Raw genomic sequence first — 119171 nt, 5'->3', positions numbered from 1 at the left:
TCCAGGCACTTTACATGTTCAGTTATAACTTTTATAGTTAAATCTCTGGGAAGATTATTTTCAATTATAAAAATATCTACAGCTGTGAACATTTCTAAGGAACCATTTTCCATCCTATTCTTCCATACACTAACTTTCTTAGTAAAACTTTCAATGTTATCTTTTAACATGAATATGCTACAATTTTTTCCTTGAAGTGACATGTTTAAATTGAGATTTAAAAATAATATGTAATATATGACACAGTTTTGAAAGTCATAATTCATTATGAAAAAATTAACAAAATTAGATTTCTACTCGGTCAAAAATATGACAAATTCATCTTTCAATTTAAATAATCTGTTTAAACTTTGCCCCCATGAGAGTCACATCATTCAACACATTTTCTTTTTCTTGTCAATTTAGGTGTACTACAACAACCTGGTAGTGGAAACTCTACCAGATTGTCATTAGTACTTTACCTCTTTTGTCTAAATTTAGCCACTTATCCAAAAACATTTTGTCCTAAAATATAACTGCATATCACTAATAATTTCTCAAATAAATGCTAGCTTTTGTTTGTGAAATTACATATTTATACTTAATTTTAAAAATTAATGTTCACACTTACATCCATGTACAGTGGTGATGGTTGGGAAATATTATTAAAGAGTTTTTGTGTTGCTCCAATTAAATACTTATGTTTCTGTAAAAGAAGGAGTGTTGTTGAATTTGTTAATTATTTCAAGTAGTTCTTTAGTGGATTCACTAAGGTTTTCTAAATATACCATCATATCATCTGTGAAGAGTGGTAGTTTTATTTCCTCATCATCTATTCTAATTCCTTCAATTTTTTCTTCTCTTACTGTTATAGCTAACATTTCTAGTACTCTCTTGATTGATAGTGGTGATAATGTGCATTTTTGCTTCACCCTGATCCTATTGGGAAGGCTGTTGGCTTATCCCCATTACAGATAATGGTTGCTGATGATTTTAGATACATATGATTTATCATTTTAAGGAATAATCCCTTTATTCCTATGCTCTCTAGTGTATTTAATAGGAATGGGTGCTGTATATTGTCACAGGCTTTTTCAATATATATTGAAATAACCATATGATTTATATTGCTTTTGCTACAGATATTGTTAATTTTGTCAATAGTTTTTCCTAATATTGAACAAACCTTATATTCCTGTTATAAATCCCACCTGGTCTCAGTGTAGAATTCTTGTGATATATTGCTGTAATCTCCTTGCAAGTATGTAAAAAATTAAATGAAGGTATGAGAAAGAGGAATACATTGAGAAAAGCAGGAAAAAGAAATAGGATGGGGTAAATTATCCCACCTAAAAGAGGCACTAAAGAAAGAACTTTTGCACTGAAAGAAAGATGGGAGTGATGGTGAATAACACTTGAATTTTATTCTCAAAAATTCTATTCTCAAAAAACTGGCTCAAAGAGGGAATAACATAAGTAATCAGTTATATATAGAAATATCTTATCCTACAAGGAAGTTTTATCCTACAAGGAGGATTAGAGAAGGGTCAATGATTGAAGAGAGAGCAGATTGGGAGAGGATCAAAAGCAAAACATTTTTGAGGAGGAACAGGCTAAAAAGATTGAAAGGGGACAGTAAATTCTAGCATAACACAATCCAAATTTATGCTAATTTGATAATTACATGCTGAGGAGTGAGGTATGAGGATGGATGAGGAGAAATTGGTGCAGAGTATATCATAATTCCATTGAAGTTTAAAAAAAAAAAGCATGGGTAGTAATCATGTGAGGCAGTTAGGTGATGTAGTGGATAGAATACTAGCCATGACTCAGGAGGACTTAAGTTCAAATTTGACCTCAGATGTTTACTGGTTGTGAGACCTTGAACAAGTCACTTGATCCTGTTTGTTTCCATTCCTTATTGTAAAAAGAACTAGATAAGGAAATGGCAAACCAATATGGTATCTTTGCCAAGAAAACATAAAATGGGGTCACTGAGAGTCAGACAACTGAAATGGCTCAACAACAAAAAAGTATATATGACTTCAAAATAAGCAAAAGCAAAAATAGGTCTAATTAAAATGATGACAGGGAATATGTATTTTGCTAAAAGGTACCATAAACACTGTAGTAATAGCAATAATAAACGTATCTGAGCAAAAATGTAGAGTATCCATATTCTTGAAGGAAAAGTTAAATGAATCATAGGAAGAAATAATAAAATTATACTGGGGGGGGAATCTCAACTTTCCCTTATCAAAATTAGATAAATATAAATGAAAAATAAACAAGAAAGGAGTTAAGGAAATGAATAAAATTTTGGAAATATGATAGAGATCTGGAGAAAACTGAATGGAAATAAAAGGGAATATATCTTTTCCTGAGTAGTATGTAGCAACTACAGAAAAACTGACCATGTTTTAGGGCATAAAATCCTCACAATAAAATGCAAATGAGCAGAATTATAAAATATATCCTTTTTAGTTCATAATCCAATATAAATGGCTATGGAAGCATAGATTAAAATATAATTGGAAACTAAATAATCTAATCCTAAATTATGAGTGTGTAAAAGAAGAAAATATAGAAATGAACAATATTTTCACTAAAGAGAATGACAACAATGAGGTGACATACCAAAATTTATGGAATGCAGCCAAAGTAATATTTAAGGGAAATTTTACCGGTATAAATGTTTGCATCAATAAAATAGTGAAAAAGTAGATCAATGAATTGGGAGTGGAACTAAAAGAAGAACAAATTATAAATCCCCAATTAAGGACCACATTGGAATTCCTGAAAATCAAAGGAAAGATTATTTAAAATGAAAGTAAAAAATCATTCAATTATTAAATAAATGTAGGAGCTGGTTTCCTGGTGAAAACAATAAAACAGATAATCTATTGCTTAATTTGATTGTTAAAAAAGAAAGAGGAAACGCAAATTAGAAGTATCAATAATGAAAAGGGTGAATTCATCACCAATGAAGAGTAAATTAAAGGAATTGTTTGGTGCTACTTTGCTCAAACATATGCCAATAATTCTGACAATCCAAGTAAAACGGATGAATATTTACACAAATATCAACTGCCCAGATTTCTAGAAAAGGAAATAATCCTATCTTAGAAAAAGAAATTGAACAACTCATCAATGATCTCCCAAAGAAAAAAAAATTGCTTTTATAACATAAAAGTGGTATTTATACATAAAACAGGGAGAACAAAAAAACTGAGAGAAAACTGAAGACCAATTTTCCCAATGAATACTGATGAAAAATTTTTAAATAAAATGCAAGCAAAGAGATTATAGCAGTATATAACAACAATAATACACTATGACCAAGTGTAATTTTTAGTACAAATGCAGAGCTGGTCCAATACTAAGAAAACTATCAGAATAATTGACCATATTAATAAAAAAACCAACAGAAATCATATGTTTACCTCAATTGGTGCAGAAAAAGCTTCTGACAGAATACAACACTTACTCCTCTAAAAAAAAAAAAAACTGGAATGGAGCTTTTCTTAAAATGTTAAGTGTTATCTATCTAAAGCCATCAACAAGCCTTATCTTTAATGAGGAGAATCTAGAAGACTTCACAATAAGAGCAGAGTGAAGCAAGGATGCCATTATCAGTGCTCTTACCAGACATTACACTAGAAATGCTAGCTAAAGTACTAAGAAAAAATGAATTTGAATACACAGTGAAGAGACAAAAGAATCACTCTTTGTAGATGATACTGACAGAATCCTAGAGAATCAAATGAAAAATTACTTTTAATTCTTAACAGCTTCAAGGAAATTGCAGGATATAAAACAAATCTACATAGATTGTCAGTATTTCTATATAATTTAAACAAAGTCCAGTAGAAAGAGATGGAAAGAGAAATTCCTTTTTAAAATAACTATAAAAACTTAAAATACTCAGGAGTCTACCAGTCAAGAAAAACTCAGGAATTAAGTGAATGCAATTACAAACACTTTTCACACAAGTGAGGTCAGATTTAAACAATTAGAAAAACATTAATTGCTAATGGGTAGGCCAAACCAATATAATATAAATGACAACTCTACCAAAATATCTTTACTTATGCAGCATCATACAAATTAAACTGGCAAAAGCAATTTTATTGAGCTAGTAAAAATTAGAACAAAATTCACTTGGAAGAAAAAAGGTTGAGAATATCAACAAAATCAGTTTGTTTGTTTGTTTGTTTTTAATGTGAAGGAAGGTAAGCTAGAGGGACCAGGTCTCAAATTCTATTACACAGCAGAAAGCATCAAATTAATCTGGTACTTACTAACAAATAGAGTGGCGAACTGGTGAAATGGATTACTTAGACAATATATGGTACTAAATGACCATAGTAATCCATTGTTTAATAAATAACAAAACCAAAGCTTTTGGAACAAGAATTCACTATCTGACAAAAATTTTGGGGAAACCTGGAACACAGATTGGCAGACAGTAGGTGTCGAATAGCATCTCATCATGTAGCAAGATAAGATCAAAATGAATACATTAGTTAGACATAAAGTGTGATATTATCTTACTGTCAGATTTGTGGATAAGGTATGAATTTGCAACAAAACAAGAAATAGCAATCATTATGGAAGTAAAATGGATAATTTTTATTACATCCAATTGAAAATATTTTTGCACAAACAAATCTAATGTAGCCAAAATTAGAAGGAAAACAAACAAAAAAAAAACTGGTGAGGGGGAGTGGAATTACAGCAAATTTCACTGTTAAAGGCCTCATCTCTAATATATATGGAGAACTGAAACAAATCTATAAGAATATGTCATTCCTCAGTCAATAACTAGTAAAAGGATATCAATAGGCAGTTTTGAGAAGAAAAAAATTGAAGTTATCTCTAGTCACATGAAAACTGTTTGAATTACTACTGATTCAGAATATACAAACTGAAACAATGCTGGAGTACCACTTTACACCTGTAAGATTGGGTAATATAACAGAAAAGAAAAAAAAAATTGGAAGGCATTTGAAGAAACAGGGACATTAATCCTCTCGGTAAAGTTGTATACTGTTCTAACCATTTTAGAAAGCACTTTGGAACTATGGCCAAAGGACTATAAAACTGTGCATATCCTTGAGATCAAAAACAAAAAGGAAAAGGACTTACATGTGCAAAACTATTTTTAACAGCTCTTATTTATGGAACTCTAAAAAATGGAAGTTAAAAGTATACCTATTAATTGGGCAATTGCTGAATAAATTGTGAATTATGATTGTGATAGAATACTTTTGTGCAGGTTGTTATCAGAGAAACCCAGAAAGACTTACAGGAACTGACGCAAAGTGAAATGAGCAGAACCAGGAGGATATTGTTCACAATAACAGAAATATTGTACAATTCAACTGAATGACAGCTATTCTTGGTAACATAATGATTCAAGGCAATTCAGAAAGACTTATGAGGAAGAATGCTATCCACTTCCCAGAGAATGAATTGGAGTATGAATGCAGATTGAAACATTTTTCTTTTTTAACTTTAGTTTAATTGTTTTGGTCTCTGTTTTCTTTTATAACATGTTTAATAGGGAAATATGTTTTCCATGACTACATATGTATAATCTATGACACATTGCTTGCCTCCTCAAATGGGGGAGTAAAAAGGATGGAGAGAATTTCTAATTCAAATTTGAGAAAACAAGTTGAAATGTTTTTTTTTAATATAGTTGGAAAAAATAAGATCTATTTTTTTAGTTTTTAAAAAGAAATTTGTGGATGAAAAAGAAGAAGACTCTTTGGGCTCAAATTTTCCTCACATAGATTCATGGATGAGATAAGTAGAATTAAGGACTTTCAGGTTTCCCCAAAAGTTTTCTTAGGGCCATTTTCACCTCTTTATTCCTCAGGCTATAGATTAGAGGGTTAAGGACAGGTGTAAAAGCCAAATAAAACACTGAAACAACCTTATTGTATTCTGGAGAGGATAGAGACTTGGGCTTTAAGTAAAGAGACATTATAGTCCCAAAAAATAGAGTAACAACTAGAAGGTGGGAAGAGCAAGTAGAGAAAGCCTTTCTGCGTCCCTGGGCAGAGCGAATTCTCAGGACAGCAATGATGATATGTGCATAGGAAAGGATGATAAGTGTGATAGGGCCCAAAAGGGTAAAGATACAGAGGACCTGCATGACTAGCTCTGCCTGGCTGGTGTCAGTGCAAGAGAGGTGCAGTAGAGCAGGCATTTCACACAAAAAATGATTGATTACATTATTATGGCAGAATGACAGCTGAAACGTGGCAACTGTATCTACTGCAGAAAGTATAAAACCACCCAACCATGACCCAGCAGCTAGCCTCCCACAAATCACCCAGTTCATTGTGACTGAATACCTTAAAGGGTCTCGAATAGCAACATAGCGGTCATATGCCATCACTGAGAGGATATAGCACTCTGCAATGCCAAAGGAAAGGGATGTGTAGAACTGTATGACACAGCAAGAGTAGGAGATAGATTTTCTCTCTGCCAAGAAGTGTACCAGCATCTGTGGAAACACACAGGATGTTAAACAGATTTCTATACTTGATAAATTAGTGAGGAAGAAATACATAGGTGTATGAAGGCGCAAATCGATCATTATCAGCAACATAATGAGCAGGTTCCCCAGCAAGATGATCAGGCAGATCATGAGGAAGAGGAGGAAGAGGTAGACCTGGATCTCAGGCTGACTGGAGAGGCCAAGGAGGATGAACTCAGTCACTGAGGTGAGGTTGCTGCTCTCCATCTTGTTAATGAGTTTACTGAAAGAACATGGAGAGTTATGGCTACAAGCATTTTTATTCCTGTTTTCTTCTTGCTGTCACTACCCAGAGAATTTACAGAGACTATTAGGTCATATATATGTATCCCTTTATGATTGAAAATCATTTTATATCCATTCTACCACATCATTGTCATTGTATCCATATGAAACAGGTTGTATGTTGATAAATTATCATCTCAGTTTTTTGATACTGAAGATATTGAGGCTCAGAAAGTTAAAATACATTCAAATGGTGTCACAACGAACAAGTAGTAGACCTGAATATTTTTCTGTCCTGGTCTCTAAACTTGACTCTCTTCTCCATATTCACCAATTATTATTTGGTCTCTTACTTCACTGAGATCAGGGTCATCCAATGAGAATTCCTCAAACTTCCCTCTCCTATTCCTTGGAACATGTTAATGACGACCCTCCTATTTTAGAGAATGAAATAAACTTATTCCTCCACAAGGTTAGTTACTTTCTTTTCATCAAGGACATCATTGAAAAGAAGCAGTATGGTATAAGGGAAAGAACACTGGACTTAGAATTAGGAGAGTTGTGAAACTCATTTACTGGCTCAGTTCCTTATAAATGAAAGGTGGGAAATGATATTTGTACTATTGTGTTCATAGAGTTATAAAGATAATGGTTTATATACCTTAAAGTTCTATATAAATCGAGTAAAAGCTGAAGAGTGGCACTGAACATGTGAGCAAGACTAACCATTCACTCCTACCTGCCACTCCCTTTGTATAGATGGGACTACAGAACATATTTTTTTTACATAAGTGGACCTTTCTGCTGACCTTTACGTAAAGTGGTTTTTACTTAATTTGAATTTTCCCATGTTAGGAAGGAATAGAGATAGGAAATATTTATGTACCTGTGTAGAGTAGGGACCAGCACAGGATTCAAGCACACATATGGTGTAGCAACAAAGAATCAAAAACAAGGGGACAAACATGGAGGCTGGGATCAGCCACAAGGGAACATGGCCAAGACCAAGAGGAAAACACCCTTCCAAGGCAGAAGCATGCTGATAAGTAGAGAATGGGTACAACACGGAGATGTGTAGAACAAACATGTGGTACTGAAGTGCAGACTGACAGAAGACTTATACCAGGGGTGGACACATAGATGGGTGGGTAGAGTGGGGCAAAGGTCTCTTCTCCAGCCATTGGAGGTCTCCAGGCACACTCCCAATCAGGCTGCAGAGATGGGGTCCCTCTACCTCTGTTCTGCTTTTATTTGGAGGGATTTTGTTGCTGGTGGTCTTTTTTTGTTTGTGGAGAGTAGAGAGCACCGACCTGAAGGCCAAGAGGAGAAAGAGAGAGAGACCGAGAGAGAGAGAGAGAGAGACAGAGAGACAGAAAGAGACAGAGAGACAGAGAGAGACAGAGATGGAGAGACAGAGATGGAGGGACAGAGAGACAGAAACAGAGAGACAGACAGAGACAGAGAGACAGAGAGAAAGAGACCAGAGACAGAGAGAAAGAGACAGAGAGAGAATACTAATACACAGTAAAGTTAACAAAATTTGTGGGGAGGGATGAATCCAGATTTCATTCAGAATTCATTATGGAAAGTTGAAATCTGTCTCTAAAGATTCTGCCTGCCTCAAACTGTTCTATAATCAATTGTTTTGTACTATCAGATCTCCCTCCACAATTTGTCTAACTTCCTTTCCCTCAATTTGTCTAACTTCCTTTCCCTCCTCCCAACTACAACACTCACTAACCCAGTACATGAGCAACTACCTTAAAAATTCCCATAAGTCCCTTAACTAATCCTCCTTCCTCTTATAGTGTCATTACTCTATGAATCTACCCTTCATAGTGCTTCTCAAGTTATCTTCCTTAAGTCCATATATGAATAAATCTTCAAAACCCCCAAAAGTTCTCTGTCAATGTAATAAAGTTAAAATTTCTTTGCACAGAATTGAAATTCATACTTTTGAATATTCATGATAGAAGTATAATCAGTCCACTGAGAAATAGAATCTTCATATTTTATCTAAGGTAAGTCTGACCCCCTGATCCTAGAATCCGGATATAACAATAAACGTGTGGCAATCTCTCAAGATGACTGCTCTCCTATATGCATCAACAGAGAAGATAAAATTTTGCTCAGCAGTGGTTTGCTTACCTGAAATTGATCCTTTCAACCTCAGTGGCTCTGTGCAGAGACTCTCGTCTCCCCCAAAAGCAAGGCTAATTATGGCTAAAAAACACAACATTGTTCAGCAGTATTATGTCATGGGTTGGGAGTGGAACAGGAGAAAGAACAATGCATTTGACCTGGGCAGCACTTTTGGGGGACATAAAATGAAGTTATGTGCCTTGAATGAACTGATGTTTAAAAAAACTTTGTGGTCAGGAGTGAAGAATTGTAAGCAAGGGTGTTTGGAGCAGAATATCGGCAATTTTCTATTATATGCTAGGAATACATAAGAATTGACTTTGTAACCTATATATTTGAAGCCAAAAATGTGGCTTATTGCTATGGGGCACTCTGGGGATTTCAGCATGAAACAGAACTTAATTGTCTATGATTAAAGATGCCTATAAATTGACAAAATTATTGAAGGAGAGAAAGAAGAGGAAAACACAAAATAAACCTAATATTATTGAAGTAATAATTTCTCCAGATTATGAAAAAGAAAATATGCAAAATACACAGAGGTTTCAAAGTACTTCCTCCACCCAGAGGAACACATTAATTTTACTTATTCTCACTATCCCATCTATAGCTAGGTAGCACATTCAACATAGAGTCAGGAACACCTGGATTACATGTGGCCTCAAATACTAACAAGCTAAGTGACACTGGGCAAGTCATTTAACCTCCATTTCCCTCAATTTCTTGATATGTAAAATGGAAATATTAATAGCACCTATCTCCGAGAGTTGTTATGAAGATCAAATGACATTGTATTTGAAAAGCATTCATACAGTGCCTGACATATAGTAGCCACTATAGAAATACTTGTTACCCGCCCTGCTCTTCTCCAGCAGGTAAAAATTAGCCTCCTGGTCACAGGTTTTCTTTCTGAAATCTTTCATCTCCTTGAGTTCCCTGATCTTGTTCCCCCAGACCTACACTTAGTATTTCTGACCAGAAGATTCCATCTACTTGCCTCTTCTAAGAAGACTTTAGCTATTGGGGTCTAGGTCAATAGCCAATATGGGAATGGGAAACCAAATCAGCCTTACACACTAAAGTAGAAAGGGCATTTCAACCACTTAGTGTTATTGGCACATAGTAGGCACTTAGTAAATGTTTATTGGATTGGATTTGTGGATTTACAAGACAGAGTGACTGAGAATAATGATAGATCAAATATGGCAATTCTTTTTCTCACAAGGCTAACTATACTTCCTAACTAAAAATTAGAATTTCACAACAATAGATTTTAAACACGTCAGATGGCTACTACATTAAAACCTACAAATGCCATCTCAGTCCTGACACTCACTTTCACATTTTGTGTTGTTATGATTGCTTTTCTTTTAGGAAGTGTATGAGGCTTTAACTGCCACAAATAGTGAGTTTTCATGTGCTATTCAAAGAGATTCATAGAATTTTATAATGGGAAAGAAACTTAAAGATTATTAAATCCAACTCTTTGTTTTTTATGGGGGAAAAAACTAGGACCCAGAAGGTCTTTCATGAAATACTGCCTCCCTCTCATCTTACTCTATAAAATTCAGAATGGGGTGGAGGGGTAGTGGATGGAAAGTGCTGTGCATCACAGTCTTGTTTCTGAAACACTCATTCTTCCATAAAATCTCTGAGACAGAGGAAACCTCAGAGAAATCCTCTCTAAAACACTCAAGCTGTATTTAAAGACCTGCAGTCAAAATAATCCATAACTTCCTGAGGCTGCTCATCTCACTCATGGACAGTTATACTTTTTAGGAAGTTTTTCTCTTCTATCAAACAAAACCCACAACTTTGTGCATTACTCCTTGTTCAACCCTCTAGGCCTAAGCCTAGATTTTTCCTTTGTGAGACAGCCCTATAAATCCTTAAAAACAACTATCATGATTCTCACATCTTTACTTGCTCAGTTTCCACAATCAATTCTCCTATGACCCGTCCCCTTGTTGTATTGCTGACCCTATCACCTGGATAAAATTCATTTTGTAAATGTTATTCTTAAAATATGATTCCCGGAATTGAACACAATATGCAAGCTACGGTCTCCCCAGGGCAGAGAACAATGAAATTATTAACTCACTCATTCTGATTTTTCTGTAGCTTTCCTCTGGCATACATCACCACCACTTTAGCTCACATCCTTATAAAAGCATTCAGGGACTATAGAAAATAATTGAACTTCTTGCCTCATGCATCTCCCTTCTATAATCCATACTTCACATAGCTATCAAATTTATATTCTTAATGCACAGATTTGACTATTTGAAACTCTTCTCACAAAATTTCAGTGATTCCTTATTGCCTTGAGGATAAAAACACAAACTCCTTTAACATTCAAAGCCGTTTACAATCCGGCTCCAACCTATCTTTCCAGACTGATTTCCCATCCCTCCTCCTTTGTCATTCTGTGTTCCCCAGATCTGGAAATGTGCAGAGACCATACGAAAGGTAATGTGACAAAGTAATACTAGTAATATTAACCACTAATAACTGCTATTTATAGTGCTTCAAGTTATGCAAAGGTTTATCATACATTTTCTCTTTTGATCCTCTCGACTTCCAGAGCTAAGTAGGCTAAAAGGTGGTAAGCTTTTGGCCCAAGGTAACCCAGTTAATTACTGGCTGAGCCAAGATTGATACACAGATCTTCTATACTCCAGGTTCAGTGTTCTATCCACTTTGTCATCTGACCAAGAGGAACAAATGAGATGACTAGACTTTGAGTGAGCTGGACATGGATTTCAATCTGCCTATGACCTTGACTAGCTAGGTGCCCATAGGTGAGTCATTTGAAATCTAAGCCTCAGTTTCTCCATCTGTAACATAGAGATAATCACTTTAGTTCATATCTCACTGGCTGGTAGTAAAGACTAAATGAGACACTGAATATAGATCACTTCATGAATGTTAAAGCATTGTACAAATAATAGTTATTGTTGTTACCATTAGTTATTACCCTTTGTAAGGGATACAGTGGAGAGATTTCTGAGTGGGCTTTGGTGGCTGGAATAAATTAAGTGACTTCCAGTTCAGAGATTGTATCTAATGAATACATGAAAAAATGCAAATTAGAGCAATATTATTTGAATTCTTTGCTTAATGCATTGATTCATCATAGAGTTCCTTCCAAAAGTAACTCTTCAGACAATTTTAAAATGAATTCTCCCTCAAAAGAAAAGCGTGATTTACACTTTCAGTACTTATCTAACTACACTAATCTTGCTACTATCCATCAAACAGAACTAGCAATGACCTGGACCTTGAAGGTGTTAGACCCTACCCTGAGGAAGAATGGTGAATTGTCATGTGCTCTCTCACTAAATTCTCAATTCCACAGCTGCAGGATAGCCCATCCATACCTCTTATTTGTGCATTTGACACAGCAGTAACATCTACTTGGTTGGTCCCTCTGGTCTTGTTTGGAAAGCGATGAGTTAATCCATTGGAAGGCTGGGGAAACAAACAAAGGAAGGGAATTAATCCCCTTATCTAGCTATACATTCATTCCATACCCAGACTTCCAGTATGTGGCCTTCTACCATGTCAAAAACTGTGGTTTCAAAGAGAAGATGCTGATCAGGTTAGACATTTGATCATGCAAATTTTAATATCTGACAAAAAATTAAGGACCAAAGTATCAGCAACATTAACCCTCCCTTCACTTGGCTAGATAGTAATTTATAAAATAATTGGAGGATCATAAGATCATAAGTTTATAGGTGGAAGGGACCTTTGATGTCATTAAATCCAAACTACTCATTTTATAAATGAATAGCTGAGTCCCAGAGAGCCTACATGATTTGTCCAAGGCACCACAGCTTATAAGTATTTAAGGTAAGAGTTGAATGCAATTCCTTCTGACACTAAGTCTTATCCACAGAATAGGGTAAGCTGTTTGTAGGAATCTCCCCAACTTGTGACAATTCACCACTGAGTCCAGAGATGCAAGGGAAAATACGAATGTTTACTCCACTTGGGAACCTGTGGGATCTGATCCCTAAAAGTCTTCATTAGCAAGAACAGATTAACCTCCACCCCCTCTTTGGCCTATATCCTCCGGAGTCCTATGTCCCAGCTAAGGAAATAGTAGAGTCTACTGGGATCTGTCTTCTGGGTATTCCAGTTTTAGATTTTCTTTAGGGATTTTTTCAGAGATTTCTGCTTCAGACAATCCTTGGGGTCATTCAATTTCCACTGACCCCCAGCCCCTGACTATGATCATATAACACTTTGTTCTTGAAATAACCTAGATCTTTTTATCTCCAGATGTTAAGCCTGGCTAACTGCCTATATGTCTTCCTAGCACTATTTCTTTCCCTACAAAGAATTTGAGCATGCATTTGGGTTAAGTCCTGATTATTTTCCTATACATTGTTTCTTTTGCTCTATTGCATCATGAGATCTCTGGGATTTGTTATCTTTCATGACCATTCTGAAGTCTATCTGCTGCAGAAAGGCACATCTCATTATCTCCTTCATATATGCCAATCTTATTCCCACCTTTGAATCTGTTCTTAGATTACTGTTTTCGCTGTAATGAGACCCCTTGCCAATCTTCTCCATATTTTAAATTCTATCTGTATTTCAAGGCCCATCATTTTTTCTAAATGTTGAAATTAATATAGAATAAAAGGAAACAAATTGCACTTAATCAAAATAAGATGCAGAGGGAATTTTCTTTTTGTATCTTTGGATATTGAAATATCCATAGTTTGACAAAACAGGAAAATGATAAATGCTGAAGAAGATGTGGGAAAATTGTAACAATAATGCAGTGTTGGTGGAGTTGTGAACTGACCCAGCCATTCCAGAGAGGAATTTGGAACTATGCACAAAGGATTATAAACTGTGCATCCTCTTTGACAATACCACTTAAAAGTCTGTTTCCCAAAGAGATCATACAAGTTGGAAAAGGACCCACATTTACAAGAATATTTATGGCAGCTCTTTTTATAGTGGCAAAGAATTGGAAATTGAGGGGATGTCCATCAGTTGGGGAATGGCTGAACAAGTTGTGGCATATGAATGTAATGGAGTACTATTGTGCTATATTGAGTAGATGGGACTTCAGAAAAACCTGGAAAGACTTACATGAACTGATCCTAAGTGAAGTGATCAGAACCAATAGAACATAGTACATAGTAGCAGTCACATTATGTGATGACTAACTTTGATAAACTTATCTCTTCTTAGCAATGCAAGGATCTAAGATGACTCCAAAAGACCCATGATGGAAAATGCTATGGACCTCCAGATAAAGAACTATGGAGTCTGAACTGAAGTCAAGGCATGTTATATGCTCTTTCTCTTTTGTTTGTTTCTTCTTTCTTGTGACTTCTCACATTGGTTCTAATTTTTCTTTACACCATGACTAATGTCAAAATAGGTTTAATATGTATGTATATGTTAAGTCTGTACCAATTCACATGCCGTCTTGGGGTGGGGAGAGGGGAGAGATGGGGAGAAAATTTGGAACTCAAAATCTTATGGAAGTGAATGTTGAAAACTAAAAATTAATATATTTTTTAAAAAGAAAATGTCCCTGTTTGTCAATGTTTATGAAAGTTCACAATATAAAAGAATAATAAAAATTTTAAAACAATGACACTGAATACTTAGCTTTTCCTTTTAAAATTCATTTTTTCAAATTCAAAATTTAACAAACATGGAATAAATTAAGCAATCTCTATACACATATCATAATAGAAAAAGAATATTGTGCATAAAATGCAGGTGTTTATTATGTATACGTTCATTTCTTTTAAATAAACAATGAATTCAAAATGTAACTTTTCTTGTTAAAATTTATTTTATTTTTAACTTATGAAATAGAACAAGCATTTTCACAACATAATAGAATAATAAATAGATAGTGCACATGAAACTCCAAATCTATTTTGAACAACTTGCTATTTACATAACTTGTAACTTTTTAAACTATAGTATCTCTCTGTGAATATTTTTGAAAATTTTTAACAATTCTCTTCTGTTGACTCCTCTTGAAGTGGCCAGGTGAGCCTCAGGAGCACAACTACATTTTCCCATCAGTGTCCAGGTGTATGTGTCTTTTTAATGTTATAAGTATGAGTCGTTATTCCACAGTGTTCCCTTCATCATTTATGGTCAATGCAAATTAATTAGCCAGACTTAAGTAGAATTTAGGAAGAGATATTTACAAAATTGACTGTTAGATGCATGTATATTTGGAGAGTTCCGTTGGAGGGTGCTATTTTTTTATTCAAAACGTACCATAGTTAAATAATATTTCTGTTTTTTCAGGGGTTTCTGTGAGATAAAATCCCTACCTTACAAAGGATTCTAAAAGTAGGTCCTTAGGAGCAATGGAAGACTTGAAAATAGTTCAACTAGCAATAGTTTCAAGTAGCTAAATTATCCCTCTCATGCCAGACTTAGTATGAAATTGGATAGCATTTCCATTTCATGATGGAGATTTCCCAAATGTGGTTGACCTTGTAGGACTTGTTGGACAACACTCACTATAAGATAAGCATCTCCAGATGGTGAATGGTTGGGATGCTATTGTCCAGGTGCTTTACCTCTATGAGGGTCATGCAATAGACTAAGAGCTACTTCTTAAAGGAATGTAATTAGTCATGGTTCCACCAAAGGTGTGTGTAAAAAGTCTCATTTGCCTATAGTGTCCAGCTTGATCGTTGCAGACTTTAAACCACTATATGTTTAAAGCACTACATGTTCAATTGTTTCAGTCATGTCCAACTCTTCTTGACCCTGTTAGGGTTTTTGTTTGGCAAAGACACTGGAATGGTTTGCCATTTCCTTCTCCAACTCATTTAACAGATGAGGAAAGGAAGGAAATGTTCAAGTGACTTGCCTAGGGTCACACGGTGAATAGATTTGAACTCTTTAACTTGAGTCTTCCTAATTCTAAACCCAGCACTCAATGCACAGAGGCACCTAGTTGTTCCTTAAAGCAACTACATAAATATCAGTAGTCATTATAACTACTCATACAGTATTCTGTGGAGGGAATTCATGAATGGGATCAGTTATGGTAATCCTTTGCAACTTGAAAATTTTAAGTTTAATGAATATATTCCAAAACTATGAATTAAGACATAATAACTTGAATTTCTCTTTTTCATTATACAAAGATTCATCAAAAGGTTACTCTGAAAAATCATTTACCCCAGGGATTTAAAATAGCATACAACTTGAAAAGAAAAGGCACAATTTTCATTGAGAAATCTTTAATGGTATAAGACCTGCTTATATCCATACACATACACTTTTAAAAAACTGTGTATCTTGTTAAAATGCCACTTTCTACAGGAAGTCTTTCCTAGTCCTTCATAATTGCAATGTCTACCCTCTGCTAATTGCCTCGAACTTATCCTGTGTATAACTTGCTTTGTATATATTTTTTGTGTGTTATCTGCCCTACTAGATTGTAAATTCCTTGAAGGCAGGGATTATGTTTTGTGTCCTTTAGTATTCTCAACATTTAGCACAGTGCCTAATACATAGTAGATGCTTCATAAATGTGTACTGATTCATTGATTGGTCACAGGGATAGAGTTTTATGAGGAAGAATGATGCATGAACTCTTTTGCAATTTGCTGACCCCATACCTCCCCAGCTACATAGACAAGAGGTGACCAATTCTTACCACAGATTTCTGGATCTGATGTAACAGTAACTCTTGCATTGCTGGTCTCTTGTCTTGCTTGGACAGTAATGTCTTAGACCATGGGGAAGCTATGGAGACATTAAGAGAAAAAGAGGATTCATCTCTGTACCTAGTTGTTCCTCAATTCCATCATCTGATACTCAACAATTATACATATACAAAGGCAAACACAGTTTCTAGGGAGAAGACTCAGGTCATGCGGAGTAGGATATTTGTAAAAAAACAAACAAGGGACCACAGTTTCAGCAACATCAGCCCTGAGATTTCCTTGCTTAACACAGAAGTGGTTTGTGTAGAAAAGGGAGGCACCAACAGGGTAGGATGGACTCTTTTTAAGGTTCTCCCCAGTTGTGGATGGTTCACCAGAGCCCATGCCCACTCAGTCCTAAAATGAAAAAATTAATGATGTAAACTCTGCACCCTATTTCCTCCTGCTACTGCTTCCCTTACCATTGGTGCAATTAAAAACTATATATACTCAGTGAGAGGGGGAATGCAGAGGAAATTTACCCTGGCTGGGATGACATTCTCCAGCTCTAACAAAAAAAACCACCTTGAAACTAACCACAATAACATGCCTTGCATTTACATGGTGTTTGAGGCAACCCAAAGTCTAGTCTTTAAACCATCATCTCCTTTGATCCTCTCAGTATCCTTGTGTGGTTGTCAGGAAAGCTGTTGAGAGGTGAAGACAAAGTGAAAGAAGATCAAAGAAAGTAAATACAAAAGGAAGCTACACATCACACAGAGTTAGCTGGAACTGGCTGCCAGGTCTCCTGACTCCCTGTAGAAGTATCTGATCACCATACCCTATTACTATTCTCCCAGAAATCCTCATGTTGGAGCTCTACAATTTTCTCCTCTAATACAATACTGCTAATTTACCACACACACACACACACACCCATGTTCCTTCATCTGTTTTTGCTTCTTTTGCATTTTCCCTGCACCAAACCCAAAATTCTGAGGCTGCTATTAATTACGTTTTTGTATTAATTTCAGAGTGAGTTCTGGGAGGGAGAAAAGGGCAAGGACTCAGTGACAACCCAGAAGCTATCTAATCCTCCAATCTGTCCTCCCCCGACTCTTACCCTATTAGTCAGTGATTATCTCAGGTAATGTCCATCTGTGTTTTCTCTGCTTCTTTGCTTCAGATGAGAGCAAATTTAAATCCAAAAGTTGAGATAACAGATATCTGGTCATAAGCTGTGAGAGTCCCTTAGTGGAGCTGATGGAAATTGGGGACTAGTTTCTGGGTTCTTAAACTCTAGAGGTGAACAATAGGAGTCCAGTTCAATGCAGGAATATTTACTTAGTCTGGGGGGTCTCTGAGATTTGATCCTCATGGCTCTTCATTAGCGAAAAGGGGAGTAATTGTTACATCATTTTTTCTGATCCTTAGCTTCCTGGGTCCTATGTTCCCACTAGAAAAAGAACAGTATGTAATGGACTCTAGATTCTGGAGATTTATGTCTGGCATCATGGAAGTTCCTGTAGAATGTATGTGGTTCAGAGAGATCTGCTTCACATTCTCCTTTGAGGACTCTCACTTCATCCATAAATCTGCTTCCTCCTAAACAGACTCAGATTTTTAATGCCTCTTATCAATTCTTGTTAACTTGCTTGGTTGACTGTTGTCCTTTGTCTTTGAAGAGGACCAAAATGACATTACCAAGATAAAGTGAAATTTCAGTGTGTCCAACTGTGACTGATCAGATCAGTATGAGCTTGGAATGTTCTACCACAGGTTGGGCACAGATAGTCTGTGTGAATATTTGGGGTGGATATCCCAAATTTGCGCCTCCTATGTTTACTTTGTGCTGTCTCAATTCTGCTTTGCTCAAAGAGCACAGTACCCTTTCTGGTGTGGGCATACCATGCCAATGTCTCCCATATTGCACAGTGAAATCCAAAGTTCTTGAGAGAGACCTTGAGGGTGTCCTTGTATCACTTCTTCTAACCACCATGTGATCACCTGCCCCATGCAAGTTCTCCATAAAACAATCTTTTTGGCAAGCATACATTTTGCATTCGAACAACGTGACCAGCTCTTTGCAGTTTGCACTCTGTGAAGCATAGTTTGAATACTTGACAGTTCAGCTTGAGCAAGGACTTCAGTGTCCTGCTAACTACTTTGACTTCATATAGCATCTCTTTTTTCCCCTAAAGAATTTGAACATCTCTTTGGATTATTCCTTGTCTATCACCTGTATATTACTTCTCTTCATTGTGTCATGTGACCTCCAGTACTTACCCTCCTATGACTCTTATGACTTTATCCCTGCTCCAGATAAGTTAGTCTCTTTATATTCACATATATCAAGCCTACTCCCCTCTTTGAAGCTATTCTTTTACTTTTCCTCCTGTCTGGAAGGCTTTTCTCACTTCTGTTCATATAATTTTATCCATCCCTCAAGGTTCAAGTCAAACAAGACTGCCTTGATATCTAGAACCCATAGAGTCCTCTCCACTAACCTCTGTCACTTAGAGTTGGAACAACTCATGTCTTCTTTAGCACGTGGTTTTGTATTAATCATTATCTTTTCCTGTGTACATATCTAGAACTCTAGTTTCTTGAGATCAGCAATGAATGCTCTACAGAAGCTTGTAGTTAATGGTAATTACTTTAGTTTTGAATCATAAAACTTATTTTCTTTCTTCAATTAAAAAATTATGGATTTGAAAAATATCAAGAAACACATGTATTCCTTATTCAAAGAGCAATAAGAAGATTATATATAAAGCAATGAATTTATTACACAGAGAAAGTTTTTTAGGTATATACTAATGAAATTAAACATGGTAGTATTCTTTGCTTCTCAGAGTGACTTAGTGACTGAGAAGTCTTCTGTATATTCTTCTGTATAGCAAATGTTTCATTGAGAGTGCTGGTCCTGGAATCAACAATAATTGAACTCATATCTGGTCCCAGATATTTCCCAGAGACATGACCTTAGGCAAGTCATTTCACCTTTGTCTACCTCACTTTCCAAAACTGCATAATGGGAATAATAATAGCACCTACTCCCCAAGCTTGCAGGGATCAAATGAGGAAATAAGCACTTAGTACAGTGCCTGGTACATAGTAGGTACTTAATACTTGATTCTTGTTGATATTACACATCATCAAGAGTATCAACAATAATTGAATAATTTTTCTCTTCTTCCCTCCCTTCTTCTTTTTTGTCACTATCACTACCCCATGAAGCCCTTTCACAAGTATTCCCTATGGCAAAGACAACAATAGCAAAGATACTTCCTTACAACAAATAAACATAACTAAGCAAAACATATTCACATAACCCTAACTTTTACCCTATGTGTGTTTTATTCTGCATCTGTGGTCAATCATCCCTCTGTGAAGAAACAAGTTTTGTCTTCACTCTTCAGGAGTTGTGACTGGTCATTGAATTGATCACAGCTCCTCTACCTTTCAAAGTTGCTTTCTTTTAGAATATTGCCTGCAGCTATTGTATCAGTTCTTTTTCTGGTCCTGCTTACTTCATTCCACATCAGTTCACAAGAAGCTTTGTAGGTTTCTCTGAATTTGTCCGTTTCATCATTTCTTACACCACAATAATAATCCATCACATAATTTGTTTAGCCATTCCTCAAAAAAGGGGTATCCATTTTCTTTTCAGTTTTTGCTGCAAGTTAAATTGATGGATCAAAGGGTAACCACAGTTTAGTGATTTTCATTCATTCAGTATGCATTGATTAAGTGTTTTGCTAAATATTTGAGACACAAGAAGAGACAAAAGTGTCCCTCAAGGAGTTTATAATCTAAGGCAGGAAACAGTGTGCAAATAAATGTATACAAAGCAAGCTATATACAGAATAAATAGGAAATAATATTTTAAGAGAAAAGCACAGGAATTTCTGCCATGCTGCTTTCAAGTTTTATCAGCAACTTGTAACATCTAGGAAATGCTTTCCTAAGATGATTTCTCTTTTCCACTTTCTCAAGCACTGTATTACTTACTTCCATTGTTTCTGGTTCTCCCTTGTTTAGTTGGTTGCATAGATCAAAATCTCTTGTTTTTTAAACAGTAATAGATGACTTTAGTGACTATAGCTTTATTATATATTTTGACTTTTGTCTTATTTCCTTCTCATATCTACGTCTTTCATAATTTCCCTTGATGTTTTAGATCTTTTTTTCCAAATAAATTTTATTTATTTTATTAAATTCTGTAATGTATTTCTTTGATGGTTTCGTTGGTATAGCATTTGAGGTGGTTGTATTATATATACCATTAGAAATACTTGTATTGTCATTTTCATTGCACTGGTGTAGCCCACCTATAATCACAGGATAATTGTCTAGCTAATTAGGTTGTTCTTTATTTCCTTAAGGAACACTTTGCAACATAGATAATTCTCTTCTTTTGTAGAATGATTAGTGAGATACTATACGCATTTTGTACTTCTTTGGAATGAGATTTCCCTTTGTATCCCTGCTCCTTTTATTTTACTGCTATCGTACACAAATCCTTTTTTGTTTTGAGGGGGGCTTTTGTAGCCAATGTCTTTGTTAAAGCTATTGTTTCAATTAATTTCTTTGCTGATTCCCTAGGATTTCTAAATATACTTTCATATCATCAGCAAGTAGGGGTAATTTATCTCCCTTTTAACTATATGCAATGAATTTCTTTTACTTTTCTTATTGATATGGCTAGAATTTCAAGAATTACGTCAAATAATTGTGGGTAGAGTAGACATACTTGCTTCACTTGCATATTTATTGACAAAGGCTCTAGTTATACTCATTGCAAAAGATGCTTGCTTTTCATTTTAGTTAAGTTCTTTAGTGATATTAGAAAGATTCCTGTGTGTTTATACTTTTCAGGATTTTTAGCATAAATGTTGTAATATACTAAATACTTTCCCATATCTGTTGAGATGATTATGGGGTTTGATCTCATTTTGTTTTCAGTATAATTAATTATTCTGATTATTTTTCTAATGTTGGATCATTTTTGCATTCCTTACAAAAATACAAACTGACCAAAATGTATGATTTTTTGATGGATCTCTAGTCAGTTTGAAAACTTTTTAAACTGATTTTACTTAAAGATCTGATTTTATACTTCTCTTGCTTATACTTCCCTAGTTTAAGTATCAGAACTATATTTTTCATTAATAAAAGGAATCTGGTAGGAAGTCTTCTTTCTTAATTTTTGAGAATAATTTGTAAGATATAGGTACAAAGAGTTCTTTAAAATTTTGATAGAATTCTTCTGTGAGCTCAGTGAATACTATTTCCTTTTCCTGAGATTTGGTTATTTAAGATCTTTACTTGACCTTCTGTAAGTCTGGTATTTCATGTTTTTGAAGATAGTCCTCTATTTCCTTTGTATTCTCAGTTTTGTAAGTCTATAACTATGAGTAGTTTCTGATTACACTTTTTCTTTCTGCTGGTTTTCTTATTTTGTCCTGCTCATTTTTTATTGGATGCCCTCTTTTTAATCAAATAGGCTAAACAGTTATCAATTTTATTAGTCTTTTCAAGCTGGCTTTTAATTTATCATTCCTATAGGATTTTTTGTTTCTAGCTTCTCTGTTTCTCCTCATATTTTAATATCTTGTCTTTTAAGCTTATTCTAGGATTGTTTGTTTGTTGGCTTTCAAATTATTTGAAATGTATATTCAGTTCACTAAACTTTCTTTTTCCTATGTTGTTAAATTATGTTTGTAGGGATACATTTTTCCTTTATGACTTCTTTACCGGCATCCCAGAAATTTAGCACCTTATTTCAGTATAATAATTTTCTTTCATGGGATTATTATTTCTATGATTGGTAATGGAGATGCACTGAATGGTTTTTGGGTGACTCGGGCATTCATAAGGGGGAAAGGGGAAAAGGCAGAGTGCAAGGGCATCGATAACAGTAGCAAGTTTTACCACTTCCCAGACATCCCACATGGGAAGAAGAAGGACAATGATCTAGGTCAGAGGCTCCAAGGATGGGCCATTGAAGAGAGATAGGTAAAAGAAGTATCCTAGTGTCTTATGTGTCTCTGGTTTTCCCCAAGAGTTTTCTTAGGGCGATTTTTACCTCCTTATTCCTCAGACTATAGACAAGAGGATTAAAGATAGGTGTAAAAGCCACATAAAATAGAGAAATTATTTTATCATACTTTGGAGAAGAGAGTGATCGGGGTCTAATATAGAGTGAGATTACAGTACCATAAAATACCATGACAACAATGAGGTGGGAAGAGCAAGTAGAAAAGGCTTTTCTGCGTCCCTGGGCAGATTGAATGTATAACACAACATTGATAATATGGGCATATGAGAAGGTGATGAATGTGATAGGACTCAAGAGGGTAAAGATACAGAGGACATTCATGACCATCTCTACATGAGATGTATCTGTACAGGAGAGGTGCAATAGGGCAGGCATTTCACACAAGAAATGATTGATGACATTTTCCCGGCAGAATGAAAGCTGGAACATGGCTACTGTGTCTATTGTGGATGCAATAAAGCCACCCACCCAGTAACCAGCAGCCAACCCTCCACAGACCCCCCAGTTCATTATGACTGTGTACCTTAAGGGATCCCGGATGGCCACATAGCGATCATAGGCCATTACTGAGAGGATAAAGCACTCTCCAATGCCAAAAAACAGGAATGTGTAGAACTGTGCAGCACAGCGGGAGAAAGAGATAGACTTCCTTTCTGCCAACAAGTGCCCCAGCATCTGTGGAATTACACAGGATGTGTAAGAGAATTCTAGAATGGATAAATTGGCAAGAAAGAAGTACATAGGAGTGTGGAGACATGTGTCCATTAATATCAGCAACACAATGAGCAGGTTTCCCAGTAAGATCATCAGGTAGACAACCAGAAAGAGCAGGAAAAGGTACACCTGGAGATCAGGTCTGCTGGAGAGTCCCAGGAGGATGAACTCAGTTACTGAGGTCAGGTTGCTGCCCTCCATCTTGTTTAGAGATCTATTGGGAGAATATAGAAAGAAAATTATCCTATTTGTATAGGACTTTATGGTTAAAAAGAACTTTACATTCTTTATATATGATCCTCAGTTTAATCACACATGAGGTAGTCAGCACAAATATTATTATCTTAGTACTTTAGATGAGGAAATCGAGCCTTAGAAAGTTTAAGTGATTACCAGCAACATAGCTAGTAACTGGCAGATCTGAACTTTTGCCTCTTCAATGTCTTGGCTCTTAAACTTACATTTGTTCTGCACATTAATAGTAGATGACCTAGACTCTAACTTCACTGAAATCAGGATCTTTAGTGGGGTTTCAAGTGGCAGGGAGGACAGAAATAGGGGAAATTCAGTATCATATTCTTCACTAAAACTCCTTGCTCATGACTCAGTCTTGATACAAATGTCTTGTGTAAGCTTCTTCTCCCCATGCTTCTGTTCTCCCAAACCATGTAGCTTTTTCCAGTATCCCCTTCTCCTGCCACATTTATCTTCTTGATGAGATGGATCCTTCTCCTACTTATGGAAAAATTAATTTTTGTCATAACTTGCTCTTTTTCTAATTCAAGTAGTCATTAAGCATGTATTAAGTCCTCACTATGTGTTAGGCATTGTGCTAATGAACTTATTTGGTAAAGGAAATCATCTGTCATTTTTACAGGTAGTTTAAAACCAAACCATTGACCTTCTATCAGTGATGAGATTCTTGGATTTCAAAGACTATCACCTTATGAAGTTCACAGGATTTTTGTAAAAAAGATAGAATTTTGGTGAACTGTAAACTCATCAGTATGAATAATTATTATCACCTCATCTATCTGTCAATTATCTCCTTAACTGGCATGCATCTTCAGTCTTTCTCTGTCCTGTATGCCAAGCCCATATATGTATAGATTTCCCTAAATCTAAAAACAAAACAAAAAACTCACCCTAAACCTTTCCAATCTGTATAACTTCCATATATCTTTCTCTTCCCTTTCACAAACTTCTTTTAAAAGCAGTCTATGCTTCATGTCTCAGCTTCCATATTCTCTCCTCTACCCAACTGATATATGGTTTCTACTACTACTGAAATTGCTCTCTTAAACTCACCAATTATGACTTTGTCACCCAATCCAAAGGTCTTGATCCCTCTGTGATTTTCAACACCATTGTCAAGGCCGTCTTCCATAGATACTCTTTTCTCTTGATTTCTGAGACATTATACTTTCCTTGTTTATCTACTATTTTTCTTAGTGCTCCTTCTCTACTGCCATTATTGTTTCTTCATATTTATTCCAACCCCTAATGACTTTGTTCTTTGAAGCTCTCTCTCTCTCTCTCTCTCTCTCTCTCTCTCTCTCTCTCTCTCTCTCTCTCTCTCTCTCTCTCTCTCTCTCTCTCCTCTCTCTCTCTCTCTCTCTCTCTCTCTCTCTTTCTCTCCTATCCCTATGTTACTCTCTCTATATCTTTCTCACTGTTTCTCCATCCGTTTCTCTGTCTCTCTATATATATCTGCCTCTTCCTCTCTGTTTTTGTCTCTTCTTCCCTCTCTCTGTCTCTCCTTTGCTCAGTATTACTCTCTCTCTCTGTTTTTCTCTGACTTTCTGTCTCTCTCTTCTTTCTCCCCATTCCCATCTCATAACTTCCTTGAAGTAAAATTCTTGCAGAAATGATTCTCTACTCAATAATCCTCCTGATGTTCCTGCTGAGATTCAGACATAAATTTCAAACTCCTTCTAAGACATTTAGTTCTGAATATATATCCACCAGTATTTAATGTTTACACACATATCCAGTACCAAAATTATAATCTTTTCCCTGAAACCTGCTCCTTTTTCTGATTGTCCCATGCGTGTCATTTGTAACAAAATTTGCCATGCTATATTTAAATTTTATCTTCAAATTTTCTGTCTGCTTCAGGCTGTCATATAACAAATCACCATGTACTCTCTTTCAGATCTCCCAACACAATTTGTTTCACTTCCTTCTCCTTCTAGTTCCAACTGTCACCACCCCAATACATTACCAATTACTTTAAAAATTCTGAGTCCCTTAACTAATCTTCCTACTTCTTATGTTCTCATTTCTCCATTAATCTATCCTTCATTCTGCTTCTGAAGGTATCTGTCTTATGCACAAATATGAATAAATCTTCAAAATCCTCAAAAGACGTGTACTGATTATGGAATAGTTAAAATCTCTGTGCAAATAACTGAAATGTATGTTTTTGAATACTCATGGTATAAATGCAATCAATGCTCTGTGAAACAGAGTCACTATATTTCGTGTAAAATAAGTTTGATCTCCAAATCCTGGAATAGTGATACGACAGCAAATATGTGGAAATCTCTCTACATAACTGACTTTCTATAAATATCAATGGAGGTGGTAAAATTTTACTCATCAGTTTAGTTTCCTTACCTGAACTTGATCATTTTAACCTCAGTGACTATGTGCATAGATTCTCTTTTCCTCCAATTCCAAGACTATATGTGGCTATAAAACACAACATTACTCAAATGTATTAGGCTCTGGGGAAAAGGAAGATAAAAGGAATAACAATGTATTTGACCAGGACTGGACTCCTTTGGGGCCATATGATGAACCCATATCCATTATATGGACTGATGGTTCCAAGTGCTTTCTGGTCAAGAGTAAAGACATGTCAACAAAAGTATTTGGAGCAAAACATTGGTATATGTGTTTTTTTCAATTATTCATTAAGAAGGCATAAGAATTGCCTCTGTAACCTACTTATTTGAAATCAAAAGCATGGATTATTATATTCTGAGGCCATATGGGGCCCTCTGGGGTTATCATCTTGAAAGGAAATTTAATCATCTGTGAATGAAGACATAATTTGGCAGATAGAATTATTGGAGAGAAAAGAAGAGTGTAACATAGAAAAGAAAATCAGTAATGTTCAAGTAAAACTATCTCCAGATTTTGAAAAAAGAATATGTAAAATATACATAGGTATCAAAGTACTTTTTCTATGGAGAGGAAAATATTATTAATTTTATATATTGCCACTATCCTACGTATAACTAGGTGGAATAGTATATAAAGCATTCAGCCTAAAGTTAGGGCAAACCTGAGTTAAAAATCCACCCTCATATCCTAACTAGCTGATTGGCACTGGCAAACTGTTTGCTTCAGTTTCCTTGTCTGTAAAATGGGGATAATAATAGAACTTATCTACTAGTTGTTGTAAAGATCAGATCACATACTGTTTGTAAAGCATGTAGTAAAGTTCCTGACATATAGTATACCTTATAGAAATACTTGTTCCCAGATCCAGCCTTCCCTATCACATGAAAATTCAATACTTTGTTAGTGAATTCGTTTCTTAAATCTTTCATCTCCTTGAGCAACCTGATATGTTTCCCTAAGACTTCCACTTAGTATTTCTGATCAGAAGATTCCATTTATTTATATCTACAGTGAAGAAGACCAGATCACCTTTAGTTATTTGAGTCTGGGTGTGTAACTGGTATGGAAACAGGAGACTGAATCAGCCTTGTACACTAAAGTAGAAAGGGCATAGTGTCACCAGCACATAGAAGGCACCTAATACATTTTTACTGGATAGGTTTAATGGATTTACAGAACATAGTGACTAGGAATAATGATAGATTAAATATGACAATTTTATTTCCCACAAGACTAATTGTACTTCCATCATAAATAAAAATCAGATTTTCATGACAACAGACTTTGAACACTTCAAATATATACTTCATTAGAACCTGCAAGTGCCCTGACACTCCTTTTCACAGCTTATGTAGCTGTAATGGCCTTTCTGTTGGGAATTGTATTAGCCTTTAGCTGTCATGGGTGATGGATTTTCATGTGATACTCAAATGGAGACTCACAAAATTTCATAATTAAAAAGAATCTTATAGGTGGTCCTATATAACCCCCAACCTTTTTCATTTACAGAAGAGAAAACTAAGACCCAGAATGTTTTAATGAATTACTTTATCCTTTTCATATTACTCACTGTATAAAACTCAGTATGGATATTAGATGGAAAATTTTAAGAGTGTTTCGGGCACTACAGTTTTGTTTCTGACACATTAATTCCTTCATAAAAATTTCAATCAGAAAGATCCTCAGAGAAATTTCCTCTTTAATATCCAGATTGCATTTAAAGACTTGAAGTCAAGGGTAACCCATAACTTCCTGGGGCTGCCCAATTTCATCCCTGGTCAACTATTAATTTTAGGAAGTTTTTCTGTTATATCAAGCAAAAAACCACAATTTTGTTCATTGTTCCTAGTTCAACCCTCTAAATGTAAGCAATAATAATTCTAATTCTTTTTCTATAGGGCAGTTCTACAAATACTTTAAAATAGTTCTTATGATTCCCACATCTTTTCTTCCTCAGTTTTTTCAACTTGTTCTCCTAAGGCCTGTCACCTTTTCATATTGACGGCCCAATCACCTGGAGAAACCCCATTTTGCAAATATAATTTTGCATATTATTTGCAGAATTGGACACAATACTCCAGTTATTCTATAACCAGGACAGAGAGCATAGTAGAAGTATTATCCCCTTTGTTCTGGTTTCTCTGTAGCTTTCTACTCACATATATGGCTACCACTGTGGCTCAAATCTTATCAAATCATTCATAGATGATAGCAAATAACTCACCTTCCAGCCTCTCCCCTCTATAATCCATACTCCACATAACTATCAAATTCACATTCTTAATGCACAGATCTGACTACATTGATATTTTGCTCACAAAATTTTACTGATTCATTGACTCCAGAAGAAAATACAAACTTAGCTAACATTTAAAGCTTTTTACAACCTAACTTCCACCTATATTTCCAGACAGATTTCCCATCATTCCCAGTCTCACACTCTATGTTCTCAGATCTGGAAATGTAGAGAGACTATATTACATTATGAAAAAAGTAAAAACAATGATATAAACAATAGTAACTGTCATTTTATAGTGCTTGAAGGTTTGCAAAATTTTTTATTCATTGCTCATTTCACCCTCACAACAAGCTCCTGAGATAACTGGGCTGGGAACTGTTAAGCATTTACTCCAAAGCAAGTGTTCCTGACTTCAGATTCAGGGTTCTCTATACTATGTCATCTGACCAATAAAGAAAAAAGAGAGGACTGGAAGTGGAGTTAGGAAGATGTGGGTTTGAACTGACCTATGATACTACCTAAGTGACCATATGTAAGTCATGTGAATTATAGACCTCAGTTTCTCCATCTCTAGCATGGAGATAATAACTTTAGTTCCTTTATCACTGGCTTATGGTAAAGACTAAATGAGGAATTGAATATAAATCCCTATACAAACTTTCAAGCATATACAAATAACAGCTATTGTTTTCATTATTAATTATTACTAGCTGTAAGGACTACAGTGGAGGGGATTCTGAACCCGATGGGTAGCTGAAATAGAGTAAGTGCCTTCCAGTTTAGAGGTAGTCTGAATCTGATGAATATTTGAAAAAAATGCAAATTAGAACAAACTTATTTGAATTTTTGCTTTATTCATTGATTTATCACAGAGTTCCTTCCAAAAGAAAACTCTCCAGACACTTGAAAGGAATTCTCCTTCAAAAGAAAAGTGCCATTTACACTTTCAGAACACATCTAATTATGCTGGTCTTACTACTGTTCACAAAAGAACAAAAACAATGACCTAGACATTGCAAGTATGAGCCTGCTCAGTAAAGAATAATGATGAATTGTGATGTGCTGCCTTCGTAAATCCTCAGTTCCACTGCTAAAAGACAGCCCATTCATACCTCTCTTTTATGGATCTGACAGAGCAGAAACATCTACATTGCTAGTCCCTCTGGTCTGGTTTAGACAACAATGACTTAATCCATTGGAAGGCTGTGGAAATAAAGAGGCAAAGGAGATTCATCCCTTTCACTAGATATGCATAGATTACATACCCAGACTTCTAACGTGTCGTCTTGTACCTTGTAAAAAAACCCTAAGTTTCCAGGAATGGGAAGAAGGTCATTTTAATTATGCAGATTATAATATCTAACAACATAATTAGGAACAAAAACATCAGCAAAATTAGCCCTCCCCTAACCTTGCCTGGGAGTAATTTGCAAAAGAATTAGGGGATCATAAGATCATAAATTTAGAAATGGAAAAGACCTTTGAAATCATTAAGTCAAATTTCCTCATTTCATAAATAAAAAGCTGAGCCCCAGATAGGATACATAATTTGTTCAGGGTACCATAGCTTATAAGTACTTGATGTAGGATTTGAACCTGGTTCTTTCTGACTCTCCAATTCAGCATCTTCTTCAGTGTACCATTTAGAATAGGATAAGCTTTTTGTAGGAATCTCCCCAGCTTGTGATAATTTACCAGGCACTTTGCACGTACTGAGTCCAGAGATGCAAGGGAGAATAATAACATTCACTCCACTTCAGAGCCTGTGGGATCTCCTTCCTATAATTCTTTCTTAACAAGAAGGGATTAATTTTCCCATCTCTCTCTGGCCCTTATCCTCCTGAGTCCTTTGTCCCAACTAAGGAAAAACTTGTGTCTAAGGGCATCTGTCTTCTGGGCATTTCATGACTAGTATCAATATATTTCCTAGGTAGATTCATTCAGAGGCTCTGCATCAGACAATCCTTGAGGTCAGTCAACTTCACCTCTGACCATGGTCATGTAATAACTCTTCCTGTTGGAATAACCTGGATCTTTATCTCCAGATGTTAAGCCTGGCTAGCTGCCTTCAGGTCTTCCCAGAACTATTTCTTTTCCTACAAGGAATTTGAATATTCATTTGAGTTGAGCCCTAATTATTCTCCTGTATATTTTTCATCTTCTCCTTTTGTGTCATGGGTCCTCCAGGATTGGTTATCTCCCATGACCATTCTGAAGTCTATCTGCTCCAAATGGCTGGATCTTATTGTCTCCCATGTGCATACTAATGTCATTATCACCTTTGAATCTTTTGTTAGACTTCTATTCCTCCCATCAGGAGAGTCCTTCCCAATCTTCTCCATATTTTAAACATTTATCTGGATTTCAGGGTCCAGCACATTTCTAAATTGTTGAAATTTATATAGAATAAAAGGAAATATATTGTACTTAATCAAAACAATGTATTTTTCTATTTTTGTATATTGAAATATCCATGTTTGTCAATGTTTGTCAAAGTTCACAATATAAAAGAATAGTAAAATTTTAAAAAAGTGACATTTAAACTTTAGTGTTTCTTTTAAAAACATGTCTTTTGAAATTCTGAATTTAACAAATGGCACATAAATAAGACATGCCCACATATATACAATAGAAAAAAGATTATACATGAAAATAGAAGTGTTTATTATGTAAACCTTGCTTAACTTTTAAGTAATAAATTCAACATGTAATTTTCTTTTTTAAATATTTGTTTTATTTTTAATTTGTGAAATAAAAAGGCATTTCCATAACAGTAGAATAATTAAAAGATGATCTCACATGAAACTGTAAATATATATTTTACAACTTACTACTTAAATTACATGTAACTTTTCAAGCTATGCCAGTTCTCTGTGATTCTTTTGGAATTTTTCTGTTCTCTTCTTGTGTAGCCCTTTTAAGTTCTACACCTCTTTAACTGGCAAGTTGAGCTCTCCAGAGCAAAGTTACATCTTTCCCATCAGGGTCATAGTTGTACCTGGAAGGGATCATATGTGACTTTATAATATTATCAGCATGAGTCCCTATTCCAGGGTGTTCCCTTTATTATTATTAATTGATGTAAATTGACCATCCAAACTTAATTAGACTTTAGGAAGTGATATTTACTAAGGTAAAATACTAAGAAGAGTTGTTTCATAACAGCTCCTCCCAAAATCTGGAAAATACTCTCCCACCATTACCTGCAGAACTCAGAGAAATCTTGGCTTATGCTTAGAACATGTGACAAAAACTTCTGTGTGTTGAAAGTCCTTTTCCCCTCAATGGAGTTCTCAACAAGTTCTGTTAGTTGTAGTGTAGCTTCTTTGTTCAATGCTTTGTCCAGCCAGGAATCTGCCTTTTCAAATTCTATCTAGTCTCTTCTCAGCTCCTAATGCAGACGCTGCTGCCAGCTGCTGCCGACCTGGGTGATAATTCCAGAATGTTAAAGCAAGATGAGAAACCCAGAATGCTCATTACCCTTTATTGTTCTAAATGTCTCCTTTTTATATCATTCAGAGGTAGCTAGGTGGCACACTGAATACAATAGAGTCTAGAATCAGAAAAATCTGTGTTCAAATCCAGTTTCAGATACTTATGCTATATTACCCTGGACAAGTCACTTAACTTCTTCCTGCCTCAATTTTCTGAACAGTATAAAGGAGATAATAATTGCACCTACATCCCAGGGTTGTTGTGAGAATCAGTTGAGATATTTACAAAGAACTTCTCATTGTTCCTGCCACATAGTAGATACTTAATAAATACTTATCTAATTCTATTATTTGCTTCTGAATTTTGTCATTACTATACAGAAATATTGTTGATTTATGATTGTATTTTCTATCCTGCAATTCTGTTGAAGGTATTATTTCCATTGATTTCTGTGTCAATCTTGTGCAATTTTTTAAAGTAAAATATAATGTTTTGAGCAAAAAGATAGTCTTCTCGCTTTTGCTTGTGTTTCTTTACCTTCCATTATTGCTAGTGCTAGCATTTCTAGAACTATGTGAAATAATGCAAGGGAAAGAGAATATGTGTCTTTCTTTTTTTTTCCTTGGGAAAACTGCATTGTACACAGTATTTCTGCATTGTACACAATACTAGCTTTTAAATTAAGATAGATATTTTTATCATGTCAAGAGAACATCTTTTCTATACATATACATAAAGATATATATATATATGTATATCCGTGTGTGTGTGTGTGTGTGTATGTCTATACACATGCTTTGAAAGATTTTTGCATGGACAAATGTACTTTGTCAAAGTTTTAATTGCATCTGTTGATATAATCATGTGATATTGGTTGTTTGGGGTCTTAATATGATGTTAAAGTTTCCTTATAGAAGCATCTTTGTTTCTTTCATAAATTTAATTTAGACGTAGTTGATGACTTTATGGATAAATTGCTCTATTCTTTTTGCCAGGATTTTTCTTTTAAAAATGAATTCATATTCCCTTATGATAATGGCTTCTAGTTCTCTTACTTAGTTTTATCTTCCCATTGTTTAGGTATAAGAACTATATTTCATCAAAAGATTTTGTTAGTGATTTCTTCCTCAATTTTTAAGAATAATTTTTATGTAGATATCTGCTATTCAAATATTTGAGTAAATCCATCTAAAAAAGTTTTATTTTTGTAATCTCTTTCAAGCTAGTTTCAATTTCCTTTTCTTTTCTTTGTTTGGAGTTCTGTTACTTGGGAAATTTTATATTTTATTTTATTATTTTATTTTTATAATTTGTTATTATTATATTTTATTTTAGTAGACATAGCATGAGTCCTTTCTTTGCTCACTCACCCAACAGGTACTTGCATGAATTATATAGTCAGTTAACTTTGACTACAACCTCCTTAATATTCTAGGGCTAACCCTGAGAAGATGGGATTTCTTGAACTGTTGTTTAAGAGCCCCCATTTCAGTATGCTCCATTTGTCAATAAAACAATGAACTCTACCACGAACATAATTTGAATGGAATTTCAAACTCATTCCTCAATAAGACAGATTGGAAAAGTCCAAAAGGAAAGAAAAAAAGAGTCAGGAAAATCTCATCCACATGTAAGGGTCCCCCAAAATGGCTGTATACACAGAGTTGGTTAACAGGCTTACTAGGGCAGTAAGCAAAACTTATCATACAGACCTACATTCTGTAAGGATCTTAGTAAATCAAGTATTCTGTGTCTGCTTAAAAATTTAAAGAAAGGAAAGAACATAGCTGAGCTATGATGGTATGCTGTAGTCAAACTGCTAGGTAGCAATATCACAGGGACAACAAAGCCCATACTGCTTGCTTATACTCACTGCAATAAGTGTCTAATAGTTTGGTGTTCTTGAACAAATGGAAAGAATAATAAAAATCTGTTTATTTGTACATAAGCATTCAAACAAACAAAAGTTATCTCAAATGAACTGGTTGACTCAAAGGTATACCCTAAAAGAAAAGTGTTATTTTTACCTAAGGAGCTTTTGAAAAATGAATAACTTAATAATGAAAAGTCTCAAGTGAAGAAACTCTCTAACAGGGCCTCCAAATTATAAAGGATCTCTAAATGATGTCTCAGTTCCCTAACTACCAGGCACCTCTCCCCAAATGAACACTCAAAATTATAGACTGGGTCTCCAGAAGTCAATGACTTTGAATTTTGAGGACCTTTGAAATATATCACCTTTTTACCTTTCCAGTTTTCTTATATCTTACTCCCCTACATATGCTCTACAATCCTGAGACACTGATCTGGTATACAATACACACTCACAATGACATGTGTTTTTATTAGCTACTCTCCAAATGCACAATGTTCTCCTTGTCTTCATTTCCCGTTTTCCTTGGATTTACTCAAGTATCATTTAAAAACCCTTCATTTTTAAGAAGCTTTACTTTTCTCTCTTAAATACAAGTGCTTTCCTTCCAATATTACCCTCAATTTATTTTGTATTCATCTTACATGTATATAGTTATTTATATGTTTTCTCACCTGTTACAATGGGAGCTCCCTGAAGGAAGGTGTTACCTGAATAGCCCAAGGTCTCCCTGTATATCCTGGGCCTTCTCCCGTCATCCTTATGAATATCTGGTCACTGGTTCCAAATGCCCCAGGAAGGGAAATGAGACCCGTGACCTTGCACAATCCTCCCTCACTCCAAACAAAGTCAAGTGTAAGTTCTGTCAAAATTTCTCTGATGTCATAGTCTTCTTCAAAATTGAAGGACAAACACAGACCTGTGAGTAGCCTAAACTGTCCTGCTGGGTAACTCAGCTCATCTGCTCCCTTCTGTCTCCCACCCTTCTTCTCCTTTTCAAAGGAAGGTAAATTTGAATGGCCAGAGGACACCCATTTGATTTGGAGTTTGATAAATTTAATTTAAGCATAGTGGATGACTTTATGGATAAATTGCACTATTCTTTCCTTCCTTCCTTCCTTCCTTCCTTCCTTCCTTCCTTCCTTCCTTCCTTCCTTCCTTCCTTCCTTCCTTCCTTCCTTCCTTCCTTCCTTCCTTATCTTTGCTAAAACCTTAAACCCAGTGCACTCTGAAGCCCACACATTGCACAACAATAGGTTCCTGCCCAAACTCCACTTGAGGGCTCTTTTCTGGACACTCCTGGCTTCAGAATGATTATCAGTAATAACTGTCACTCTTTCCTTCCCAGCTCTATTTACTTATTTTTTTCTTTCTTTTTCTCATTAAAGGGACTATTCCCTGCTTACTTCTTAAAGATACCTATTCAATGAATGGGCATTTCCTCACTCTAAGTAAGAACCTCAATAGACCAAGGTCTCCCAGTGCATGCTGGGCCTTCTCTAGTCACCCTGATGAATACCTGGTCACTGGATTCAGATGACCCAGGAGGGGAAGTGAGGCTGGTGACCTTGCACAGCCCTCCCTCACTCAAAACAAAGTCAAGTGCAAGTCACGTCATCATTTCTCTAATGTCATGTCTTCTTTGAAAATGAAGGATGAACATAATGCTTAGTATAGTGTCTGGCACATAATGTTTAGTGAATCTTGTTAATTATGACTTGACTTATAATTTTTAATAGTTCCACTTATTTATTATAACTTTCTGCAATCTGTTGTTTGGGGTGTTTCCAAGTTAAATATTCTGTTATCTGTTATTCTTTATGCAGGAATACCTTCATTGATTTTCTTTTTGTTGAACATTCATCTTTTACCTTGTTCCATTGTCATTTGTATTCAGAAGCTTTGCGCAATTTTCTTGTAAAATATTTGACTTTAAGATATTCAAACTTTTTAATTTTCATGTTTTCCCAAGGAAATTCATTACAATTCGCTCTGAGCATTCTATGTTCATAAATAGTCATTTTGGCTTATATAATATGTTCTTTTAATATTGTTACTTTTTTCTCTCCTGCCAGATTTACCCCCATTTCAATATTTTTGTGTTCTTAATAATGTTCATCTCTCTCACTTCTTTAGACATAGTCTCAATCCAATTTATTATCTAACATCATGACTGAGCTTTCATAATTCTGCATTATGAGCTCTCCATTCTAAATCACATTTATCTCCAGTTTCTTCTTTTATGAATTTAATTTCTTTTTCAAACCGTTCAGAAGTATTCTCTTGTGAGGTCAAAGGATTCTATATTTCATAAGGTATTGATTCACTTTCCTTTGAATTGTAGTATTTGTTAAGAGAGCTTTGCAATTTATTTGAGAATTTAATCATCATTCATTCTGGTTTTGAATCTCCTCTGTTCCTTCATCTTTTTGTGTTCTAAGGTTTGTTTTTTTTTTAATTAATCTTTGATCTTTCAGCTTTATTTAGTATTTCCCCATCCCTTACTTACTAGACACTGCCCCTTTGCTACTGACATCCAAGCTTGGGTTTCAAGGCTTCCTCAGTCTTCTTGAAATGGATGATGTAGGATGTTTTAAACTGGGTCTTTTTACCTCTTATAGTAGTATAAGAAAGCAGTTTCAGGGCTGGCCTCAGCTGAATTTCTGTTCTCATACTTTCAGGCCTGATACACAGCATCCTTCAGTGGCTACCTTTTTCAATTTTCCATCTATTTTTCTCCTTTCCTTCTTGGTGGAATTGTCAGCATCTACTGCTTTTGATGACGAGACAGAAAAGATGTGTTCTGGACAAAGTCCAGAGCCCAGGGACACCTACCTAGAAACAAACCTTATTTTTAATTTAAATACCTCCTTTCGTTCTCCAGATTAACTTCATGCAGCTCAGCCAAATCAGCATCTGCCAATTGTGGGGTGGAGGTGCTAGAGATGCTATTGTGCAAGAGGATGGGGAGGAGTGACTTCAATTTGTACCTCAAGTAAAAACATGCAAATTAGTTTGTGCTGCTGCTAAGTGAATGTGAAAAATGATGTAGGTAGGGATACTAAACAAATGTTTCAAGAATTAGAGTTCTGGTACTGCTCTAAATGGTTTATGGTATTTTAAATGTTCATGTCATATGTCTACTTTATATTTATTATGGAAAGTCATGAAATCCGATGTTTTGTAGACCCTGAAACATAAGTGTCTGTGGTCAAACTCGAGCTCAGGAAGGTGAGTCCTCCCAACTCCAAGCTGGAAACCCCATCCATTGTGCCACCTAAATTCCCTATGTGCATGCATATATACATACACACATATGCAAAGACACATATATATTTAAACAGTTCTTCAATAAATTTTACCCTCTTTCTATATGAACATTCTCTCCAATATTTGAGATCACTGAATATTCATGCCTTCTTTTCCCTGGTAACTCACATGGTCTTCCATTAGTTTCCAGCAGGGGGTTTCTTTGTATTCTTTTCACATTCTGAGGATATCATTGGAGCTTTTGCTTATGTGTTCAGTCTTCGTTCTCTCTTCTCATTTAATCATCTATTTCTTTGATAATGTCTTTTACCTATTTATTCTGGATAATTCCTTATTTTAAAAAGGCTAGTTTACTCATGTTCCTCCTAAAATACACTTTCATTACCCTCTAAATGATCTTCAAGCTTAATTCTTTGGAAGCCTTATGACTCACAGCTGGCCGTACAATACCTAGGGAAGGGTATTGTTTAAAAGATGGACTTCAGTTTTAGAGAGAAGCTTGAAGCCATTTCTTAAAGGCAATTGGCATAAAATCAATTGATCCAGAAGAGCATCTGGAGGACCTTACTGCCTCTGGTGTTCCTTCTTCAACTTGAACTTGTTTTTCTCCATGAGAGAGGATGGCACCTTTGGAGATTGTCTATTTCCCTTACTTTGATTGATATGAATAATCCCAGGATCCTCAAAAAAGTTATCTCACAGGTACTTCAGTATGAAACTCCATTATGAATCTGGAAATGTCAATGGGGAGCCCGAGGTATTCCAACTCCACCTCAACCAGTGAGCTGAGGGAAATGAGTGAAGGTACAGCAAAGACTGGCAAAGTTGGCCAAGGAGGCTGTAATATCAGGGGAAACCAGGTTTCAGTAATAGTTGGGCATTCAGGTGTCAACATGGACAGAGTGCCAGGCCTGGAGTCTAGAAAAACTCATCCCCATGAACACAAATTCTAACCCTAGATGCAAGCTGTGTTACCTTGGTCAAGTCACTTAACCCTATTTGAGGAACCCTGTACTTCATCTGCAAAATGAGCTGGAGAAGGAAATGACAAACCACTCCATTATTTTTTCCAAGAAAACCTCAAATCTGATCCAACCATTTTAGAGAGCAATCTGGAATTATGCTCAAAGAGTTATTAAACTACCTATACCCTTTGATCCAGTACCACCACCTCTAGGTCTATTTCCAAAGCTGATTTCCAAAGTAGGGGAAAAGGGAAAGAACCTCTATATTCTAAAATGTTTATAACAGCTATTTTGTGGTGGCAAAGAACTGGAAATTGCTGGGATGCCCATCAATTGGGGAATGGCTGAACAAGTTACGGTACATGATTGTTGTGGAATACTACTATCCTATAAGAAATGATGAGCTCAATTATCTTAAGAAAACATGGAAAGACTTGAATGGAATAATGAAAAGCAAAATGAGCAGAACCAAAAGAACATATATATGGTAACAGCAATATTATTTTAAGAACGACATTGAACAAATAAATTACTTTCACGATTATAAATGTCAAGATTAGCTATAAAGGACATATGAATAAAAACACTATCTACAACCAGAGAAATCGTGGATGAATAGAAATATTTATAGAATGATTTTACATATATTTACCTATTTGTGTCAATAGTGGATATCTCTATGGGAGGAGGGAAGAAGAAAAGAAATTTGCATACTAACTTTGCTGTATATTTAAAGGAAAGCAAATTGTACATAATAGATTTTCAATTTCATGTGCAATCATCTTTTTATTATACTGTTATGAAAATGATTGCTTTATTCCACAAATTTAAAATAAAATAAATTTTTGAAAAAGATAAATAGAAAATAATTAACAGAGAGAAGGCATTATAATTAAGAATGGTTGGAAAAATCTTCCTACAAAAGATGAGATTTTAGTTAGAGCTTAAAGGAATCCAGGGAAGTCAGTAGGCAGAGACAAAGACGGAGAATTCCAGGTAAAGGGGATAGCCAGAGAAAATATCTAGAGTCAATAGCATCCAATCAATAATATCCTGTTTGTGGAACAACAAGGAGCTGAATGTCTGTGAATTGAAATATATGTCAGAGTGTGTAAGAAGACTGGAAAGATAAAGGCATACTATGACTCAAGGTTGTATCTATTATTCTAAAAATCTTGAAAACAGTAGAAATAAGGTTGGTCTGGGCATAATTTACTCTTGATTAATGCATGTTAGTTCCTGATGATTGCCATTTTCTTCTCAAAATTCTGACAATCCACTTCTATAACAAATTCTAGCATAATTTATTTTAAAGATGCCATTCTTAACTTTGAAAGTCAGACCATCATTTGCATCTTTCCAGTCTTATAGTCTGCCATTCCACATAGATTTTTCAAAAAGAGAAAACACTTTTTTCCAGTTCTTTTGGGACTCTCAGAAACACTGCATTTGGATTTGATGACTTGAACTCTCCAAAAGAAGATAAGTGTTATTATCTTACCTTTTTATGACTAACCTTGCATTTCAATTACCTATTAACATTTTAATCATCCTTTTCATTTTGAATGCTGAGAAGTTTAATGGCAGCATCAGCTTTTGTCAAGGCTGTCACGAATTTTCTGAACTTCATTCCTTTCTGAGAGATTAACACAGAGGAAGATTTTCTAATAGTCATTCACACGGTTTCCAGTTCTTTGCCACCATATAGAAAGCTGCTGCAAATATTTTAGAACATATAAGCCCTTTTATTTTTTCCCTAATAATCTTTGGAAATAGACCTCGTAGCAGTACTTCTGGTTCAAAGGATGCAGGCAGTTTAATAACTATTTGGGCATAATTTGAAATTCATCTCCAAAATGGTTGGATCAGTTCATAGTTCCACTAACAGTGAATTAGTGTCCCCCAAAAATGTAAAGGAAGGAAATTTATAAGTACTAAATCTTTAAACTGCATTATCAGGCAGTAATTATCACAGCTATCTGGTACTATAAAGAAACAGAAAGATAGGTCAGTGGAACAGAGTAAACATATGATTTACAGCAGTAAATGAATATAGCAACCTTATACTGACAAGTTTAAGGACTTCAGGTTTGGGGATAAGAATTCATTAATTGGGAAAAATTTTAAGTTGTCTAGTAAAAAATTGAGCATAGACTAATATCATATTCTGTTTTCCAAGATAAGGTCAAAATGGATACATAACATATATAAAGAGAGATAATACAAGAAAATTTGAAGAACATTGAATATATTACCCATGAGGTTTATGGATAACTTAATAATTTATGAATGAACTAGAGATAGAGAGCAGTATGAAAAATAAAATGGATAATTTTTATTACATCAAATTTATAAAATTGTATAAATGAAACAAATTTAACCAACATGAGAAAGAAAGTAGATATCATTTTCCAAGGAATTTCAAGGAAGCCTGCCCTGATATTCTTGAATGGAAGAATAAAGTAGAAATCTTAAAAATCTACACCTCCAAAATGAAAACTCTCAGAAGTGTCATAACCAGTTTCCAAAGCTCCCAGGTCAATAAGAAAATATTGCAAGCAGCCAGAAGGAAAACAATTTAAATATGAAGCCACTGTTAGATCTTGTGTTATACAAGATTTAGTAGCTTCTCGTGATGATTTGGAATATGATGTTCTGTAGATCAAAGGAAATAGAATCACAATAAAGAATCACCTACCCTGCAAAATTGGGTATAATTCTTAGGATGAAAAACAACTTAATGAAGTAGAGGACTTTAAAGCTTTCCTGATTAAAAAAAAGACCAGAACTGAATAGACAATTTGACTTTCAAATACAAGACTCAATAAAAGCACAAAAAATAAACAGTAAAGAAACTATAAGGGATTCAATAAGGTGAAACTATTTACATCCCTCCATGGGTAGATGATACTACTTGTAACTTGTAAGACTTTTATCATTATTAGGGCAATTAGAAGTAGTATACATAAACAAAAGAAAAGCTATGAATTTATTATGATGGCATGATTTAAAAGAAAGAAAATGAAGGGATGAGAAAGAGGGATGCACTGAGAGAAGTGGGAAAGGACAAGGAGTATGGGCTAAGTTATCTCATATGAAAGAGGCACTAGCAGAAGAGCTTTTACAGTGATGGAAAGATATAGACAGTGGCAACTAACTTGAGCCTTGCTCTCAACAGAGTTGGGTGAGAGAAAGAAAAACATACACACTTATCAGTGTATAGAAAGTTATATTTTCTTACTAGGAAGAAGGAGGGAAGGGGGATAATAGGGGAGTGGATCATAGAAGGGAAAACAGATTGGAAATGGGGGTCTTCAGAAGCAAAATAGACCTTTGAGGGGAACAGGGTAGAAGGAAGGAGAGAAATGGATAAATGGAGGAATGGGGAAGAGGGAAATACAGTTAGTAATCATAACCTATTGCGAATGGAATGTATTCACAGAAAAAGGAAGCAGCCAACAGAGTGGATTAAAAACAAGAATCTGATAATATATTGTTTAAAAGAAACATACTTGGAACAAAGAGATACATATCAAATAAAGACAAAGATGAAAAGCAAAATCTATTATGATTCAGCTGATGTAAAAAAAAAAAAAAAAGCAGAACTGGCAATCAGAAGGGACAGCTAAGTGGTGCAGTGGATAGATAGAGCACCAGGTCTGGAGTCAGGAGGACCTGAGTTCAAATCTGTCCTCAGACACTTACCAGTTGTGTGAGCTTGATCAAGTCACTTGACCCTATTTGCTTCCACTCCTCATCCGTAAAATGAGTTAGATAAGGAAATGGAAAACTACTCCAGGATCTTTGCCAAAAAAAACCCAAAATGTGGACACAGTCAAAAACATCTGAAATGACTCCACAACAAAAAGCAGATGTGATCTCAGATAAAACAAAAGACAAAATAGATCTAATTAAATGAAATAAATAGGAAAACTACATTTTGCTAAAAGATACCATAAAAAACAAAGTAATGTCAAGACTAAATATATATGCACTGAAATGCCTAGCATCCAAATTCTTAAAGGAAAAGTTAAATGAGTTGCATGAGGAAATAATAATACTGTATTGGCAGAAGACCTCAACTTCCTTTCTCAGAACTAAAAAACTCCAACCAAAAAGTAAACAAGAAAGAAATTAAGGAGATGAATAGAATTTTAGAAAAGTTAGACACAATAGAATGCTGGAGAAAACAGAATGAAAAAGTAAAGAAATGTGACTTTTTGTCAGTGGTACATAGTTCCTACACAAAAATTGACCATATTTTAGGGCATAAAAATGTCACAACCAAATGAAGATAAAAAGAACTATTAAACACATACTTTGGAGATTATAATGCAATAAAAATTACATTCAATAAAGGGCTGTGGAAACAGATTAAAATTAATTGGAAACTAAATAATCTAATCCTAAATTATGAGTGAGTAAAAGAACAAATGATAGAAATAATTGATAAGGTCACTAAAGAGAATGACAATAATAAAGAAACATACCAAATTTATGGGATGTAACCAAAGCAGTACTTAGGAGAAATCTTATGTATCTAAATATTTATGTCAATAAAATAAAGAATAGATCAATCAATTGAGAATGCAACTAAATAATTAAAAAAAGGGCAACTTAAATATCCCCAATTAAATACCAAATTAGAAATCCTGAAAATCAAAGGAAAGATTAATAAAACTGAAGATAAGAAAATCATTGAACTATGAAAAAAAACTAGGAGCTGGAAAAAAATTAAAATCTGTTTTTTTAATTTTTCAAATGAAATTTGTGTAAGAAAAAGAAGAAGACTCTTTGGGCCCATTTTCCTCACATAGACTCATGGATGAGATAAGTAGAATTAAGTATTTTCAGGTTTCCCCAAAAGTTTTCTCAGGGCCATTTTCACCTCTTTATTCCTCAGGCTATAAATGATAGGGTTGAGGGCAGGTGTGGAAAACTCGTAAAACACAGCAACAATTTTATTGTATTCGAGAGAGGATAGAGACTTAGGCTTTAAGTAAAGAGACATTAAAGTCCCAAAATATAAGGTGACAACCAGAAGGTGAGAAGAGCAAGTAGAGAAAGCTTTTCTTCGTCCCTGGGCAGAGCGAATTCTCAGGACAGCAATGATGATATGTGCATAGGAAAGGATGATGAATGTGATAGGGGACAAGAGGGTAAAGATACAGAGGACATGCATGACCAATTCTGCCTGGCTTGTGTCAGTACAAGAAAGATGCAGTAGAGCAGGCATTTCACACGCAAAATGATTGACAACATTATTATGGCAGAATGATAGCTGGAATGTGGCAACTGTATCCACTGTGGATAACATAAAGCCACCCAGCCATGACCCAGCAGCCAGCCTAGCACAAATTACCCAGTTCATTGTGACTGAGTACCTTAAGGGGTCTCGAATAGCAACATAGCGGTCATAGGCCATCACTGAAAGGATATAGCACACTGCAATACCAAAGGAGAGGGATGTGTAGACCTGTATGAGACAGCAAGAGTAGGAGATGGACTTTCTCTCTGCCAAGAAGTGTGCCAGCATCTGTGGAAACACACAGGATGTGTAACAGACTTCTATACTGGATAAATTAATGAGGAAGAAGTACATAGGTGTGTGGAGGCGTGAATCTCTTAATATCAGCAATATAATGAGCAGGTTTCCCAGCAAGATCATCAGATACAGGATGAGGAAGAGCAGGAAAAGGTAGACCTGGAGCTCAGGTCGACTGGAGAGGCCAAGAAGGATGAACTCAGTCACTGAAGTGAGGTTGCTGTTCTCCATCATGTTTATGGGTCTATTGAAAAACATGGAAAGTTTGGCTATAAAGCATTTCATATTCCTATTTTACTCTACTTGGGACTACTGAAAGAAAATATATACTATTGGGTCAAATGTAGGTAACCCTTTGTGATTACTAATCACTTTATGTTCATTATCCCCCATCATTTTCATTGCAACAATGTGAAGCCAACAGGATATTTATAGACTACTATCCCAGCTTTTTGATATCAAGGATATTGAGTCTCAGAAAGTTGTGACTCTGAAATAGTAAAACAGCTAATAATGACTTGTTTTCTCTCTGTAAATCCTGGCCACTCAACCTGCCCCTATTCTCTACATTCACCAAATATCATCCGGTGCCTTACTTCATTGAGATCAGGACCATCTAATGAGAACTCAAATTTCCTCTCTTATCCCTTGGAACATATCAATAACCACCCTCTAGTTTTAGAGAATGAAATAAACTTTTTCCTTCATAGGCTAATATCTTTCTCTTCTAAGGTTAAAGAGAAGCAATATGTATAATGGAAAGAGCATTGAATTTAGAATTAGGAAACAAGATTTACTAGCTATATAGCTGAACAAGTCACTTGGCACTCTGTGCTTCAGTTCCTCATGTAGCAAATATGGGAAATGTTATATAGACTTATATATGTTTCTCCAAAAGTTTTCTCATGGCCATTTTCACCTCTTTATTCCTCAGGCTATAAATGAGAGGATTGAGGGCAGGTGTGAAAAACTCATAAAACACGGCAACAGTCTCATAGACTTCTAACAATAATCGGTTGTAAACCTTAAAGTTGTATAATAATGAAACAGAATCTGAAGAGAGGCACTGAGTAGTTGAGCAAGTCTAATCACTCATTTCTATTGGCTGTCAGTTTCATATAGGTGGGACCACTGACAGTTTTTTGGGTTTTTTGTTTGTTTGTTTGTTTTTTTAACATAAGTGAACCTTTCTGCTGGCCTTTATGTAAGGGAGTTTTTACTTAGTTTGAATTTGCCCATGTTGGGAAGGAATGGATGCAGGAAATATTTATGCACCTGTGGAGAGTACAGACCAGCCCAGCATTCAAGCACACATATAGTGTAATAACAAAGAATCAAAAACAAGGGGAGAAACATGGGGGCTGGGACCAGCCACAAGGGGACATGACCAGGACTGAGAGGAAAAACACCCGTCCAAGGCAGAGGCATGCTAACCAGTAGAGAATGGGTAGAACATGGAGGCTGAGGATAAACATGTGGCACTGAAGTGTGTTCTTCCTTCATTGCCAAAGAAGGCCATGCCGTCAGAGAAATAATGACATGTCTTGCACTTGACTTTGTTTTGACTGAGGGAGGGCTGTGCAGGTCACCAGCTTCACTTCTCCTCCAGAACCATCTGAATCCAGCGACCAGACATTCATCAGGATGATTGAAGATGACTCAAGATGAGGCAATTGGGGTTAAGTGACTTGCCCAAGGTCATACAGCTAGTGAGTGTCAAGCGTCTGAGGTAACATTTGAACTCAGGTCCTCCTGACTCCTGCACTGGTGTTCTTATCCACTGGACCATCTATGCAGACTGACAGAACATCTATAGCAGGGGTGGACACATGGGCAGGTGGGTAGAGCAGGGCATGGTTTCCTCTTTGGCCATTGGAGGTCTCAACCCACAATCCCAATAAGGCCACATAGATGGAAGTCCCTCTATTTCTATTCTTCTGCTTTTACTTGGAGGACTTTAGTTTGTTTCTTTCTTTGTGTTCAGGATTTTTAGTAGGGTTGTGAAGGAGACAAGGGAGCACTAACCTGAGGGGCTGGAGGAAAAAGAGAGAGACAGACAGACAGACAGAGGGAGACAGACAAAGACAAAGAAAGAGAAAAAAATTGGGGAGGAATACAGATATCTCAGAATTCATTATGAAAAGTTGAATTTGTGTAATGTGAATTTGAGTGTGTGTGTAAAGCAAGAACAGTCTATACTTCTCTCCAGTCACTTTTCATGTGAGGACCTATTCATTTCTAGCCACACTTCCTCAGCACTTCCAGAATGGAAGAATACTTTTCTTCTCAAACTGGCCAACGGGACACAATGATGCGGCTTTCTAATGCCAGCTATCTAGTTATAACCCGCCCCCCCCCCCGCCCCCTACACAAATCTGCTAACTCCTTTGCCTAGAAAGATGAAAGTCTAAGTGTCCTTCTTTGCACTGCAGAACTATAAAACTGAATCAATAATTGTCTATCCACAGTTCGAGACCCCAACCAGAGATTTTTTTTCTCCTGAAAAACACTGCAATTATAAACTTATCTCTCTCTCAGACTGTATTCCCTTAGAATCCTTCTCTCCCTCTACTTTTCCCTCTTTCTTTCTCCCCTTCTCCTTCGCCCTGTGTTATTGTCATTATCATGATCAACATCTTGTCATTATCTTCATTTTTTTCTAGTAATTGGAATTCTGTTCTCATGGCTTCCTCCTCCTGAGTCATAAGTACACACACACAAATTCACATTACACAAATTCAACTTTCCATAATGTATTCTGAGATATCTTTAGATACATTTTTCTCTTGATTTCTAAGACATTATACTTTCCTTATTTATCCTCTAGTTTTCTTAGTGCTCCTTCTCTACCTCCTTTATTGTTTCTTCATCTCAATCCCAAAACTTAATGTTGGTGTTCTTCAAAGCTTGGTGCTAGCCACCTCTCTGTCTCTGTCTAGACTGTCTCTGTCTCCACCCCACTCTCTCTCTGTCTCTCTGTCTTGCTCTGTCTTTATCTCTCTTTCTCCTCTATTCCTCTATTTATCTATCTCCATTCTTATCTCTGTCTTTCCTTTTCTCTCACACTCTGCCTCTATCTCTCTGTTTCTGTTATGTCTCAATCTCCCACACATCTCCCCAGTCTTATAACTTCCTTTAGTATAATCCTTACAGAAATGATTCTCTACTTAATAATCCTATTCCTGAACTCTGTTCTGAACTTAACATAGAAACCTCAAAGTTCCACTAGTATGTCAGTTCCCAAATATATATCCACTGGTACATCATGCTCAACAAGTGCAAAATCAAACTTTTAATGTTTTCTTCAAAAGCTGTTTTCTCTTCTGACTTTCTCATTTCTGTAATTTATACCAAAATTCACTGTTTGATATTTCAGACTTATCTCTAAAGTTTTTGTCTGCCTCAAATTGTCATATAAACAATCATCATGTACTAACAGATCTCCCTCCACAAATCATCTAACTTCCTTCCCCTCTTCCCTACTATAACACTCACTAACCCAGTACATTGCCAACTACCTTAAAAACTCCCCAACTCCCTTAAATAATCCTCCTGCCTCTTATAGTCTCATTGCTCTAAGAATCTACCCCTCATTCTGTTTTTCCAGCTATCTTCCTCAAGTACAGATACTCTCAAAAGCTCCTTACTGTCAATGAAATAAAGTTCAAATCTTTGCACAGAATTGAAATTCATATTTTTGAATGCTCATGATAGAAACACAATCAATCCACTGAGGAATGGAATCACCATAGGGTTAACTAAGATAATTCTGACCTCCTGGCCCTGGAATTCTGATATAGCAATAAATTTATGTAAATCTCTCAAGATTGTTGCCATCTTATAATCATCAACAGAAAAGATAAAACTTTGTTCATCAGTATAGTTTCCTTACCTGAACTTGATCCTTTCAACCTCAGTGGCTCTGTGCATAGACTGTTTTCTTCCCCAAATCCAAGGCTATTTATGGCTACAAAACACAATATTGTTCAGCTGTATTATGCCATGGGATGGGGGCGGGACAGTAGAAAGAAAAATGAGTTTGACCTGGGCAGGACTTATTTGGGGCCATATAATGAAACCATGTGCCTTGAATGAACTGATGATTCCAAGTGCTTTATGGACATGTAGAGACATGTAAGCAGGAGTATTTGGAGCAGAATATTAGCATTTTTTTCCATAATTCACTAGGAAGGCATAAGAATTACCTTTGTAGCCTAGTTACTTGAAGCCAGAAACATAACTCGCTATATTCTGAGATACTATGGGACCCTCTGGGGATGTCAACATGAAACAGAACTTCATTGTCTATGATACCTATAAGTTGACAGATGGAAATATTGAAGAAGTAGGAAGAAGAGAATGATAGAAAAGAAACTTAATAACATTGATTAATCTCTCCAGATTATGAAAAAATAATATGTAAAATACACAGAGGTTTCAAAGTACTTTTTCTACACAGAGGAAAATATTATTAATTTTACTTATTCTCATTATCCCACCTATAGCTAGGTAGACCAGAATCTGGAGCATTCAGCCTAGAGTCAGGAAGACCTGAGCGAAAATCCAGCCTCAGACACTAAGTAGCTGAGGAGCACTGGGAAAGCCACTTAACCTCTTTTTGCCTCAGTTTCTTCATCTTTAAAATTGAGATAATAATACCAAGTACCTCCCAGAGTCGTTGTGAAGATCAAATGACATAGGATTTGTAAAACATTATATAATGCCTGACATTTAGTAGCTGCTATAGAAATGCTTGTGCTCTGTCCTACCCTTCTCCAACACATGAAAATTAACCTCCTAGTCACTAATTTAGTTTCTGAAATCTTTCATCTCCTTGAGGTGCCTGATCTGCTCCCTTAGACCTGCAGTTACTTTTTCTGACCGGAAGATTCCATTTATTTTCTTCTACAAGGAGTTTGGATCTGGATAGACAGCTCCTTTGGGAATGGGAGACTAAATCAATCTTGCACACTAAAGTGGAAAGAGCATTTCAAAAACACAGTGGCACTGGCACATAGTAGGCAAGTTTATTGGATTGAATGATAGAATTTACCGATCGGAGAGACTGGGAATAATGACGCATGAAGTCTGACAGTGCTATTCCCCACAAAGCTATTTGTGCTACTCTCATAAATAAAAATTAAATGTTCACAGCAATAGACTTTGAATACTTCAAATGAGTGTCATCTCAACCCTGACACTCACTTTCACAGTCTGTGTGACTCAGTGCTTTTCTGTTCAGAACTGTATGAGCTTTTAATTGCGGCAAATGGTGAATTTTCATGTGGTATTCAATAGAGACTCAGAATTTTACAATAGGAAAGAAATTTAGAGGTCATTAAATTCAACCTCTTTTTTATAGGTGAGAAAGCTAAAATCCAGAAAGTCTTTCATGAAATCCCGTTTCCCTCTCAAATTACTCACTATATAAAATTCGGAATGAGATGGAGGGAAATGTGGTGAAAAATGGTGAAATATGGTGAATGGAAAGTCCTATGCACCACAGTCTTGTTTCTGAGACACAAATTCTTTCATAAAACTTTGAGTCAGAAGGAACCTCAGAAAAATCCCCTCTAAAACATCCAGACTACAGTTAAAGACCTGTAGCCAAGGGTAATCCATTACTTCCTAAGGCACCTCATTTCACTCATGAACAGTTACACTTTTTTAGAAATTTTTTCTCTTATATCAAGCAAAAATCAAAATTTTATTCATTGCTCTTTATTCAACCCTCTAAGCCTAAGCTGAAAAAAATCAAATTCTTCCTTTCTGAGGCAGCTCTACAGATTCTTAAAAACAGCTATCATAATTGCCATATCTTTTCTTCCTCAGTTTCCTCAATCAATTCTCCTATGGCCTGTCTGCTTACCATATTGATGGACACATCACCTGCATAAACTTGATTTCGTAAATGTCTTTCTTAAAATATGATTCTCAAAATTGGACACAGTATTCTAGTTATTTTCTGATGAGGACAGAGTGCAATGGAAGAATTAACTCCCTTATTCTGGTTTCTCTGTAGCTTTTCACTCACATATACGGCCACTACATTAGGTCATGTCCATATGAAATCTTTCATGGACTATAAAAAATCATTGAAATTCCTGTCTCAAGTATCTCTACTCTATCATTCATATTCCATATAACTATCAAATTTATATTCTTTATGTACAGATCTGACTACAATGTAACAAAATTTCAATAATTCCCCATTGCCTCCAGAATAAAACAAACTCCTTTAGTGTTCAAAGCTCTTTACAATCTGGCTCCAACCTATCTTTCCAAACTGATTTCCCAACACTCTCCCTCTTTCACTCTATATTCCCCAGATCTGCTAATGTACAGAGACCAGAGAAAAGGTAATGTGACAAAGTAACAACAATAACATTGATAATTAGTAATAATAATGTCACTTTATAGTGCTTCAAGATGTGCAAGGTTTTTTTCATACATTATCTCATTTGATCCTCGCATCAACCCCCTGAGTGAAGTAGGATGAGAGATGTTAAGTTTTGGGGCCACAGTAACCAATTATTTATCACCTGAGGCAAGATTGATACATAGGTCTTCTTGACTCCAAGTTGAATGTTCTATCTATTATGACATCTGACCAAGAGGAAAAAACCAGGTGACTAGACTTTGAGTTAGGAAGACATGGGTTTTAATCTGCCTTTGACACTGACTATCTAGGTGCCCACGGGGAGTCATTAGAACTCAACCTCAGTGTCTCCATCTGTAACATAGAGATAATAATTTTTAGTTCGTATATCACTGACTGGTGGTAGAGCCTAAATGAGACATTGAATATAAATCACTTCAAAACATTAAAACAATGTACAAATAATGGCTATTCTTATTCTTCTTAATTATTGCCATCTATAAGGGATACAGTGGAGAGATTTCTGAGTGGGATTTGGTGACTGGAATAAATTAAGTACCTTCCAGTTCAGAGATTATATCTAATGAACACATGAAAAAAGTACACATTAGGACAAGATTATTTGAATTCTTTGCTTAATACATTGATTCATCATAGAGTTCCTTCCAAAACCATACTCTCTAGACATTCTTAAAATGGATTCTCCTTCAAAAGAAAAGTGTGATTTACACTTCCAGAATATGTCTAACTACAATATCCCTTCTACTATCCACCAAACAATAGCAATGACCTGGACCTTGCAAGTGTGAGACCTTACCCTGAGGAAGAACAGTGAATTATCATGTGCTCTCTCACTAAATCCTCAATTACACTGATGCAGGATAGCCCATCCATACCTCTTATTTGTGCATCTGACACAGCAATGACATCTACTTGGTTGGTCCCTCTGGTCTTGTTTGGACTGCAATGCATTAATCCATCAGAATGCTGGGGAAACAAAGAGGAGAAGGGAATTAATCCCTTTACCTAGCTGTACATTCCTTCCATGCCCAGACTTCCAGCATGGATCCTTGTACCATGTGAAAAACTGAGGCTCCAAGGAGAAGATGCAGATCAGGTTAGACATTTGATCATGCAGATTTTAATATTTGACAAATAAAATAGGGAATAAAGTATCAGCAACATTAACCTTCTCCTCACTTGGTCATAAAGTAATTTATAAAAGAATTGAGAATCATAAGATAATAAGTTTAGAGGTGGAAGGGACCTTTGATATCATTAAGTCCAACCTACTCCTTTTATAAATGAAAAGCTGAGTCCCAGAGAGCCTAGATGATTTGTCCAGGGCACCAGAACTTGTAAGTATTTAAGGTAGGAGTTGAACACAATTCCCTCTGACACTGTCAGCATCTTATCCACTGTACCATTCAGAGTAGGGTAAGCTTATTGTAAGAATTTCCTTAGCTTGAGACAATTCATCAGGTGCTATGTACATACTGACCCCAGAGATGTAAGAGAGAATTACAATATTTACTCCACTTGGGAGTCTGTGGGATCTGAACCCTATAGCTCTTTGTGAGCAAGAAGGGATTAATTTTCCCCTGTCTCTCTATTTGTCCCCTATTCTCTGGTGCCCTATGTCCCAATTAAGGAAACAGTGGTGTCTAGGGGGATTTGTCTTCTGGGTATTTCATGGCTGGTATTCTTGGATTTCCTATAGGGGATATATTCAGAGATATCTGCTTTAGATACATCTTGAGGTCATTCAATTCCCACTCCCCCTCTCCCTAATGAGGGTCACTTAATAACTCTTCTTGGAATAATTTGGATCTTTATCTCCAGATGTCAAGCCTGCCTAGCTACCTTCAGGTCTTCTCTGCATTACTTCTTTCCCCATAAGGAATTTGAATATGTATTTGGGTTAAGCTCTGAATATTCACCTGCATATTTTTTCTTCCCCTTTTGTGTGTTTGAACCTCTACGATTTGTTATCTCTCAGGACCACTCTGAAGTTTATGTGCTGCAGAAAGGTGTACCTCATTATCTCCTTCATACATGCCAATCTCATTCCCACCTATGAATCTGTTCTTAGACTGTTTCCCCCTGTCTGGAGAGCCCTTCTCAATCTTCTCCATGTTTTTAAACTATCTATATATCAAGGCCCATTTTCTTTCTAAAGTATTGAAACTAATATACAGTAAAAGGAAACAAATTATATTTAATCAAAAAAAATAGTTTCAGATACAACTTTTGGATATTGAAATATTCATCTTTGTCAGTGTTTGTCAAAGTTCACAATATGAAACTATAATAAAATTCCTGAGTGACACTGAGCACTTGGCTTTTCCTTTAAATAAAAGATTTTTTGAAATCCTGAATTTAGCAATCATGAAATAAATTAAGTATATCTATATACATATCACAACAGAAAAAAAGATTATACATGAAAGTGCAGGTATTTATCATGTGTTCCTTGCTTTCTTTTATTTTTGTTGCCATATTCATATTTTTATAATTTATTTTTTTGTTGTTTTCAACATTCACTTCCATAAAATTTGGGTTTTAAATTTTCTCTCCCTCCCTTCTCTCCCCCTCCCGAAGATGGCATGCAAGCTCATATAAGCTCTATATGTACCTTCATATTAGCATATTTTCATAGTAGTGATGTCGTAAACAAGAACTAGAACCAATGGGAGAAACCACAAGAAAGAAGAAACAAACAAAAATAAATAATTAAAAAGAGAGCAAATAGTATCCTTCCATCTGCAGTCAGACTCCAGAGTTCTTTCTCTGCATGTGAATAGCATTTTCCATCATGAGTCTTTGGGATTTGTCTTAGATTCTTGCATTTCTAAGAAGAGCTAAGTCTGTCAAAGTTAATCCTCACACAACGTTCCTGTGTACAGTGTTCTGCTAGTTTTGCTTATTTCACTTGGCATCATTTCATATGAGTCTTTCCAGATTTTCTGAAGTCTGCCTGCTCATCATTTATTATGGAATAATATTATTTCATCTCATTCATATACCACAACTTGTTCAATCATTTCCCAAATGATGGGCATTCCCTCAACTTCCAATTCTTGGCCACTACAAAAAAAAACTTCTATAAGTATTTTTTACAGGTGAGTCCTCTTCCAATTTGTATGATATCTTTGGGATACAGACCTAGAAATGGTATTATTGGGTCAAAGAGTATGCACAGTTTTATAGCCCTTTGGGCATAATTCCAATATGCTCTCCAGAATAGTTGAATCAGTTCACAACTCCACCACCAATGCATCAGTGTTCCAATTTTCCCATATCTTCTCCAACATTTATCATTTTCATATGAACCAATCTGAAAGGTGTGATATGATATAGAGTTGTTTGATTTACATTCTCTAATCAATAGTGATTTAGAGCATTTTTATATGACTATAGATAGCTTTAATTTCTTCATCTGAAAACTGCTTGTTCCTATTTTTTGACCATTTAAGAACTGAGAAAAAACTTGTATTCTTATAAATCTGAATAAGTTCTCTATATATTTTAGAAATTACAGACTTATCAGTGACACTAGCTGTAACAATTCTTTCCCAGCTTCCTGCTTCCTTTCTAATCTTGGCTTCATTGGTCTTATTTATTTAAACCCTTTTTAATTTAATGTAATCAAAATCATCCATTTTGCACTTCAAAACGTTCTCTGTTCCTTCTTTGTTCATAAATTCCTCCCTTCTCCATAAATCTGACAGGTGAACTATTCCTTGTTCTCCTAGTTTGTTTACAGTGTCAGTTTTTATTTTGAAATTGTGCACCCATTTTGACTTTATCTTGGTACATGGTGTAAGATGTTGGCCTATGTCTAGTTTCTGCCATACTACTTATATAGGATCAAGGAAATCACTTTTCCAAGTTCAGTTTTGTGAAGTACTTATCATCCCTAGAAAGAGAGATCACTGAGGCCTTCAATGCAATTGAACAAGTACTGTATTTATTAAGTTCCTACTATGAGGGAGGCACCATGCTTTGTCCAGGAAATAGAAAGTTAAAATAGTCCTTTCTCTCAAGGAGTTTGCATTTTAATTGAAGGCAATCATACAGACAGATTGATAATTGCCAAATATGTGTGACTCATTTCTGGAGGGAAGATGTAAGTTCTAATATAAAACATGCAACTTGTAAATAGCATGAGGATTCAAGGGACACCATGCAAGGTTATGGAAAAATAGAATGGAGAAACCAAAAGGATGAGCCTGATTCAGATGAATGTGAGGAAGTTGGGAATGGTGAACAAGAAAGGGCATTTCAGTCTACACACTATATAAGTCAGAATAACAGATATTTTGAGTAAAGTCATAGAGCAGCAGATTGGCACTTCCTTCACAAGTGAAATGTAATGTTGACTTGGTCTTCAGTTCCTTAGAAAGAATCACAAAGTAGAGGTGGGAGGCTTGGAGTGGCATTATACACAGGGCAGTCCATTTTTCTGCCAGATGGTCTAGCATGTGGGACATAGCTTTATGTGTTGGGGTGCCCTAGACCATTTCAGGGATCCCTAAACCCGACCCAAGGCTCTTGTCTGGCAAGAGGCCTTAATCTAGTGAGTAATGAAATGAGGTGGGAGACAAGGTGGTGAGAGCTCCGTTTATTCCAGCTAGCTCACATGCATATATAGTGTTAATTACGTGAACATTCCTAAGTCTATACATTGAACCTATCACCTAACACCTTTCCTTATATGGATGTCTTCTCCACTGGACATCCAGAGCTGGACAAAAAACTGCCACGTTGCAAACAAAGACGAGACCCTTCCTCCTGAAATCCATCTAGTTCCACCCCTACTGACAAGCCCCCAGGTTATCTAGGCAGGCTCTCAGCATGGCGTCCTACAATGGACAGGGGTCGGCTCTAACTCGTCCCGTTACATTTATGTATCTCCAGTTTTCCCTAGGAGTTTTCTTAGTGCTACTTTCACCTCTTTATTCCTCAGACTGTAGATGAGATAGGTGTGAAGGTAACTTAAAACAAAGTGATGATCTTGTCCTTCTCTGGGGAGTACAGGAACTTGGTTCTCATGTAAATAGACATTACAGTCACAAAGAACAGGATTACTACAAGGAGGTGAGAAGAATGAGAGGAGAAAGCTTTTCTGCACCCTTGGGTAGAGTGAATTCTAATGACAATGTTGATGATGTGGGTAGAGGAGAAAGTAATAAATATGATGGCACAAAAGGGTAAGGACACAAAGGATCTATCTTCCTGGAAAGTATCTGTACAAGGAAAGATGGAACAGGGCAGGCATCTCACACAAGAAATGATGGATAACATTGTCCCTACAGAATCAGAGCTGGAATATTGCTACCGTAGCCACCAGAGATGCCACAAAACCACTTACCCAGGACCTAGTCACCAGCCTCACATACACACACACATACACACCCCTGTTCATTGTGACTGAGAATCTCAAGGGTTCCTGGATAGTAATATAACGGTGATAGGTCATCACTAAGAAGATACAACAGTCTGTAATGCCAAAGGACAGGAATGAATAGACCTATGTGACACAGCAGGAGCAGGAAATAAACCTTCTGCAAAGAAGTGCCCAAGCATCTGTGGGAACACACAGGACATATAACAGACTTAATTATGGACAGATTGGTGAGGAAGAAATACATGGGATTATGGAGGATGGTGATCACTACTATAAGCACAATGAGTAGGCTTCCCAGCAAGATCATCAGGTAGTTCATGAGGAAGAGCAGGAAGAGGTAGACCTGGAACTCTGACTGTCTAGAGAGGCCAAGAAGGATAAACACTGTCACTGAGGTGAAATTGCTGCTCTCCATCTGGTTTATGAATCTACTGAGGTAACATGGATGTTTATGTTTTGCACAAAGTGCTTTACATTATGTATCTTTTTTTGATTCTCACTACTACCATTTAAAGCAGGCAAAGTATATAGGTTTTCTCTTATTTTTTTCCTTTTTTATGAACTTAAAAATTATCTCTGAACAAAATAGACAAACTTGTAAAGAACAAAAATGAATTCTGTATAAAACCGTGATCTTCTGTTAAATAATAATTTTTTAAAATTTATATTAAATTTAGCAAAGTAATAAGATTGCCATATTTGTTTTTGTTCCCTCATGAGCTTCATTTCATTTTGTTTTCTTTTCTGAATCTAAAAAAATTGATTATTGCTCTTCTTTTTCTGTATATGATTATTTCCCCTTAACTCACTTTCTTCTGACTCTAAATAAATTTCTTACCTTGGGATGGGCAGGTAAAATGAGTCAATACATTGGCCAACCAGGACAAATATTATCCTACTTTTATAGGTGAAGAAACTGGTGCTCAGAAACGTTAAATGAGTTTCTGAGAGCAGCATAGCAAATTAGTGGCATATCTGACCCTTAATCAATTATCGCTGTGTCATCTCTCTCAAAGTCGGAAGTGAGAAAAACAAGACTTCGTGACAATTCCACCTCCCATATACTTGAGGGGAATTGAGAAAAGTAAGGATCGTCTGACTATCCTTTCAGCTACCCTAGTCAATGACACACTCAGATAATGTTTATCTGTGTTGTGTCTACTTCTGCTTTAGATGAGAACACATTCAGATCCAGTAGTCAACATTACAGATATCTGTTCTCCTTTTAGATGGTCATGAGGTATGAGGGTCCCCTAGTGAAGTTGATGGAAATGGGGAATATTGCCTTTCTTCTTTGCCTCTAGAGATGAACAACAGGAGTCCAATTCAATGTGGGAATCTTTACTTTTGTCTGAGGACCTCTGGTATTTGATCCCCATAATTCCTCATTAGATCTGACTGTTTCTGGGTCCTATGCTCCATTTAGGAAAAGGGTAATATGGAAATAGGTTCTATATTTTGAAAATTTATGCCTGTAATCATGGAGATGCCTATGTAATGTATGTATTTCAGAGAGATCTGCTTTAGATTCTCCTTGGAGTCCTCTCATTTTATCCATGAATCACCTTCCTCCCAGTCAGATTTAGATCTATAATGCCAGATATCAAGTCTTGCTAATTACCTTGATTTCATAGCACCCCTTCTCTCATCCAAGGAATTTGAACATCTATTTGAATTACTCCTTGTCCATTCACTGTATATCACTTCTCTTCCCTCTTTGTGTCATAAGACCTCCAGTACTTATTCTTCCATGACTCTTCTAACTTTATCCCTGTTCCAGATAAATTGATCTCTTTAAACTTAACAAAAACCAAGCCTACTCCCATCTTGGAAGCTTTTCTTTAACTCTTATTCCTCGTGCCTGGAAGTCCTTTCTCGTTTCTCTCTGATCATTGAACTGTATTCTTCCTTAAAGGCCCAAGCTAGATAAAATTGCCTTGATGTCTACAACCCACAGTGTCCTCTCTGTTAATCTTTGAAATTTAGAGTTGAAACTACTCATTTCATTTTTAGCGTACACTTTTGTGTCACTCAGTTTCTTTTCTTGTTTACATGTCTGGATCTCAAGCTTCTGAAGAGATCGGACTAGGTGCTCCACAGAAACTGATAATAATTAATTTAGTTTTGAATCAAAGAAATAATTTTTTAAATTAAAAATTATGAATTTGAAAAATATTTCTTCCACTTCCCAGATTCATCACATGGGGAGAAGGCGTGATCTAGGTCAGAGGCAGCTAGAATGGGATACGGAAGAGAAAAAGTAAAAGAAACATCACGTGTCTCTGGTCTTCCCCAGAGTTTTCTTCTGGCTATATTTACTTCCTTATTCCTCCTCCTGTAGATAAGGATGTTAAAAATAGGTCCATATAAAATCCAGAAATTATTTTATCATGATTTGAGGAAGACAGTGATCAAGGTCAAATATAAAGCTAGATTATAAAACCATATAATAAATACCATGACAACTAGAAGGTGAGAACAAATGGGAAAGGCTTTTCTGAGTCTCTGGGCAGAATAAATGAGTAGGACAACACAAATAATGTGGGCATATAAGGTGGTGATGAATGCAACAGGACATAATAGGGTAAAGAAAGTGAGGGCGTGCATGACCATCTGTACATAGGAGGTAGTTGTACAGGAGAGGTGTAGTAGGGCAGGCATTTCACACAAACAATGATTGGCAACATTCTTCTAGCAGAATGAAAGCTGGATCATTGCCACTCTTTCCACTGTGAATGTTATCAAGTTACCTACCAAATAACCAGCAGCCAGCCCTTCATAGAAATCCCAGGTCATTACGACTGAGCACCTTAAAGGATCCCAGATGGCTACATAGTGAGCATGGGCCATCATTGACATGATGTAGCTCACTACAATCCCAAAAAGCAGAAATGTGTAGAACTGTGTGGCATGACAGGGAGAAAGAAATAGACTTCCTTTCTGCCAATAAGTGCCCCAGCATCTGTAGAATCACGCAGGATGTGTAACAGACTTCTAGAATGGACAGATTGGTGAGGAAGAAATGCATGGAAGTATGGAGGCATGTATCTATTAAAATTAACAATTCAATGATCAGGTTCCTCAGCAAGATCACCTAGTAGACAATGAGGAAGAGCAGGAAGAGGAGCACCTGAAGCTCAGGTCTGCTGGAGAGGCCGAGGAGCATGAATTTAGTTATGGAGGTCAGGTTGCTGCTCTCCATATTGATTATGGATCTACAGAGAAAATGTGGAAAAACACTTAGCTACTATTTGCATAGGACTTTATGAATACAATGAACTTTATATTCATCATATAATACAATCCTCACTTTAACCACACACGAGGTAGTCAGAACAAATATTATTATCTTATTTTTATAGAAGAGGAAACTGAAACAGAGAGTGTGAATGATTTATGGACAGCAAGACAGTTAATAAATGGCAGATCTGACAGTTTTCTTTTCTCCTCAAGTCCTGAATCCTAGGATTACATATTTTCTCCACATTAATAGTAGATTACCTAGATTCTTTACTTCACTGAAATCAGGGTCTGTCACTGGGGATTGGGGTGGGTGGGAGGATAGAGAAAGGGGAGGAATTTCACTATCAAAACCTCTTTCCTAATATCCTTGACCAGAGCCTGGATATGGAAGTCTTTATTATATGCTTTTTCAAGTTCCTTTTGCCCATGCTTCTGTTTACCCAATCCACTTCACATGGATTCTCCCAGCTTCACCTTCTCTAGCCACATGTATCCTCTTGATAAGATGGAATCTTCTTTTTACTAGAATAACTGTTTGTCCTGTAACTTGCTCCCTTTCTAATTTAGTCCATCAATAAGCATTTATCATACCCTCATGCTGTGCTAAAGAACTTATTTGAAACTTGTAAAATGATCATCTTTCATGGCCCCATTTTGACAGTGAGTTTAAGACCAAATTATTGGTCTCTTATCAGTGATTGGCTTTCAAAGATTATCTCCCTAGGTCACAGGGTTGTTGTGAAGATAGCATTTTGTGAACTTTAAAGTGATAAATATGAACTATAATTATTCCCTTCCACATTACTGTCAATTATTCCCTCAACTAGCATGCATATTTAGTCTTCCCTTTTCCCTTATTCCATGCCTACACATGCATAGACTCTCCCAAATTTTAAAATAAAAGAAACAGAAAAACTTACCCTAAACCTTTCTAATTTATTTTTTGACCCTGAATCTTCTTGTTACTATATGGAAATATTATTGATTTGGGATTCTATTTTCCATTCTGCAATTCAACTTAAACTCTTGTTTCAATAGGTTTCTGCCCTAATTTTGTCAGATTTTTAAAAATAAAACATAACATTTTGAATAGAAAGATAGTTTTATCTCCCCCTTGCTTATATTTTTTTACCTTCTTTACCTTTTTACCTTCTAGTACTAGCATTCCAAAAATTGTGAAATAATAGGTGGAAAGATATGCTTCCCTTATTCCTTTGTTGAGAAAGCCTTTAATATTTCCCCATTGCACATAATGTTAGCTTTTGGATTAAGGTAAATTCATTATCACATTGAAAGAACGTTCTTTCTATACATATCCTTTTGATGATTTTTGCTTAAAAAATAATGTATTTTGTCAAAGGCTTTTACTGCACCTGTTAATATAATCATGTAATACTGACAGTTTGGGCTTTTAATATGATTATTAAATGTTTACCTTTTGGAAGTTTCCTTGCATCTTTGATATAAATCTAATTTTAACACAGTGGATGGCTATTTGGACAAATAATCTTTTAGCCAGGATATTTTTTTTTAATTAATTCAAGTTCATTAATGATATTGGCTTTGTCTTCTAGTTTAGGCATTAGGCCTATATTTGTCCCATTAAAGGCTTTTATTAGTGTTTTATTTCTCAATTTTTTTTTTTACAAAATAATGTTCTTTCATTACAGTAACTCTCATGATAGACAAATTATAAAGTTCCCAGTAGCTGATTTATTTGATTGATATGGGCAAATTGAAAACATCTACATTCAAAATGGAGGCTATTCACATTGGTCCAGTCAGCAACAAAGAGTAACAAGTTCTTAATTTTCTTCTTGAATTAATAATAGCCTATGTCAGAATGAAGTATACTTTTTCTGATCACAGGATCAGAAAAATAGCCTTCCTGATTTCTAACAGAAGAGTTACTGCTCAGGTAAGAAATTGGGGCTTAAATTAGCCCTAGATGGCTTTTGTACAAAGGATTAAAACTAAGAAAAAAATGTTGAAAATTTCTAGGAAATCAACTGCCGGCTCATTTGGGGAAATAAACACTACCTTTAAACCCCCACACAAAATCTAACATGAGCAAGTCTCTGATGACCAAGCACATTAGAAAACTGAAGCAATTAACTGGGCAATTCAGGGTCAAAATAAACCCTTATCAACAAGATACAGCTTCTACTCTTTGGCTGTTCTTCTGGTTCTCAATTTTGCTTTTTATACTGAATGTGGAAGGATTCGGTCTTAGATTCATTTGTAGAAGGTTTCTCTTCCACAAAGAGCAGAATGTAGGCAAACCTCAAATTTGAGAATGTTTGCATCATTCAGTTTATATTTTTCATTTCTAGAGATGAGCCCCATTTACATGGCATTTCATCAACGGTTAGCTCTGGAAGTTCCACCACTATTCCATGATTTGGCAAAGAAGTCCATTTAAGTGGATGTTCATAACCCACTAATTTCACTTCTGTTGCCCCAAGAGTTGCTGTTGCCCGACCAAGTACCACTAGCCTTGATAATGGCCACTGAAGGAGCATAGCATAGACCAGATTTTCTTTGGGTTTCGATGTGTACCAGACTCTTGGTGTGATTGTGTCATTCTGTGCTAGCCAGGGTTTGGTTCCATAAATGGATTCCCCATTGACTTGCATCCAGCTTCCTATTTGCCTCAAACATTCTTCAAATATTGGAGGAATAACTCCATCTTTTGTGGGACTAATATTCATCAAAAAGTTTCCACCACATGAAACTATTTCCATTAGTTGCTCCACTATTTCTTCAATTGTGAGGTAGTCAGAAAGTTCAGCATCCCTCCTGTAACTCCAAGATTCCTTGTCTATTGTCAAACAGTTTTCCCTCTTGTGAGGCAAGAGGTGTCCAGAATTATAACGATCAGTACAGGTAAAGAAGACACCATGTTTGCAGATGTTATTAAGGCCCCAGCGATCATTGGTTTCAACTATATCCCGAACTGGGCTGTCATTATATAGCCAGGCTAAGAAGCCAGTGCTGTTCCAGTAGGTGTCTGGTGCATCTCCATCATCATCTGACCAGAGAATCTCAGGCTTGTATGTGTTCACTAATTTATAGAGATCAGTCAGGGACTTAGAGGGTGCATAATATCTTGTCTGGAAAGAATTAGCTTGATCCTCAAGGAAAAGGGGGTTGAACCATTCAAAAAGGGAGTAGTACAAGCCAAAGTGCATCTTGGTCTTATTTCTAATAGCTATTTCCATTTCTTTTACAATGTCCTTTCTTGGCCCCCTATCAACAGAATTCCATTTCCATGAATTATTAGATGAAACCTTCGTGATGTTTGGTAGTTAAAACAACATATTTGGCACCTGAAGACTCCAAAATGCCCAGGTGCTGGCATTAAAAAAATGTTCCTTTAAATTCCACTGCAAATTCTTCATATGTGAATCCAGGAGGATAGTTAGCCTTCATAAAGTTTACAAACTCTGGTAATTTTAACTGTCTCCAATACCACCAGAACCACTCGCTCCCGAAGCCAGGCACGGTGTACACGCCCCAGTGAATGAAGATCCCGAACTTGGCCTCATCGTACCAAGCGGGCAGCTCGCGGGGGTCCAGGGACTCCCAAGTGGGCTCGTAGCGCTTGGGTTCTGCGGGGCATCCCTGCAGGAGCGACGGCGGCAGCAGCAGCAGCAGCATCGCCCGACCAAGGGCGGCCGCGGGCCACGCGCGCCCACAGCTCTCGCCCAGACCCATGTTCCGTTGGCCAGAGCGGGGCCGGAGCGGAGCCGCAGCCCACCGCAGGCGCGCCTTCTCAGGCAGGACTGAGCGGAACTGCCCCTATTTCTCATTTTCTTTTTTTTTTAATGTGTACACATATCAATTGTTATTTAAAGTTTGATAGAATTATCTTGTCATTCCATCTGGAAAAGCTTTGTTTTTTACATAATTCTTTTTATACTATTTCACTTTCCTTTTATTATCTTTATTTGGAGCTCTGTTACTTTGGAATTTTATTTTGGTAGACATAGTACCTTTTCTGAGCTCCTTCACCAACAGGTACTTGCATAGGTCAGTTATCAGAAGTCAGCTGATGACAACGCACTTCAGTATTCTAGGGCTAACCCTGAGGGATTGGGGTCTCTGAGATTGTTGTTTAAACCCCCTCTCATCCTATATACTATTTTGTCAAACAGTCAAACTCTAAGATAATCTTCAAGACAATCTTAATGGAATTTCAAGCTCATCCCTCAATAAGACAAACAGATAAAGTCCAAAAGAAAGAAAATGGGTCAGATAAGTCTCAAACACATGTAAGTTCCTGGGAAAAAGGGCTATACACTTAGAAGTGGTTATTCATGCTTACGAGACCAATAGACAAAACTTACTATATGGACCTACATTTCCTAAGAAATTCATGGTAAGTCAATTAGTCGAGGTCTGTTTAAAAAGCTAAAAGAAAAAAAAATGAGCATCCATGAGCTATCATGGGAGGCTCTAGGCAAACTGCCAGATAGCAATATCCTAGGGACACAAAATTCATATTGCTTTCTCACAATAACTGTACGATGTCTAAGTAGTTTGATGATCTTGAACAAATGAATAGAGTAATAAAACAGATATTTATTTGTATATAAACATTTAAGCAAGGAATAGTTATCCCAAAGGAATTGGATGAATTGCAAAAGGTACAACCTAAAAGAAAAATGTTGTTTTTCTCTAATGGGGTCCTGAAAACCCATTTCAATAATAAAAGTCTCAAATGGAGAAACTTTCTAATGAGTTCCTAAAATTATGAAGGGCCCCTAAATTATTCCTTGACAACCAGGCATACCTCCCCAACTGAGCACTCAAAATTGTAGGTTGCGTCTATAGAAAGCAATGACTTTGAATTTGAAGGCCATTTACAACATATCCCCTTTTTACCATTCTAATCTTACATCTTACTGCCCTCCATATACTCTATAATCTTGTGACACTGATCTCCTGCTACACGATACTCTCTCATTATGCTTTGTGTTTTACTAGCTACTCTCCAAATGTAAAATATTCTCCTTGTCTTCACTTCCTGACTTTCCTGGATTCAATCAAGTGTTAACTAAAAATGCTTTTTATTTAAGAAGCTTTATTTTCTCTCTTAATATCAGTGCCTTCTTTTTGATGTTACCTTTAATTTATACTCAGTATATCTTGTATATATGTATGTGAGATAGAGATAGTGATAGTTATTTACATGTTGTCTCTCCAATTAGAATGTGAGCTTCCTGAAGGCAGGGGTTATTTTTCCCTTTCTTTGTATCCATTAGAGTTTAGCAATGTCTGCTACATAGTAAATCTTTAATGAATCTTTCTTGACTTGACTTGACTTATTCTTTCCTTGATAGTTTACTTCTTTACTATACCTTTCTTCATTTTGTTGTTTGGGGTGTTTTCAAGTTAAATATTCTGTTATCTATTATTGTAAAAATGCCTCAACTGATTTTCTTTTGTAGAACATTCATTTTTTTCCTTAGTGCTTTGTATTCTATATTCAGAAGCACTGCTTAATTTTCTTGTATTGTTTTTGACATGAAGGTATTCAGCCTTTTTAATTTTCATGTTCTTCCAAGAAATTTATGATCTTTAGCTCTGAACTTTCTGTCCTCACAGGCAGTCACTTTGGCTTACATAAAATCCATATATTCTTTTAATGTTGCTTTTTTACTGTCCTGACAGATTTTCCTCCATTTCAATATTTTTTTGTGATCCAAATCTGTTCCTTTCTCTCATTTCTTTAGATATAGTCTCCATCCAATTTATTATCTAATTTCATGACTGAATTTTTACAGTTCTGCATTAAGAATTCTCCATTTGCAACTATACTAATCCCTGATTTTTTTTCTTTTATGAATTTCATTTCTCTTTCAAACCATTGTGAAGTATTCTCTTCTGGGGTCAAAGGAGTCTATAAGACACTGGCTCACTATCCCCCGAATTATAATATTTGTTTAAAAGTTTTACGGTCTGTCTGAGAACTTAGACATCATTCCTCCCAGGTTTGAATATTTTCTGTTGATTTACCTTTTGTGTTCTGTTTTTTATTCATTTTCTGTCTTTCAGGCTTCTTTTGGTATTTCCCGAACACTTATTATCTAGATCCTGTCCTTCTGCTGCTAAGATGCAAGCTTTGTCTTCAAGGCTTCCTGTTCATGATTTTGATATTTCAGGTGATTATTTTATTCTGAGAAGATCATTTTGTTCCTTGGAGTCAAAGCCAAACAGAAACAGTAACAGAAAATAGAGTTTTTGCATGGTGGTCTATCTTCGGACTAATGTAGAATTAAAGAAGATGAGAGGGAAGTGAAGAAGTGTTATGTTAGCTCACTTTTATATAAACAATTCAGATAGGATATTCCTCTGAGTCCCAGTTAACCAGTCATCATGGTTGTAGTTCCAATTACTAAGAACCAATCAGGAGCTCTCTGTATTCTTTCATCAGGGAGTCACTAATCATACTCTATATAGGAAATTGCCCTTCAGCTGCTTCCAAACAAATAAATAGAAGAAGTAGTCTAAGGGAAGTGATTAGGGGAATCCTTTAAGCAGCTTAATGAGCTTCCGAGAGCTCATATTTAAACAATTCCTGCCCTGAAGGAGCTCACATTCCAATGGGAGAGACAACATGCAAATAACTATATATGTACAATATGTTTAGAGCAAAAATTGGAGCACGGAGATTATAGGACTTCGCTTGTCAATATAGCACTTTTTGTGTAACGTAAGAAAACACTTAGCCTGTTTGGGACTCAATCATGACATAAGTAGATCTTGGGACAGATCACTAGAATGCCTCACCAGAAGCCTCTGTCTAGATTTATATCACACTACTAATCATGGTCCTATTGGTTCCAGTTATCTAACCAATTTTGAATTCATTTTACTGAACCACCTACTCAATGTCATTTCATTCACTCTACGTGGATAATATAATAAGACTTTACCTCACATTCCTTGCTAAAAGTTAATCAAGAAACATTTATTAAGTACCTACAAAGTACCAGGTACCCTGCTAAATACTGGGGATAGAAAAAAGAGTTAAAAGATAATCCTAGTCTTCAAGAAACTGACGATCTAATGAGGGAGATGTTATGCAAAAAAAAAAAAATATGAACAGGATAAACAAGATATCATTCTACACCAATAAGACTGGATAAATGATTGAAGGCAAAAGCAAAATATTGGAGGGGATGTGGAAAAACTGGGACACTAATTCACAGATGGTGGTATTGTGAACTGATCCAGTCATTTCAGGGAGCAATGTAGAATTATGCCCAAAGAGTTATTCAAATACGTATACTCTTTGACCCAGTGATACCACTTCTAGGTGTATTTTCACAGATGATTAGGGGGAAAGGAAAAGAACCTGTATGTTTCAAAAAATAATTATAGCAGCTCTCTTTGTGGTGGCAAAGAGCTGGAAATTGCAGGGATGCCCATCAATTACAAGATAGCTGAACAAATTGTAGTATATGATTGCAATAAAATACTACTGTGCTATAAGAAATTATGAGCTCAATGTTATTAGGAAAACATGGAAATGGAATAATGAAGAGCAAAATAAGCAGAATCAAGAGAACACTGTACATAGCAACAGCAATATTTTTTTAAGAATAGCTAATTTTGATTTTTATGAACACTCAAATTAACTGTAGAGAACAAATGAGGAAAGACACTATCTGCATCTATAAGAAAGAACTGAAAAATAGAAACATATGCAATTCTACACACACACATATTATATAGATATGTATATACATATTTTTATGTCTCATAAAATTCACATGATAAATTTTTGTATATTTATAGGAAATAGCAAGTTGTACATAGTAGATTTTCAGGTTCATGTGCAATCATCTTTTTTTTATTATACTACATTATGGGAATATTTGTTTTATTCCATAAATTAAAAATAAAATAAAATTTTAAATAAGAAATAATTAACAGAGAGGAAGCACTAGAATTAAGAGAGGCTGGGAAAGGCTTCCTGCAAAAGATGCAATTTTAGGCGAAAGTTAAAGGAAGCCAGGGAAGTCAGTAGGCAGAGAGGAGAGGAGAGATCATTCCAGGCAAAGGAGGAGTCAGAGAAAATTCTCAGAGATCCAATAGACAGTGTCTTGTTTGTGAAACAGTGAGGAGGTTAATGTTACTGGATTGAAATGCATGTGGAAAGGAATAAGGTGTAGGAAGATTGGAAATGTAGAAGCATATTATGTCTCAGGGTTTTCTTTATCTCCTATTCTAATAATCCTGGCAAAAGAGGAAATAAAATTGGTCTGGCATAACTTCTCTTGATTAATGCATGTTGGCTCCTAATGACTGCTATTTTCTTTTCAAAATTCTGACAACCACTCCTATAATAACAAAGTCTAGTATAGTATATTTAAAGAAGGCATTCTAAATTTTGAAAATCAGACCATCTATATCTTTCCAGTCTTATAGTCTGCCATTCCCCATAGTTTTCCACAAATAGAAAACATTTCTTCCCAGTTGTTTTAGGGCCCTCTGAAGCAGTGCGTTTGTATCTAATGACTTGAACTCTTCAAAAGAAGTTAATTGCTGTTGTTTTACTGTTTCTTCACTATTCTTGCATTTTAATTTTCTATAAACTTCTTTTGAGCATCTTTTTAACTTTCTGAATGCTAGAAAGTTTAATTGGAGCAACAACTTTTGTCAAGGCTCTCAAATATTTTCTGAACTACACTCTTTTTTGAGAGACTGGCACAGAGAAATAATGTTTTCTAAACATCACTTCCAGGCAAGTTCAGTTTTAAACCATTTCCTGAAATAGTTTACAGATTTTTAGAGTGCACATACCTTTCCCACATTCTGAAATGTCACTATTCCACTTATCCCACTTCAGACATCTGAGTCCAACTTATTTCCCTTCAGAAAATTAAGAATATTTTTCTAGATGATTAATTTTCAAACTTTTTGGTCTTAGGAGCACATTACACTCTTAAAAATTTATTGAGGACTCCCAGCAAAATAGCATTGTTTATGAGTTATATTTATCAGTATTTACTGTAGGGGTTCAGCCAACATGGCCTACTAAGTGGGGAACTCACCTAAGATCTCTTAAATTCCCTACTAAACAACTAAAAATAACAACTCAAAATGAATTAGGGAGTAGCAAAATCAGGAAAAGAATAGGGTAGAACAATTTTCCAGGCAAGACCATTTAGAAGGTTGGCAAGAAAGATCTGTCTCAGTGAGGTAAAGGTGGAGTAGAGTCCACCACAGGTGGCCAGGGCAAGTGAGCATCAGACTGCAGTCCAGCACACCAGCAGTAAAATCCAACACCCCTAAAATCCCATAGCAGGCCAGCATCAGCCTCTATCCCACCAATCTAGTGCAATCCTTGGGGACAACTGAATTGGCTACAGTGACTCCTAGAGTTCTCAGCCTACCAACAGTAAGGGCACCAGACTACAGAGAATATTCTGGTGGTACAAAGTGAATTCAACAATCTGAAGTTTAGGACATTGCCCCTCCACCTCACGAGTTGAATCCAACTTTAACATAAAATTAAAGATTGAGAAACAGGCTAGAAAATGAGCAAACAGAACATGATTCTGACGATAGAAAGTTACTATTGTGACAGAGAAGATCAAAACACAAACTCAGGAGAAGACAGAAAAATCAAACCTGACACATCAAAAGCCTCAAAACAATGTGAATTGCTCTCAGGTTCAAAAAGAAGTCCTAAAAGAGATGAAAATGGATTTTAAAAGTCAAATAAGAGATGTAGGATAAAAATTTAGAAAAGAAATGAAAATGATGCAAGAAAATTGTAAAAGAAAACAGCTGGCATCTTGGTGAAGGGGACTTAAAAAAACAGAAAAATGCTGAAGAAAATAATACCTTAGAAACAGAATAGGCAAAATAATAAAATAAAAAGAAGCACAAAAATCAAATGCAGAGAAAAATTTCTTAAAAAGAGGAATTGGTCAAGTGTAAAAACATATACATATACATATACATATACATATACATATACATATACATATACATATACATATACATATACATATACATATATATATATATTCCCTGAAGAGAAGAATCCCTCAAAAAACAGACTTGGCCATGTAGAAAGGATGTACAAAAATTCCCTAAAGAAAAGAATGCCTTAAAATTAGAATAGACCAAATGAAAATGGTGATACAAAAGTTCACTGAAGAAAATAATTCATTAAGAATTGGAATTGGACAAATGAAACCTAATGACTCAATGAGCCATCAGCAAGCAATAAAACAAAATCAAAAGAAGGAAAAATATAAGAAAATATGAACTATTTCTCTGGAAAAACAGCTGACATGGAAAATAACTCCAGAAGAGAGTATTTAATACTTAATGAATTAGTTGGAAGCCATGATCAGAAAAAGATGCTAAGCATCATCTTTCAAGAACTTATCAAGGAAAACCACCCTTATATTCTAGAACCAGAGAATAAAGTAGAAATTAAAAGAATCCACTGATCGGTTCTTGAAAGAGATCCCTAAATGAAAACTCTCAGGAATATTATGGCCAAATTGCTCTGATGTCAAGGAAAAAATGTTGCAAGCACCTAAAAGAAACAATTCAAAAACCATGGAGCCACAATTACCATAGCACAAGATTCACCAACTTCTACATAAATGATCAGGTGGCTTAGGACATGATATTCCAGAGGTCAAATGAACTGGGATTACAACTAAGAATCAGCTCCCCAGCAAAACTGAGTATAATCCTTAAGTGAAAAGTGGATGCTTAATGAAATAATGGACTTAAAAGCGTTACTGATGAAAAGGTCAGAGCCAAATAAAAATTTTGACTTGCAAATATAAGACTCAAGAAAAGCATATAGAGGTAAACAGAAAATAAAGCATAAGCAATTCAGTAAGGTTAAACTCTTTATATTCCCACATTGGAAGGTGATACTTGTAACTCCTGAAAACTTCACCATTATTAGGACAGCTTGAAGGAATATGTGAAAAAGGAAATGGGTATGAATTGAATATGATGGCAAGATTACAAAAATAAAGTTAAGGGGTAAGAAAAAGAAATAGACAGGGAGAAGGGGGAAAGGAGAGGTAGAATAGAGTAATCTCACATAAAAGAGGTTATTAAAAACGCTTCTTACACTGATGAAATGATAGGGGTGGTGTTGAGTAACACTTCAAATTTATTCTCAAAAGAATTGGCTCTAAGAGGGAATAATATCCACAGTTACATATAAAAATCTATCTTGTCATACAAGGAAATAGGAAAGGCATATGAGAGAGGGGTGGATGATAGAAGGGAGAGCAGAGTGGGATGGAGGAGTCAGAGGCAAAACAGACTTTTGAGGAGACAGGAAGAAAGGAGAGAGAGAGAGAGAGAGAGAGAGAGAGAGAGAGAGAGAGAGAGAGAGAGAGAGAGAGAGAGAGAGAGAGAGAGAGAGAGAGAGAGAGCAAAGGATAAATGGGGTGGGTAATTTAATGGAAGAACATATGCAGTTAGTAATCATATCTGTGAACATGAATGGAGTGTATTCACCATAAAAAGGAAGCAGATAACAGAGTGAATTAAAAATGAGAATCCTCCAGTATCTTGCTTACAAGAAATGCACTTTATGAAATATATATTCAGAGTAAAAGTAAGGGATTGGAGCACAATATATTGTGATGCAGCTGATGTAAAAAAAATGAAGAGGTAGCAATCATGTGGGGCAGCCAGGTGATGTACTGGATAGAGCACCATCCCTGGAGTCTGGAGGACCTCAATCTAAATTTGTCCTCAGATATTTACTGGTTTTATGGCCCTGATTAATTCACTCAACCCTGTTTGCTTCCTTTTCCCATCTGTAAAATGTGCTAGAGAAGGAAATGGCAAACCATTATGATATCTGCCAAGAAAACCTCCAAATGGGGTCACAGAGAGTCAGACACAAAATGACTCAACAACAAAGAGCAGATATGATCTCAGACAAAGCAAAACAAAAATAGATCTTTTTAAAAGATTATTATTATATATAATACATATAATATATATTAAATTGTTATTATATATAATATAATATATAATGTAATTGTTATTATATATAATATATTATTATTATACAAACAGGGAAATTGCATTTTGCTAAAGGAGAAAAATGTAGAGTATCCAAATTCTTGAAGGAAAACTTAAAGGATTTACAGGAGGAAATCGTAAAAATTGCAATGGTAGCGGAACTCCAGGTTTCCCCTTTCAGAACTAGAAAGATCTGACCACAAAATAAACAAGAAAGAACTTAAGGAGATGAATAGAATTTTAGAAAATAACATATAATAGAGCTCTGGAGAAAACTGGATGGAAATAATAAGGGATATACATTATCTATCAGTGGTATATAGCACCAACACAAAAATTTACCATGTATTAGGATACAAAACCTCACAATCAAATGCAGACAAAGAAAAATATCTGAGTAGATGCATAAAAAACTTTTGACAGAAGATAACACTTATTCCTATTAATAACACTAGAAAGCATATTGATAAATAAACCTTTCCTTAAATTGGTAATCATCTATCTATCTAAGACCATCAGCGAGTCTTATAGAGAAAAGCTAGAAGCCTTTCCAATAAAATCAGGGGTGAAACAAAGATGTCCACTATCAGTATTCTTACTAAATATTATATTGGAAATGCTAGTTATAGAAATAAGAGAATAAAATGAAATTAAGGGAATTTGATTATGCAATAAGAAAACAAAATTATAATTCTTTGTAGATAATATGGTGGTATACTGAGAGAATTCCTAGAGAATCAATTAAAATTCTCAACTTCAGTAAAATTTCAACTTATAAAATAAACCCACAAAGAAATGGAAATTGATGCCTATCACCTGGGGAGTGACTGAGAAAGATATGGTTTATGATTGTGATGGAATATTTTTGAGCTCTAAGAAATGATGGGCTGGTTGGTTTCAGAGAAGCCTAAAAAGACTTGCAGGAACTGATGCAAAGTGAAATAAGCAGAACCAGTAGGATATTTCACATAATAACAGCAGCACTGTAAAATGTGAATGAAACCTATTCCTGACAATACAAAAATCTAAGACAATTCAGAAAGACTTATGATGAAAAATGTTGTCCCTTCCAAAGACTGAACTGATGGAGTATGAATGTAGATTGAAGCATATTTTTTACTTTATTTTAATTGCTATTCTTTTGGTCTCTGTTTTCTTTCACAACACGGCTAGCACAGAAATATGTTTTCCATGACTGCACAAGTATAGTTTATATCAAACTGTATGCTTTTTCAAAGAGGGAAAGGGAGAGAGTATGGATATCAAATTTTAGAAAATAAAAGTTAAAATTGTTTTAAATGTCATTGTAAATATATATGTACATTTTTTTTAATTTTTAAAAAGAAACTTGTGGAATATAAAGAAGGAGGCTCTTTGGGTTCAACTGTTCCTCACATAGACTCAGGGATGAGATAAGTAGAATTAATCACTTTCAGGTTTCCCCAAAAGTTTTCTCAAGGCCATTTTCACCTCTTTATTCCTTAGGCTATAGATGAGAGGGTTAAGAAGAGGTGTGAAGACCACATAAAACACTGAAACAATCTTATTGTATTCTGGAGAGGATAGAGACTTAGGCTTTAGGTAAAGAGACATTATAGTCTCAAAAAATAGGGTGACAACTAGAAGGTGAGAAGAGCAAGTAGAGAAGGCTTTTCTTCGTCCCTGGGCAGAGCGAATTCTCAAGACAGCAATGATGATATGTGCATAGGAAAGGATGATGAATGTGATAGGGGACAAAAGGGTAAAGATGCAGAGGACATGCATGACCAACTCTGCCTGGCTTGTGTCAGTACAAGAGAGGTGGAGTATAGCAGGCATTTCACACACAAAATGATTGATAACATTATTATGGCAAAAGGAGAGCTGGAACGTAGCAACTGTATCTACTGCGGAAAACATGAAACCACCCAACCATGACCCAGCAGCCAGGCTCCCACAAATCCCCCAGTTCATTGTAATTGAGTACCTTAAGGGATCTCGAATAGCAACATAGCGGTCATAGGCCATCACTGAGAGGATATAGCACTCTGCAATGCCAAAGGACAGGAATGTGTAGAACTGTACAACACAGCAAGAGTAGGAGATGGACTTTTTCTGGGCCAAGAAGTGTACCAGCATCTGTGGAAACATACAGGATGTGAAACAGACTTCTATACCAGATAAATTAGTGAGGAAGAAGTACATAGGTGTGTGGAGGCGTGAATCTTTCAATATCAGCAACATAATAAGCAGGTTCCCCAGCAAGATCATCAGGTAGATCATGAGGAAGAACAGGAAGAGGTAGACCTGGAGCTCTGGCCGGCTGGAGAGGCCAAGGAGGATGAACTCAGTCACTGAGGTGAGGTTGTTGCTCTCCATCTTGCTTATGGGTCTACTGAAAGAATATGGAAAGTTATGGCTACAAAGCATTTTATAATCCTGTTTTCCTCTACCTGGGACTACTGGCAGAATATATAGAAACTATGGGGGCATATGTATGTATCCCTTTATGATTACTAATCACTTTATATCCATTATCTCTCATTCTCATTGTAACCACGTGAAACAGGATGTTGACATATTAATATCTCAGTTTTTGGGGGTTTTTTTGCTACTGAGGATATTGAGGCTCAGAAAGATTGTGACTTTCAAACAGTATCACAACTATAAAGAAATATTTTTCTGACTCTTTTTCTCTTTCCATAAATCCTGACACCTAATCCTGCCTCTACTGTCCGTGTTCACCAAAAATTATCTGGTCTCTTACTTCACTGAGATCAGGGACATCCCATGAGGATTCCTCCAACTTCCCTCTCCCATCCTTTGTAAGATATCAATAACCCCCTCCCATTTTAAAGGATGAAATAAACTTCCTCCATGAGGCTGATCCCTTTGAAGGATTACATTAAGGAGAAGCAGTGTGGTGTAGGGAAAAGAGCATTGAACTTAGAATTAGGAGAGTTGTGAAACTGCAGTTGTATAACTGGACAGATCACCTGATACCTCTCTGTGCTTTAGTTGCTCATGTATGAGATGTGGGAAATGATGCTTGTACTATTTAGTTTATAGAGTTATAAAGATAATAGTTTGTAAAGCTTAAAGATCTATATAAATCAAACAGAGGCTGAAAGAGTGGCACTGGGCAGATGAGCAAGGCTAAACACTCACATCTACTTGCCTTCTGCTTACCTACACCTTTGTATAAGTGGGACTACAGATAGTTTTCCTTTACATATGTAGACCTTAAGGCAGACTTTTATGTAAAGTGATTTTTATTTATTTTGAATTTGCCCATGTTGGAAAGGGATGCATTCGGGGGGAGGGGGCCAACATACTGCTCAAGCACACATGTGGAAATGGGATAGAGAATCAAGAGCAAGGGATGGAACATGGAGGGTGGGACCAGCTACATTAGGGCATAGCCCGAAAGGAGAGGAAAAACATCTGTCACAGGAAGAACCATGGGAACCAGACACAGAGAATAGGTAAATTGCCATGACTGGAGAAAGATATGTGGTGCTTAAGTACAGACTGACAGAAGACATGCCAGGAGTGGACATGTCGGTGGGTTAGCAGAGTGGGACAAAGAGCTCCTCTCTTGCCACTGGAGATCTCAAGCCATATGCCCATTCAGGCTTCAGAGATGGTGGTCCCTCTACCTTTGTTCTTCTTTTTTTACTTGGTGGACTTATGTTTCTTTGTTTTTAAGATTTTTGGTGAGGGTTGTGGGGAAACCAGAGAGCACTAAGCTCAGGGACAGGAGGAGAAAGAGAGAGAGAGAGAGAGAGAGAGAGAGAGAGAGAGAGAGAGAGAGAGAGAGAGAGAGAGAAGAGACAGAGACAGAGACAAAGACAGACAGAGAGAGACAGAGAGACAGAACAGCACTATACAGTAACTTAATTAAATCTGAGAGGAGGGAGTGTAGATTTCCTTCAGAATTCAATAAGTGAAGTTGAATTTCTGTAATATGAATTTGTGTAAAGCAAGAACCACCCGTACTTCTCTCCAGTCACTTTTAATGTGTAAGGCTATTCCTTTCTAGCTACTTTCTCAGCGCCTCTTGAATGAAAGAGTGGTTTCCTTTTCAAATTGAACAACAGGGAAAAATAGCCCTGCCTCCTAATGCCGGTGAGGAAGTTATAACCTACCCTATCCAAACTCATTTGCCTAGAAAGATGGATGTCTAAATTTCTTTCTTTGCTCTGCACAGTTGCAAATTGAATCAATAATTATTTATCTACAGCTCAAGCCCTCAACCAGAGAAGATTTTCTCTCCTGCAAAACAATTATAAACCTGTCTCTCCTAGCCAATATTCTCTTATAATTCTTCTGTCACTCTCCTTTTCCCTTTCTCTCCCTCCACTTCTCCTTCACCTTGTGTTATTTTTGTTGTCATTGCCATCATTGTCATTGCCAGGCATCATTGTCAATTTTAATTTTTTTTTCTGGTAGCTGGAATTGCCTCTTCATGACTTTCTCTCTCTAGTCATAAGTAAATAGGCTATTAGTCACAGCAACTATTCCCTAGCCTTGTGTGCTGGCTCTCCATGTTGACTCATTTGCTCTCTCATGCTTCTTTAACTACTCTCCATCCCCAGTTCCTTAAGATGGGAAAGTCTAACTTGTCGATCACAGTATGGATCCTGTCAGCCATGAGATAAAGACTGAAAATGATGGTTCATATTTGTTTTGACCATTAGGTGTCCATTTCTAGTATCTATATCTACTTGACAATACCTAAAAGTGTACCACATAAATGTAAATTATTGTCATATCTTTCTACCAAATTTAGGATCCTATTTCTTTCATCTTAACTCTTTCCCTCTCCATGTGTGTTTATAAACATTTTCCAATCTCCTCAATTGTTTTATTATATATATTATCTACCATCTCATTTCTCTCCTCCAATTCAAAGCCACATTTCTAGAAAAATACAACTGATGTCTCAACTTCCTAATGATCCACTACCTTCTGAATATTTTGTTACATGGATTCTATTCACTCTACTAAAAAGGTCTCTCAAGGCTTACCAAATAGGAGGTTTTTTTCCTAGATCATCTTTTCTTCCTTCTTAGCATCATCAGCCATCCTGATGGCTTCAAATATCATTTATGACTCTAATTCTGACTCTTCCCCGCATTTGTAGTAGATGATCTAGACTCTTAGTTCACTAAAATCAAGATGCATAGTTGAAGATTTGGGTGGGTGGGAGGATAGAAAAAGAGAAGGAAGTTCAGCATCTTTGCCTCTTTGCTAAGATTCCTCACCCCAGCCTTGATACAAAAGTCTTTACTCTACGCTTGTGGAAGCTACTTCTGCCCATGCTTCTGCTCTCCCAGTCACATGTGGCTTATCCCAGCCTCTCCTTCTCCAGTTACATGTATCTTCTTGATGAGATAGAATCTTCTTCTACTTCTGATGAGAATAGTTGTTTGTCCTATAATGCCATTTCTAATTCAACTAGTCAATAAGAATTTATTAAGCCTTCATTATATTCCAGGCACAATGCTAATGAACTTATTTGAAACATAAAGGGATCATCTGTTATGGCCCTAGTTTTAGAATTAGTTTAAGACCAAATTATTTACTTCCTATCATTGATTTGGCTTTCAAGGACCATCTCCCTTATATAGTTCACAGGATTGTTGTGAAAATCATATTTTATAAACTTTGAAGTGACAAATGTAAATAATTCCTGAATATATATCCACTGGTACCTCATGATCAACATGCCCAAAACGAATTTCTAATATTTTCCTCAAAGCCTCCTCTCTCTTCTGACTTTTCCATTTCTGTTATTTGGACCAAAATTCACTATCTCATATTGAAAACCTATCTCTAAAGTTTCCATCTGCCTCAAGCTGTTCTATAATCAATCAATTGTTATGTACTAGCAGATCTCCCTCCACAATTTGGCTAACTTTCGTCCCCTCCTCCCAAACACAATGCTCACTAACCCAGTATATTACCAACTACCTTAAAAACTCCAAAAGTCCCTTAAATAATCCTCCTGCCTCTTATAGTGTCATTCCTTTATGAATCCACCCTTCACACTGCTTCTCAAGTTATCTTCCTTAAATAGAGATATGAATAAATCTTCAAAACCCACAAAAGCTCCCTGTGGTCAATGGGATAAAGTTCAAATCTCTGCACAGAATTGAAATGTTTATTTTTGAATACTCATGATAGAAATGCAATCAGTCCTCTGAGAAATGTAACCACCATATTTTACCTAAGATAAGCCTGACCCCTGACCCTAGAATTCTGATGCAACAACAAATGTGCGGGAATCTTTCTGAATGACTGCCCTCCTATAAACATCAATAGAGAAGGTAAAACTTTGCTCATTAGTTTAGTTCCTTACCTGAACTGATACTTTCAACCTCTGTGGCTCTGTGCATAGACTCTCCACTTCCTCAAATCCAAGGCTATTTATGGCTATGAAACAAAACATTGTTCAGATGTATTATGACATGAGGTGGGGTGGGGGTGGACTGAGAGAAAGAACAATGCATTTGAACTAAACAGGACTTATTTGGGACCATATGAATAAACCACAGGTCTTGAATGAACTGATGATTCCAAGTGTTTTGTGGTAGGGGTAAAGACATATAAGAAAGTGTATTTGGAGTAGAACATTGACATTTTTTTCTATTATTTGCTAGGAAGATATAAAAATTACCTTTGCAGTTTACTTATTAGAAAACAAAAACAAAGCTTGTTACATTCTGACCCTACATGGACGTCAGCATGAAACTGAACTTAATTGTCTATGATTGAAGATACCTATAAACTGGCAAAATAGTTTAAGGAGAAAGAGGAAGAAGAGGATAAAAGAAAGGACACCTAGTCATGTTAAAGTAATAATCTCTCCAGATTATGAAAAAAAATCATATGTAAAATGCACAAAAGTATCAAATTGCTTTTTCTACACAGAGAAAAACATTACTAATTTTACTTCTTCTCATGGCTAGGGAGACAATTGTATAGAGCATTCAGCCTGGAGTCAGGAAAACCTGAGTGAAAAACCAGCCTCAGATACTAACTAGATAAGTGGCAAGTCATTTAATCTCTGTTTTCCTCAATTTCTCACCTGTAAAGTACTCCCTCCCAGAGTTGTTATGAAGATCAAATGACATACTATTTGTAAACCACATAATATAGTACCTAACATATCATAGCCACTGAAGAAATGCTTGTTCCCTGTCCTGCCCTTCTCCATCACATGAAAATTCGCCTCCTAGTCACTGTTTTTGTTCCTGAAATCTTCCTTCTTGAGCTGCCTGATCTGTTCCCTCAGACTTGAACTTACTCTTTCTGACCAGAAAATTCCATTTATTTGCCTCCACAACTAAGAAGACAGGCTCACCTTTAGCTGTTTGGGTCTGGGTCAACAGCTAGCATGGGAATGGGAGACTGAATCAGCCTTGTACACTAAAGCAACAACATAGTGTCACTGGCACATAGTAGGCATGCAATAAATATTCATTTGATTTGGATTTGTAAGATTTACGGAACAGGGTGACTGAGAATAGTGATAGATCAAGTATGATAGTTCTATTTCCCACACAGCTATTTGTACTACTGTCATAAATAAAAATCAGAATTTCACCACAGTAGATTTTGAAAACCTCACATGGGTCCTACTTCATTAGAACCCACAAGTGCCATCTCAGCCCTGATGATCACTTTCACTATTTTTGTTATTGTGAGTGCTTTTCTTTTAGGAATTGTATGAGCCTTTGACCGCCACAAATGATCGATTTTCATGTGGTATTTAAATGGAGACTCATAAAATTTTACAATTGGAAAGAAACTTGTCATTAAATCCAAACTCTTTTTTTTAATTTTTTTACTGGTGAGAAAACTATGACCCAGAAGGTCTTTCATGAAATACTGCCTCCCTCTCATATTACTCCCTGTATAAAACTCAGAAAGGAGTGGAGGAGTAGTAGATGAAAAGTATTATACACCACAGCCATGTTTTTGAGACACAAATATTTTCACAAAATCTGTGAGTCAGAAGGAACCTCAGAGAAATCTTATCTATAACATCCAGGCTGCATTTAAAAACCTGCAGTCAACTGTAATTCATAACTTCCTAAGGCAACTCATTTTACTTATGGACAGTTATACTTTTCAGGACTTTTTTCTCTTGCATCAACCAAAAATTACAGTTTTGTGCATTGCTCCTTATTCAACCCTCTAAGCATAAGCAGAAAAAAATCTAATCCTTCCTCTATGAGGTAGTTCTACAAATCCTTAAAAACAGCTAGCATGATGCTCACATCTTTTTTTCCTTGATTCTTCCTGTCCCCTCACCATATTGATGGCCTTCTCATCTGGATAAACTCCATTTTGTAAATTTTAATTCTTAAAATATGATTGCCAGAGTTGGAAACAATATTCTAGCTCTGACTGGAGCAAAGTACAATGGAACTACTAATTCTCTTGTTCTGGTTTCTCTGTAGCTTTCCACTCATTTACATGGTCTCCGCTTTAGCTCAGGTCTTTATGAAATCTTTCATGGGCTACAGAAAATAAATTAGCTTCCTGCCTCCAGTATCTCCCCTCTGGAATTCATGTTCCACATAGCTATCAAATTTATATCCCTTTTAAACTAAGATTTTATTTTGTCCAATTACATGGACAATTTTTGGCATTAATTTTTCATAAAAATTCTAATTGCAAATTTTCTCCCTCCCTCAGACAGTAAGTAATTTGAGATAAGTTATATATGTGCAGTCAAATTCATATACTTAATGCACAGATGTGGCTGCACAGATGTGACTCTACTCTTAAAATTTCAGTGACCTCCCCACATTGTCTGCAAAATAAAAAAAAAAATTCCCTTAGGATTTAAAGCTTTTTTCAATCTGACTCCAACCTACATTTTCAGACTGATTTCCCATAACTCTCTATCTCTTATTCTATGTTCCACAGATCTAGAAATGTACAGAGACTAGATAAAAGGTAATGTGACAACGTAACCACAGTAATACTAGCAATTAATAATAACTCATTTTATAATGCCTCAAAGTGTGCAAAGCTTTTTTTCATACGTTATCTCATTTGATCTTCCCAACCCTCTGAGATAAGTAGGATGAAAGGTGTTAAGCCCAACATAACCCAGTTATTAATTGCTTAATTCAAGATTGATACATGGTATTCTTGACTCCAGGTAAAGTTATCATTTGATCAAGAGGGGAAAAGAAGAGATAATTAGTCTTTGCATTAAGAAGACATGGGTTTCAATCTGCCTCTGACACTGACTAGCTAGGTGCTCATGGGCAAGTCATTTGAAGTCTAACCTTCAGTTTCTCCATCTGCAATATAGATTAAAATAACTTTATTTCTTATTTCACAAACTGATAGTAAAGCCTATATGAGACACTGAACATAAATCTCTTCATAAATGTTAAAGCACCGTACAAATGATAGTTATTGTAATTCCCACTTGTAAGATACAGTGATGAGATTTCTGAGTAGTATTGGTGTCTGTAATAGATTAAGTGACTTCCAGTTCAGAAACTATACCTAATAAATACATGAAAAAAAGCAATATTTTAATGATTTAGTTTATACAATTATACAGAGCTCCTTCAAAACTAACCTCTCCAGACGTTTAAAAGAAATTTGTCTTCAAAAGGGCCATTTACACTTTCAAAACATGTCTAATTACACTACTCTTGCTACTATTCACAAGACAATAATAACAATGACCTAGACCTTGCATATGTGAGCCCTCACAGTGAGGAAGAATGGTGAATTGTCATATGCTGCCTCCATAAATCCTCAATTCCACCGCTACAAGATCTTACCTCTTATTTGTAGATCTGACCGCAGCAATGTCTACATTGTTGATCTCACTGGTCTGTTCAGATAGCAATGAGCTAATCCATTAGAAAACTGGGGAAATACAGAAAGGAAGGATATTTATGCCTTTCCCTATCTGTGCACTGATTCTATGTCCAGACTTCTAGCATGTGACCTTGAACAACGTAGAAAACTGATGTTCCAAGGACAGGATGCAGATCCAATTTGGCATTTAATCATGCAGATTATAATACCTGACAATAAAATTAGGGACCAAAGTATCAACAATATTAACTCTCTCCTTACTCTGGGAGTAATTTGTAAAAGAATTATTAAAAACAAGATCATAAGATTATAAGTTTAAAGATAGAAGAGACCTTTGATGTCATTAAGTCCAATCTACTCATTTTGTAATTGAAAAGTTGAGGCCCAATGAGTCAACATGATATTTTTCAGGGCATCACAGCTTATAAGTATTTGAAGTAGGATTTGAACCTAGTTCCTTATAATTCTAAGTCCAGCATCTTATCCACTGTACCATTCAGAGTAGGGTATAATGTTTGTAGGGATCTCCCCAGTTTGTGATAATTCACCAGGCATTATACGCATATAGAGAACAGAGATACAAGGGAGAATAACATTTACTCTGCTTGCAAGCTGGTGGGATTTGATCCCTATAACTCCTCATTAGCAAGAAGGGATTAATTTTCCCATCTCTCTCTGGCCCTTATACTCCTGAGTCCTATGCCCCAACTAAGGAAACAATAGTGTCTAAGGGGATCTGTCTTCATAACTGCTACTACTGGATTTCCTATAGGGGATATATTCAGAGATATCTGCTTCAGTCAATCCTTAGGGTCATTCAATTCACCCTCCCCACTCTGGTCATGTAATACCTTTTCTAGAAATAACTTGGATCTGCCTTCATGACTTCATAGTACTATTTCTTTTCCCACAAGAAATTTGAACATGTGTTTGGATTAAGTCCTGATTATTCTCCTGTATATTGTTTCTCTTCCCCTTTTGCATCATGGGATCTCCAGGATATGTTATCTCTCATGACCATTCTAAAGTCTATCTGCTCCAGAAAGGTGGATATCATTATCTCCTTCAGACATACCTATCTCATTCCAACCTTTGAATCTGTTCTTAGACTACTCTTTCTCTTGTCTAGTGAGCCCTTCCCAATCTTCCCCAAGTTTTTGACCTCCACCTATATTTCAAAGCCCAGCTTGTTTCTAAAGTGTTGGAATTAATATAGAAAAAAAGGAAACAAATTATACTTAATCAAAATAATAGTTTTATTTGCAATTTTTTAAAAATTTTAGGATACTGAATTATGCATGCTTGTCAATGTATGTCAAAGTTCACACTATAAAAGAATGATACAATTTTAAAAGTGTGGCACTAAATCCTTGGTGTTTTCTTTAAAAAAAACATTTTTTGAAATTCTGAATTTAATAGCCACTTAATGAATTGTGCACATCTATATAAATATCATAATAGAAAAATAAATTTGTACATGAAAATTCTGGTGTTTGTTACATGCATCTTGTTTTCCTTTTAGATAGACAATAAATTCAAAATGTAACTTCTTTTTAAATGTATTTTATTTTTAATTCATGAAATAAAACAAATATTTCCATTATATAGAAGAATAATAAGTGGCAGAGCCAAGATGGAGAAGTAAAGGCAGAAATTTGCCTGACTTCTCCCCAAAATCCCTCCAAATAACTCTTAAAAAGGAATTTAAATAAATTATAGAGCAAGAGAGCCCACAAAAATATAGATTGAAACAAATCTCCAGCCCAAGACAACTTGGAAGGTCAGGAGGAAAGGTCTACTGTACCAGGGTGAAAGAAGAGGGCAGTCCAGCATGGCTGGGTCAGTGTAGACTGAGCCCCAGCAAAGCCATAGTAGGCCTCAGACTGAATCACTGGCAGCAGTGGTTTCCAGACCTCTTGGCACATAGAAGCCAAAGGCAACTTAGAAGCCCCTTAGAAGGGGCTGTCACACCTCAGTGAGGGTGGAGTGCATTCTAGCGTAAGTTGCACCAACACAGCCAAGGCCACAGCAAACCAGGAGCAGGTCTTGGGAGTGACTGAATCAGCAGCTGCAGTTGCAAAAGTTGCTTCCCTAACTCTTAACCTACGGACAGTAAGAGGGTCAAACAACTGGTCAAAGGGGATTTACAGCAATCCCTTGGATGGCTCTGAAGAAAGACTCTTGCTTTGCCCATAATTGGATCCCACACAACAGAGCTTGTGGCTACAGTGGAGGGGAGACCCTCCTCACAGTTTCAGAACAGAAAAAAGTGCTTGTGGTTGCTCATTGACAAGAGAACAGGGGGACAGGAGAATAGATCACATCAACTTGGAAGAACTGAAATCACACAGTGGGAGAACCTCTGACTACAAGAAGTTATCATGGTGACAAGATCAAAACATGCACTCAAAAGATAGTAAAGTCAAAGCTCCGAAATCCAAAACCACCAAGAAAATATGAATTGGTCTCAGATCATGGCAGAGAGCAGAAAGGATTTTGAAAATCAAGTAAGACAGAGAGAGGAATAATTGGGAAGAGAAATAAGGGTGATGCAAGAAAATCATGAGGAAAGAGTAAGCAGCTTGGTAAAGGAGACACAAAAAACATTGAGGAAAATAACATCTTAAAAAACAGACTAAGACAAACGAGAAAAGAGGTACAAAAAGCTAATGAGGAGAAGAATGCCTGAAAACACAAAACTGGTCAAATGGAATAGGAGGTTCAAAAGCTCACTGAAGAAAATAAATTTTTAAAAGAAAAAGTAAATCTTTAGAAATTAGAATGGAGCAGATGGAAGCTAATGACTTTAAGAGAAATCAAAAAATCATAAAACAAAATCAAAAGAATGAAAAAATAGAAGACAATGTGAAATGTCTCATTGGAACAACAACTGACCTGAAAAATAGATCCAGGAGAGATAATTTAAAAATTATTGATCTACCTGAAAACCATGATCAGAAAAAGAATCTAGACATAATCTTCCAAGAAACTGTCAGGGAAAACTGCCCTGATATTCTAGAACCAATGGGAAAATAGAAATGGAAAGAACTCACCAATCACCTCCTGAAAGAGATCCGCAAAGGAAAATTCCTAAGAATATTGTAACCAAATTCCAGGGTTCTCAGGTAAAGGAGAAAATATTACAAGCAGTTAGAAAGAAACAATTCAAGTACTGTGGAAGTACAATTAAGATAACACAGGATTCAGCAGCTGCTACACTAAGAGATCAAAGGGCATGGAATATGATATTTCAGAGGTAAAAGGAGATAGGTTTAAAACCAAGAATCACCTACTCAGCAAAACTGAGTATAATACTTCAGGGAAAACATTGATCATTCTAGGAGAAAGAGGATTTTTAAGCATTCCTGTTGAAAAAACCAGAGCTGAACAGAGAATTTGACTTTCAAATATAAGAATCAAGAGAAACATCAAAGTTGAAGTGTTTACATTCCTACATGGAAAGATGTTATCTGTAACTCATGAGACCTTTCTCAGTTTTAGGATAATTTTATATATATATATATATATATGTATGTATGTATATGTATATATGTGCATATATATAATTACATATGTGTGTAGTTATGCATGAATATGTGTATATGTATGTTATATATATTATAGGTATGTATAGGTACATAGGTGTATGTGTGTATATATGTATGTATGTGTGTGCATGTATATACACAAACACACACACACAGACAGAGGGCATAGGATGAGCTGAATATGAAGGGAGAATATCTAAAAAAAATAAAATTTACTCATAAGTGGAATGTACTAGGAGTGAGAGGGAAAGGGAGAAGTAGAATGAAGCAAATCACCTCCCATAAAAGAGGGAAGAAAGAGCTTTTGTAATGGAGGGGAAGAAGGAGAAATGAAAAGAAATAAGTGAAACTTACACTCATGGATTTTGATTAAGGAGGGTATAGCACACACTAAATTGGATATGAAAATCTATTTTACCCTTCAGAAAGGCAAGAGGGAAGGGAATAGGAAAGGGAAGATAATAGAAAGGACAGGAAATTGGAGAAAAGGACAATCAGAAGCAAACACAATTGTGGGAAGACAGGTCAAGGGAGAGAATGGAATAAAGGTAGGGCAGGATAGGATAGAGAAAAATGTGGTTAGTCTTTTATAACATAACTATTATGAAAGTACTTTGCATTGTTACACATGTATGACCTGTATTGAATTGCTTATTTTCTCAATGAAGTTGGGTAGGGAGGGAGGAAGGGAAAGAATATGGAACTCAAAACTTTAATAATGAATATAAAAAGTTGTTTCAGCATGCAGGTGGAAATGAAGCTATACAGGCAATTTAGTTAAGAAATCTATTTTGTCCTACAGGGATATAGAGGGGAAGAAGGATAGAAGAAGGGTGGATAATAGAAAGGAGGACAAACTGAAGGAAAGGGTGGATGGAGGCATGCTGTCCTTGGGTGGGAGGTGGGGAGAAACGAGAGGAAAATTTTGCATTCAAATTCTTGTGGATGTGAATGTTGAGAATTGAAAATAAATTACATAAAACTAAAAAACTTAAAATTCAAAAATTAAAAGAATAATAATTATATCTTGAATTTATAATCTATTTATAAGGAAAGCAAAATATGTATAGTAATCATTTGCATTTTCAAGTACAATCTTTTTCTATTATGATATGCATTGAGATATGCTTTATTTATTGGCTGTTTTTTAAAACCAGCATTTTAAAAAATTAAAGGAAAAGCCAAGGATCCGGTGCTACTATTTTAGAATGTTATTATTCTATGTTATTGTGAACCTGGAAACACTGAGAAACCATGCAAGCAATTCAACACACTTGGAATGGAAAAAGAAAATGGCAACTGAAACTATTGATTTCTAATACGTACATTTTGTTTCCTTTTATTCTACATTAATTCAACACTTCAGAAACAAGTTGGGTCTTGAAATATAGATAGTTTTAAAAGATGGAGAAGAATGGGAAAGGTTCTCCAAACAGGAGGAACAGTAGTCAAAGAAAAGATTCAAAGGTGGGAATGAGATTGGCATGTATGAAGGAGACAATGAGATCCACCTATCTGGAGCAGATAGACTTCAGAATGGTCAGGAGAGATAACAAATCCTGGAGGTCCCATCACACAGAAGACAAAAAGAAAAAAATGTACAGATGAATAAGAAGGGCTTAATTCAAATACATATTCAAATTCATTGTAGGGAAAGAAATAGTGCTAGGAACACATGAAGGCAGCTATCTGGACTTCACATCTGGAGATAAAGATTGAGGTTATTCCAAGAGGAACAGGTATTATCTGACCCTGATTGGAGGTGGTGGGAGCAGGAATTGAATGACCCCATGGATTGTATGAAGCAGTCTCTGAGTGTATCCCTCTAGGAAATCCAATGATACCAGTCATGAAATGCCCAAAAGACAACACTGTTTCCTTAGTTGTGGCATATGACTCAGGAGGATAAGGGCCAGAGAGAGGTGGGGGGAGAGAGGAAAATTAATTCATAAGATCCCATAGGCTCCTAAAGCAGAGTACCTGTTATCTCCCTTGAGTGTCTTGACTCAGCAAGTTCAGAGTGTCTGGTGAATTAATACCAGATGGGAGGATTACTACAAACAGTCTACCATATTCTGAATGGTACTGTGGATAACATATTGAACACAGAGTGCGAAGAAATTACGTTCTATTAAATATTTGAAGCTATGATACCCTGGACAAACTCTCTCTAGGATTCAGCTTTTCGTCTGTAAAATGATGAGGCTGGATTTAATGGCATCAAAAGTCCCCTTCACATCTAAATTTAAGACCTTATGATCCCCTAATTCTTTTACAAATTACTTCTTAACCAAGTGAGGAGAGGGTTGATGTTACTGATATTTTCATCACTAATTACAATTTCTGATATTATAATTTACTCAATCAGTGCCTACACTAACTTGCTTCCTGTCCTTGGAATCTCACTTTTCTGTAGGGTACCAGTCCACATGCTGGAAGTTTGGGAATGAAATCAATGCATAGCTAGGTTAAAGGTTTAATTACTTTCCTGTCTTTTTCCCCACAAATTTTTCAATGGATTAACTCATTGCTGTTCAGACAAGACCAGAGGGACCAACAATGTAGAGGTTACTGCTGGGTAAGATTCTTAAGTACCAGGTATGTATGGTCTGTTCTTTAGTAGAAGAATTGGAGATTTACTGAGTAAGCCCATGATAATTTACCATTCTTTCTTAGTGTGTTAGCTCACACCTGTAAAGTCCAGGACATTGTCATTGATTCTTGGATAGTAGCAAGACTAGGGTAGTTAGACATGTACTCTATGCTTAAGTGGCAGTTTTCTTTTGAAGGAGAATTATTTTAAAATATTAGCAGAGTTTAGTTTTGGAAGGAACTCTGTGATGAATCCATATATAAAGCAAGGAATTCAAATCATTTTGTTCTGATTTGCAATTTTCAGGTGTTTATGAGTTTTAGACAACTTCTGAACTGGAAGCTACTTAATCTATTGCAGCCAGCATTCACATTCACAGATCTCTCCAACTCATCCCTTTCAGGTGGTAAATATAATAACAATAACTGTTATTTGTGCAGTGTTTTAAAATTTGGAAATTGATTTATATTCAGCTTCTCATTTAGGCTTTACCACCAGCCTGTGATATAGGAACTAAAGTTCTTACTTCTCTGTTACAGATGGAGAAACTGAGACTTCAGAGTTCAAATATTTAGTCCATGGTCATAGAGCTAGAAAATGTCTGAAGTACATTGGGAGCTAGGTGGTGCAATAGGGAGAGCACCAGAGCAGGAGTCAGAAGGACTTGAGTTCAAATCTCACCGCAGACACTTGACACTCACTAGTGTGTGACCTTGGGCAAGTCACTTAATCCCAATTGCTTCATCCTGGGTCATCTCCAGTCATGCTGATGAATATCTGGTAACTGGATTCAGATGACTGTGGAGGAGAAGTGAGGCTGGTGACCTGCACAGCCCTCCCTCACTCAAAAAAAAAAAAAAAACTCAAGTGCAAGTCATATCATCCTTTCTGATGGCATGGTCTTCTTTGGCAAGGAAGAATAAACACACTAACGGAGGCAGATTAAAATCCATGTCTTCCTAAGGCAAAGTTCAGCTCCTTCTTTTGTTCCTCTTGATCAGAGGACATAGTAGATAAAACTCTGGACCTGGAGTCAAGAAGACCTGTGTATCTCTCTTGTCTCAGGCAATAAATAATTGGTTATCCTGGGCCAAAAACTTAACACCTCTCAGGCAACTTAGTTCAGGGATTGATGTGAGGATCAAATGAGATAATGCTCAAAAAAATATTGCACTTCTTGAAGTACTATAAAATGACATTAATTGCTAATTGTTAGTATCACTCTTTTTACTTTACCCCATTACCTTTCATCTAGTCTCTGTATATTTCCAGATCTGGGGAACACAGAGTGACAGAAGGGTAGTGATTGTTAATTCATTTAGGAAGATAGTTTGGAGCCAGGTTGTGAAGGGCTATAATGATAAAAAAAAAAATTGTATTTTTTTTTGGAGGCAACCAGTCACTGAAATTTGGTGAAGAGAATATCACTGCATACAATCCGTTTTAAATGGTGTACTTTCTTAGGGATGGGGGAAGTCAGGGAGTGAGGGAGGAAATTTGAAATTCAAATTTTTACTAAATATTAATGTTAAAATTGTCTGTAAATATAATTGGAAAAAATTTTTGAAAAAGAATATAAATTTGATTGTTATGTGTAATATGAATTCTAGATGGCAGACACTGGAGTCAGGAAGTTCAATTATTTTCTGTCGTCCATGAAAGACTTGGTAATGACTTGAGCTAGCATGGTGGTCATGCATGTTAGCGGAGAAACCAGAACATGGGAGTTACTAGTTCTGTTGCACTCTGTCATCACAGAATATGGCTAGAATATTGTGTGCAATTTTGTGAATCATATTTTTAAAATGACATTTGCAAAATAGTTTTTATTCAGGTGATATGGCCATCAGCATGATAAGGGGACAGATCTTAGGAGAATGGATGATGGAATTAAGGAAGAAAAATTGTGAGAAGCATGATAGATATTTTTAAGAATTGATACAAATGCCTCATAGGGGAAGAATTAGAAATTTTCCAGCTTTCACCTAGAGGGTTGAACTAGGAGTAATGTGCATAACTGTGATTTTTCTTTTTTTTCCTTGATATAAGACCAAACTTCCTAAAAATTATAATGGCTCATGAGTGAAAGCATTTGACCTAGGATGTTACGGACTATTATTGATTACAGTTCTTTAAGTGCCTCCTGGATGTTATAAAGAGGATTTCTCTGAGGTTGCTTCTTATTCAGAGATTTTGTGAAGTAATTTGTGTGTCAGACACAATACTGTAGTGCAAAACACCTTAATATCCTCCCTTGCTCAAATTTTTAGTTTTATACAATGATTAACAGGGGAAGAAAATATTTCATGAAAGACCTTCAAGGTCTTAGTATTTTCACCTATAGAAAAAAAAATGGTTGGATTTAATGACCTCTAACTTTCTTTCCAATTGTAAAATTCTGAGTCTCTATCTGAACACCACATGAAAATTCATCATATATGATCGTGATATGGTCATACAATTCCTAAGAGACAAATACTCACTGCAGCATAAACTAAATGTGAGTGTCTAGGCCCAAATGGCACTTACAGGTTCTGATGACGTAGAACCCGCTGGAGGTGTTCAAAATCCATTGCTATGAAATTCTCATTTTTACTTAGGAACGAAGTACATTTAACTCTGTGGGAAATAGAATTCTCATATTTAACCTGTCATTATTCCCAGTCACTCTGTTTTGTCCATCCAATAGTCCACTCCGATAAACATTTATTAAGTGCCTACTATGTGGCAGTGACACTATGTTGTTGAAATGCCTTCCTACTTTAGTCTGTAAGACTGATTCAGTTCTCCCATTCCCATACCAGCTGTTGTCCCAGATGCAAACCGTCAAAGTTGATCAAGTCTCCTTCTTCATGGATATGAGTAACTGGAAACTTCTAATGAGAAACAGTAAATGCAGGTCTGGGAGAGAAGATCAGGCAGCTCAACTAGATGAAAGATTTCAGAAACAAAACCAGTGACCAGGAGGTGAACTTTTCATGTGATGGGGAAGGGCAGAGCAGGGAGCAAGCATTTATGTCTACAGTGACTACTATTTGTCAGGCACTACATGAAGAGCTTTACAAATACCATGTCATTTGATCTTCATAACAACTCTGGAATGTAGATGCTGTTATTATCCCCAGTTTGCAGATGAGCAAATTAAGGCAAACCAAGGTTAAACGATTTCCCCAGTGCCATTTACCTAGTTGGTGTCCTAGGTCGGATTTTGTCTCACGTCTTCCTGACTCCAGGCTGAATGCTCTCTACTATAATTGGGAAAATGAGAATATGAAAAATTAATAATATTCTCCTCTTTATAGGAAAATTCTTTGATACTTTCAGGTATCTTACATATTATTTTTCTTCATAATATGAAGTGATTACTATTTGAAGATTGTTAGGTTTCTTTTCTGTTATCCTCTTCTTTCTCTTTTTCCTTCAATAATTTCTCTGACAACTTATAAATGTCTTCAATCATAGACCATTAAATTCTGCTTCATGCTGACATCCCCAGAGTACTCCATATCATCTCAAAATGTAATGTCACCCTTGGGCTACAAGTAGACTACAGAGGAAATTCTTATGTATTCTAAAGTATATAATAAAAATATTTCTATGCCAATGTTCAGCTCCAAAACCTCTGCGTACATGCCTTTACCTTTGACTAAAAACTACTTGGGGTAATCAGTTTATTCAATGCATATGGTTTCATGCTATGGTCCTAAATAAGTTCAGTCCAGGTCAATGAATGTTTCTTTTTAATTTTTTTTTATTTTAGACACATACTAAAACTTAAATAATAAGAGAAGAAAAAGAAACACTGCAAACTTAAATATTAAATATTAAAGTTAAATCTAAAATAAGAGAAGTAAAATCATGTCATGTGCACAGAAGAACACAGAGAGATTCACAGAAGACCAGGACAGGATTCAGTGTATATATATATATATATATATATATATATATATATAGCAATAATTTATCATTACAAGAACAGCTACATATTAAATACTGTGTATTAAGTTGAAAGTTGTCCATCTTTTCTTTGCTTCCTTGTAGTTTTTTTTTTTGTTTTCTGCTTTACACTTCTTACTTTGATCTTTTTTGCTCCTTCTTCTCCCCTGCCCACCACACCAAGGCTAAAATTGAGCATGAATATATTTATATATAGAAATTCATACATACATACATGTATACATAGATATATTTAGACAAAGATATATAAACATATACATTCAATAAGATATTCTACTCCTATTCTTATTTTCATGTTTGTGCATATCTTTTTTTCCTATCTCAACTAACTCCTCTACTTTACTACTACCTGCTACCTTGCCCTTCTATTGCTTAAACTACCCCTACTCCATCAATCCCTCCCTTTTCCTCCTATTCTCCCAAATTTAAACACCCTTTTGTACAACCCTTTGACCTATTCCATCCCCCTTCTCTATGAAGTTCCTTTCTTTATCTTCCCCTTCCCCTAAAATACCTTTCTACACCCCACCTTTTAAACAATTCCCAAACCTTCCCCTCTAAAGATCTCTTCTTTATCCTCTCCCCACTCCCTATCCACTTAGAGTTTTATTTCTTTTTAAATTTAGAACACTTTTATACTCTTCCAGATGTATATGTGTTTTCCCCTCTTAAACTCCTTCCCAACGAAAGTAGATTTCTAGAACTAACAGCTTCCCTCCTCCATCTAATTCCTCTGTATTGGTTCTTCCTCTTGTACCTCATTTCTATAAGATAGTTACTCTTTTAGCTGTTTTTGAATGGTTTAACTTTTTTAAATTCACGTCATACTCAACCTTTCTTTTAAGCAATTTAATTAATAGTAACAACCTTAGACATAGGCTATATATTTTTCACACATGAAAGGTGAACATTCTTTCCTTATTTAGTCCCTTGTAATTTGTAATTTGTATGTACCTCATATTTCCCTTGGGTCTTGTGTGTCAAATCTTGTATTGCACTCAGGTTTTTTTTTTTTTTTAAACAGAGTCCTGAAAGCCTTACAGCTGATTAAATGTCCATTTTTTCCATTAAAAATTATGCTTAGCTTTGATGATATGATATTTTAGCCTGGAGCACCAGTTCTTTTGCTCTTCCACATACAGTCCTCCAAGACCTGTGATCTTTTAGTGTCACCTACACTAGGTCTTGTGTGATTCTGGTTGTGGTATCATGATAGGTACCTTGTTTTATTCCTGTTACTAACAACATTTCATCCTTGATTTGGGGAGTTTCAGAATTTCGCTATAATATTCCTGTGAATTTTCCTTGTAGGATCTCTTTCAGGTGATGATCAGTGGATTTTTGCAATTTCTATTTTCCCCTCCTGTTCTAATGCTTCAGGACAATTTTTTAAAATTATTTCTCATATTATTGTATCAAGATTTTTTCTGTCAGAAGTTTCAGGTTTTCCAGTTATTCTTATGTTTTCTTCTCTTGATCTGTTCTCTAGATTCATTACTTTTTGTATGAGATACTTAACATTCTCTTCATTTTTTTTATTCTTTATATTTGTTTTTTTTGAATTTCTTAATCCCTCATAACTTTGCTAGTTTCCCTCTGCCCAATTTTGATTTTCAAGGAGGCATTTTCTTTCTTAAGATTCTGGATCTCCTTTTCCAATCAGTTGATCTTCTTGTCATAATCTTCTTTTCTTGTATTATTCTTGTTTTTCTTGTTAAGTTTTGTCCATCTCTCTCATTTGTTTATCAAAGTCTTTTTACGTTCTTCAATGAATTCTTTTTCGGCAGGACCAAAATTCTTCATGTCACAATGTTGCTCTTGCTGTGTAAAATGTTCTCCTGGTTCTGCTCGCTTCACTAAGCATCAGTTCATGTAAGTCTTGTAATGTTTTTCTGAAATCTCCATGTTTATCATTTCTTATAGTCCAATAGTATTCCATTGCATTCATGTACCACTACTTGTTCAGCCATTCCCCTACTGATGGGCATCCTCTCAATTTCCAATTCTTTGTCACCACATAAACAACTGCTGTAAATATTTTTGTACACATGGGCCTTTTTACCAATTTTATGATCTCTTTGGGATACAGACAAAGTAGTGGTATTGCTGGATCAAAGGGCATGGACATTTTCATAGCCTTTTGGGCCTAGTTCCAAATTGCTCCCCAAAATGGTTGGATAAATTTACAATTCCACCAGCATTGTGTAATGTTCCACTTCATGCTCCACTTCTAAAAGAAAAATTGTCTGTGGTCCTACATATACAAAGGTGGTGGCAAGTAGGAGTGAGTGATTACCCTTGCTCACCAGTCCAGTGACAACTCTCAGATTCTGTTCAATTTAGATAGAACTTTAAGGTTTAAAAACTATTATCTTTATATGTCTATGACCTTTGTATAAGTATCATCTCCAATACTTCATATATAAGAAACTGAAGCACAGAGAGGTGCCAGGTGACTTGTTTAGCTATACAGTTCCTGAGTTTCACAACTCTCCAAATTCTAAGATGAATGCTCATTCCATTGTACCTTAATGCTTACCAATAATGGCTTTCTTGACAAAGAGAAAGGTCTTTTGGAAGAAGCAGTTTATTTCCTTCTCTGAAACAGGACGGTGGCTGTTGATATGTTCCAAGGGATAAGAGAGAGAAGGTTGTGGAGTTCTCATGGGAAGCCCCTGATCTCAGTTAAGAGACCAGATAATCTTTGGTGAATATAGAAAATGAGGGCTGGTTTAGAGGCCAGGATTAATGGAGAGAGAAGAGTTAGGTCTACTTTTTATTAGCTCTGATGCTATTTGAATGTCATTAAGCTTTCTAAGTCTCAGTATCTTCAGTACCAAAAAAGTGAGATGTTAATATATCAATATTCTGCCTGCTATGGTTACAATGAGAATGATGTGAGATAATGCACATCAAGTGATGTTTACTCACAAAGGAATGCACACATATGAACTAATACTACTTATATGTTCTCCCAGTAGTTCCAGTAAGAGGAAAACAGGACTGTCTAATGGTTTGTCGTCATAACTCTCCATGTTCTTTCAGTCAACCCATTAACATGATGGAGAACAGCAACCTTACTTCAGTGACTGAGTTCATCCTCCTTGGTCTCTCCAGTCAACCTGAGCTCCAGATCTACCTCTTCCTGCTCTTCCTCATGATCTACCTGATGATTCTGCTGGGAAACCTGCTCATTGTGTTGTTGATACTGAGGGACTTACGCCTCCACACACCTATGTACTTCTTCCTCACTAATTTATCCAGTATAGAAGTCTGTTACACATCCTGTGTGTTTCCACAGATGTTGGCACACTTCTTGGCAGAGAGAAAATCCATCTCCTACTCTTGCTGTCTCATACAGGTCTACACATCCCTCTCCTTTGGTATTGCAGTGTGCTATATCCTTTCAGTGATGGCCTATGACCGCTATGTTGCCATTCGAGACCCGTTAAGGTACTCAGTCACGATGAGCTGGGGGATTTGTGGGAGGCTTGCTGCTGGGTCATGGTTGGGTGGCTTTATGTTCTCTACAGGGTTTACAGTTGCCACATTTCAGCTCTCCTTCTGCCATAATAATGCTGTCAATCATTTCTTGTGTGAAATGCCCGCCCTACTGCACCTCTCCTGTACTGACACAAGTCAGGCAGAATTGGTCATGCATGTCCTCTGTATCTTTACCCTTTTGTCCCCTATCACATTCATCATCCTTTCCTATGCACACATCATCATTGCTGTCCTGAGAATTCGCTCTGCCCAGGGACGCAGAAAGGCCTTCTCTACTTGCTCTTCCCACCTTATAGTTGTCACCCTATTTTTTGGGACTCTAATGTCTCTTTACTTAAAGCCCAAGTCTCTATCCTCTCCAGAATACAATAAGATTGTTTCAGTGTTTTATTTGGCTTTCACACCTGTCCTTAATCCTCTAATCTATAGCCTAAGGAATAAGGAGGTGAAAATGGCCCTGAAAAAACTTTTGGGGAAATCTGAACAACCATAATTTCCATATCTCATTCATGATTCTTTGTGAGGAAAACTTGAGCCCAGAGTCTCCTTTTTCTTCCTCATTTTTTTAATTATGCAATTGGATATTTTCTAATTAAATTTTAAACATTTCTTAAGATTTGTTTCTACAATTTGAAATCCATATCCTCTCCTTCTAGTCCCCTTTGTATATGCTTGGGGAAGGCAACCAATATGATGTGGATTATGCATGTACAGTCAAGCAAATATATTTCCATATTGGGCATGTTGTAAAAAAAGAGATCGATAAAACCAATTAAAATAATGAAAGTAATAAAGTATACTTCGATATGCACATTCTATCAATTATATTTCTTCTCTAAGTTATCTGCTACCTCTCTTATTGACCTTTAAATAACTTTTTTGAATTATTTTAAGAATTCTTTTTTGACCTGAGACCAATTTACATCTTTTTTGTAGGTTTTCAGTGTATCACTTTTCGCTGTTTTCTCCTGAAATTATGTTTTGATCTTTCTTTTCAGTACAAAAACTTTCCATAGTTAGGATCATTTCTTTTGGTTATATGCTCATTTTCCAGGCTATTTCTTGAGCTTTTATTGTGTGTTAAAATTGGGATCAGCTTCTGAAGTAGAAGGGCACTGTTCCAAACTTCAGATTTTTTCATGTTGCTAATTTTCAGTGATAGTTCTGGGGATTTGTACGTTTTCTATTCTTCCCGTATGATCTAAGGAGAGGTGTTGGAATTACCCTTCTGACCATAAGTACTCTTTTCTTCACTGTACCTGGAAGCAGGATTCCTGCTTCCTTGTGGGGGATGTATATTTAATTATTCTTGTTCTACTCGTCACCATGGGAGTGTGATGCACACATGTGATCCAGATCCCTGTTTGACAATACACTCAGTGTCAACAGAACGTTCCTTGTAATTTTCTGACCACTTGTATGGCTCCCTTATTGTCTGTGGATTAAGAGTTCTGGCAGTCGGTGAATAAGTTGGACTCAGATCTCTGCAGTAGACTGTGTGGGGCAGAGAAATTTCAGAAAGTGGGAAAGGTAATCATAATCTAAAAATAGATGTAACATTTTCAGAAAATGGAGGAAAAAAACTTGTTTTGGAAGTGACTTTTAGAAATCCATCTTTCTCTGTGCCAGCCTCTCAGAAATGAGAGGAGTTCAGAAAACGCATGAAAGTCTTCACAAAGGCTTATGCTGCCATTGTGCTTTCCAGCCTTCAAGATGAAAAGAACGGTCAAAGGAAGTTAATAGGAAGTTGAAATGTGTGATAAGTGAAGATAGGGTAAGAAAACTGCAATTTCTTTTTTTGAAGAGTTTGAGTCATTAGATCCAAATTTAGCGTTTCTGGTAGCCCTAAAAAACAAAACTGGGAAGGAGTGTTTCATAGTGAAAAAACATGGAAAATAGCAGACTATAAGACTGAAAAGATAAAAGTATTGCTCTTATTTTTGGAGTTGTGAATGGAATACCCAAAATATACTATGTAAAAACTTTTTTATTATAGGAGTGATTGTAACAGTTTTGAGAAGGAAATAGTAATCGCCAAAAGACAACATGGAATAATCAACAATAACTTATGTTATACCAATTTTACTTTTTTTGTCAGTATTGTTAGAGTAGCAGATAAAGAAAATTCTGAGACATAGTATGCCTGTATCTTTCCTACACATTATTACCATCCACATGGACTTTGATCCAGTGACATGGGTCTCCTGGCAGTCCAACAAACAAGACATTATATCTTGGCTCTGGGCATTTTCTTTGGCTCATTCCTTTGTCTGGAATACTTTCTTTCTTCAACTCTGCCTATTGCTTTACCTGACTCCCTTTAAATTCCAACTAAAATCCCATATTTTGTTGGAAGCCTTGCCCAACCCCTCTTAATTCTAGTGCCTTCTCTCTTATAATTATTCCTTGTTTATATTTTTTAAAAAATATTTCTCTTTTAATTTGTGGAATAGAACAAGCATTTCCATAACAGTATAATAAAAAGATGATTGCGCATGAAAAAATTAATTTACTATGTACAATTTTCTTTTTCTTTTAAGTATACACCATATCATGCAAATTCCTTTTTTCTACCTACTCCACAATCCCCCAGAGATGACTTCTATTGAACACAAATTAGTACAAATATGTAAAATTATTCTATACATATTTCTAATTATCAGGCCTTTCTCTGTATGCAGGTAGTGTCTTTCTTCATAGGTTCTTTGTATTTTATTTCTGTACTTATAATAATCAAAATAACTTATTTGTTCAAAGTTGTTCTTAAAATAATATATCTGTTACTATTTACAATGCTCTCTTGGTTCTGCTCATTTCATTCTTCATTATTTCATGTAAATCTTCATGTTTTTCTAATATCATTGAACTCATCATTTCCTATAGCAAAGTAATATTCCATCACAATCACATGCCACAACTTATTCACCCATCCCACAATTGATGTACATCCCTACAATTGCCAGTTCTTTGCCATCACAAGGAGAGCTGCAATAGACATTTTTAGAACACATATGTTCTTTTTCTTTCCACCAATCACCTTTGAAAATATTCCTGGAATTGGTATTGCTGGGTCAAAAGGGTACAATTTGTTCATTCTTTGGGCAAACTTCTACATTGCTCTCTAAAATGATTGGATCAGTTTAAAATACAACCAACAATGAATTAATATCTCAACTTTTCCACATGTCTTTCAAAATTTTTGCTGTTCCCCTCAATCCTGTTAGCCAATCCAATAGCTATAAAAAGATATGTTTGAACTGGCTCTCCCTCATTAAACTGTCAGCTTTATGAAGGCAGGAATTTTCTTTTGACTATTTTTGTGTCCCCATAACTTAGCACAGTACCTGGTGATTAGTAGGTGCTTAACAAATGTTTCTTGATTGACTTTTAACAAGGCGTATGAGGCAAAGACTCTCACTGTGTTATTCATGTGGAGAAAATGAAAAGGCATTCAGTATATGATTAAGTTAAATAAGTTCGAAATTGTTTGGATAAGTGGAACCAAAAGAAGCATGAACAGTGGTGTGATAAAAGCCTAGACAGAGGCCTTTTCTGGGGGTATCCTAGGAATCTGTCCCAACATGTGCTTATTTCAAGACCGAGTCCCACAAAGTTAAGTGCTTTCTCAAGAGTTACAGAAGAAGTACTACATTGATGAGGAAAGGAATATACTGTCAAATTGTGCTTGAGTTTTTGCTCTCTATAACTTGGATTTGTATATTTATTTGCATGTTGTTTCTCCCATTACAATGTGAGCTCCTTTAAGGAGGGAGTTGTTTAAATATGAGCTCAGAAGGTCATCATCATTGAACTGAGAAAAGGGCTCTCCCAACCAGTTCCCTTTATTGTTACATTTTACTTATTTCTTTGCAGGCATTTGAAGCACAATTTTCTGTAGGCAGTAATTTCTCTGTGTAGTATAAACAGTCATTCCTTGAAGAAAAAACACAGAGAACTCCTGATTGGTTCTTAGTATCTGGATCTACACACAAGATGATTGATTATCTGGGACTGAAATCCAACTCCCAACTACATCATTTATATAAAATGTGCTAACAGACCAGACATTTTTGACTTCCTTCTTACCTTCTTTAGGTCTTCCTTCATCAGAAGAGACAATACTGGGCAAAACCTCCATTATCCATGAGCATCTCAGTTTGGCTTTGACTCCAAGGAACTACATGCTGTGCCGAGAATAAATTGATCATCTGAAATTTTATAAGCATGAAGAGGAAGCCTTGTAGCCTTAGCTTGCACCTTAGTAGCAAAAGGACAGGGTCCAGAAAGTAAGTGATGGGGTAATGGAATACTGGAATTTAAAAGAATACTGGAAGTTCAAATATGAATAAAAATATAGAGTATGGGAAGGTAAATCAACAGAAATGATTCAGAACAAGAACTAACAATGTCTAAGTTTTCAGATTGACTCTAAATCTTCTTTAAGAATATATTATAATTCAAGGGAAAGTGAACCAATGTCTTATGAAATAAAAAATCCTTTGACCCCACAAGAGAACACTTTTGAATGGTTTGAAGGAGAAATGAAATTCATAAAAGAAGAAATTAGAGATCAGCATAGTTGTGAATGTACACTTGTTAATACAGAATCATAAAAACCCAATCATGAGATTAGATAACAAATTTGATAGAGACTACATCTAAGGAAATGAGAGAAAGGGACAGATGTGGATCACAAAAATATTGAAATGGAGGCAAACCTGGGAGGAGAGAAAAAAAGAGCAACATAATAGGACACAGGAGTTTTATGCAAGAGAAAGTGGCTTGCCCATGAGGACACAATCTTCAGAGATGTCATATATTTCTTTGAAAAATATGAAAATTAAAAAGTCTGTATACTTCAATGTCAAAAATAATACAAGAAACTCATGCAGAGCTTCTAAATATGGATTACAAAGCATCTAGAAAAATATTAATATTCAACAAAAGAAAGTCAGTGGAGGTATTGATGCATATACAACAATAGATAACAGAATATTTAACTTGTCAACATCCTAAACAGCAGAATGAAGAAAGGTATAGTAAGTACAATTATTAGGTTATGAACAAGTTCAAGTCAAATCAAGAAGGATTTCTTAAATACTATGCTGCTTACACTGTGCTAAAAACTGAGGATACAAAGAAATGCTAAAGTAACCCCTGTTTTCAGAGAGCTGACATTTCAGTGGGAGAGACAAAATGTAAAAAAGTATATATATACAAGATGCAAAGAGCACAAATTAAAGATAATATCAGAAGGAAGACACTGGCATTAAGACAGAAAAATAAAGCTTCCTGATATGAAAACTTAAATACGAAATTTAAGTTGACACTTGAATGAATCCAGGGATGCCAGGAAGTGAAGAAAAGGAGAGTATTTTACATTTGGAGAGTATCTGGTAAAAAGACATAGCATAATGAGAGTGTCGTGTAATGAGAGAGATCCGTGTCACCAAGTTGTAGAATACATGGAGCTAAGGAAGATGTAAGAAAATTGTAAAGGTAAAAATGGGATATGCTGTAAAGGGCTTTAAAGTTTAAAGTCTTTGCTTTTGGTAACCTAACCTATAATTGTAAGCCTTCAGTTGGACAGGTGTACCTGGTAGGCAGAGGAGTGATACATTGTGGAGGCTTCATCTCTCATGATTCAGGGGCCCTTTATAATTTTAGGGACCCACTACAAAGTTTCTTCATTTGAGATTTTCATTACGGAATAACTCAGTTTTCAGGAGTCTATTAGAGAAAAAAATAGCATATTTCTTTTAGGGTATACCTTTTTCAATTCAGTCAACTACTTTGAGATAACATTTGCTTTCTTGAATGTTTATGTGCAAATAAATATCTGTTTTACTACTCTACTCATTTGTTCAAGATAACCAAACTACTTAGACACATAGTGCAGTTACTGTGAGCAAGTAGTAAGAATTTTGTGTTCCCAGCATATTTTATCTGGTAGTTTGCCTAGAGCCTCCCATGATAGCTCATAAACGCTCATTTCTTTTTCCTTTTAGCTTTTTATCCAGATCCAGACAAACTGGCTTTACTGTGAATTCCTTATGGATTGTAGATCCATATGGCAAATTTTGCCTCCTGTCCTAGTAAACACACAAAACATGAACTTTTTGAGGCCTTTACATGTGTTTGAGAGTTATCCAACTTGTTTTCTTTCTTTTTGGATTTTTTCTATTTGTTTTCCTGAGGGATGAGTTTCAAATTCCATTAAGATTACTTTGCAGTCCAGTTTGAGTACTTGACAAAAGGAGCCCACTGGATGAAGGCTCTTAGACAACTGTCCCAGAAATTCCAACCCCTTAGGGTTAGCCCTAGAATATTGAAAGTAATTGTAATCAGCTAGCTTCTGATAACCCATCCTGCCTATGCAGTATGCTCAGAAAAATGCTGTATCTACCAAAATATAAAATTCCTAAATTAACAGAACTCCATATAAAGATAATAAAAATAAATTGAACTAATTTGAAAAAAACTACAAAAACCCCAAAACTTTCCCACATGAATTGATAAAACCATCCTATCAAATTTTATATAACATTTGATATGGACACAAATTATTTTAAAAAACAGAGAAACAAAACACTAACAAAATCCTTTAATCAGACAAATATAGACCTAATACATAAACTAGAGGAGGGCAAGACAAAGGAAGAAAATAAAAAGGCAATATCATTAGTGAATCCGAATTCATGTTTAAAAGAAAAGCCTGACAATAAAAGACTATAGTAATTTATGCAAACAGTCATCCACTGTGTTCAAATCAGATTTATACGAAAATGCAAGGAAGTTTCCAAAGTAAAACATTTAATATAATCATGTTAAAACCCCAAGCAGTCAAAATCACATGATTATATCAACAGATGCAGTAAAATCCCTTTGACAAAGAACATTTATTTATATAAAAATCAGCCAGAGAATATGTATCAAAAAATGTTCTTTTGATGTGATAAAAATACCTATCTTAATCCAAAAGCTCGCATTGGATACAATGGGGAACTATGTGAAGCTTTCTCAATAAGGGAAAAAAGAAAGCATTCTCTTTTTCCCTTTTGTTATTTCACAGAGTTCTAGAAATGCTAGCACTAGCAATAAGACAAAGCAAAGAAATATAAACAAAGGCGAGATATCTATCTTTCTGCTAAAAGCATTGTTTTACTTTTAATAATCTGACAAGACTGACACAGAAACTACTCGAAACAGTAATTTCAGTAGAATGGCTGGAAGGAAAATAGAATCAGTAATCACTAGTGCTTCTGTATAGCAACAACAAAATTCAGAAGCAAATAACAGATTAGAAAGCTTTTAAGAATTTTTTTTTTTTTAATTTTAGATTTAGGGAAATCTATGTATCTGCAGACTTGAAATAATGCAAAGGAGCAGAATGAAGATTCATGTGAGTTGAAGGGATAATTGACAACGTAATCTGGAAAGGGATAATTATGATTCGTTTTTATCATTTTAAAGTTTACAAAATGCTATCTTCACAGCAACGCTGTGAGCTACATAAGGGTGAAGGCCCTTGAAAGGCAAATTCCCAATCACTGATAAGAAGACACTCATCTGGTCATAAACTAACCATAAAAATGAGGCCAAGAAAAGTGATCACTTTACAAGTTTCAGATAAATTCTCTAGCAGTGGATAGCACACTGCAAGACTTAATAAATGCTTATTTACAGCCTGAAATAAAAAGGGGACAAGTTAAAAGACTGTTACTGTGTTAAAGTTACTTTGTAAAGGTCTGTTATTCCAGCCAGAAGAAGTAGAAATGTCCATCTCATCAAGAAGATTCATGAAGCTGGAAAAGCAGAGGCTGGGAGAAGCCACCTTAGTTTGGCAGAATGAGAATCATGGGTAGAAGAACTTGCACAAGCATAAAATAAGATGTTCCTATCCAGACTCTGGTTGAAAAGTACCAGGAAAGAGGCATTGATTGTGAACTTCCTTTCCTTTCTCTATACTCTCACTCACCACAGTCCCTAACTACAGACCTTGATCTTAATGAAGTAAGAATCCAGGCCAACTATTTTCAACATGAAGAACAAATGTAACCTTATGAGCCAAGACTTAAAGACAGAGGGAAAAGGTCACTTATTAACTGTCTTGCTGTCCATAAATCACTTAAAGCGAATAGATTGTCCTACCACAGTCACAGGGGGATCTCTCTCTTAGTTATTGCTGGTAAAATTCTTGCTAGTCTTCCTTAATAAGCTGATCCTTCACCTGGAAGATGTGCACACACCTGAGAGCCAGTGTGGTTGAGAAACGGCCGAGGAACAGTTGATACTGTGTTTGCTGTTGAACAACTCCAGGAGAAATGCCAGCAGCGGAACAGAGGTCTGTACACAACGTTTGTGGATGTGATCAAGGCCTTTGACACTGTTAGTCATGAGGGCTTATGGAAAATTATGTCAAAGTTTGCTTGCCCAGAGAAGGTCATCAATATTGTACATCAATTTCATGATGGCATGTTTGCCCTAGTTCTGGGTAGTGGACAATCATGCCTTCCCAGTCACCAATGCAGTGAAGCAAGACTGTGTGCTTGCTCTCATGCTTTTTAGAATGATGTTTTCAGTCATGCTGTCAAATGTTTTCAAAAAGGATGAACACGGCATCAAGGTCAATTACCATACTGATGGTAAGTTTTTAATTTGAAAAGGTTACAAGCCAAGAACAAAGTGGAGGGAGTGTTAGTGCATGATTTTCTGTTTGCAGACGACTGTTCACTCAGTGCAGCCTCGGAAGCTGAGATGCAACAAAGTATGGATCAATTCTCTGATGCCTCTGCTAATTTTGTCCTATTAATTAACAGCAAAAAACATAGGTGCTCCATCAGACACCACCACACCATCCATACATGGAACTATCAGTTGCAACAAATGGAGAAGTTCTGAATGCTATGGATGGGTTCACTTACTTTGGTATTGTAGTTTCCAGGGATGTACACATTCAATGAGGTTGATGCATGCATTGCCAGAGCTAGCTCAGTCTTTAGAAGGCTCCAGAGAGAGGTTTGGGAGAGAAGAAGTATTAGACTGACTGCAAAACAGAAGGTCCACAGACCCATTTTCCTAACCTCATTTATACATGGTTGTGAAACATGAATAGTTTTCCAGCACCATGCCAGGAAACTGAATCACTTCCACTTGAATTGTCTTAAGAAGATTCTGAGGATCACCTGGCATGATAAGGTACCAGATACTGCAGTCCTTTCTCAAGCTGAACTGCCAAGAATATAAATTATGCTTCAGAGAGCACAACTTTGATGGGCTGACCATGTTGTTCGAATTCAAAATAGACACTTATCAAAAAGATTATTTTATGGAAAATTTGCATGGGGCAGGCCATCACATGGTGGCCAGAAGAAATGATACAAGGACACTCTCAAGGTCTCTCTCAAGAACTTTGGATTTGGACACAGCTAGGGGGCAGAGCCAAGATGGCAGAGTAGAAAGATGAACATACATTAGCTCTTACCCCACAGCCCATAAAATACCTTTAAAGAAAAACTCTCAACAAATTCGAGAGCAACAGAAGCCACAGACCAATTGAGTGGAGGAGATTTCTAACCCAGAGTGACCTGAAAGATGGACAGGAAAGGTCTCTCCCACCAGACCTGGAGCAGAGCCCAGCCCAGTCTAGGCCATGCAGCACTGAGAGGAACAGATGGAAGCAGGCTTCAGGGACAGAATCTCCAGTGGCAGTGCAGATCCCTCAACCCACAGGCACTAAAGGTCAGTGAGATGATTTTTTTTTGCCTGGCCAAGATGGCAGCAGGGTGTCCCCATAACTTGGGCCTCCTCAGGTAGCAGCAATGGATGCAGCAGTGGATGGGGTTTCCAAGGAAGGTAGCAGTGCGCATCCATTGTAGAAGGTTTCATTGTAAAGCCCTTGAGGTATCTGAGCCCTGTGTGGCAGCCCAGCCCGCACCTGAGGAGCTGATCTTAATGTCACATTGAATAGTGGCCTGAAGCCCCTGAGGGTTTGGAGCAGCTCCTTTGATTCTCAACCCCCAGGGCTGGTGTGACAGAAGTAGACTTCAGGTGGTTGTGGAGAAGAAACTCAGAAAGCAAATAACTGGCTGCGAAAATGCCCAAAAAAGGGGAAAAGACCACAGAAGGTTACTTTTTTGGGGAAGAGGTGTCTCACCCCATCCTTTCAGATGAGGAAGAACAAAGCATACTGTCAGAGGACGTCAAGGCCTCTGCCTCCAGGGCCTCTGAAAGGGAATTTAAATTGGGCCCAGCCAATAGAAGACTTAAAAAACAAGTTAGTAGCTTACTGAAGGAGAACCAAAAAAATGCTGAGAAAAATAACAGCTTTAAAAAGAGGCTAACTCAGTTGGAAAAAGAGGTCCAAAAAGCCAATGAGGAGCAGGAGGCTTTAAAAAGCAGAATTAGCCAAATGGATGAGAAGGTCCAAAAGCTCGCTGAACAAAATAATTGGTTGAAAGAGAGAATTGAGTTCAGGGAAATGAATGACTATGAGTCAAACCAAGCAGTTAGGAAACAAAACCAAATGTTTGAAAAAAAAAAGAAGATAATGTGAAATATGTCATTGGACAAACAACAGATTTGGAAATTAGATCCAGGAAAAACATTTTAAAAATTATGGGACTATCTGAAATCCTTGATCAAAAAAAGAGCCTAGACATTATCTTCCATAAAATTATCAAGGAAAATTGTCCTGATATTCTAGAACCAGAGGGCAAAATAAATATTGAAAGAATCCATTCATGACCTCCTGAAAGAGAACCAAACAGAGACACTCCTAGGAATATTGTGGCCAAATTTCAGAGTTCCCAGATCAAGGAGAAAATACTGCAAGAAGCTAGAAAGAAACAATTTGAGTATTGTGGAAATACCATCAAGATAACACAGGATCTGGCATCTTCAACATTAAGGGATCAATGGGCTTGGAATGGGTTACTTCAGAGGTCAAAGGAACTGGGATTGAAACCAAGAATCACCTACCCAAGAAATCTGAGTATAATGCTTCAAAGGAATGAACATTCATTCAATGATATAGAGGACTTCCAATCATTCATATTGAGGAAATGACCAGATCTGCATAGAAAGTTTTACTTCCCAAGACAAGAGTCAAGAGACAAGGTAAACAGGAAAGAAAAATTATAAAACACTCTCTAAAGCTGAACTGTTTATAGTACTATATAGAAAGAAAATATTTATAACTGTTGAATCTTATCTCAGTGTTTGGGTAGATGGAGAGATTGTATACACACACACACATACACATATATAGATAGAGAGTACAGGGTGTGTTGAATCAGAAGAGATAATACACACACACACACACACACACACACACAAAGTAAAATAAAACAAAAATTAAGGGGTGAGGGAAGAAAATATCAGGAAGAGAAAGGGAGAAATGTAACCAGGGTAGGCTATAATTCATAAAACAGATAAGAAAAATCTTGATCAGTTGAGGAGAAAAGGGAGAAGGGGAGAGAGGAAAAATGAAGCTACTCTCTCCTTATGTGGCTGAAGGAGGGAATAACATACTCACTAAATTTGATATGAAAAGTTATGTGACATCACAGAAAAGTGGAGGAGGAGGCCACAAATGGAGTGAGGGAAATGATAGAAGGGAGGGCAAATGGGAGAAAGGAGTTACTAGAAATAGACACTTTTGTAAAGGGACAAGGTCAATCGTTGGGGGAAAAATAAGGGGGACAGAGTAGGACAGAGGGCAATATAATTAACATTACACAACATGATTATTATGGAAGTCTTTTGCAAAATGACACGTATTTAGTCTGTATTGAATAGCTTGCCTTCTCAGTGAGGTTGGGAAGGGAGAGAAGTTGGAATTCAAAGTATTAGCAATGAATGTTGAGAATTTTTATTGCATATAATCAGGAAATAAGAAATACAGGGAATGAGGTATAGAAATTTATCTTGCTCTACAAGAAAAGAGAGACGATGGGGATAAGGGAAGGGTGGGGTGTGAAAGAAGGGAGGGTACATTGAGGGAAGGTGTAATAAGAATGCAAGATATTAGGAAGCAGGGGGAGGAGAGTGATGGGGAGAAAAATTGGACATGTGACAAAGTGAGGTAAAAGCAATTAGTATTAAAACAATTGACTTAATTAATTACTGAGAACAAACCAATGACATCTTTAGTTTGGGGGAAAGAATTTTATTCTAAATTTCCTAGAGAAAGGTAAACTTGGGTAAAATTTTGCATTGATGGAAAAAATAAAGTTTCAATGGTAAGATTTTACGATTGCTGTTTAATCCAACTAGAACATGCATAGAAAGGCACACAAGGCAATTAAGACTTGTCTCAAAAGATGTTCCTTAGCCAAAGTGAAATTATATTTATATTTGAAACCTGGCTATTGGAACTTGCCATTTTTAGAAGCTATGGGACTAGTAAGTGACTGTTCTTCTTAGTCTAACTCCAGGTATGGACAGCAAGAAAGGCGATCTGAACCTTCAATCCATGACGCCAGTAAGCCTGTGAGATGCTGCTATGAACTGAAAAAGGTAATCTCATGGAAAGGGTGGGAGAGTGGCTGTTCAGCCTGGTCTGAGGTAGGATTCTCCTGACTCAGTTTCCCAACTGACACCTGGAAGACTTTAAGCCTGACTGAATGCAAGTTGACAATCTTACCTGGAATGTCTGGAATGGACATGATGTTGGGGAGTTAATATATCCCTGGGATATCTCTATTCTTAATGGCAGTTTCCTATAGTCAAAAAGTTTTTAAGCTTAATACACATCTATTAAATTACAAATTATTGGTAGGGGAACATCCGAGGTTAAATCTAAAATTAAGCTATTAGACTTCAGATTTTAGACCAACAACAATAAGTTGGGGTCCTTTAATTTTTAGTAATATTGTGGAGACAAGGTCAAGAGTTTGTGAAGTTAGCAACATGAATATTATTGTGTCTCAGTTTGTCAGTGTTTTAAAAAAATTCTTTTGTGGTCCATAGTGTAAATGCTTTAAAAAGAAGTATCACCTGAAAAGAAAAAGAACTTTGGATTTGACTGTGCAATATGGGAGACATTGGCATAGGACCACTCAGCATGGCATACCCACATAAGAAAAGGTGCTGAGTTCTTTGAGCAAAGCAGAATTGAGACAGCATAAAGTAAACACAGGATTCCCAAATTTGGAATATCCACCACAAATATTCAAACAGACTATCTGCACACAAAATGTGGTAGAGCATTCTGAGCTCCTATTTCTCTGATCAGCCACAGCTGGACACACTGAAATTTTACTTTACAATGGTGATGTTATTTTGGTCCTCTTCAAAAATGAAGGACAACAACCAACACTTTTTGTTTCAATCTCCTCCTGTACTAAAATAAGATAATATTTGTCCTAATGTCCTCATGTGTGGTTAAAATGAGGACCCTGAATTTAAAGTTCTTTGTAACCATAAAGTCCTACACAAAAGGGATCTAATTCCCTTTCTATATTCTCTCTGTAGATGCATAATGAAGATGGAGAGCTGCAACCTGACTTCACTAACTGCGATCATCCTCTTTAGCCTCTCCAGTACACCTGAACTCCAGGTCTAACTTCTTTCTGCTCTTCCTCGTTGTCTACCTGATAAAATTTCTGGGGAACCTGCTCATTGTCCTCTTGATATTAATGCATACATGCCTCCATACTCCCATGTACTACTTCCTCACCAATCTCTTCATTCTAGGGGTCTATTACACATCCTATGTGATCCCACAGACACTGGGATACTTATTGGCAGAAAGAAAGTCTATTTCTTTCTCCTGGTGTGTCATACTATCTTACACATTCCTGTTTTTTAGGGGATTGCGGAATGCTATATTCCCTCAATGATGGGCTATAATTAGCATTAAAGGTACTGTTGGCTCTAGACACCAGGGCAACCTTATTTGATTTGAGCATTGAAAGATGGACAAGTTTAAATTAATAAACAGAAGTGAGAAAGACTTTCCAGAGAGGAGGAAAGAGTCAAAGAAAACTTCAAAGAAGGGAGTAGGCTTGGCATATGTTAGTTATAAAGACAGTAACTTGTCTGGAGTAGGGATAAAGTCAAAAGTTACAGAAGAATAAATATTGGAGGTTTTATGGTACAAAGAAGGAAGAGAAATGATATAAAGGTAAATAGACAAGGAATGATTTAAACAGATGCTTAAATTCCTTGGGTAAGGCAAGTGGTGCTATAAAGTCAAGGCAGCTGACCATACTTGATATCTGACTTAAAGATCAACATCTGACTAAGGATAAAAGGATTCATGGATGAAGTGAGAGGCCACCAAAGTGACTGAAGGAGATCCTTCTGAAACACATACATTTTATAGGAACTTCCATAATGACAGTCATAAATTCCCAGAATATAGAGCCCATTACTTACTACTCTTTGTCTAAAGGGAACAAAGGACCCAGGAGACTAAGGACCAGAGTAATTGAACAATTATTTCCTTTTTCTCTAATGAGTAGTCATGGGGATCAAATCCAAGAAGCCTCCAAACTATGTAAATATTCTTTCATCAAACTGGACTCCTATTATTCACTTTACTCACTGGTAAAGAACCCAGGGACTTTCCCACATTTCCATCAAATGGACTAGGGTGCCCTCATAGCTCATGACTGTCACATCTTAAAAGAGAAGTGATACCTATAATCTTGATCTGAACCAGAGAAGTAGACACAACACAAATCGTTAATATTATATGAGATTGTCACTGACTAGCAAGGGAAGAATTAGGGGATGACAGATTTGTATTAACTAGTGTTTGGGGTATCATTAATAAGTGAGTCTCTGCCCTATTCTCACTTCTAGACTTTACTCCAAAATTAATACAAAACAGTGATTTAAAGCATCCACCGAATTTTGAGTTTGGTGTGGGGAGAAGTTCAAAGGAGACAGAAATGGACAGGGGATATGAGGTGAAATTAGCATTATTTTATTGGTGGAGAAAATCGTAGAGCTCCATCCAAGATGAGGATTGATGAGAAGAGTAGTGTGGTTTGGTGATGCAATCCTTCTGTAGGGAGTCAGAAGATCTGGCAACCAGTCCCAGCTAAATCTCTGTGATGTGGAGCTTCCTTTTCTACTTCCTTTCTTTGGTCTTCTTTCATTTTGTCTTCACTTGTCAACAGCTATCATGCCAAACACACAAGGATACTGAAAGGATCAAAGGAGATGACAGTTTAGAGTCTAGACTCTAGGTTGTCTCAGGCACCACACAAATGCCAGGGGGTATTGCTGTGATTAGATTCAAAATTTTTTTTTATTAGAGTTGGAGAATGTAATTCTGTCTGGGCTAAAGTACCTGTGAATCTCCCTTGAAAACGAGTATGTGTAGCTGTTAATTCACCAAGGGAAGTGGAAAGTAGAGGGAAAGGAAATGTAATATCATTAATTTTTTTTCATTTCAGGAGTGAGTGGGCATGATCTCCAGTAAACTTCAAAAACTGGGGAGATCCTTTAAAAGCCCTGATGGGTGGCTTTTTTTTCCTCTGCTAACCACTTCTGTGCCAAGCAAGGGGATCTCAGGGCTAAAGTTGCTGAAGTTGAAGTCTCTTAATTGTTTTTCTCAGTGACTTATTCTGCGTGACCTGGGTCCTGTCCCTTGAATCTGTTTTTGCCTGTGCTTAAGAATGATTATTGAATGTCAGATGATGGAATTGAGGAACAACTGGGTAAGGAGATGAATTCCCTTCTTTTCTAAATGTCTCTATAGCGTCCTCATGGGCTGAGATATTATTGTTCAAGCAACACTAGGAACGCCAGCAATGCAAGGGTTGAATCATATCAGAAATTCATGGCAAGAATGGATCACCTCTTATCGGTGTAAGTGGATAAGTATGGGGTCAGCAAATTACAATAGAGCTCATGCATCATTACTCATCATTGTAAGCTTCTACTCCTATAATCAATCAATGAATCAAAAAACAGCTATTAATGAACTTTCAATGTATTAGGCACTGGACTTAGTTGGGGGATAGGAAAGCAATCAAAAGATATTCCAAGTCTTCAAGGAGCTTACAGTGAAATAGAGGTGATAACATGCAAACAAATTTAAGTGAAGCAACCTATATACAAGATAAATAGGAGATAATTAGTAAAGGGAAGGTATTATAATTAAGGGGAAATGGAGAAGGTGTCCTGTAGAAGGTGTGATATTAATTTGATACACATTACTTTTTTATAGTAGGAGCCCTTATACCACAAGAGTTACTCATAAATTCCACTTTTCAAGTTACACATAATTTTAAATTCCAGAGGAAAATGTTTTTGTAAAGAAACCTTGTGATTCAAGTTTGTACAATGATAAAAGAAAATTCAGATGATCTTGTTCTAATTCTGAGTTTTTGGTATATATTTATTAAACTAAAAATTTCCACATTATAGGGAATTAAAATAATCCATCCCCTTCAGAATTCCTCCACAGAATTCTTTTGGGGTAGTTATAATTATTGCTGAGATCTATCAGTGCTTTGAGGAGTAGATAAGTAGCACAACGCATAGAGTGCTGAACTTGGAAGGAGGAAGACATTTTCATGAGTTGAAATCTAAGAATCAGGTGTGGCACTAATTTGTTGTGCTGCTGTCAAGAAGTGAGTTATCTTTTATGAGCCCCAACTCCCTCACCTGTAAAAGCAGGATAATTCTTGTCCAGCATGGTCAATATATTGACTTGTTTAGCTTGACTATTCCAAGGTAAGAATTTTATGTAGAGTCAGAGGAAGGTGAGTTAATGTGCAGTAACCATATAAAGCAAAAAAAGCGTCAGTAAAAAAAAAAATTTAAAGCATCCAGAAGAACACAAAACGAATCAAATTCAGGAGAGGATGATCCCAACTATGGCTATTGTATTACCTTTCTAAATTTAATGAAAATCAACAAAAATTTTTACAGAATAGAAGATCATGTATCTGTATATAAATCTTTTTGGTTCTTTGTAAATTCAACATTTTTTTGTTTATGAATGATTAAGTTCATAAAAAGGAAAAAAAAAAGAGAAAACCAATATGTCTTGCCGGCTTTAAATGGTTGTAGTGAGAAACAAGAGGTACATAATGTAAAGCACTTTGTAACCATAAAACTCCATGTTACCTCAGTAGATTCATAAACCAAATGGAGAGCAGCAACCTCACCCTGGTGACTGAGTTCATACACCTTGGCTTCTCCAGCCAGCCTGACATCCAAGTCTCCTCTTCCTACCCTTCTTTGTGATGTACCTGATGATCTTACTGGGGAACCTGCTCATTGTGTTGTTGATAGTAGTGAACACATTCCTCCATACTCCCATGTATTTCTTCCTCACCAATCTGTCCATAATTGAAGTCTGTTATACAACCTGTGTGTTCCCACAGATGCTTGGGCACTTCTTTGCAGAAAGAAAGACTATCTCCTCTTTCTGCTGTATCATACAGTTCTACAGTTTCCTGTCCTTTGGCACTACAGAGAGCTATATCCTCTCAGTGATGACCTATGACCGCTATATTGCTATATGAGACCCATTGACATACTCAGTCACAATGAACAGGGGTGAGTGTGTGTGTGATGCTGGTGACTGGGTCTTGGATGGGTGGCTTTGTGGCATCCATGGTGGCTAGAGTAGCTACATTTCAGTTCTCCTTCTGTTGGGATAATGTTATCAATCATTTCCTGTGTGAAATGCCTGCTCTGTTCCAGCTCTCCTGTACAGACACTTCCCAGGTAGAGCTTATCTCATAAATCATTTCTCTCTTTATCTTTTTCTGCCCTATCACATTCATCACTTTCTCTTATATCCACATCATCAACACTGTCCTTCAAATTCGCTCTGCCCAGGGGCGCAGAAAAGCCTTCTCTACCTTTTCTTCTCACCTCCTCATCGTTGTTCTCTTCTTTGTAACTGTAATGTCTCTTTACATGAGACCCAAGTCCCTGTACTCCCCAGAGAAGGGCAAGATCATCACTGTGTTTTATGTTGCCTTCACAGCTACTTTGAATCTTCTCATCTACAGCCTGAGGAACAAGGAGGTGAAAAGAGCCCTAAGGAAACTGCTAGGGATAAGTAGAGACACATAAAAACATGTCCCACATGCTAGACCATCTGACAGAAAAAGGTACCACCACTGCATGTGTAATGCCACCCCAAAACTTCTCCTCTCCACTATGTGCCTCTTTCTCAGGAACTGGCAACCAAGTCAACATTATTTTCAATACTTGTGAATGCTGTGCCAATATGTGAACCTTTGACCTTACTCAGAATCTCTGTGATTCTGATGTATAATGTGTGTGGACTGAAATCGCCTTTCTTTTTCACCATTCCCAACTACCTCTCATATATCTGGATCAGTCTTATCATTTTGGTTTCCCCATTCCATTCTTCTATTGCTTTCCATTATATCCCCTGAATCCTTGTGCTATTTTATGAACTCCCCTTTATAGTACCACTCGTATCCTCCTTCCAAAAACATGTTGCATGTATCTAGTGATTGCTGATATGTCTTTGTGTTTGCCTTCAATAGAATGTAATCCTCTTCAGAGAAATGACTATTTGATTTTATCTTTCTACCATTAGATGCCTACTTCAGAGCATGAATATAATAAATAAGTACTTGTTGAATTGAAGGCCTCACTGATATCTCTTTCTGGGCAACTCTAACTGGTTCACAAAACTGAACTTTGAAAAGCTGATTTATTTAAACCTATATAAGTAGCACATATAGATTTCAAACACAACTCCTAGAACTCCAAAGTGAAATAATTTTTACCCAAAATTATGGGTGGTGAACTTAAATCCCTCAGGCCACATGTTGGCCTCTAACACTTGAGTGTGGCAGTTTGACTGACATGAAGTTTTACAGAACAAATCCTTTTATTAAGTGGACTTTTTTGTTTGGATTCAGACAAAGTATCACACTTGAGGACCTAGAGGGCCACATACAGCCTTGCAGCTTCAGGTTCCCCACATCATGTGACTAAACCATGCTACTGGAAAAAAAGAAAGAAAAAAATATAATTTCTATAAATTGTTAGATATGGAAAGGATACTCTTTGTAAAGATATTTCTCAGGGTTTAGTCCTGGGTCCACTGCTCTTCTTTCTCTTTATTCAATACCCTTGGGTTTAACTATCACCTTCACTCAGATGACTCCCGGATTTACACATCCAGTCATGATCTTGTTTTGAATTCCGGTCTTAAATTACCAACTGCTTGCTATACATTTCAAAGTGGATGACTCATAAGCATCTCAAACTCAACATATCCACAAAAGCATTCCTTATTATTTTTCCCTAAATCTATCTCTCTTCTTAACTTCCTGTTTTCTGTTGATGATGCCAAATTCTTACAATCAAGAAAATTTTCAACCTTGGAGTCATCCTCAATGAGTCCATCTCTCTCATACTTCATTTACCATCAGTTTCCAAACCTTTTCAATTCCACATCCATATTGTATCTCACATTTGTTTCTTTCTCTCTCCTCACAGAAACACCACCAACTTCATGTTCTCATCACCTTTCACCTAGCCTACGCTAACAATCTCTTAATTATTCTCGTTATGTTCAGTCTCTGTCTTAATCAATCTGTTCTTTATGTAACTTTAAAAATTATAATTGCCAGTATCAAAAATTAAAACCATGAATTCACATCCACTGAAGAAGAAACTAAAACAATAATTAGAAATTATTTTTCCCAACTGTATGCCCATAAATTTGACAATCTTAATGAAATGGAGGAATATTTACAAGAATATAAATTGCCCAGATTAACAGAGGAGGAAATAAAATACTTACATAATCCCATGCCAGAAAAATAAATTGAAAAAGCCATCAATGAACTATTTGGGAAAAAATATTTAGGGTCAGATGGATTTACAAGCATATTCTATCAAACATTCAAAGAATAGTTAATTCCAATACTATATATAATATTTGCAAAAATTAATGAAGAAAGAATTCTACCAAATTCTTTTTATGACACAAATATGGTTCTGATACCCAAACTAGGAAGAGTCAAAGGAGAGAAAGAAAATTATATACCAATTTCTCTAATGAAGATAAATGCAAAAATTTTGAATAAGATATTAGCAAAGAGATTACAGCAACTTATCACTAGAATAATACACTTTGACCATGTACAATGTATGCCAGGAATACATGGTTGGTTCAAAATTAGGAGAAGTATCGGCATAGTTGATCATATCAACAACAAAACTCACAGAAACCATATGATTATCTCAATAGATGCAGAAAAACCTTTTGACAAATTAAAACAACCATTCCTACTGAAAACACTGGAGAGCATAGGAATAACTGGAGCCTTCCTGAAAATAATAAGTAGCATCTATCTAAAACCATCAGCAAGAATTATATATAATGGGGAGGAGCTAGATGCACAGAACAATGTGAAACCAAGATGTAGATTGATCATAAAAGCACCTTCTCACTTCTTTCTAAAGATAAATTATGTCTTCACCAACCTGACAGACTTCAGTAGGTATCTGTCTTTGAAATGGACAGGAAAGCTAAAACAACAATTGGAAAAATGTCATTTATTTTGACCCCTAGATCTCTCTCCTCCTGTGGGGTTTACCTGGTACTCATACCCTACCTCAGTCCTGTGGTCCTCCAAGTCCTCCAAGACTATTTCTAACCCTTCTCCAACCTCAACACATATGCATTGTGTTTCACATTGTTCTTATTGACAGCGTGTTTACTTAGTGGCTTCATTGCCTCCCTCTGATCAGTACTATTAATTTTTTATAAATATTGATCCTCTAGAATTTCAAAGGAAGATACATACCTTAATATTTAGACAAAGTTTTTCTTAAATCTATTTTATCTTGAATTTGCAGAAGAAAACAAGCACTACTATAATACAGAATAACATAAAAAATGATTGCACATTTCAAGAAGAGATGGAATCATTTGATTTCTTTGCTAGAGAAGGCTTGCAGTTCTCATCATTTCTTCAATATTCTCCTCTTGTAGGATAGGCTCAAACCTAAAGCACTTTTTAAAAGAACTTCCAGACACTCAGACCCTTCCCCCCCATTCCCCCTGCCTCAGCCACCTAAACTTCATTCACTCTACAAAAGCATTTGTTGCTTTTCCATTAACTTTCAGAGGGAGACTCCTACCTTGGCTCTAATCCATATAGGGAAGTCATTTTCAAAATATTGTCCCTAAACCTGCAGCTTCTCTAAGATTAGAAGTTAAAGGGGAAGTGGAGAAAATGAGACTAGAAGGGATGAGAGAGAGTACAGGACACTTCCCCTACCTTCATGTCACAGTGCCTTGCCAAAAGGAAGAATGGAAATATGTAAGGGGCCAGTCACCAGGAGTTGGCTCTGGAAGTAGATGAGGACTGAGGGCCTCTGTGCTTAATTCTCTTTTTCTCAAGAGCCTCTTTGTCAGTGTTTTCTCCCTTCACCCTCTTTCCCATTTGCATGCCCTTATTTCCGCAGAGAACTTATTAAAATGAAAATACCAGACATCTGGAGACATCCTCTGTTGGGGCCCAGAATTTCATGGCAGTCTATACTGTCTCCACTCCCCATTAACCCAAGACACTTCAAATGCCATCACTGGTTTCCCTTATTCTTCTTTCTCCTCTCTTTTGAAAGTCTGGTGGAGGGATGGCAATTCATGACCTCAAGGTCACATGTGGCCCTCTAGGTTCTCAAGTGCAGCCCTTTCACTGATTCCAAACTTCATAGAACAAATCCTTCTATTAAGGGGATTTGTTCTGTAAAACCTGGACTCATTCAAAAGGCTCCACCCAAGGACCTTAGAAAGCCACGTAGGTTCCCCACCCCTGGTCCAGTGTTAGTTAACCTAATTCTGGTTGCCAACACCTATCCTTCCAAAAGGGCTTCTGTCTTTCTAGGCTTCTTGTGAAAAAGGATATAGCTTTACAATTTCTTTCTCTCCTGTTTTCTACATAAGTGTCATAAAAATAGATCCATAAACACTTAGAGAATTTCAAGAAGTCAGAATTCTCAGAAATAAATTTTACCTGCCATTTATTCAACTGAGAATTATTTAAAATTTACTCTAAAATTCAACAAATGCTTATTAAGAAATTACTATGTGTCAGACACTGTGCTTGATGCTAAGGATACAGGGAAAAATGCTAAAAAACCCTGCCTTCAAGGGAATTACATTCTATTGGGGGTGACAAAATGCACATATACAGGTATACACAAAATAGATACAAGACAAATGGATGAAAAGTGAGGGTGTTGTTGTAGGGGGGAGGGGGTATCAGGAAAGATTCTTTCAGGTTCCAGATTTTTTATTATCTTATAATTCTTTCTGTCCAGGCACAGAGGCACCAGTTGTGGGAACATTGAAGCACAGGCTTAAAAAAAATTAAACTTTACTAATAAACAATAAGAGATCTTTGCAGAGTTTTGAGCATAAGACAGACATAAACAGAAGAACTAGCAGAGGTATGAACTACAGACTGAAGCTAGTCATGAATGAAGCAAGAAAGAACTGCTTTCAGAATACATATTGTTATTGCCAAAACAGAAAGAACTCCACACGCACACACGCACACAAAGAATTGTTGTCCTTCATTATTTTTTTAAATTTGTTATTCTCAACATTTACTTTCATGAGATTTTGAGTTCCAAACTTTCTCCCCCTCCGTCTGAACCTCTCACCTCAAGGTAGTGTGCAGTCTGACACAGGATCTTCATATACATTCATATTAAATATATTTTCCTACTAGAAATGTTGTAAAGAAGAATTAGAACCAATGAGAGGAACCAAGAGAAAGAAGAAACAAACTAAAAAAGAGCAAATAATTTTTGCATTCAGACTCTATGATTCTTTTTCTGGATGTAGATAGTATTTTCCAGCATGAGTCTCTTGGAGCTGTCTTAGATTCTTGCATTGCTAAGAAGAGATAAGTTTATCAAAGTTAGTCATCACATAATGTGACTGTTACTGTATACAAATTTTGCCTAGAGGTCATGCCATGGTAACTCATAAAGGTTCATTTTTTTTTCTTTTAGCTTTTGAAGGAGACCCAGAGTAAAGCACTTATTGTGAGTGTCACATGGAATATAGGTTCATGTGATAGATTTTGTGCATTGGCTAAGTAAGTTTGAAAACCAAATCTGAGGGCATACAACCTTTACTGGGAACCTTTCATGTGTTTGCAACTTACCTGACTTTATTCCCTTTCTAATGGGAAATGGGCCCATTTATTTTATTGAGGAATGACTGAAATTCTTGTAAGATTGCCCTTGTAGTAGAGTTTGACTTTTTGGTTGAGAAAAGGAGAATGTTGGATAGGGACTTCTAAACAACAGTTCCCCAAACCCCATCACCTTAGGTTTAACCTAGAAAACTGAGGGTAGCTGTATTCTGATACCCTAACCTGCCTCTGCAAGTAACTTTTCAGTGATTGAGACCAGAAAGGGTGCTATTCATACCAAAACATAAAATTCCAAAATTAACATAACTCCAGATAAAGATAAGAAAAGGGAATTGAATGGGTTGGAAAGGAACTACAAAAGAAAACAAAACTCTTCTCCACATTAATGTATGACAATTGTATCAAACCATTAAATAACAACTGAAAACTACTCAGAAAATATTTTAGAAACTTGAGAAAGTAATCCCTAACATACTCCTTTAATGAGACAAATGTACTCCTAGTAACTAAAGCAGAGGAGGACAAAGCAATGTGAGACAACTAGAAGTCAACAGAACTAAATAATAATAACTCATTTTTAAAAGGAAAACCATGGAAAAAAGACTAAGAATTTGTCCATAAAGGCATTCACTGCATTTAAATTAGATTTATATCCAGGAAACTAGGATGGTTCCATAGGAATACATTTAACATAGTCATATTGAATTCCCAAACAGCCAATACTGCATGATCATGTCAAAGATATAGCAAAAGCCCTTGACAAAGTATATTTGTTTATGCAAGAAATGTTCCAAGCTCATGCTCGGTAAGACCTTTCTTTTTTTGTGATGAAAGTAAATATATTAATCCAAAAGCTAACCTTATGTGCAATGGGAAACAGAAGCTTTCCAAGTGAAGAAAGGAATAAAGGAAACATACCCTCTTTCCTTTCTATTATTTACATAGCTCTAGAAATGCAGGTGTTAGCAATAAGGAAGGGTAGAGAAATATAAGTGGAGAGATGAAGCTATATTTCTGCTGAAATCATTATGTTCTATCCTCCAAGACTGCCAAAGAAAGCAACTGAAATAATAACTTCAGCAGAATTTCAAGATGAATATAGAATCACAAATCAACAGTATTTCTTTATAAGTTACAACAAAATTGAAGACAGTAATAGTATAGGATGAGCATTTCTGAAGCGTCTTCTATGCAGCAGGGACAACGCTAAATCCTTTGTAAATATCTAAATTTATTTTCACAATTGCCATGGGTGGCAGGTACAATGAAATTCCCATTTTATAGTTGAGAAAACTGAGGCAGAATGAGTGTAAGTGACCCTCTCAGGTCATATAATTCGAGGTTTTCCTGATTCTAAGGTCAGTGATGTTTTTTTTTTCATTTTGCCACGTCACTGACTCTGAATTAAAGCAAAAGGTTTGAGTCAAGATTTCTCTGAGCTATGTATAATGTTGGGAGAATGTACTCATACTTTGGGAATAGGAGTTATAAAACAACTTTTCTCACTATTCTACCTTAGTAATGTCTCTTCCTAAAGCCTAAGTAAGTCTGGTTGGATTATTAACATCAACAGTTAATAATGAAGGGAACAGCCTAGAATAGGGACTCTGGCCAATAACATTGGAATGACACATACAACATTTCTCAGATACACCTATGACCCAGTTGGGAAGTTGTAGTTTTGCTTGGGAGGACTCATTTGACCAGTACGAAAGGAGCAGAACATATGGAGCTACATAGAGAAGAGAAAAAAACTACAAAAACCATCATAGATAGGTAGTATAGTTAGAAAAGTTACATCTTATTTAAATAGAAAGTTGTACAAATTAATTTATTTTTGTATTTTAATTTTATTCAATTTAAATTTTTTTTTTACTCAATCTTTTTTGCTATTGTACTGTGTTATGGAAAAGCTTGTTTTATTGCATGAATTTAAAATTGAAGTGAAGGGGGAGCCAAGATGGCAGACTAGATCTTCTCTAGGTCTCTACCCACCCCCCACATGGCCCATAAAATACCTGTAAAAAATGACTAAACAAATTCTAGAACAGCTGAAGCCACAAAACACCAGAAGAAAAGAGATTTACAGCCCAAAGCAGACTGGAAGTCTGACAGGAAAGGTGTATAGCATAGGGAGGAGAGCCCAGTCCAGTGTGGAATGAGCACAGCATGGACAGGACTGGAGCAGGTTTCAAGGCACAGAATCACAGGCAGTAGCTGTGTTTCTCGGATT

The 119171-nt window shown here is 36.2% G+C and overlaps 4 protein-coding genes, 1 long non-coding RNA gene and 1 pseudogene across 5 annotated transcripts; 1 reads left to right on the top strand and 5 right to left on the bottom strand.

The window, feature by feature from the left end:
* Positions 1-5800: 5800 nt before the first annotated feature.
* Positions 5801-6736, bottom strand: LOC140519713 (olfactory receptor 5M5-like). The gene has a single exon (XM_072633024.1). It carries the CDS (start codon positions 6734-6736, stop codon positions 5801-5803), a length of 936 nt encoding a protein of 311 aa, XP_072489125.1.
* Positions 6737-12176: 5440 nt separating this feature from the next.
* Positions 12177-17893, bottom strand: LOC140521171 (uncharacterized). Its single transcript, XR_011972819.1, has 3 exons — positions 17678-17893; positions 16566-16654; positions 12177-12367 (listed from the first exon to the last, which is right to left on the bottom strand). It is a non-coding gene; the product is annotated as an uncharacterized lncRNA (long non-coding RNA).
* A 24692-nt stretch (positions 17894-42585) lies between these two features.
* Positions 42586-43524, bottom strand: LOC140519705 (olfactory receptor 5M5-like). Its single transcript, XM_072633013.1, has one exon. The coding sequence runs from the start codon at positions 43522-43524 to the stop codon at positions 42586-42588; it is 939 nt and encodes a 312-aa protein (XP_072489114.1).
* Positions 43525-60339: 16815 nt separating this feature from the next.
* On the bottom strand, positions 60340-61982 carry LOC140521151 (plasma alpha-L-fucosidase pseudogene; annotated as a pseudogene).
* A 9795-nt stretch (positions 61983-71777) lies between these two features.
* Positions 71778-72713, bottom strand: LOC140519695 (olfactory receptor 5M5-like). The gene has a single exon (XM_072633004.1). The coding sequence runs from the start codon at positions 72711-72713 to the stop codon at positions 71778-71780; it is 936 nt and encodes a 311-aa protein (XP_072489105.1).
* Positions 72714-93354: 20641 nt separating this feature from the next.
* Positions 93355-94290, top strand: LOC140519688 (olfactory receptor 5M5-like). The gene has a single exon (XM_072632993.1). The coding sequence runs from the start codon at positions 93355-93357 to the stop codon at positions 94288-94290; it is 936 nt and encodes a 311-aa protein (XP_072489094.1).
* Positions 94291-119171: the final 24881 nt, after the last annotated feature.

This window comes from Notamacropus eugenii, chromosome 1, assembly GCF_028372415.1.
Source record: "Notamacropus eugenii isolate mMacEug1 chromosome 1, mMacEug1.pri_v2, whole genome shotgun sequence".
NCBI classification, from domain to species: domain Eukaryota; kingdom Metazoa; phylum Chordata; class Mammalia; order Diprotodontia; family Macropodidae; genus Notamacropus; species Notamacropus eugenii.
This window is presented reverse-complemented; position numbering and strand designations above follow the sequence as displayed.

Coding starts and splice junctions, on each gene's coding strand:
- LOC140519713 (XM_072633024.1), bottom strand. CDS start 6,736: ATGGAGAGCAGCAACCTCACCTCAGTGACTGAGTTCATCCTCCTTGGC.
- LOC140519705 (XM_072633013.1), bottom strand. CDS start 43,524: ATGATGGAGAACAGCAACCTCACTTCAGTGACTGAGTTCATCCTTCTT.
- LOC140519695 (XM_072633004.1), bottom strand. CDS start 72,713: ATGGAGAGCAACAACCTCACCTCAGTGACTGAGTTCATCCTCCTTGGC.
- LOC140519688 (XM_072632993.1), top strand. CDS start 93,355: ATGGAGAACAGCAACCTTACTTCAGTGACTGAGTTCATCCTCCTTGGT.